At 43.5% G+C, this 144,179-nt stretch overlaps 5 protein-coding genes across 11 annotated transcripts in view; 2 read left to right on the top strand and 3 right to left on the bottom strand.

The window, feature by feature from the left end:
• FAM83A (family with sequence similarity 83 member A) overlaps positions 1-5,545 on the top strand; it is an 11,554-nt gene extending 6,009 nt beyond the window's left edge. Inside the window, 1 exon segment of the mRNA XM_068396964.1 lies at positions 4,999-5,545. Coding sequence (XP_068253065.1) covers positions 4,999-5,545 — 547 coding nt within the window.
• Positions 5,546-19,213: 13,668 nt separating this feature from the next.
• On the bottom strand, positions 19,214-28,045 carry C3H8orf76 (chromosome 3 C8orf76 homolog). Its single transcript, XM_068395714.1, is given in 7 exon segments — positions 19,214-19,418; positions 20,552-20,684; positions 23,416-23,933; positions 24,724-24,867; positions 27,722-27,823; positions 27,933-27,997; positions 28,000-28,045. Coding segments are annotated over 7 exon segments (1,176 nt in total). The 3' UTR covers positions 19,214-19,250.
• Positions 28,046-35,802: 7,757 nt separating this feature from the next.
• ZHX1 (zinc fingers and homeoboxes 1) lies at positions 35,803-64,567 on the bottom strand. 7 transcript variants are annotated; one of them, XM_068395706.1, is made up of 4 exons: positions 64,285-64,567; positions 63,269-63,379; positions 43,147-46,513; positions 35,803-36,635 (listed from the first exon to the last, which is right to left on the bottom strand). In XM_068395706.1, the coding sequence occupies exon 3, from the start codon at positions 46,294-46,296 to the stop codon at positions 43,675-43,677; it is 2,622 nt and encodes an 873-aa protein (XP_068251807.1). In that variant the 5' UTR covers positions 46,297-46,513; positions 63,269-63,379; positions 64,285-64,567; the 3' UTR covers positions 35,803-36,635; positions 43,147-43,674. The 7 variants fall into 7 exon arrangements, with proteins under 7 accessions (XP_068251807.1, XP_068251812.1, XP_068251814.1 ...); XM_068395711.1 differs by having other exon boundaries at positions 44,126-46,513; XM_068395713.1 differs by having other exon boundaries at positions 44,179-46,513.
• A 1,246-nt stretch (positions 64,568-65,813) lies between these two features.
• On the bottom strand, positions 65,814-104,980 carry ATAD2 (ATPase family AAA domain containing 2). Its single transcript, XM_068397206.1, is given in 36 exon segments — positions 65,814-67,066; positions 68,579-68,707; positions 71,621-71,674; positions 71,676-71,746; positions 72,445-72,594; positions 72,597-72,683; positions 72,686-72,737; positions 72,739-72,830; positions 74,026-74,175; positions 74,273-74,332; positions 74,335-74,394; positions 74,743-74,902; positions 76,162-76,358; positions 76,500-76,635; positions 77,902-78,087; positions 79,583-79,766; positions 81,168-81,294; positions 82,585-82,899; positions 83,328-83,418; positions 85,027-85,167; positions 85,169-85,208; positions 85,555-85,562; positions 85,564-85,644; positions 86,305-86,479; positions 87,664-87,779; positions 87,999-88,107; positions 89,049-89,165; positions 90,156-90,264; positions 90,737-90,850; positions 93,793-93,865; positions 94,851-94,947; positions 96,342-96,495; positions 98,034-98,083; positions 98,595-98,737; positions 104,142-104,573; positions 104,783-104,980. Coding segments are annotated over 36 exon segments (4,500 nt in total). The 3' UTR covers positions 65,814-67,024.
• A 6-nt stretch (positions 104,981-104,986) lies between these two features.
• On the top strand, positions 104,987-125,205 carry LOC137661207 (protein N-terminal glutamine amidohydrolase-like). Its single transcript, XM_068396625.1, is given in 7 exon segments — positions 104,987-105,055; positions 105,327-105,426; positions 105,949-105,999; positions 108,053-108,201; positions 108,532-108,565; positions 108,568-108,658; positions 124,903-125,205. Coding segments are annotated over 7 exon segments (612 nt in total). The 5' UTR covers positions 104,987-105,002; the 3' UTR covers positions 125,037-125,205.
• Positions 125,206-144,179: the final 18,974 nt, after the last annotated feature.

Genomic DNA, 144,179 nt, shown 5'->3' with positions numbered 1-144,179 from the left:
TCTAGGTGCTCTTTTATGATCTTTAATATTACTTCACATAAAAGCGCTGTGGCAATTTTTGTACGGGTGAAAAGTTTTTTTTTCAAATATGTGCCATTTTTCAATAATCAATTTAACTTGCTTTAAAGCTGATGTTAGTTCTTTATGGAGCATGGTATTTAATTTAAATGTTCAGAAACTAATGTAAACAACTTTGCCAGTGCAGCCCTGGAGCAGAACTAGAAATATGTATAGCTTAATATTATGCTTTGCTTTCCTCATTGTTTGGGTTCTCAGATGCTGTGATGATGAGACATGATACATTTCCATCTCCCCCAGGATCCCTTAATGTAGCATATGTCACTCAGCTTATCTGAGGATTTGTTCTCCATGTGACAAGTTTACTGATTAAAGGGAAAACAGAAATACTGTTTTTTCTTGTGTTTCATTAATGGGTAGGCAGTATGTGTCTACACAACTGTTGTACCTTCCCTTTTTTTTCCCTTTTTTTTCTTTTTGTGATCTGAATCTGTAACTCTCCACTTTTGTGCTGCTATAATTATTTCAGATGGAGGATGTAGCATCTCAACAACTATGTTTTAAATTAAGATCCAAGATCCTCAGGTCAGGGAATTTCAGGAGACTCTGAGCTTGCATCAAATAAAGTTCCTGTGCCTCATGACTACATAGATAAGCTTCACAAATGACCAAGTGTATCCTAGAAATCCAGATACAAAAAGATGAGAGAAAATAAATACAGAGGTGATTATTTAATTAAAAGGGTGAGATGATTGTTTTTCTTAATCCCTGTTTATGATTTGGAGGCTTACATGCCTCTAGTCCGATAAAACTGTGCCGCCAGGAAGATTATATAAGTATAGTAACGAAGGTAAAGGTGAATACGTGAGGTTAGCATAGGCTGCAGGAGCTCAGCTGTCCACAGAGGCAGGCATCCAGTTTTCATTCAGTTTTGAAATGAACCATCAGACAAAAATAAGTGAACACGCAGAGTAGGGTTTTTTTTTATTGGCCACTCTGTGGTTTTCTTGTTCATTCAGGTTTTTTTTAGTCCCTCACCGAAGTTGTGTAGAAATGCAACAGCAGATTTATATAGAGAGTAGAAGTGAAGGATGTGTGCGAGAAGGAGGACAGAACAAGATCTATTTTCTTTAGCCAAGAAGCTTCCTTTTGGCTTCTCTTTTCAATCCTAAAAAAAACCCTCAAAACCCCTCGAAGTTCTGTGCAGAGTCACTTCTGTCATTCTCTACTGCTATTGCAATATCTTCTAACCTCAAGAGCCTTGTCAAACTACATAGTCCCCTATGCAGCAAGCAAGCAGAGAGGGTGGCGAGGATCAAATCTGTACGCTATTTAACTTTATCATGCTCAGCACCAGTTTGCAGATTCACATGGGTTATAGCTGGCTATCAGTATGTGGCATTTCTGTAGGCTTGCTAGCTCTCACTTTATTAATCTGAAAGTTTTCTGTTATCTCTAAACCTTATCCAGCAACCTTTGCAGGTATAAACAAGAATGATATTGAGTAAAATGGTCCCAAACTCTTCTGCAATGCATTTGTTGGAAATCAAATTGCAAAATTAAAACTAATACAAAAGATCTTAAAACTAATATGACAGCAAATTTCACCTAAGTGCTGTGCTCTGCATGACTTTGTAATAGTGGTTTGGGGAACAAGCTGAGGAAATAAAATAGCCCTTCAGAACATACTGCTCTAAAAGGGACCCTGGCTTACTGCTTCTAGCCAAAGTGTTCATGGATGAAATATGTTTGCCCAATGGACAATGAAGAGGACTGAAGCTGGCAACTAGTTAGAGGCAAAGGAACCACCACCGAGTCTGTGGCATCTCCTGCTCTGGAGTGGTTTTTAAAACCACATTAAAAAGCCATTGCTTGGGTCAGTGTGGATAAATGTGGTCCTGCCACACAGGGCAGGCTGGAGCTGAGAAGCTTCTGAAGGCTGTTCCAGCCACATGTCTGCACAAGTACAGGCATGAGTAAGTGTTTTATGTTACCATTTTCCTCTCAATTTTTATTGCCAGTATCTATGGTGGGTTCAGATGCAGTATTTAGTTTTGCTGTCTCTGTGTTACGCTACTCCATCCTATGATAACTAAGTTATTCTTTTTTTTAATTAATTTGAGGTTAGATAGTGCATGAACTCAGTGCTCCTAAAGAAGGCAAAAATAAAACAGCAGAAAGCATAGACCTTGATCCTCCAGGGCAGCTGAGTACCTCCCCAGGTGCCACTCTGAAAGCCACCAGCCTCTTCAGGGCCAGTATCTTAACATCTAACACTGGGGTGGTTTGCCGAGAGCATTGGTTCAGTTGGGGCAGGCTTCTCACACAGAGGTTATCCCACCAGCAGGCAACACTAACGCATAGGTTATCTCAAACCTGAGCTCAGCTGAAAAACCCAGTCCTCCTGTTTCAGATTAAATACGTGTAATGCTGCATGTTACTATAGCACTGTAAACACAAGGGATGAGAACTGCAGCCGCAGTAATGCAGAGGGTACACTCAGAAAAAAGTCCAGTGCAAATGAAGATTGGATAGGGGAGGTGGGTTTTGATTCAGACAATCATAAATGAAAGGATCTGAATCAGGACATCGGTTTTGGGACAAAGCCCTGGAAAGACAGCTGAGAAGTATCTATTAATGACTGAATTTGGGATCCAGCTTTGGCCCCAAGCTAAGCAGTATTTCTTTGTGCTTTCTCTTCTTTCTGATGTGCTTCACTCAAAGAGGCCTGGTAGAAAAAATGATCTTTCTGGGCAGAGAGTGACAATAACAGACTTCTCTGAGCCTTTCCCAAAAGAGCACAAGGAACCATAAACTGAGGAGCAAAACAGGGCCTAAAATGTAAACAATGAATTTTCTCTTAGAATGAAGCCAATGAAAACCTGTTAAGTCTTTATGTCAAGTTCTGCTTTGTTCTTCAGCAAAGTGCACAGAATGTAAATTGCTGTGACTCATTCCATGAAGTCCACAAACCTTTGTCTAAAATCACGCAGGTCTCTTGTTGTTACTTTACAGCTGATCCTTCTGCCGTCAGTCCATGGAGAATCTTTGGGCTATTAATTGGCTCCAACTTTCTCTGCAGATAAGATTGATGAGCCACAAATGAGTATCTGTACATCAGGTACTCCAGGAAGTTACAAGTGGGAGTAAATTAGCAAAACTGGGTGCAACAAATTTTTCCTCTGTTTTTGTTGGGTTTTTAAAAGCCATTTCTAAGTGTAATTGATTTTTATTTCTCTCTAGATTTTCTTTTTTAAACTAGATATATTTTTAGCACATAAAGTATAAACCTGCCACTCCACACCTCATCCCTTTCATGAGTTTGTAACCTTCAGCATAGATATCCCAGACTAATTGTGGGTGTTTTTATATTTGTTCCTGGCTTATTATCTCCTTAACAGTTCGATGAAGGACATGCAAAGGTTTAGAGAGTGCTTCTTAGTGAATAAAGGCAATGTTGAGCTAGCACAGCAGAGTTAGCCACACAGTGGGGAGTTAGCTTGCTGTGCTGTTTACCTCGACTCCCAAGGTTTTGTCCACGTTTAGAATTATTTGAACAAAGTGGATAAGAAGTACCTATATTGTAGTAACTTAATGTATATTTTCATGTCCAATCATAAAATGTACAATATATATTGTAGGGTTGCCCAGTGGCATCGAACTAGTGATTTCTTCACTACTCCCCTTGCTCCTGGAGCAACAGTATACAACCACTGTATGCCCTAAACCCAACCCTCTTTAAGAATGCTCCAGACGGGCAGATGTAAATCATCTGTCTTTATTCCCTTAGTGTCAGCTCAGGCTGTCAGTCTCACTGAGTTTCACAGGAGTTTTGGCAAAACATGACAAGAACAAGATTTAAAGTGCACACACCTACAGCCAAATCTGGCTCTTAGCAATCCTTGTGCAAATCCAGCGTAGCTAATAAAGTCATGCAGGAATAACCAGGGCAGAGTTTTACCAACACAGAATAACCTCAGGTTCAAATCAAACACTGCTCTGTATCCCCTGCTGCACAGCTCGAGCCCCGGTCAGCTCAGGGGGTAATTATATTTCATTCTCTCAACTACGCTCATTTTATTGATGCCACTGCTGCTCAGACAATGCAGCCTGCACTGCACAACCAAGCTGACTTGCGGTTTTGTAAAAGAGCACAAATTTACGTTTGCCAAGTGGATTGGGGAAGCACATAAAAGAAATACTTTAAAAGCTATGGGGCATCCTAAGGTTTGTCTCTGGGCTACCAGAATGAAAACTATTGTGGTGTTTCTCCCTTACTTTATAGAAAAGTAGTAGTTTTATTTTTGGAAAGGCTGTAAGAAATATTTATAATGTCATTTTCTCTGTAGTGAAGAAAATAAACATTTGTCAGGTGTGGTGGTTTGCTTTGTGGGAGTGGGATGTGACAGGGAGGTTGGGTTTTTATGTATTTCTCTTCACCAATGCAGAAAAAGTACGGCAAAATAAAAACAAAGGATGGTTATTTTTCACTAGTCTTTCTAATGTCAGTTTTGAGTGGGTGAGAGTTACCAACTGGCATAGCATTCTGCAGGGAAGGTACAAATTATGTGTGTGCAGACAAGACATGGTAAGATCTTAATTTAAGCATTGTGCATGGAAAAGGTACTCAAAATTGGGGTCTAAACTCCTTTCCATGGAACAGACACCCAAACCTTGGCTATTGTATCTGCCATGTAGTCCTGCAGTGGATCTGGATCACCACTCCCTCTAGGAGGTTGTATAACTTTACAAGGTTTCTTGAAGGTTTTAGAGGCAGCTGCAATAACAAAGCTTGATCCAAGTCAAAGAGCACTGATGTGAACTGACCTGAAATTCAACTGTGACACCATCTTCATCCTGTGTTTAGACAAGAAGCTTCAGCAGTAAAACGCATTTGCCTTTCACACCACCCCTGCAGGGAAATCTCTAGTTCCTAATGGCTGATGTTAACACTAAGCCTTACCTTGTCTCTCCTTCCAGCTTCACGTGGTTATGCGGCCAGGTTCACCGCAACCTCCTCTCCAAGTTCACAGGTCAAGTTGTGGAGCTGTTTGATGAAGAGTTCCGACACCTTTATGCGCTGTCCAAGCCAGTGAGGGGACCAAAGTCTCCACCGCGCACCATGCCCTTCCTCTTCAGCAAGAGCTGCGTCCCCCAGTGCAGCCTCCCTGACAGCAACGAGGGAAGCACTAACACTCTTTCTGATCCCTTCAGCAGCCTCTCAGCTGGCAGCACCCACCAGACCAAGAAACCCCCAAGAACTCTCATATTCAGCAGCAACTTCACCCCCCAGACACCTCTCCATAGAGTTAATTCCTTCCACAGCTATGTCTCATTCACACCCCCACCACCACAGATGACCATCCAAGCTAACTACTACCAGCCACACTACGTGCCTGACAACTCCACAGTTCTGTATAACAACATGAACATTTACAGACCTATAAGACTTAGACAAGAGGAGCCAAACAGGACAGGGTTAAGCTCACCCTGGAGATGCCTCCACAAAGCTAACCTGTTTGCATAATAACCACCTTGTTTTGAATCGCAAGTAAATGTAGCGAGGACCTGTTTAGCAATCGCTTGTGTACTGATGAATATAGAAATTCTGTATAATACAAAATGAGGATGATTTCAAGCCTCTTGTTTTGTTTTGCTGCTTGTGGAAGCTTCGTTTCCCTAATTAAAAAGCCAAGCCTGCTAACACGTAAACCTTGGGTGCATCACGATCCCAGGAAGAACACATCTAAATAATGCTGCTCACAGTGCACCACTGGTGCTGCCTAACACCTGTCCTTGGTAGCATATTTGGGTACCAGTAGAGTCAGGCGGTTAACTGTTTTTTATATGGCCGAGCACCTGAAACTGGGGTAAGTCACAGTTTATTACTACACATTTTATGCACTTGCATAAGCAGACTGAAGGCTGCTATTTACGTGCCAAGCCAATGCGATGCTGGCAGCAGCAGTCCGCCTTCGTGCTGTCATCGCACCTTAATCTTGATTTAGGAGGACTCCTGTGGGGTTGATGGGGAAGCGCAGTTTCCACCATGGCACTGTCTCCGAGCTGATTGCTTGAGGTGCACAGCAAGGACGTCTGTTCACAGGGTTTCTAGGAAGGGGCCTGCTAACTGTGACATGGACTGAGACTGACAATTCGGGTTACGGAGGACATCTGGCAGCCACTGTACACTCACTTCCGCTCATTAGCAACACACGTGCGTTCCAGCACACTTTGTTACAATCCTCCAATCCTACCAGCTCAGAGAAATTTCCCTCATTGCAGAGCAGCTGTGTCGATTCACACTGGAAAATGAAGCTGAGTAAAGAAGCAAAGTCCTACTAGTAGCACACCAGGACCGAGTTCCAATTCCTTTAGTAGCACGTGGATCTCAGAAATCCTCTCAGTGGTCATTTGATTGAACGTTAAGTTAGAGAAAACGATGCTTTATTTCAGAGTTCTTCAAGGTTTCTAATTTTTAAAGAGAAACTGGGTGTTTATCACAGAATCACAGAATCACAGAATGTTAGGGATTGGAAGGGACCTCGAAAGATCATCTAGTCCAATCCCCCTGCCGGGGCAGGATTGCCTAGACCATATCACACAGGAACGCGTCCAGGCGGGTTTTGAATGTCTCCAGAGAAGGAGACTCCACAACCTCTCTGGGCAGCCTGTTCCAGTGTTCAGTCACCCTCACCGTAAAGAAGTTTTTCCTCATATTTAAGTGGAACCTCCTGTGTTCCAGCTTGCACCCATTGCCCCTTGTCCTGTCAAGGGATGTCACTGAGAAGAGCCTGGCTCCATCCTCTTGACACTTGCCCTTTACATATTTATAAACATTAATGAGGTCACCCCTCAGTCTCCTCTTCTCCAAGCTAAAGAGACCCAGCTCCCTCAGCCTCTCCTCATAAGGGAGATGTTCCACTCCCATTATAAGTGCCCATTGAATACAGAGGGAGTTACAGAGGTTCAGCAGCTTGAACCAAAAGCACAAAAACTTTCTGCCAAATAATCCGTGAAAACAATGGAAGTTTTGTAAGTAAAAGGCAAAAAAATAGTAAGAAAATTCATGAAACAAAGGATTTCCACACAAATCCCAAAGTTACTAGATGCCTAGGATCTATTAATTTCTCAGTAGATTATTTTTTACACCTGCTTTATATCATCTTTCATCTGACTCCAACAGAAAACAAACCTAAACACACTGGCACATCTGACCCATTGTGCCTGACTTCTCAAAAAGGAATACAACTTAATTGGGCTGTGGATGATAAAAATTCTGTGCAGCAGCGAGATCTCAGGTGAGGAAGGTTTCTCATCCTTGGAAGAGCAATCATTTTGAAAGTATACCGTAAAGTTTACAGAACATTATGAAAGGTACAGGATGGAGACATCCTGCTGTAGCTTCAGTGTGGACATTTTTACCTGTCATATGAAATTTTAGAGTCCAGAATAACAACAAACTATTGCATATAATTGCAAATTCTGTACATAGCAACATTTTTCGTATTCCTTGGAAAGCACGGAAAGTTGATTTTCATTCCTATGACAATTCTACTTAACTATCTAAATATGGCAACCATTCAAATAAAAGCGAAGACTTTCATTAAAATCCCTTTGAGGATTGTTTTCTTTCTTCGTATTCTCTTGATGTCTCCAATGTACTCTCTTCTCTTCAAAAGCTGAATGACTTCCATATAGTCAGAGTCCAGGTGAAAAGGAAACAAATTTTGTTTCTTCTGAAATCAACAGGAACAGAATTAAAGAGATGCGTCCCTGAGCCAAATTAAGATTTTTCTTTTAAATGTGGTTCAGGTCCTTGATCCCGTTGTAGCCCAGCTGGGTGTGGCATAGAGGGTGATAAGGGGACAGGTTTGTAGACCACTGCCTCTGAAACCTTTATATCCTCAGGACACGACCCATGAAATCCATGAAGGAGCTCTTCTCATCTCCTTGTGGCAAGATAGTTTGCCTACAGAAGTTTTGGAGAACATAACTAATGAGAATTAGGTAAGGGACAAGCTAATAAACCAGAAGGAGCACTGCGAATTACAAAGAGGTGATTACAGACCTGGATTGGGGTACAGCTTGTGCTAGTTCTGACAACAGCTGAACTTGAAAATCAAATGAATGGAATTTCAGTTTTGATGGAAAATAATCAAACTTTAAAATCTCAGCAATGAGTTATGCCAAAAATGTTAACAGGTCCCCAAAAGCTTGATCATTCACTCATGAGGGGAATGTGTGGTTACAGGCAGCTGCAGAAGCTACCTGTCAGGAAGGTCATGGCAGGATGCTGCCATACCTGGCCCTTCTGCTGCAAGGAAAGGTCTCGAATAAACTCTGCTACCGTGTAGTGCAAGGTCAGCAAGTTTGTGTATGCCACGAAGCTGAGTGGTGCAGTTGATTGGTTTGAGGTAAGGGATGCCATCCAGAGGGACCTGGACATGCTGGAGGCAGGGGCCATGTGAACCCCGTGAAGCTCACCAAGACCAAGTGCAAGGTCCTGCACCGGGCTTGGGGCAATCCCCAGTATCAACACAGGCTGGAGGATGAAGGGATTGAGAGCAGCACTGCAGGGAACAACTTGGGAGTACTGCTGGACGAAAAGCTGGACGTGAGCCGACAATGTGCACTGGCAGCCCAGAAAGCCAACCATGTCCTGGCTGCACCACAAGAATGTGGCCAGCAGGTTGACGGAGGTGCTGCTTCCACTCTGCTCTGCTCTGCTCTGACAAGACCCCACCTGGAGTCGTGCATCCAGCTCTGGGGTCACACCCTGCAAAGGCCCCTAGTTACCCTCGAGAGTGCCCCAGGGCCTCATCCGGGCTTTGCTGGGGCCTGTGGGAGGCCCCTGCTGCCCTCCAGAGGTCCCCGCGTTCTACAAAATCTAGAAGTCCAGAACACATCTCTGAAGTACAAATTCGCTTCTGTAGACATTCTGGAGGTTTGCAGAGGCTATGTTTATTTATGCTCTTTAGCCCCCATCACCCACATCTAGATCCTCTTCATCTTCCTCCAAAATCTGTGAGAGGCAGAAAATATAATGACGAGGATCTTTCCAGTTCGTGTTTTCCAGGTTGTCATCCGAATCTTCTTCAGCAAAATCAGAGGCGGTGAATCCTCTTGTGCCATCCGCCAGCTCTTCCACAGGCCAGCCATCTTCATCAATCTGTCCAAAGACGTGAATGTATCATCCAGCAGTTAGAGGAAGCTCTGGTTCAGGCTGCTCACTGTACCATCAAAAGGATCATAGCTTTTGACATGACACGGTCTCCCACAGCATCCTCGCAGCTAAACTGGGGAAGTGTGGTCTGGATGATCGGGTAGTGAGGTGGATTGTAAACTGGCTGAAGGAAAGAAGCCAGAGAGTAGTGGTCAATGTGACAGAGTCCAGTTGGAGGTCTGTGTCTAGCGGAGTTCCGCAAGGGTCGGTTCTGGGACCAGTTCTATTCAATATATTCATTAATGACTTGGATGAGGGATTAGAGTGCACTGTCAGCAAGTTCGCTGATGACACAAAACTGGGAGGAGTGGCTGACACAACGGAAGGCTGCGCAGCCATTCAGAGAGACCTGGACAGGCTGGAGAGTTGGGCGGGGAGAAATTTAATGAAATATAACAAGGGCAAGTGTAGAGTCCTGCATCTGGGCAAGAACAACCCCATGTACCAGTACAAGTTGGGGACAGAGCTGTTGGAGACCAGCGTAGGGGAAAGGGACCTGGGGGTCCTAGTGGACAACAGGATGACCATGAGCCAGCAGTGTGCCCTTGTGGCCAAGAAGGCCAATGGCATCCTGGGGTGTATTAGAAGGGGTGTGGTCAGCAGGTCGAGAGAGGTTCTCCTCCCCCTCTACTCTGCCCTGGTGAGGCCGCATCTGGAGTATTGTGTCCTGTTCTGGGCCCCTCAGTTCAAGAAGGACAGGGAACTGCTAGAGAGAGTCCAGTGCAGAGCCACGAAGATGATTAAGGGAGTGGAACATCTCCCTTATGAGGAGAGGCTGAGGGAGCTGGGTCTCTTTAGCTTAGAGAAGAGGAGACTGAGGGGTGACCTCATTAATGTTTATAAATATGTAAAGGGCAAGTGTCAAGAGGATGGAGCCAGGCTCTTCTCAGTGACATCCCTTGACAGGACAAGGGGCAATGGGTGCAAGCTGGAGCACAGGAGGTTCGACTTAAATTTGAGGAAAAACTTCTTTACTGTAAGGGTGACTGAACACTGGAACAGGCTGCCCAGAGAGGTTGTGGAGTCTCCTTCTCTGGAGACATTCAAAACCCGCCTGGACGCGTTCCTGTGTGATATGGTCTAGGCAATCCTGCCCCGGCAGGGGGATTGGACTAGATGATCTTTCGAGGTCCCTTCCAATCCCTAACATTCTGTGATTCTGTGATTCTGTGATAGCTGTATCGAGCTATGGATGCTCACAGCTTTCCCTGTGGTTGCCCTATAGCCTGCAGGATGACGGACTGTTTATCTGCTTCAGGTTCTTCTGTATCACTCATGGGGTCCTCCTCTGAAAGAAGGCAGGACCTAAGACTGTCCTCTGCCCAAGCTGACTCTGAGGGGCTCTGAAACCCATTCTCTGGTTCGCTCACCTGGACTCCAAAGAGTTGCCTGGCTTCACAATGGTCCATTTTTGCTTCTCTCTGAGCACTTTCTGCCATTTCTCTCATGGCTTCCAGCTTGCTCTGGGCAGCTTCCAGTTGGCTTTGAAGATGGCTTATGGCTTGGATGGCAGAATTTCGGAGCTCTGCCACTTGCGCCAGTTGTCCCTTCAGGGCAGCATTTTCAGCTTGGACCTTTTCTGCCCAGTGCATCTGCTCATGGAGGCAAGAATTTTCTTCAGCCAGTCTGATGTTTTCATCCGTCTTCTCCAGAAGCTGCACTTCTAACTGTTGACACCTTTGGCTGAGGCTGCTCACATCGTAGGAGCCCTTGTCATCTGGAGCCACTTGGGCCTGGAGCTCCTCAGCCGCCTTCTGCGAGGCTTCATTCTGCCGCTGCTGTGCCAGCAAAGCTGCAGCAGGCTCTCTCTCTTCTCCAGCCCTCTGCTGAGGAAAAGATGTCATGCATGGTTCCTCAGCAGAGCTTTGGATGGCCACTGCAACTGGAGGATTCATGAGGTGCCCAATGGTCTCCTGCAGATGCCTGCATCTGTCTTCCAGCTGCTCACTGAGGGCAGCTAGCTGAGCAATTTTCTGCTGGAGCCTTTCTGCCTCCCTGCACGCTTCTGGAGAGCTGCTCTTTCTCAGGAGGTGGTTTTCCATCTCAAGGGCACCACGTTGCCTCTGCAGGTCTTGCAGGGCCTGCTGCAGGTGGGTGTTCAGCTCCAGCAGACGGCTGCGGGCGGTGCCAGGAAGCACCAGGTCTTCCCCACAGGCTCTGGCAACTGGAGCAGAGCACCCACCACAGCGTGGCATGTCATCTGCTGCCCCATGCTGTGGCCTTTGGGAGGTCTCTTCTGCAGCGCCAACTGGAGAGACCGAGGCTCAATTGGGGAGGTCGTCAGATCCTGCCGGTGCTCGTCCCTCCGCACAGGGCGGCCGGGGGCCTGTGCCGGGCCCCGACGGGGAGAAGGGCAGCTGCGCGCCACAGGCCCCCAGCCCGCACCATTCCGCCCCATGGCTGAAGGCTCGGGGAGCGGGCTGTCGGCCACCAAACGCTGCTGCCAATGGTCACCACTGGTCGCGTTCCCTAGTCTGCGAGGGGCAGGAGCCCCCTGACCCTGTGTCAGCTGCTGCCTCCCTTCACCACGCAGGAGAAGAGACAGCGTCTGCAACGGGCCAGGGGTGGGCGAGCGCGGGCTTTTATAGGCTGGCCTGGTCCCTGTCACAATGGAGGGTGGGGCAGTATGGCCTTTGTGCTGGGTTGTCCTTGGCTGCCCGCATGGTGCCCACCCAGCCGCTCTATCACTCCCCTCCTCATCTGGACATGGGGAAGAAAATAAGATGAAAAAGAACTTGTGGGTCCAGATAGAGGCAGTTTAATAAAGAAAAGCAAAGGCTGCGCACAGAAGCAAAAGAAAACAAAAAAAGATTTCTTTTCTACTTCCCATCAGCAGGCGATGTCCAGCCACAGCCTGGGCAGTGGGGCCTCAGTACGCATAGTGGTTGCTCCGGAAGACAAACGCCTTAATGACAAATGCCCCCTCCTCTCCCCCTTTCTCTTAGCTTATGTTGCTGAGCACAACGTCATATGGGGTATGGAATATCTCTTTGGTCAGCTTGGGTCAGCTGTCCTGGCTATGTCCCAGCTATGTCCCCTCCCAAGCTCTTGCCCACCCCAGCCTACCGGCCTTTTGGGGGTGGGAGGGGGTGTTGGAGGGACAGCCTTGATGCTGCAGGAGCACTGCTCAGCGGTGGCCAAAACACTGTTATGTTCTCAATACCCTCCTAGCTTCAAAAACAAAGCACAGCACTATGAGGGCTGCTAGGAGGGAAGTTAACTTCATCCCAGCAGACCCAATACCATCTCCATCCCTTATTCCATACCATTTTCATCGTGCTCAGGTCCCATGTAATTTAATACACTTATACATCTTCTAACCACCCCTTTGTATCTAATTCTCATTACTGAAATCTCTTCTTACCAACTCAAGTTATACTACATACTTAAACCATCTTTACATCCAACGTTACAGATTTATACATTCTCTTTAACTACTATCTATCCCCTGTCCCTTAACAGATAGATATTATTCTTCTATTCCGTGGGCTTCCTCCACTCCTCCAAGTGTTCACAAGAACAGGCTACAACTTGGGGCTCATTTGTCAAAATGGGTGCTCAGGACAGGAGAAGCAGCATTTTCAAGTTTTGGCCGCCAACAGCGGCTTGGTTTGGGTCATGGTTGCACTCGCCCAGTTCCTTGTGAAGCTCACTCTTCATCGGTTCAGGTCGTCCCTGCTACACATTACTTCCTACAATGTACATCTCACATCGCAGATTATTTTCCCCCCACACTTAAACCTCCTTGAGGCACACTCTGGGTCTCCCCAGCCTTTCGTATTACCCACCAAGTACAGCCAGGTCCTTGAGTGAAGACAATCCCACCAATGGGTCTGCCTTTTCCCAAGGGAGGAGCAACCCACACCACCTTCCCCAGCCACTTCCCTATGTGCACTACCTATGTGCACACTTCCCTATGTGCACCTTACCTCCTCTCACAGTATGTAGGGGTTTTATTTGGGCAGGACCAGGGTATGTAGCAGATCCTCTGGTGTTAACCAGTCAAGTGGCTTCTGCTAAATTTAGATCCCAGTGCTTCCATGCCCCATTGCCCAATGCTCTCAACGTAGTCTTTAGCAGTCCATTATATCTCTGAGTCTTTCCAAAGACCTGTGGGTGGTAGGGGATGTGATACACCCACTCAAAGCCATGTTTCTTGGTCCAGGAGTTTATGAGGTTATTTCAGAAATGAGTCTCATTGTCTGATTCAATTCTTTCTGGGGTACCACGTTGCCACAAAATTTGTCCTTCAAGGCCTAAGATGTTTTTGAATGGGCACAAACTGAAACACAGGAAGTTCCATCTAAATATGAGAAAAAGCTTCTTTACTTTGAGGGTGACAGAGCACTGGAACAGGGTGCCCTGTTGTGGAGTCTCCTTCTCTGGAGATATTCAAAACCCTCCTGGACGTGACCCTGCGCAATGTGCTCTAGGGGAATCTGCTTTAGCAGGGGGTTGGACTAGATGATCTCCAGAGGTCCCTTCCAACCCCATCTATTCTGTGATTCTGTTTTGGGCAGTGGCATGGTTTATAAGGTATGTTTCTAGCCAACTGGTAGTTGCTTCCACCACGCTTCCACCACTTCATGGCAGTGGTCCAATATAGTCAATTTGCCAGGCCTCGCCCTATCGAAAACCCAGCCATCGCCCTCTATTTCAGGGAGGCTTTACCCCTGTGGTTTGCTTGATTGCGGCATGTGTTTCACATTGATGAGGGATCTGTGTGATGGCCTCCATGTTTAGGTCCACCTCTCCATCACGAGTCCACCTGTATATTGCATTTCTCCCTTGATGTCCCAATTTAAGCCCTGCACAGGCCCCTGCAGAGCCTGGTAAGGCTCCTGGTGCTTTCCGGAGGACACCTCTGCCATGTCAGAGCACCACGGCTGTTGGCAGCAATGGGGACCCTCCTGTCAGGGCTGGTTACTGTGCATGTTCCTCACCGTGGGGAGCCGAGAGTGGAGAGAAACGAAACAGCGAGGGGCATTGCCTAAGGCACCATCCGCACAGGTATTGCTCACGTGCCAGGAAAGGATGTTTGTGGGGCACCTTGAACCCACTGCTGCCCCTGTGTTTGCAGCCTGGAAGCAAGCTGAATGAATGGGCTGGGCTTGGCCAGGGCTTTCCAGAGTGTCCCTGCGTCCCTTCCGCAGCTTGAACCAGCCCTGCACGTCTTTAGGCTCAGCGGTGCTTCTGCTGGTGTCCTGCGAGCGTTGCCCATTAAAGCACTGCTGAGTGTGGAGCCTGATGCCTGGGCACACGACTGCTAATGGAGCACGCCTTGTGTGCGCGCGTGGTATGCAACTGCTGCTCACACACAAAGCACCCAGAGAAGCACGTGCTCGAGGACATCCCCTGTGCTTGCTGCTTGTGCTCCTTGGGAGCCTTTCACTGACTGCTGCTTCACAGGCCGCTTTTTTTTTCCAATAAAGAGCATGCCCAGGTCTGCCCCTGTTGCTCCTCCTAGAAAATAAAGAGCACCCAGGCTTTCCTCCTTCCTGGACCTTTCCACACTGTACTCCTGTGCCGCCCCCTTACACGACCCTCGCTAGGCCTGCCAGCTGCACCTCCATCCCTGGGGAGATGATGGAGCAACAGACCCTAGAAACAACTTCCAATTTGTCCCGCGAATGACTGTGATGGGGATTAGTCAGCAGGGATTTACCATATGAGGCAATTCTGCCTTATACCATGTCACACGTGAGGCAGGAGGTCAGCTTACTCATATCAGATAAACCTCCCAAGGGCCAGTGCTAGGAGGGTGTCCCCTCCCGAGTTCCAGCTGGCCACTCATCCTGAGTCGCCTCAAGCTTTACTGAGTCCTGAACTACCATCAATTTTCTTCTGGTTTCCCAGAATTTCCGCCAGTGGCAAAGCCCATTTTACTCTGCCTACTGAACGCTCCATAACTTGTGCTGCCCCCAGTTTTAGAACCTTCCCAGGGAGTGCGGATCCCACAAGGACAATCGGGTGAACTCACACAGTACCGGCTGTGTCATATGCTGTCGCCACGCTCAACAGGTTGGGAACCTGCAGAGTCCCACCTGGGTCACCAAACTGTTACCAAAAAGGATTTGCTTGCATTTTTCTTTTCTTCTCGTTTGAGTGTGGGTACCAGAAAGAAGGCAGCAGAAGTATGCACTACCTGAAACCCCTTTTTTATTGCCAGCAATAAAGGTGGCCCTCAGCTGGGAGCACAAGTAGGACCCCGTGTTACAACTCTTGATTCCCTATGAGCAAACTTAAGACTATTCACATACCCATTTTTACAATGACATCACCTGCTGATGGGAAGTAGAGAATAAATATTTTTGTTGTTTTCCTTTGCTTCTACATGTGGCCTTTGCTTTTTCTTTATTAAACTGCCTTCATCTTGACCCACAAGTTCCTTTTTTTCCATCTTATTTTCTCCTCCCTTGTCGTGCTGAGAAGGGGAGTGATAGAGTGGCTGGGTGGGCACCTAGAAGCCAGTCAAGGTCAACCCACCAGACAGTGACAGGACAAGGGGTAATGGTTTTAAACTGAAAGAGGGCAGATTTAGATTAGACACAAGGAAGAATTCTTTTACGATGAGGGTGATGAAACACTGGCACAGGTTGCCCAGAGAAGCTGTGGGTGCCGCTACCCTGGAAGTGTTCAAGGCCAGGTTGGATGGGGCTTTGAGCAACCTGGTCTAATGGAAGATGTCCCTGCCCATGGCAGGGGGCTTGGACTAGATGATCTTTGAAGATGCCTTTCAACCCAAACCATTCTATGATTCTGTGATGGAGAAAACTGTTAATGTCGCTACTTACAGCACTAACTTGTTTCCTCACCTCAGCCAGTGTTATTCAAACACACAATTAGATTGTGTCTGTACACAGCAATCATTCCAGAAGCATCAGAACCAGGGTCAGAAGGTCCTTCCCAAAGCATCTGTAACATGAGCAAGTGTTAAAATAAAAAAAACAAACCTCTGTCACTGTTAATGTATTCTCACTTGCAGTTTGTAATACTAAAATTTGCTGTTTAACTCAGTGTGGAGTACTGGTGCATGCACTAATACCAATAATAATATCATAAGAGCCAAAACATGAAGAAATCTATTACAGGCAGATGTAGAATTATGCAGAACGTAGAAGTAACGATGAGGCATTCAAATGCAAGATGGAAATGCAAAACCCCTCGTCAGATATGATCAGAAACAGAAAACTGGAGTTAGAAGCAGCATGCCAAAAAAGCAAGGAGCAAGCCAAAAAAGGAGGAATTGAAGTAGCTGAGATGAGAGATAGCCAGGCACAAGTGGGACAATGGAATACTTCATAGCCCCAGTGCAATAAACACTGGTTATTTGGAACAGTAACTATGCGACAAGTTCAGAACAAGATTCATGTTGTTTTCTTTGCAGTAGTTAAAAACAACATTTTTGCTTTATTGTTATGTTTGAGAAAATACTGCCTGTTCTTAAGAACTGCCACTTGTCTTCCACTCATGGAGCCAGCGGGGAGTTAACTGTTGTGTTACCAGTCTAAGAGACAACCTCAGGTCAAACAATCTGCATACACACCCAAAAGTCTCCAAATCACCTTAGTTAGCCGCTGTGTATTTGGACATCTCAGTCACAAAACGACAACATTTGGCAAGTATTTAATTTGCTGCTAAAACAGTTCCAAAGTTATTTCCACCTTCTAAACTGTGGAGCAAAATCATTTGGCTAATTCCCATGAAATATCTATACAGACCTGGTTCCACAATCACAGAATCACAGAATCACAGAATCACAGAATGGTTGGGGTTGGAAGGGACCTCTGGAGATCATCTAGTCCAACCCCCTGCCAAAGCAGATTCCCCTAGAGCATGTTGTACACGGTCGCATCCAGGTGGGTTTTGAATATCTCCAGAGTAGGAGACTCCACAACCTGTTCCAGTGCTCTGTCACCCTCAAAGTAAAGAAGTTTTTACTCATATTGAGATGGAACTTCCCATGTTCCAGTTTGTGCCCGTTGCCCTTGTCCTGTCACTGGGTGCCACTGAGAAAACTCTGGTCCCCATCCGCTTGAAACCTGCCCCTAAGGTATTTGTAAGCATTGATAAGATCCCCCCTCAGTCTTCTCTTCTCCAGGCTAAATAGACCCAGCTCCCTCAGCTTCTCCTCATAAGAGAGATGCTCCAGTCCTCTGATCACAAAAGCTGTGTTCTGGTGTCCTAACTACTGAATCTACCCAAGAACTGTGGCAAAGCGAATTATAGCCTTTTATGTGGCTACTCATGACCATAAATTTAAGTAGAAACTGGGAGAAGTCCCTGTTCCAGTTTTTTGCTGACATATTTGGCATCAAACTTTCCATGTTTGCTATGTCTTTGCTGTAAGATAATCTACTGTTGATGCCAACATCGTAATTAATTTACAGCACATTATGGACAGTCTCTACTGAAAATTTATGACACCAGTTAGTTTTAAAAGCACCCCCAGCCCTTCAAGTGGGCTTTGCTGCCATCCAAATATAGTGCTCTACACATGCACACAAAAATTTCCACCTAGCAAAGCACATGCACGACTAAACCAAATATTCTGTAATACATTATGAGTGCATTAATGCTTACCCAAGTATACTTGCCAAGCCATCTTCTTTCATAACAAGCTGACCAGGATGTGGTTTAATCGCATTAAGTCACCAAACTATCAAAGATAATTTGACACAGCTGAAGGTGATATTCCAGTTTTCCGGAGGTTTCACAGTCAACTTAGCAGAGGGCTATACCACACCAAGTGTTAGTGACAAGTTCCCTAACCAGTATCTTAAAGCTTTAAAATTCACCTAAAATAGCAGATACAAAGTGTGTTCACATATGCTGAATTACCATTAAATTGTGAGTTACTTAGTGTCAGCACTCTTTAGTACTTCAGAAAGAAAACACAGGAAAACATGAAGAAAAGTCACAATAAATGATGTCTAAGAGATTCCTGGTTTTAAAGTATACCAATTAAAGAACACTTTTACAAAAAGCTACAAAGAATTTAAGCCTCACAGTTTAAGAGAAGATGGGCGAAGAGCACACCTTGTTTGCCTCAAATGTAAATTATTTCAAGCAAAAGAAACTCCAGCATAATCTCTGCCTTTTTCTATGGAAGCCCAAAGCACGTAGCATTGATGCTTCAGAAAGTAAAGCGAAGTGGTGTCATCATCAACTGAACGCATAACATAAGGAGTCGTATGATGCAGAAACAACACTGCCAGTTTTCACAGCAAAGATCTTCTCCCTTGCAGGGCTTCATAAAGGATATGATCTGATTAAACACTCTTCAGTACATATAAACAACCTTGACAGTTTTTCTCCTCCCTCATCTAAGCACACTGAAGACGAGACTATAGCTAGTTCTACGCCTGCAAAAAACACTTCGCTTTCAAGAAAGAAAATCTCCTTCCTGTTCTAAGTTAAATTTTTACCATTTAGATTTTTTTTCTAAAACATATAGAATTATTATTTTTGACAATTTCTCAGCATAAATATATTTCAGTTTTCTAGCTATCCAGCTCTGAACAGGAAATCATTATAATGTCAAATAACCAAGAAATATTTTTTAAAAAATTAAGAAAATGGCTAATTCCATGCTTCTAAATGCAACAGCATAGAATTTGATACCAAGAAACTTTCAAACTGGATATCATAAAGGAAGCTTTCCATCCCACCTGCACGGCAGGTCCCAAAAAAACACAGGTGCTTCATGCATAACACAGTGAGGTTTATGATGGAAAGCTACCTCTGAAAGCTGAACTGAAAGCTCAGTTTTATACTGGATTCCTTATTATTTTAAATATAAACAAATCAGCAAACAAAGAAAATGACGAGGTGTTAAAAGTCTAAATGCAGAGATTTATATGTATTCTTAAAAGATAAGAATTCTTAAAAAATTTAATATGAACTTTATTGCATACATCATTCCACAATCATTTGGAGAAATGAGAATAAATACAATAAAACCTTTAAGTTACAGAAGGTAAGAGATATATATATCTGAACAGAATTATCTGTCAAAGTGACATAAATCATCTTGAAGATTACCGAACCATTTGATTTCAAATTCTGTGGCTGATGCAGTTACCAATGATGACAGTGCTGAAGGGCCTATGCATTTTACCTCACCTTGAAATTCCTCTTTTAATTTTTCTGGTATAAGATCCTGCCCCATAACCTGCAAGCAGAGTAAAAAAGATGGGAAACAAGAAAATAACTTGCAGAGAAAACAGCAAATATGACATTAATAACAGATCTTTACAAGAAAAGCCCTTGACACATGAACCACATTGTCATCCAGGAGAAGTTTCCAAGTCACGATCAAGTTGCCTGCCTGCTGCATTCTGCAATAAACACTGAGAACTGAGAGCCCAAGCTTCACAGCTGTACAACCCTGCCCAGCTTCTGGCCACGCTTGTACGGGAGAATTTTTACTCTCAGAGTAGCAGCAGAAATCTCAACACCAACTCTGCATTCAGTGCTCACCTTGCAACAGCACCAACACTCTAATTTCTTCCTGGGGGATGTCAGACCAAGAGAAGCAGGAGGGAAGTTTCTTTTCCCGGCCTTTTCAAAACCTGAGATAGTCTGCGTGCTACTGCCCTCGTATGGATGAAATCCCACAAGACTGCCTGCCAACCTGGCTTTTACTAACTCAAAGCTGTGATACTGACAGCAAAGTTAGAATCTCACTGGCTTCCTTTTGTTCCTTAAGATAAAAGTCAGAATATCTATAAATAGCACTAAAAATGTTTAATCTCTATGAATAAAGTCATGCAATGTTACTCTCCTCCTTTGTATTTCTTTAAAACTAGAACCCATTACATCAAACAGAATGAAGAAATCGTGTAAAAGGAAGTCTCTGGCTTTTTCTGAAAATGTTTAATATTTTTTCTGGAAGTGTTTAACACTACTGTGGCCATCAAAGTAATCTCCACTTCCATTTCATACTTGTGATTCACTTTGTGGCATCTGGAATTCCTGAGATAAAATCTGTAACCCAGGAAACACACAGCGGTGATGTATCTGCAAATACAAGTCCAGTGAGAAACTTAACAACCCTGAACACTCCTGAAAGGAGAATCTCAGCTGAACAGAGGTACACCTGCATGACACAAGCCAGTGCTATATAGGTATCCCGATAACACACTACCAGGGCAACCCACCCCAGCTAATTTACTTTGCTTCCTGGCACAGTTAATTAGATCAGGGGAGTTTCACGCTTACAGGACTTTGAGCCTGAAGTGGCTCAGGTACCTCAACCAGCCTACGTATAGCTGAGAACTTGCACACAATGAAATGTCGCCTTACCTTGGCCATCAACAGCAAGGAGTTTTCATTGAAACCAAGTTGCGTCACTTTGTCATCTATTTCTTTTTGACCTTTTATGTTATTTTCTAGTGCAAAGGATGACTGCTGCAACTGGATAAGCTGAAGTAAAAGCCTGAAATGAAAAAGGCAGTTAAAAAAAAGGCACAGCTGGCAAAAGAGTAAGTCAGCAAACTTGGCTGGAGCACCTCTCCTATAAAGACAGGCTGAGAGAGTTGGGGCTCTTCAGCCTGGAGAAGAGAAGGCTCCAGGGAGACCTTACAGCAGCCTTCCAGTACCTGAAGGAGGCCTACAGGAAAGCGGGAGAGGGACTTTTTACAAGGGCAAGTAGTGACAGGATGAGGGGGAACGGTTTTAAACTGAAAGAGGGTAGGTTTAGATTAGATGTTAGGAAGAAATTCTTTCCTGTGAGGGTGGTGAGACACTGGAACAGGTTGCCCAGAGAAGCTGTGGATGCCCCCTCCCTGGCAGTGTTTAAGGCCAGGCTGGATGAGGCTTTGAACAACCTGGTCTAGTGGAAGGTGTCCCTGCCTGTGGCAGGGGTGTTGGAATTAGATGATCTTTAAGGTCCCTTCCAACCCAAACCATTCTATGATTCTATGATAAACCTAAAACCAAACAAAATATAATACTCCAAAAACAGCTCTTCTTCCTGACTTTTGCCAACCGCAAAAACTGCAAAGAAACAAATATACATTCATATCAATCTACTATGGGTACGGTATAATTGTGCTATGACAGAAGTACTGAGAAGTACTTTTGAAAAACAACATGCCAAGTATCTCTGGTTGCTTTGCGCAAACATTTTTCTCCCCATGTATTCGTCACACAATTCAAAAGTGAAGCTTGGACCTGCTAGCATTGACTGCAGTACATCAGGTATCCCACATCCTTACTAAGGCCTAACAAGACAGGAGCGCATTGCTACCTATGGCAGTGATTATCTTTGTAACCTGAAAAGCTAGAAATTTGGGGGGTTTAGGCAAATATCAAACATCCTCCCCACATAGGCCCACCCTGGAACATTTTCTAAAATCTCTCATTGCAGTTTTATGTTCAAGGCAGCGCCCCAGGAGTCACTGCCATGATTTGGTAGTTAGATATTGTGCTCACAATGTGGCTTCATGTCACAGAGAGACCCCATCTCCAACTGCTTGACCAGAGAGAGCAGTGGCAGTTTCCAGAGTCCTCCTCACACAAGGACTGTAAAACATGTCAGCAGAGGAAATATCTAAGCATATTCAACCAGGGACCACTGGGTCTTAGTAGTATCGCTACTGAAACTACGTTTAATTCAAGCTTTTATGCATAAAGAACAACAACGAATTTTTTTATCACATTTACCAAAGTTAAATGAAGCAGGTATTATAATAAAGGTGTATATTTTTATGAAGAGAAGACTCAAGATCTTAGATGAAAGTTTTCATTTAAGCATTATAAACATAATTTACAAGTCTGAGCCAAAAACATTTGTAAATTCAGTAAAGTTTTTACTGGGAAATTAAAAGTAAAAATGGAAAGTATTTTTAATTTATAAAATGTTTTTGTTTCAAAATTTGCATTAACATAATGTAAGAAAGAATGAAAATTAAACAAAACTATTTATCCAATTTTTTTTATTGACAAAACTAGAAGAGTCCATTATTCATGATACTTTAACACAGAACCTTATTTCCTACAAAAAGCAATACTAACACCGCTTTTCCAGGTGCAATTTACCCTGCACATATGTTTATGCATCATACACATCTCACTTAAAACCCAACAGACCTGAAAATATTAGACAACCTATTTAATGCATAAGCCCTGGGCAGGGGAGAAGCTTACCCTGGACAAGTGTATCTGCAAATACAAACCACAATAACACTTTGTGAAACTGTGCAGCCAAGCAAGGAAATCTCACAATTTATAACTGTCTCAATGCTGAACCATACACACCGAAACAAGCAACACAAATTATTTTAATATGAATGTAGCTTTAATATTCAATATCAGTACTAAATCTATTAACTTGTCTCAAGTTGCAATTAAAGTCACTGTCTCTTAGTCTGAGTACAATTAAAAGCTACTATATCTTTTTTTACATTTCTTAAATCTTGCCCTAACAGGGCCGTTAAAAGTGCTCTCTGTAAACATTTTTGGAAGTTCATAAAATGGCTTTAAACACGTTCAGTGACTAATATATTACTGAGAGGCAAGAGGGGGGAAAAAAAAAAAATCCAAGACTATTTTAACAAAAACAGTTCCTAATTATCTCTCTGAAAGATTACGTTTTGGGGATTTTTGTTGTGTGCAAGAGCTTTAGGAAAAGAGGGAAGAAAAGGAAAGAGCATTTTAATGCAGCCCTGTCAATCAGTTGTCACAGAGTTCATTTTTCAACCTCATCCATTATGCAGATTGGGGTATTATTATAAAATACATTTTCACTCAAGCATGACGCTCCAAGCAAATAAGACAGGTGGCACTCGAAGAAGGAAGACTGCCTGGCCTTCCCTTTGGGCACTTCTGTCTCTGCATCTTTAATACCAAACCAGGAAACAGCCATGCTCTAACAGGCGGTTGTATATAATTACTTGAAAAGATTCATATAATAAGGTCATTAAAAAATGCTTTACTTCTCAACAGTGCATGACACTGGTTTACTCTTTCCACTAGCTACCATGCTAGTGGATTTTGCTTGTTAGATCTGAAGAAATAGCAGGGTGCTTCCAAGTTAGCGTTGCCAATGCCGAAACAAACATTTAAATTGAAAATGTAAACTGAAAATATTAAGGCTGGGAAAAATATGCTTTAAATTGCTCTCGATTGGGAGAAGTTAACATTATTCTAAGAATACGTTTAGTTACCTTGCTCTAATAAATGAGGCACATGCCTTTATCCCAACTTTCTTCGACATGTTCTGCTCCCAGGACTCAGAGGCTGCACATTTCCCTTCATCTGTCCCTTCTGGTTCTTCCAAAATGCAGAGGAATTCTTTTACAGCTTGGCTGCTCCTACAAGTCACTGCATTCTCCCTCTTTGTTTCTGTAGCAAGGCTGGACCAAGGGCCTTCTTTCTGGCCGTCTGATCTGTGAGGCTGCAAATTAATCTTTCTTCCAGTTGATGGTTTGAAACTGCTATCACTTACACTAGCCTTTTCAGATTGATTTAGATATGTTTCTGGAATGACTAATGGAGACAAACTCTGTAAAAGGCTCATATAAGCTTCAGCAAGGAACTTCCAGTACCAAGGGTTGAAAGGATGTAAGCAGATCAGTTGCTGCAGACACGTGATCTTTTTTTCTACATTTTCCAGATCCTGGTAAATGGCAAACTGCAGGTTGAGAACCGTCGTTAAGTGATCTGTATTAGTAGCGCCGGTTCTCTAGAAATAAAAGATAATGGATTAAAACCAGTAGAACAGACTCCTCCTTCAGAGCCTAAGAAAACATCTCCCTGAATAATGACACACAAATATCACTACAGGTAATTTTTAAATGTACAAAAATGTGCTCTTAATTTTAAATTATACCATGTGATACAGACCATGCACAATCAAGCTGACAGCATTCCCTCTAGCTGTTTTGTCCCAGTCTGAAAGGCAAGAAGGCCCCCAATGCTGTCATTTGTTTATTTGTCTTCAGAGTTTTATACAGCTGCCCTTCTTTGTAGTATAAACACCTTTTATATAAAATAAACAGCAGCAGTAAAATTCTAGCAGACTTCAGAGCCTTTGGACTTTTTCCTTCACAGGAAAAACTCAATTTGTGGTTAGATACTCTTCTTGCTGGCAGTTTGGCAGTGAGTATATGGAAATAAAATGGAGTTTTGAACCATCACTTTTATAGTGGAAAGATTTAAGCACTCATTTATCCCCTTTCTTATAATTCCTATTACATTACATTAATTCTGCCTGGCAGAGCATAATACTTAGTCCCTTCCAGGACTACCAACCTCCTTGCACAGGGAGCTCATTGTGGTACAGGGTGTTCTGATTTCTAAAGAGTGATTATATCTGCAGTGACAGTTACCCTCTGTTTACCAAATACTCTGAGCACTGAACATCCTGAAGGATTATACACATGAAGATTATTTTTCCAGAAAATGGTCCATATAAAAGAACTACTGGAAATATTTTCATGTTGAAAGCGCAAAAGAAAGATTGAGTCATTTACCATTTTTTCTGCAACATCCAGAGCCTCCTTGTGCCTTCCTAGGCGAGATAAACACCGAGCCTGGCCCTCTTGGACATCTCGCCTCATTGCAATGTTACTGGGAGGTAAGAGTAGCAAGCAGTTGGAGTATTCACACAGGGCTTTCTAGTAGTGTTGACAAAAAGACAAGCCAAACAAAACAGTGAGAGATTTTCATTTAAAGGTAAGCCTGGCAGTATGTTCTGTTTATGAGTACAATCATAAAGGGAATTCTGGAGCTGAAGTCCACGTTTTCATTTGCCCGGACTCAGACATCACCTTATGCCAGCAACACATGAGAGTCTCAGCACTACACAGCCAAGTCTAGACGGTGATGAGCAACCTCAACCCTAACTCATGTTTAAGACCTGGCAGGATTCACCACACGTCTGTCCACCTCTCCCCCATGAGGCCTGATCCAGAAGTGGTCATCCACCAACCTGGGCAATATGCGACACAAGACATCTTTCCCCCAGCTACCAACTCAGTGATCAGAGCACTCATCCTGCATTTGGGGGACCTTGTTTCAAATCCATGACATTCTCCACGGGAAGGTTTGAACCTGCAACTACCTCACCTCACATGAATAATCAGCAAGTTGGAGAACACCGCAAGGAAGGTGAATCTCCATCATTCCTGTAGGGTGGTTCTAATTTGCATGAAATAATTAAATATTAATTGGGCTAAGGAAAAAGACAAGAATGAGCAATACTTTGTAACTTAATGCTCAGGGCACTCACCAGGACTCCAATTAACATTTAAATACATTAATTTAAGTATTCAGTGAAGCTAAGACTGTAATTTTGGTTCCTCCCCCTCTGTATGAGTGCTCAGACCAGAAGACTAAAGAGCAGTGCTCATTCTCCCATCTCTCAAAATGAATATTTAATTATTCCTTGCAAACTTGAAAGGTTTTAACAGAAAGAGCTTCCAGGCGACACACCCTAAACACTTCCTAGCAAAATGGCTGAAATATTTTTCTTCCCTGCTGCTAAGTTCGCAAAAGAGGGAGCTCCCTTCTGCCCAGTGAGTGCAGCAGCCATTGGTGAAAATGGATCAGAGGAGGGCTGCGGGACACTCCTGTTTGCCTTGTTATGTGACAAAGGGATATAACCTGTCAAGGATCAGGCATTACGACTCCCAAGCAGATTCTGCAGTCACCTATATCCTAAAAATGGGCACAGCTTAGAATCACTGCTGTCCTTGGCATTTCTTATCAAGTGGCCTAGGCTGACGTAAAGAAGTATTCACGAGTGAAGAGATTACTACCCCCATTTACTTATTTCCAGCCCCCTTTCTAAGGTCAGTGCTCTCAAATCTGTAATTTTATGTGCAGTCTGGTTCTGTCACAGTGATCCAGGTTAGCAATAAGACTGAAGACTAGACATTTTTAACATGGATCACTGTGACAGAAAAGCGTCAGGAAGCAATGGTCTGTCCCACTAGATCTGAGGGAGTGTCATTCTGTCCTGAGAGGGCACCACAGCACACAGCAAGGCGCAATCTGCTCTTCCTGAGGGTCAGCAGCCATGTCTGACCACAGCCTGAGGCACCCCTCTTCTCAGCAGACTTTTATGAACCCCTTCAGGGTGTCTCAGCTGAGACTGGAAAACATCTGTTGGGTATACATAAGACAACTGTAGTGCTGGAATAACATTAAAAAGCAGAAGTCAGTTCCAACTGAGGTACGAAAAGATCCACAAATCCAATGAGCAAGGTGAAAGGAGTGGGGTCAGAAGTCAGCCTGAGGGCTTTGAAACCAAGGAGCCTGCAATGCAAACCATAGCCCAGAACTAGAAGCTACTACAGTTGAAACAAGGTCAGAAGTAGCTAATTTCAACCAGGAAACAAGGTAACAAAACACCGCATGCTGCAACTAGAACTATAGAGGCGAGAAAGCATCGCTGATTAGGAATGTGGCTTAGGAAGCAGGCAGTGAGGACAGAGTCTAGGACTACAGCAGGCAGGAACAGAAACATGGAACCTAAATGCACCCCAAAGGCACAATCAGCCATTCAGAGCGAGGGGAGGCAGCAGAGAGGTGGGACAATTAATGATGAGGCTCATAAGCCAACTGTCAGGATCCTGACAACTACAGTCAGCTTTCACCTGACACCGGGGGGAGCTCTGAGAAAGGTGAGCAGCAGCCAGGTTGTTGCCATCGATTTGACAGCCTTTGTGGGAACATTGTATTATCCCCAGGAGCAGAAAAATCCACACGCTTAACTCTGGCTGACCACGACTTCCACGGCCACAAATATCGATTCTACTCACTACTGAACCGCTTGGATGTGCAAGCCTGATCCAGATTGGCTCCAGGTGCAGAGCAACATTTCTGGCCAGTTTACATTGACTTCACGCTGGATATATGACATCCAGCTGCGGGAGCTTGCTAGAACACAGTTACCCAGCTCGGCCAGCAGCTCGGCCAGCAGCACGGCTCTTCACCGGGTCACCGCGACTGCCTGTGGGGCTGCCATGCTCTCAGCACAAAGGAGGAGCCGTCAAGCTGGACATAACCGTGCCACAGACTCCAGCACCTCCAGGCCATGGCACAGCCGGGAGGCTTTTATACGAATACACATACACATTAACCAGCACACCAGGGACCACAGGAGCACCCCAGTTTACATCATAGAATCATAGAATGGTTTGGGTTGGAAGCGACCTTAAGGATCATCTAGTTCTAACCCCCCTGCCACAGGCAGGGACACTTTCTACTGGACCAGGTTGCTCAAAGCCCCATCCAGCCTGGCCTTAAACACTGCCAGGGAGGGGGCATCCACAGCTTCTCTGGGCAACCTGTTCCAGTGTCTCACCACCCTCACAGGAAAGAATTTCTTCCTACTATCTAATCTAAATCCACCCTCTTTCAGTTTAAAACCGTTCCCCCTCGTCCTGTCACTACATGCCCTTGTATCCCCACAACTTCCACCGACCCGGGCCCAGGCCCCAGGACGGGCGGGAGCGCTGCAAATACCTCAAACTCCCGCTGCCGGTAGGCCCAAGTCCGCCCGGAACTTGTGGTCGTCAGCCCGCCGTCCCCGCAGCCGTCCCCGCCGTCCGCATCGCCGCGAAACCACTGCGGGCACAGCACAGACCCGTCACGGGCGCTGAAGTCGCCCTCGCCGTACCCAGGCCGCCCCCTCGTCCGCTCCGTCGGGCCCGCCCGCCGCCCCCCGGCTCCTCACGCGGGGCTCGCAGTGCTTCGCTCCGCATGTCGGCCCGGCCCCGCCGCCCTGGCCCCGCTCCCGGTCGGGGCGAAGAGCGAGTCCTCGAACTCCCAGCCCAGCAGCGCCTCCATCCCCCCGCTCCACCCGCAGCGGCCCCGCCGCGGGCTGCCAGCGCGCCCCCTGCCGGGTCGTCGCCCCTGGAGGGCCACCGAGGGCGGCGGCGCGGCGCGGAAGCGAACCTCCGGGGGCGTCGAGTTAGGGGCGGTGCGGGCTAGAGGGGACGCGGCGGTCAGCGGCCATCTTGGGCACGGCGGTGTGAGGGGGGGCTGCCGCCCGCGGCCCGCCGGGAGCTGTAGTCCCGGCCGCCGCGCCCCGGGCCCGGCTCCCTGCCGCCCTGCCCGCTGGGTGCCTGAGGCGGGCGCCCGCAGAAGGCCTCGGTCCCCCCCACGGTACACGGGCTGGGAGATGAGAGCCGGCTGCGGTAGCGCAGTCCTGGCGCCAAACCGGCCCCCGTTAGGCCGGGGCGCTGACTGGGAACGGCGGCGGTGGCAGCTCGGGCGCCGCCGGGCTTGCCAAGGGCGAGCCCGCTTAGGGAAGGCAGAGCAGAGGAAGCGCCGTCCTTAGGGCAGCTTGTGCCTCCTCGTTTCTGCGCCTCGCCCGTTGGTTTTAGGAGGTGGGCGGTCACCGGGTGCAGCTTGCGCTGCCCCGAGGGCAGCAGTGCCGTCGCACCTCCCCGGCCCTGGCGAGGAGTTTGGTCACAAGTCACCGTAATGGAAATGTTGTAAGATCCTGTAACAAATACTTGAAACAAAGTGTCCCATACTTCGATAAATTATTGCATAGTTGTAGAGTTGTTCTGTTAGTACCTTGGCCTGGTGCCTGCGTGGGGGTGGGTGGCAGTGTATTTTGGTAACTTTTCCATGTGATTTCAGTTCTGCCTCAAAGCAGAAGAGGAAACTTGTGAAATCTTGGTCTTTCCAAGACAGGGTTTCCCAAAGCCCCCTACGCTGTGCTACGGGAAAAGGGGACACGACAAAGTAAAGACTGATCCTCGTGCTTTCTCAAGACGTAAAGACTCTCAGGCACACCGCTGATCATGAACAGCACCTTGGTGAAGTTGTAGCTACCCCAGCTGTACACTCTGCCTCATGGTATTACTGTACACAGAATGAGTTGTATCTGTACTGCAGTACTGTTTCCTCTCTCTGCCTTGCCAGTGCATTCATCCAGGAAGGTCCATTTTCTCCCATCTAATCACCATGCAGTTTGGAGAAAGCTGAAAAATCAACCTTGTAGTTCCTTAACCTGAAAAATGGACTAATGAATCTGTCTATACCACAACAGCTTTTGAGGCCAAAGCACTGCTCATATGGCTAATTTTTAAGGTTTCCTTCTAGTAGACATGTAAAATACAGATTCTGGGTTTGGTGTTTTTTTCTGTTCTTTCTAAGTGGATACATGCTCAAAATATCCTTCCATACCAGCCTAGCTATGACTGGATGTAGCATTAGCTGGGCAGAAACTCAGCTTTGGCAGGTACATTTGATCAGAAAATAAAAGAGGATTGAGGTTTCTTTTGCTTTGAAACTTGCTGTTTCGCAAACAAGCCCTCCTGAACATAGGAAACTCCTTAGCAAGTAAGTCTGGAGAGAATCAGGAGTCTGCTCAACGTGCTTCAGTCTTCTTGTTACAAGTGTCAAGGTGGGCAAGCAGAGTCAGAGCTGCTTGTATGTGCACAACAAAACCAGCTGACTTCCTCCTGCCTGCAGACTCGTGTGATGAGCTCCTGCAGCACAGAAGCAGAGCGCACAGGAGTCAGGCTGTGGATGTTAGCATTAGTGTCTGAACAGTTACAGCATCTGCACTTCTCACATACACCGGACATAGGTGTTCCTTTCCCACTCCTCCAGGACTGCCGGTCACGCTGCAACACACCAGTCTAATAAGCAAAGCACGAAAATCCAGCAATATGATTAAGAGTAAATAAAAAAGAATAAAAACCAAAAAAGCAACATGAGTAATCAAAGTGAAATGTGGCCCCAGCTCAAAGTAAAACACACAAAGAGCAAAACGCTCCCAGGGGCAAATCACAGAGCAGCCGGTTGTCTGCCAGCTTGGATTGCAGAGTCCTCCAGGGCTGGGGGTTTCAGCCGTGGTTGCCTCTGAGGATACCAACGTGGTCTGCAAAGGCTCTGTGTTGCAATGCAGAGAATGCTTTTGTCTGGTAAATTGGTGATAGGAGAGAGCAGCGATTTCTGAGCACCACACAGGGGGCCTAGCAGCTGACTGTGTGGTTTCAGTCATGTCACGGGCATAATATTGCTGCTTCTTCCTCCCTTGCCTAGCTCTCCCCTTCCCCAGCCTCCCCTCAGACATTTAGAAGGCTCCTCATGTATTAGTTACAGAAATTAAAAAAATGCAACTTTAGGAAATTCCTCTGCCTTGTCAGCACCGGAGATTTGCTCAATTTCTCCCCTAAGACCCGAGTCATCAGTGTAGCTGCCAGAATACAAATTCCCAGTGTACTTAAGTAAAGCTGTTTGCCTGAGTTTGCATGGCATGATTTTCCGTGGTGCTGTAAGCCTTGGCTTCATGCAGGAGAAAACAACATCTCTGGAGGAGGCAGCTTTGAGGGGGCTCAGAGATACACAAGCCCTACAAGAGCCTGCACTGCTGCAGCTGCTCTGTATTGGCAGCTTCGGCGATAAAAATAAGCTGTAGATGAATCTCTTCCTAAGGGCAGCTGAGGTCTTCCTCCACTGCCAGCCTAAACCACCGGCTCAGCATAGGAACACCGGACCAATAAAACAAATGGGCTCCAGCAAGTTGCGGTCGCCGAGCAAGTTCCTGCACATCAGCAAAGGTATTGTAGCTGTTCACACGAGCTTGCCTCGTTACGCCGGCAGTGAGGTGCTGTGACCCAGCTTCAACCTCAGTGAACGGGGGGCAGGCTACCATGCTTCATCTTGCAGTCAGGGTGAGCCCAGAGAAAGCCTGGGCAGTGAAGACAACTCAAGCGATAGGCAGGAATTTGTCACACTGCCCTATTGCCTGAGCCTTTTGGCCAGGAAAATACAGCAGACGGAGCTTGTCTAGATCCCAACAGCCCTTCTTCTCCCTTCTCCCCAGTCTACTCTGAGGCAAAATTAGTTCAGAAGAATTCTCCCCCAGTGTTTCTTTAATTACTGATGTTACTATTAGTATTGTGATAGCCTCCACGGGTCCTCGCCACAGCCTGGCCACTCTTGTGCCAGGAGAATGCACACCACAAATGTTTCTGTGATTCAGAGACCACCGAGCACACACAGTAGAAACAAGAAACCTTGGTCAGCAACTAGGGCCCTGTCTTGGTAGGTACTACTCATACACACTGGCTAAGGAATAATGCAGCTCTCACATGGTTTATAGCTTTGTTAAAATGTGCTGGAAAGGAGTTGCCCTTGGAAGAAAGCAAAAGAGAGACTAGTTCCCTCCTCAAAGCAAGAGAGCTGCCTGCAGTGAAGAGGGCAGTAAGGCCCACAGGCAGCATTCCTCAAAGGATGAGTGGCTCCTGAATTCTTAAGTGGATTCTTCCACACATTGTGAAATATTCATACCTTAAGGGAAGATTAGTTTTCTTTTTTGACAGTCATAACTTAGGCTCTTCCCTAAACATGCTCATGAAAAAAGAAGAGGAGCAGCTCTTTATTTGCTGATATTCTCTCACTGTGTCCTTGTCTCTTGCCTTTTATTTAGATTGCAAGCTCTTTACAGCAGAGACCATCTTTCATCCTTTTTGCATGGTGTCACACATAAGGGGATATTCTCCATGACTAACACGGGAGTAACAATGTTTCATGGCTAGGGGCATACAGAGGTTATCACTAGTACAAACTGCAAACAAAACTGCAAGTAAAGCTCTGATGAACTCAAATGAGCTCTAGCAAGTCTTACTATGATGGTTTGAGATGCAACTGCAGAGCTCAAGAGCAATGCTCCTTGAATAGTAAGTCGTCACACTGAGGGCGGCAAAAGACTAACCCCCCTGAGCCAAAGCTCCCATAAGCTACTGACCCAAATTTTGGAAGAATACTACTTGTCTCAAACTCAGTACGTCTTTGAAGAAGTGCAGATAGAATCAGCATGAACCTCCATCCATCTCAAGCTAGCTGAGAAACCACTTCAGCCAACTGTGACCAAGAGGAAGGTACATTTGCTAAATCCAGATCTGTCCTTGAGGCAGGTAAAACCAGGATGGAGCAAAGGCAAATGAGGGAACTAAAATGGCTCCTTACTCCTAAAGGGGGAAAGTGCTCCACCACCCTCATGCGCTATGGAAGAAGAGTAAATTGAAACCAGGGCAGGATTAACATGAGAGCACAGAGGCCAGCAGCTGAGCAGAACGACATCAGGCAAGAAACCAGGCTGGAAGAGGTGAACGGGGATGTGGAGACAGCCAGAGCAGCAGCACTGCTCCAACCAGCTGCTGAATCCAGTGGGCAGGGAATCCCCTTTTGCTTTCACATCTCTCACAAAAGTAAAACGACGGAATCCACCTTCTTTGTAAATTATCAAGCCACCTCACAGTTCTAGTAAGACACAATAAAAATGAGTGGGGAGGTGAAGATTCATGCATTGTAGAAATCAAAGAGTAAGAATTGTTGTTAACAGATGCCAAAAGCTTTTTAGGGGTCCTTAGGACAGGAGAGGACACATCCCCCAAAAGACGTTTCATTTGCCTGCTCTACCTTAAGACAGTGCAACCTTTCAAACCTCTGGCAAGCCATATTAACTAGGCCATAATCCTTCCCCCTCAGGCCTCACAAAACCCAATAAAGTCGTTACTGTCAAAAGGGTGCACTACGCACAGATGTGTTCAGCTATTAATGGGTTTTGCAACTATTTTCTGTCTAGTAAGATAAATGATGAACAGAATGAGCACGTCCTTGGGTTTCACTAGAATGCTGTTGAAAAGAGAAGAGGAAAAAAGCTTTCTGGAAAGAAAGGCGGTGATAGGTGCTGGGGAGAATCCTAAAGCAGTGACCTTCCCCTGCAAGCCTGCCCATTCCCAGTACTGATGTGAATCACGTGCCTGAATTGCTTCACTCAGCCATGTAGTACAAGCACCGAGGCTGTAGCTTGATGGTCTGGATACAAGCTTGATGCAGAAGTCATCGTGAAGGGCAGTATCTCCGATCTACTGCTCTAACTGGAAAAAACCCAACAGACTCGCTGTGAGGCACGCTGCAGTTTGTATGCCTCCTTCTATGCCCTTCTGTCAGTTTTATCAACTTGTCTCTGAAAACTCATTAACTTCCCCTGGCCCCAGTTACGCTTGTTGCTTAATTGCTACTGGTGATGAAACCAGGCCGTGGAGACCACAGCGGATTTGTTACCTCTCTAGGTTAAAACTTTACTACTGTGACGTTTTCAGGACTGGGCAGGACTACGTAACGCTGGTAGCAACTCCTCTAGGACACCATTTGAGCAGCCTTGGCTGCTGTAGACCTCTATCGTAATGACATCCATTAAGCTGAGCTGACTTCCTACAATACTGCTGTCTTGCAGGAATAAAGAGAAACAAATCTAAAGAACTAGAAAAAAATATGCTACGTTGAAGAAATTATACCCAGGGCTTCGGGACTGCCCTTGAGTGACCCTCACAACTCGTGAGCTTTTCCAGTCCTGCTCTCCTTTTCCACATGGAGGCTGGCAGGGGAGGCTGCCTCCACAAGGGAAACAACCAAACTTGTTTGTTGATTCTCCAGTGCCTTGTTTCCCGTGCAGCTTTTGCATTGCTGGAAAGGACCAGTGGAAACCGCTATTAAATTTAGCTTCTATGGCTTCATATTTGCCTTGTACAAATATCAGTGCCCGCAGAAAGCACAAGGCGAAGCAGAAGGAAAGCACTGCTCAATGAACAAATGCAAACAAAATGGAGAAATCAAGAATGGACTTTGCCCACAATTGCTCCCTTCCCCAAATCATTGCAAGTAAAATGAATTCAGAGCAAAGAACGCCATAAACCATACATCAGTGATGCAGTTTTTAACTTCGTGGCGTCACTAAGAAAAATGATGAGCCACTTCCATCACAGGGCTTCTGTGGGCCTCTGTTTCCGCACTTTGTGGGTGCCGGGTGTGATGCCTGCACAGAAATCCTTGCAGCTGGACTTCACCTGGAGGCTCTGGCCAGCTGCTGGAATGAAACTGCAGGATTGAAAGCAGTTACAGTTGCTATATTATTTGTACCATCTCCTTCAGTTCAGAACACATCATTATTAAAGGCTATTTTGTGGGCCCTCTTCCATGTTAGTCCCTTAAGACAGGCTTCACTGCAATTATGTTTTTTCCTATTTGGCTTTCATTTAGGAAAACTGAAAATCACTAAGAGGAGAATTACTGCCAACACTGACCTTTATTTTCACCCAAAGACACAAATCAACTAGGTGCGACACACAATTTCATTCCCTTTTTCCGTCTTTTCTTTCTTCTACCAAATAAATATTTTTAGGTAATGAACATCAGCTCAGCACTGAGCCTGTAAAGAAACACACATGGGAGAGGAATTAGTCACAATGCTAATAGTTCAACATGATTGCAGTAGAAACATATAAATATATTCAAAGATTTCATTTTACAGTATTTGAAGTGAAACAAGTCATTTAACAACTAAAAATGTCAGAAACCACCATCCGACAGACTGAAGACCACCACCAGCAGTGTTTCAAAGCAACGCCAAGCCCATAGGGAGCAATTTACCATCATTCTAGAGGGGACTTTCTGGCATAAAAAGAAAAATAAGGCAGCGCACAAAGTGGCTTGGTGTTTTAAATTCTTAAAAATAGTAGTTGACAGTATTGTTATGAAAACAAATGGAAGATGGAAGGGGCTGGGAGAGGGGAAACAACCCACAAGGCCAGCTGGTCTCTTGTGAAAATATCCACCGAATTGCAGCATTTTGGAATCGCTGGTAACACTGTAAACAAAAAGGTAACTGTTTAAAAAAAAGGTGACAGCGTGCATAAGCCAGGGCTTTTCATAAATCCCTCATTAGCTGACAGATTCTTAAATAAGCATTCTTTCTTTTTTTTCCCTTTTTTTTTTCACCAAACTGAGTAGAACTGTTTGGCCAACCACCAAGGTGTACTGACTACTGGCACTCATCTCCAGCTTGTGCATAGGTCACTACTTCAGCTAGGTATGTACTTTTTCAGGACTGACTGAAGCTACAGCACAGGAACGATTCTATCGCCTTAAACATCTTTTTCTCAGGCAGGGATAGGTCTGTAGGCACAATGCCGGGTCCTGCAGGGAAGTCCAGATCTCAAGACCCTCCGGTTGCAGCGCAAAGGTTGAAGTAGACGAGTGTGATGAGTCACACTGATGCAAGACGGTGGCACTGCCTCCAGTGAGGAGTTTCTGTGAGTGACGACGGCAAGTCAGAGCTCAACAGAAAAAGCTCACCTCAGATCCTTCTTCTCTGAGAAGGCACATGTTAAAGCAGCCACAAAGCGTGATGTCCAACTGACAGGGGCTTCAAGTGGGGAGGTGGTTCCCACTTGCCCCTACTCCTCCTACCCCAAATATTTTAAATGCGATAATAAAGAGCATCTGCCTTAATGAGAAAAATGACATGAACATCCCTGGCCTGCTGACACAGCAGAACAGTTCAGCAACAAGCAGCTGTACTGACTCGCACGTGAAGCTGACCTCACGCTGGCTGTTCAGCCAAGGCAGTTCTCCAGATTCAATGCATCTGAGGAATCAGTGAAATTTAGCTTTGTGTAACAGGAAAAAAGACATTTGAGAAGTTCTCCTTTGTGACATTTTCATACAGCCATGGTTCCTGGTTTCCACATCACCTCTTAGAACCACATGTACTCAGTAAGGAGACATTTATTCCACTATTTCTGTTTTCAAATTTTTGGTACAAAGTTTATTTTCAGAAGTTCCCACATGATCCTTTCTTCTACCAGCGTCTTTTAGGATTTTTCTCTCTGGTTTATTTTCTTTATCTGTTGAAGCAAAAGCAGTAATTGCTACAGAAAGCAATAATGGCAATATTACAAATATTTTACAGCAGCATCCATTCATCTCTTTGCCTCAAAAAAATAACAAAAATAAATCCAGACAAGATCCGTACTGCCATGAAGGCTTAGGTTTGTAACACCCAGAAGTATGCTGCGTTCCCATATATGAGTTGTACAAGTCCAGCACAACTTTCCCAGTTTGTGCAGAACCTGATAAATAAGACACAGAAATATGAGTTACGTCATACTGTTTCTAAGAACTTTTACTCTGTAAAATGTTTGGTCACTCAAAGCTATAAGCTTAATCACATATCAAAGAACACAGGCAATAAAGCCCATCTTACTAGAACATATAGTATTAGGCCAAACAAAATGTAAGAGGACAAAATCTAGTGGTCACTGAAGCCTCTTCAAAAAAGGTCTAAAACAGAATGTTTCCATCATGTATCAGAATAAAAATGTACTGTATTAAAATTTGATTTTTTTTAACAAGTTGTCTTTTAATCAGTCTTCTATTTACAGTGCAGAACTTCTGCCAACTGCAGTAGTTTTAACTTTGGCACAACACTAAGTTCCAATCCTTTTGAGTATTCAAGTCCTGTGTGTGTCCAAAAATTTTCTTGGTTTCACGAAAGATTTAGGCCCATTCACAGTTAACCAGTTATCTTGAACTTTTTCAAGAATTGCTTCCCCTTCACCACACTGGGCAGCTACAAAGGAAAGACACTGTAAGCTATTGCATCATTCAAAAGAAACTCTTCATTCTAAACAGTGACAGTATTGTTGCTTCCTTTAACATCACATACACCAGACAGATCACACAGACGGCTACATACTGGACACCTTCTAAAAACTTTGCTGGTCGTTAGTGAATCATCTTCCTCATACTTCAAACACATAACAATGCATTAACTTAAATTTCATTTCACATGTCAAACAGGACATTTAAATATATTGCAATATATTATAGAAAATTGCAAAGCGCCATCATTTCTGTAAACGAGATCGACACCTGTTTAACTCTCCTGTGCACGTGAAGAGCAGTACCTAGTGCCACATTTTCTATACAAGATAAAGCCTTCCCAGGTAGGGCAACTCATTTTAGTGCATTTCTGTACAGACTGTAAGCATACATGCAGATAGCCAACAATGCAAAATTTGAAACACTTTTGTAAGCTGGAACTGGAGGCGGGGGGAACGTTTCGAAATCATAATGGAGCTCTTGTGGTTGAGCGTTTCGTATCACAGATGAAGACTTGAATCTTCTGTCATTCTAGCAGATTCTTTAGGGAAAGTTTCATGATAGGTATCTAGTATTGAGTAAACATACAGAAATACTTTCATCAACTGGGACACAAATATTATGTGTCTTAACACATTCTAAGTTATGCATGGTTCAATGTTCATATAGTAACCTTCTCTCTAAAATACTTGAGAAACCCCAAATCATTTTTATGCCACAGTGTTATAACCAAGGATCAGTTACTTTATCCATCACTACCTGCTCTAGAATAAAAATAAAAAAGAAAAAAAGAAACAAAAACAAAACAAAAAAAAGGCCTCACACTTCCCAACAAGCGTCAAGTTGGAAGCAGAGGTAAGTACCATTGCTAACCACAACACAAAGATCAGTGCTGCCATCCAGCCAGCACACTCCCAGGCGAAGATCCATCTCGCCTACTTTCAGGCGTCTGTAATGTCTGAGTGTCCGCGTCTGCCTGCAAGCCACGCATTAACAGTCAACTGGAGTTTAGGGTGCAGTTTGTCTGACCAACTCTGGGCACGTAGGACGAGCTGGCTTGCATTCATTAGGTACGCTGAGTAGCTACGGTCTCCTGCTTGAATGCAGACATCAACATGCAATCAGACAAATCTCACCTTAATCCATGAAAAGTGCTACGGGATCCTCAGTTACCACATTTTACAATGTTGTGTAAGTCGGTTTTGCAATGACTATCCACTGAAAAAGTGCAGATGCTCTTTGCCGCAGAAGGAGAAAAACCCCCAAAAGCTCAGATGATTAAACTTGAAAATATTGGCTGTAACCCACCTGTGCTTCAAAATTTCCCTTTTTAGAAGTGGAAAAACAATACAGAAATTTGAGCTATTGTGTGTGTTTAAGTAGCTGTTGAGGGGATTTTTCACTTTCTGTTACAACTTTCATTTTAAAATATTTTCCTACAGAATTTTAATACATCACCAAACCTAAAGTAACTTGACCCAATAAGTTTGTGTCATGCTACTTGGTAAATCTAGTTATCCTAGGGTATCACAAGCTTGATGAAGAATATGGGTGTAACCCAGCACCATTAAGTGCAGGGAACCGAGCCCTCTACTAGCCCTTCCCGTCTCTAATTTACACGATCATCCCAGGCATTATGAACAACTCTCAACAGTTTTGCTGCTCTCTGATCATTGATACTATTTTTTCATTACTGAATGTAGGCAAAATTATTTTCCAAGAAAAAAAAATAAATTAAATTGAAGAAAGTAGCTATATTTCATTGCACTCTATTTTTGTGCATTCAGGTTAGGGCAGGGGTATTTAATATTACAGAAGCTTATCTTCTCTCCTTGGGAGATAGGAATATAGACAGATATGGGACTCAGGTGGAGGACGCAATCGATACTGTCATATTTACAGAAGCAAATACTGATATTCAGCCTGAATACACAGTACTCCGTTAAGTGCAAAAAGGAAAATGCTCCCCACCTTAAACTACAGCTTGGTTACTCAGCAGCCAGAGACTAGTTGTCAGAGTTACTGCTGTGCTCTCATTTCAGAGGAAAACGGAGGAGGAAGAGAGTGTCTGCATCTTTGAGCTTTCTGGCCTACGGGGACTGCATAAGGCCATGAATCACTTTGTATGAGCTCCAGAAATGTTTTCTCTGCTCTGCAGAGAAGGGAGTGCATTTGCATGCCTCAAGAGTTCCTTGGCAAGCAGGAAGAAAATAGGCTTTTGCCCAAAGTCAGCAAATCATGCATTAGAGAAATTACTTCATATCATTTGCGGACATTGCAAGAGTTCCCTTCCCAATAATCAAAGTTACAGCTAGACACCACATTGCATAAAATGTCATGAAAAAACAGTTTTTAAAATGGTACTGGACAAGGTTAAAAAAGGGAATGGTCTCACTTGCTGTAGTGTATTAGAGATAATCCACTAAATTCTAATCATGAGGTACTAGATATCTTTCCTCTCCTTTGTTTCAAAACAAAGCAGAGATTTCTATGTGCTAAAAATGAGCGACTGCAATACTCATTCTGTCAGAACAGCAAGAGTAAAACTTGTTTTGCTTATCAACTTTTAGGTAAGTGAATTCTGCAGGGCAAGCAAAAGTCAAGAGCCTCCAAGCTTCTGTATTTTCCCTTCTCTCCACTTCCTACAAGCCAGCACTCTGTTAGTTCACTCAAACCTCCAGGGAGGAACAGGTCTGACTTTCTTTTTACAACAAACACTAACCTTGGGGTCACTGAGAGGCTGATACTGGGAAGACAGCACTGTTTAACATGGAACCGTGCTCTTTCATTGTACTCAGAAGCAAGAGCAAAACATGCCATGAAGCAGCTCAACACAGTGATGGTGGATGCCTCACCCAGTTGTGGCACTGCTTGCTTTCTTTTAGCCCTTCTCTCTCTCCATTCTGGCACAGGATTATCTCTATTCTCTCTAGCTGAATTCCAGAGACAGCAGGAACTAGCATAATCAGATCAGATACTCCTGGCAGAAACAGCAGATGAGAGGAAAGCTCTACCTTAGCTCTGAAGGAATCGGTGCTCACAGCTAAATTCTGAAACAGTGCTCCCAAGAAAGACTGAGAACAAACCAGCTACCTAGAGGTAAGATCTGAGCAAGATCAGAGTTTCTTTGTCTCACTGTCAATGACAATCACTGAAGCCTGGCTCATAACTAGCTCAAACCTAAGAGGTGAATCTCCACAGAAACACAGAAAACACACCACAGGCACGTCTACACACCGTTATTCACTGAGCAGGGAAATCAACAAAACCCCACACGGACCCTCACCCCAGGGCAAACGTACTTTCTTGCCCCCTCCCTCCCCACTGACAACGCAGATCAGTCCAAGTGGCTTCCAATATACCCTGCAGGTGCACATAAGCTACAAGAGGGAGCCAGGCTGCAGAGGCACGCTGCTGATGAGCACAGCAATGCTCAGATTCATCGTAAATTAAGACACCTGCTGATGTGCTTAAGTTCAGGAAGTTTCTTCTATGTAACTGGTAGAATGAGAAGGCACCGGATCCTCTCCAGCCACCTGGTGATTTCTATTTCTCTCGTGTGACTGTATAGCGTGCCTTGGGCACCTAGGTAAGGAGCACAGCAGCCCAAGGTTGGCTGAGAAGAATCTGGGCTAAACCACTGTTACCAATAGCTTTGAGTTCCCACCAGCCATGACCACAATTCACAGATAAAACAGACCAGCATGCTGACAGCTCTTTCCAATGCTTCTCCTGTCAGTCCTGATGCGGGAGGCCTCTCTCCCAGTATGCAGTGCAAATATATACATGCTGTAAACGTGAAATAAACTGGTAATTAATGGACTCTGTTCAAACAGAAGTAAAAGACAGATTACGAGCAATAATGAATGCATACAACTGCTCTCTTCAGGCTGGTCCCACCCAGATTTTTCTCATCCTTGGCACAGCTGAAAGCCTTACAATGTGCCTGTAGCCCAAAGGAAATGTGGGTACTCTGCACCTCTCATTAGCCGACCCACAGCACATGGTTTAATTTAAATTTTATATTCTGCAAATAGATGATGTTCCTCAATGGGCTGTAAATACTACTATAACCATTGGAATACATGGAACTGTAATATTTATAGCAACTGAAAATGTGGCCCAGTATACATCAGCCACCATCTCTGACCATTTTACTGAAAGACGTCTGATCCAACTATATCTAGTCTGATAAACAATGTATTTCCTCTTCCTGTACTTTTCAGACCAGATGTGCTAAGGTCTACCATTATAGCTGAGTGTTATTTAACAGAACACTGCCAAAATGGAAAATTTCCCAGTTCAATCGTATAATTAACTTGGATCTTTATTTTTTCCCATCTTTTAAAGAAGGTTGGATTTTAATGCTAACCTAAATGCAGTCTCTGCTAACAAAAAATTGAGATGTTTATTTGGACAGTTTGCTTGGGTGTTTTTTTTGGCTTTTTTTTTTTGAAAGAAAATTAATTCTGGGTCAACCTTAAGGATTAAGGCAACTGCAGATTTTGCTTGCTAGAGGCATATTCCCAAGGATTTTAAGGATTTGCTTTAATATTTTTGGAAACTTAAAAATAGCATCTCTTTCCCTACTCTAGCTTTGTCCTTTCCCACTAAACAAGTACTGATTTTTGACCTTGTATTCCCAGTGGAGCTTGAAGCTAATGCCAGTCTTTCTTATATCTGCTGGCATCTACAACACCCTCATCCACACCATTACCAGCCAAACAAGAATACCTCCCAACCACATGTAGCAGTCAGTGCTGAAAAGGCCAGATCCTGATCTCTCTTATATCACTTCACATCTAGAGTCATAAGCACTCCAATAAAACGCGCTGACACCACAGTTTTGCTTCTCCCCGACCTCAAAGTTAAACTGAGGGATTCTTGGCTAGTCCTCTCTAGCACCGCTGGCTACTTTGTGCCTCACTGACTTGAGTCTTGGAAGCCAGGAAATAGTTTCGTCATCAAATTCGAGTCACACACCAAAAGCCATTACCTTTTTTCTTTTCAGCAATCTCAAATAGAAGAACTCACCCTGGCAAATGGCTTTCACACACAACATCCTCCTGCAACTCAGGCAGCCTGTTCAATCTGGGAGCAGAAGGGCAGCTACAAGTCTCCAGTGAGGAAGGTGAGTTAACCGTATTTTTTTTGTCAGCCGTTATTCCGTTTCTTGCTTTGACCTGGGTTTCACCCACAATCAGGTATGAAAAACAGATCTAACATGGACTCCTCTGCTTCAGAAAATCATGACTAAAAGGACGTTCTTGGTCTTTTGACAGTTATCACAGTGAGGAAGAAAGAGTAATTCCAGATGAGGCTCTTGGAAATGTGGATACGTAAGGACACATTGTCTCTACACTAACCTGTCTCTCGTTGGTCATCAGATGCAGAGGCCTACAGAGAAGATTCTGACAGATGTGCAAAAGGAGATTGCTAGTATCCTTTCTGTTAGTGCCAATGTAAAAGCAGACAATGCTGGCAACAGCAGCACCAATTCATCATCATCTTTTGACATCTAAAGTAACTTACCCCTAAAAAATGCAGACTGACAGTAGCAAGAAGAGAAACTACTCTTCCTGGGAGTACCAGATCTCCAGGATGCCAAGCATCTGCCTAAACTCACTTCCGTGAATCTGGCCCACTGTTTTTAAGTTGGTAATTCAAACTCTACTATGATTTCTATGTCTTAAATGGCTGTTTCTTTTTTTTTTTTTTTTCCCCTATTTTAAAGACACTTATTCAAGATGTAGATGTTTTTTATCAGATGAAACTATATCTGGAGTTCAGTTCGGGTAGATCAAACCACCTCTAAAAATAAGTGCGTTCACCCAGCAGCCCTAGGAACAATCAACATAGTGGCGAGCTCAATCCATTAGGATGAATTTAAGTTGAACTTGCACACAAATCATTCAACTGGGCTATTGCTAAAGAACAATTAAACACTAGCATGTTTATCATTCCTAAGCATCTAAAAGCCACATAACTTCATTTTGTTTGAGAATTAAACATCATGTCATTGCCACAACTTACTTGAAAACCTTTCCTAATAGCACCCAAAGTCGTTTTTCGTCTCTGTATCTGTGTATTCTTACAAACTCCTAACCACCTCTGAATGACTTTTAGGCAGTATCTGCCTCATGTTTACCTTAAAATTCAGTGTAAGATTTCAAGAAATTATTCTTTTTAGCTAGAAATATACATACTTTTCTTACCATTTCCAACAAAGGAAAGAATGCACAAGCTAAAATCAAATGTTACTACCAACTGCATCAAGTCTGTCAGGCATTTAAATTAAGTTGATGTAGGATACACTGATTAAATGTAACGAAAAGCATCTTCTAGCATTAGACTCATTCAGTTAGCTCATAATGATCAACAAGGAACATTTCAGCACAAGTTCTGTAAACCCAAAACACTCTGAAGATATGCAAAAGGTGCCAATATCACCTCATTTTCTTAAACCAAGCAATCCTCACCCCTAGGTTCATTGTTTCCTTTGTCACACTTTTCCCCTTCTCTTTTGAACTCTTTCCTTAAGAAATAAACCCAGGCCTTGAAACCTTTCAGATGAAGCGATGTTTTCAAAAAGACATCTTAGATTTTTGTATTTTCCTCCTTCATGAGCAAGCAATGTTCTCCTACATCAATGAAAAAAATGTGTCTTGTGTTTTTTTTGAATTAAACAACATAAGGCAATTAAATATTGAGAAGCAGTCATGTGTATGACGAACATGAACCTTCCCATTGGTAAAGAGGAGGAGCTGAACTGGATCTGATTTATAACCCCATGTCCTAGGCTAGGCCTGAGGATGTCCACCTCTTGTAGCAAGGAAGCAAATACTTGCTGCCTGCACAGGTAGCATCTTGCCCATATTCTTTTAGGCGGAAGGAAGATGCTAAGCAGGTTCTTGCTAAACTGAAGGCCATGAAAAATCATTTGGCTCTTCACCGTAACATCAAACCTAATTCATAGGTTTTTGGCCCCCAAATACCAAATTTGCACATCAATCTGATTTTGAAAGTTTACGCTTAACATGTCGGGGGGGTTCCCAAGTATCACTATCATCTGTTTCTTCCTCATCTTCCTGATCTTCCAGCATTTCATCTTCCTCCTCGTTCTCATCAAACAGCTCTATTCCAAGTTCTAATCTTCTTTGCCTTTCTGCAAACCACTCTCTGACCTGCTCATATCCCATGTGAGATTTGGCTACCAGTTCATCGAGGTCTTGCTCATTAAGGAATTTGTGCTTCATATAGTAGTCCTTCAGGATTGCTGTTCCAGTTTTGAATTTTATGACAGACACACCTCTGTCCCAGCAATTTAACCTCTTGCTTCCCCGAGGCCTCCCCCGAGGCCTCCCTCTCCCCCTCCCTTTTGGTCTTCCTCTCCCTCTCTTCTTTGCAAAGCCTTGGCCATTCAGACTGTTTGCATTGGCACTCTGGTAATAATAATACCATTTCAATCCACCATTTTTCCAGGCATAACGAGTATCTCCAAACCAGCTCACAATTTCTGATCTTGGGAGTCCAGTTTCTTCCGCCAGCTTGTTGTACTCTTGTGGAGATGGCCACTGAGTACGGACAAAGGAACTTTTAAGCATGTGCAACTGCTCTGGTGATTTTTTTCCTATTTTGCTTGAAGTGGAACACCCTGATTTTGCTCCTGCTGCTCCATCTCCCACAGATGTTTCTCCAGCCTCTTCTTTTGAGCTGCTAGCATTGCTCTCATTCAATTCAGCTCCCTCTTCCTTTAAGACATTTGACTTCCTTCTCTCTGTAAACCAGGCATCAATCTCTCTCCTGGTCAGTTTGGTTTGGGCTCTTAACCTATTCATCTCTTCATCAGTAAGGACAGGGTTATTAAGAAAACTTGCTTGGAGGACTTGCAGCTGTTCAGCAGTCTTCTCTTTGAATTTCTGTGGGGTGAAATCAGGAAAAGCGCTCCATGATGACTTGTTCTGTGGAGCGACTCCCGTTGGGGACTCATTCATTTCATCGCTTGAATCAATAACAATGGTGGCACATGAATCACTGTTGAGATGAATCCCATGATTATTCTTTGAGTTTCTCTGATTGTAGCGTGTATCGCTGAACCACTTTTTGATCTCTCCTTTAGTCAGGCCTGTTATTTTCATAAGTCTAACAATTTCTGAATCTTGAGGAAACTGATTTTTAAGGTAGCTGACTTTTAATTCTGCCAGCTGTTCCTTAGTTTTTTTTGCTCGAATGCTGAAGGAGTCAGGATTCATCAGCGCGGGTTCATTTTTGATAGGCTGAGGGGCTGGAACGGCAGCTACTTGTTTGGTTTCTGCAACAGGTTGAGCAGTGTGAATCTGACTCTTCTGTAACTGTGTTTGGTTTGGGACTCCCGCTACAGTCAAAGCTATTGGGGCTGTTACTGGCAACGTATTTGCACCTGCAACTTGAGTGAGAACAAGTCCTGGCTGACCAACTATTTGGCACGTCTGTAAAATTGAAGGTAAACCATTGCTAGCGGTAGAAATGTGTGCTGGAATGACAGTAATTGTCTGTGGCACAGTATGCACTGTGCCATTGAACTGTTTCCTCCTTGCTTCCTCCACTTCCTCTGGCGTCCAGCTCACACCGTGTTTCAGACGCTGGGCAGAAAACCATATTTTAATCTGCTCCTCTGTGTACTTAGCTTGAGTGGAAAGAACAGTGATTTCTGACATGGTTGGATATGGGAATTTGTTGTAGGTGTTAAGCAAAAGAGGATTGTTATCCAAAGCAGTATTATAGGCTGGAATGCTATTTACAGGTATCAGGACTTTTGGAATCAGGTTTGAGTTCTGTGGAGCTGTAACAGCAGTTATAACCTGTGCCACCCCAGGCTGAAGCACCGGTGCTGGAGTCACCACTGCACTGGGCGCATCTGCTGCACTGCAAACAACCGAATGGCTCGCTTTTGACTCAGAAACTACCAGTGGTGGGTTTTCTACTACTTCAGAGTTCGGCTCATTTTCAGTTCCCTTTTCTTCACCAGGAATGTCATCAACTACACTGTGGAAAACAGCAATACGTTTAGTCTCAGTTTTGTTTTTCATCATTTTCATAATAGGAGTTTTGCTAATTGAGATGCCTGATGAGGGGACCTCAGAAGAGTCAGCCTGTTCAGCATTTTCTTCTCTAACAAAACTCCCATCAAAAGTGAGATCGTTTACTGTTTGTTCAAAGATTGTCTGATTATTACGTTTCACCATGGTCAATTTAAAATTCTCCTCTCCGGTGTGGTACTTCAAATTATGTTCTGAGAGGGCATCGTATCTTTTGGTAAGGAAATTGCATTCTACACAAACGTAGGATGAATTTAATACTACATTGGGATGTTCTGAATCCACATGAAAAGTAAACATATTGAGATCTGGAGTTTGAAAAGTACAGTATTTACACTCGTAACCACCTTCTACTTTATTCGTATTTTTCTGATTGTCTGAACCCACATACTCATGAACATCCTCATCGCTTGTTACGCTCTCTGCTGTAGGGTTATCTGCTGGCGCGAGTACAGGTGGTCCTTCCTCCAAGTCTGATACCATTTCCAGATCTGGATCCTGCTCGTTGGCTAAGACCATGCACGGTGTTGTTGATTTTCGTTTACTTGCCATGCCTGTTATGTGAAAATGATATTGAGTGGTCAGATACAGACTTAACTTCAGGCTCTTCTTGATTAATAATAATGGCTTTTGGTACTTCAAGTCAGTTCTTGTAAAGTCTCAACATTTATCCCATTAGCAGCTTTTCTTTTGTAGTGCAATCAGATTAAAAATAGCTAGTTGAGGATGAGATGTTGAGACACACTGTTTTAAAGTCCACATCCACCACCTGTAGCAAAGAAGAGACAGCGGAATTAGTTCAATTTAAAGAGTAACTTCTATTCCGCTACATATTATGGCTTAAGGTAATTCAGTCCTTTCAGGTTCAGTCTGCCACTGTTCACCCCCTGAAACCAGCAGACCCATTCCAAGGAGAGATACTTGAAGCTAAGTTAAGAAATGCAAAATCCACTTACTACAGGCTGAAATTTGGTTTAGTTCATGTCAATGCAGTGAAAGGCATAAAACACAGAATGGTGTAAAACAGGTAACTTTCTGACTGTTTCCCTTTCTTCAGAAGCCTTCTTCTTGGCACAACGCTGAGGTCAGCTGTCCTACATAATTTTTGCAGTCTTGCCTTTGGACTGCTTTGCCTAAGCTATGACAATTTCTCTCGACTGCCCTGTGAGCTCAAGTGCTTCCTGTCACAAACTCGGCCCCAGTATAACACCTCCACTACTGACTGTCATGTTTTTCATGTCAGAGGTTGTGAAGGATCCCAGAAAAGGCAGACTTAGAGTGTTTTCCCATTGTATTATATATGCGAGCATAAGCATGTGCAGGGCCTTTCTCCAAAGTCTGAAAACAGGCAAAACAATGCCTTTTTAAGGCACTCTGACAGACAAAAGATGACTATCTTTTCTTCCTAGCTCCCCAAATGTCATTCTCCAATTGAAGACCAATCCCAAACCAATAAAACTTAATTGCTAGCACACGGCAATTAACTCAAATCTGTTTTCATGCCTCTGTGCATTAACAGGGACATGATTGATTGTGTGAATTGTACCAGAGAGTAAAAGCATTAAAGACTGATACAGCAAGCAGAAGCCAAACAAAATTATGTATTCTCTGTTTAGAATTCCTTGTCTATTTCTAAGAAAAACTAAAGTACCACCCAAATAACTTTGAGGCCTACAGAAATTCAGAGAATAATATAATCCTAAATAGCACACACTGAAGTGAATTTTGTCCCACAGGGACCACAACTAGTCTGTTGGAAATGATGCACAAACTTCTGCAGAGGGTTATAAACTCTGTAATAGTTTTCTTCTTGAAATAAAATCAAACACTGATTTCTCATATCAGAAATCCCATAGGTATATGAATTTTTAGACAGTGGAACATCATCTACTTCCCAAAGTGGGGGCATGCTCAAGTTCAAGGGGAATACTCAGTAGCTGTTTCAGAAGGTTTAGAAAGGGAACAGCATGTAACAGGTTAAAAACAGAAGGCCAGCTTGTTCGTGACAAAGTCTTAAAGGAAAAAGAACAGCGTAAAAAGAAGAAAGGCAGTTACAAGAAATGGGAAGGGGACAAGAAATAATATTTTTCACCGTATGATAAGATGACTCTTTTTTGACTATGGGAGGGCAGAGGTTGTGGACAGGAAGAAAAATAATTCTTAGTTTTACATTTTTTCTTTAGGCATTCATCCATAGCTGCCACCCAGTGCTGCTCCATAAGCTCTGTTTTCGAAACTGTGCGCCTCACCTCACTTTTTCACAAAAATCCTCCCCAAATGTTTTTAACAGTCACCCTCTGCACTACTTCTGTGCCTATATCCAAAGTGCATAGCCTGACATGACGGGCTTTTTATGCCAAGGATATGGTTACATGGCATTAAGGACACTGACAATGCCCAATAAATCTTGGGTAATCATCATTCCGGGATGACAATTATTTAATAGTACTGGAGTTGAAAGATACCCTTCTTCCACAAGTTAATGCTGGCAGTCCGTAAAATTGCACAGAATTGTAAAAGATACTTATTTCAATGTATATACAAAGCAGGCCATCTCATTTATCTTTGCAGTGAGAGAACCACGAAGCAAAGCTAAATGGATCCGTTTGTCTCGGTGTCCTGAGGGATGAGAGGTAGAGCATTACTAACCATACTGCTGCTCTGTGGGGCTGGAGGGCTCCTGACAAAAGAAAGCCAACTGCCAAGACTCAATGTTGAGCAATGCTCTTGGGGAAGAGCTGGGTGGTATTACCTAATCTTTCTGCAATCTTGAGTAAAATTTCGGAAATGCTAGAAATGCCTATTTTCAAAAGCTACTTAACAGCTAGTTTTGAGGACTGAAGTTGCAGTTTCAGAAATGACTGCGGTGCTCTGCAGTGCCTCATCCCTAGTGCAGCACGTAGGATGTATACGCTGGGCAGCTTGAGTGAGCTTAAGGGCTTGAGGGTCCCATTCTGGGATGGCACAGAGTGCAAGGGAAAGCAACGTTTAAACTGACATGCAGTGCTGAAGCACGCTTGAGATAAGGCTAGAGGTAACGAATAAAATGGGAAACCTGTCCAACAAATCTGTAAGCGTTTTTCTCCAGCCCACTCATTTACCCAATAGCATTCACAGTGCCTATAAGCCTAGAGGTCCACGTGCAACTGCATCACCTGCAGCCTTTTAGCTAAACCTCTGTATCACATCTGTTTGCTGTAGTTCAGTTTTGCTCACGACGTACAAGCACATTATCCTATCCCTCCACTACTTACCAATGGAGCAACACGTTTCTTTGATGCAAGCATGTGTCAGAAAAAGAAAGCTACACCTGCGCTCTTCTGACTACACTATGTAGGATTTTTTTTAAAGGATGTTGTGATTTCAAAACCCTGTTTAATTCAGGGCTATGAAGAACTATGACAGCTTTCACTAAAATCTAAACAAAGCGAGATGCTTGCAACTCTCTCCAGCCTTCTTTCCTCTACAGACCTTGCAGAAACCTCCATTCCCTTCTCCTTGCTGCTAATGGGATTATTCCATCCGTAGCACCTAGCTTAACATGTTCTCTCCGTTTACCAGGGCATTATGAAAACTCACACTTGAGTAGTTTATCAAACCAATTATGCATCACCTTTGTACTTCACTTCCTCTAAAACACCTCTCCTGTACTGCTTACAGGAATGCCACGTATCTTGACATCAGTAAAGTTTCAACATCCTGTTCCAGCAGGCCAATTACTGCAGCAAAAAATGAAATCAGATTGGCTTAACATAGTCTGTTTTTGACAAATTCACCTTTTTAAGAACCTTGTTACAATTCTCTAGGTTCTTACAGATTGATTTTTAGCAAATTATTCCTGTATCGTCCTGGGAATGAAGATCCCGTTAACCGATCTGTGTTTCCCTATGTGTTCTCCTCCTCTGCTCATGCCTCTCCCTCATTTAAGACTAGGTACTATGTTTGCCTGTCTCGAGTCCTCTGAGACCTTTCCCCATCCTCCATGAATTCCTGAAGATCATCAGTAATGGTTCAGCAATTGCTTTGGCTTGTCCCTCACATACTTTAAGGTCAAATACATGACTTAATATTGTTTAAGATTTTCTATTTTTATCTGGACTGTAATGAAATATTCCAGGTGTTTGGTTTATGTCAAAAGCAGCATTTTTCAATGAAAGAATCTGGAGAAAAAAACCCCTTTCTATTAGTTGCACTCTTAATCTCTCAAGACATTCATCACTGCAATCTCCTTCTGTAATTTTACCTCAGATTTTCATACAATTAACATTCCTAGCAAAACCAGCCCATGAAACACACATCTTTCCAGGAACAGTCCCATGTAATGAGGGTGGCACGTATCAAAAGTGCAGGAATACTTTTTTGAAGGTCCAGGATCTTGTATTTTATCTTTGAGCAGACAACTGGACACTGCTCTTCAGAAACAGACCATAAATAGGTAATAATTCCATTTCATTAGTAATTATATTAAGACAGATCTATTCCAGACTGGAATTCAACATTTAAAGTTGTCTCTATAGCAGATTTGGATAAAGACTTATATAAATATTTTCTAAATGCAGGCAGAAACATTCTGCCCCTTCGATTACAGTTTGAGAAGGACAAAGGGTTGACAGCAGAAGACACACATAAAGGAACCTGTTTCTAGCGCAAACTTTTCACCTACCTCCTCCCTCCCCTAAACAGGAGTAGCTGATGCAGCAAGAAAATAAACTGAGTTCACAGAAAGTGTTCACTGTGTGTTCAGGTTGTATGCTTTATGAAAAGGCATTTTTTCCTGCTTGCTTTATGACATTTCCATCCAGCGTGCAGGAAAAGCGTGCCAACAAAAAATCCAAACCCACGTAACGTGATTTTAAGAATATGCACGAACAGGGTGGCCCAGGAAAAGATAAGGCAATAGAAACTGCTTCTAACTTTTAAGATCACCTGGATTACAAATTGCCTACGATCTCTCTCAACACAGAAAACGTTTTTTTGTCTTCTCCTTATAGCATCTGATTAATCCATGGCAATATGCAATTGATGATGCTTTGTTTAGCCTCCTTCTAACCTATTACCATTTATTCAGAGTAGATGCATCCATGTCAAAAACTATTCTGCACTGAGCTCAGTATAGGCTAACCTGCTCTGATCTGTGCTGCCTCTCAGTGAGAAGGGTGAAGGACTTTGTTTTATAGTGCCATTTTCTTCAGTTCTTCGTTATCTGCAAAGTTCAGAGGGCATTACTGCTTACGACTCCAAAATAAAGCCAAATCTCCACCTAAACCCTGCAATATTCATATTTGATTCCCGCTTTAAAATGAGGTCTGGTTCTAATTCAACATGGGAGCAAAACTTGTCCAGCTGATTTCTGCAGGACTTCACATGTGCTACGTAAGGGCATGCTTAGGGCCCTTGCTGCACTGCAATTTGTAAGGAGGGCGGCACGTACCAAAAGTTACTGCACTGCCTGCCCACACACAGCTTCAGGGTATGCCAAAGCCAGACCCAGAAGCCAACACGAAGCCCAGCGGAGGCCAAAAGGAGCCTGCCAAAGGACACGCAACTAGACTGTCTCAGTTACCTCCTATCCCCACTAGTTTCAATGGGTAACGACCAGGTTCCATCAAAGTAAGCTTCAGAATTTCAGGCCAGAAATGACCGCTAAACGACCTCGATTACCTTTCTCTATTACAAAACATCCCGCGAGTACCTCTACAGTGATCACAGTAACTTGTGCCACTGCTTTTGACACAAAGCCATAACCAGTTTTTATGTTTGATCATATAGAAGCTACTGATCAAACGTGACAAGTACTGAATCGCGGGTGCACTGACGAAGAAGTACCTTTAACATATATGGTTCATGTCTTTCTCCTCAGTCACATAAGCATGTATTTTCTACGTGACCCGGTCACTTTGGCAGCTAAACCTCACATAGGCAGGTCTTTGGGTTTTGACCTCTAAAAGGTTCAATTCAAATTGTGAGCACTCAGTACCCTTAACATCAGACATCTCTGCATGGTTATTCTTGAAAGTGAGTATCAGACTTAAGTAAATGTCATCATACCCAACAAAATAGCAGCACAGTTAGGTATACTTTTTTTGCAGTTACAGTTCTGGTTTGTTTTGCTTGCTGTGCTGTTACACAGAAACAGGAAAGGGGAAAGAAATAAATTATTGACATGAAAAGATTCTTAAACATGTTCTGGGTTGAATAAACATTTAATTCAATCCCCAAAATGTTTCATACTGGCTTTTAAAAAAATAGAACAGTACAAAATGATTCACTTTAAAACTGTTTATCAAAGCAGTTTCTCCTAAAACATCAAAACAAAAGGTTTTGTTCTCCTGGGATTTCCTTCTTTAAAATGAAATAATCTGGCACAGACATGATTTCACAAAATGTTCCTTTCGACTTGAATCTGCATTTTTTTCCCAGATGAAAAATTTCTAGAGACCTTCATTTTCCCAGGCCCTAGTCTAGTGCTGGAAGTACAAGACCTTCCTTTCACTTCCCGGAGTTTGTGTCCCCAGACACCTTTCAGCTTCTTCAGAGACCAAAGCAGCAGTCCTACAGATGGTCTCCTTTGCTAGATAGCCCGACTCATTCTCTAACCATCCCTCATGCTATGCAGGAACCCCCGCGCTTTTAAAGGTGGCACAGCTCAGCACAGATTGTCTCCCTCTCCTCTCCCCCTCCTCCACTGATTGCAACTAACTGTACGCACCCTCGTCACATTGGAAACCACATTTCAAATTGGCTGCTCTCTGCTTTCATTAATATTTGCTTGTCACCGTAGCAAAATGATATCTTCTCAACAGCAATTAACAGTGTTGGGAGCTCTCTACCCTTAAACAACTGGGACTACATCCCAGGGTTTACCCAAGGCTTTTATACCTCCTGCTAGGCCAGTGGCATTTGCAGGAGCACAAGAAGCAGCAGCAGCAGCTTAAGGACAATGATGCACGCCAATACAATAACCTAGATAGACGGAGAAGGAGAATCCATTTAATACAGGTGGTTTAAAGCAGTCTCCAAGTGTGCATGACAGGCATAAAAGCACGATCAAGAGCAGGTAACAAAACATCCTGCAACTTACTTTGGATACAAAAAGGTGGCGATACATTATGACTCATAATTCTGCCAATTTTATTTTATGTTTTTAAACAGCGGAATGAGTTTCTCAGACCTCAGGGCTAGATCCTTGCCAAATGTCAAGTTCCTGTGTCAAATCCCTGAGGCACAGAGCTGTTCAGAAAAAGAAAGATAATACAGCTCTTACACTGATTGCCTCTCTTCCCCTCCTTGCTTCCCTCCTCACTCTGTTAATTTTGCTCTTAAACCAGCCGAGTGTTCCCCCAAAACTCAATGAACAGAGAACAAAACAGCCTCCAAACAGAAACAATGTGTGAGAAATTCTCATTTCAACGATCATAAGAAACTGAAAACAAGGACTTACAATGGACTCACCAGGTGACACTAATACGCACTGCTGCACGCTCCACATGTACACGCAGACTTGCATACACCAGGATACAGACCCATAATTTAAGTAACTTGTAAAGGATCCCCAAATACTTGAAATAAACATATAAATCCAGTGTTTGCATGAGCCACTGCTTCATGAATGAGGAAAAAGCAAGGACTTGGAGTGTCACTTGAAAAGCAAAAATTACAGTCTCTTGCATGGACCTAGGTTAGCACAGGTCAAGGTGAAGGCTTCAAGGCACATTATCAAGGCTGCAACTACTCTTTAGAGCCTCCTCTACCACTTAGGTCACCGCGGACTTTTGCTCACACGTGCTTCCTCAGAACCTCTTCTGCATGCTCCAGACCCACCTGCTTCCCATGCCCTCCTTAAAGCCTCCTCCAGCCTCTTAGGTCTGATACCACTTTGTGAGAAGGTCAAGGAGTGCAGAGCGCATAAAAAGTCCTTTATTTTCTTTGCCATGATTTGCTTCTCCACTTAGGAAGTAAAAAATGTGACTTCAGAGATGATATTTAAAAAGTTTATTTTTAATGTGGCTCCAGAATGCTTCCAGTGTCACATAACAGCTTTACAATTGTAAGCTGAATCACATAAATTAAAGACAGACAAAACCAAAAATTCACCTAGTCTGTACAGACAGACTCCTCCATACTGGAAAGATGCAGAAAAATTTTGTGTTCATGCTTGCTAGCACAGCTGATCTTACAGAAGTTCTTCAGAACGTTATCCTCCTGATCCAACCAACACTGGTCATGCAGCAGCACTTTCACAACACAAATGCAACACTTTCCCTCTCCATATTCAGGGTACTTGGTCACTGCCATTAAGCGCAAGTATTCCCAGTGCAGCACTAAATTACTGCCAGGACCAGGGTGAGACTGTCCAGCTAGCTCAGGTTTACCTGCCTCTCACTACACCACCACCAACATACTCCTGGCCTGCTACAGATGAACATCACTTTAGGGGCATGGTGATGGTAGAGTAACAGCATCTCAGCTCTGAAGAGGAACTGTAACCAGTTGTCCGGAGAGGTTGTGGAGATCTGCTGGGAACTTCTAAGGAATTTCCACCCTTGGAAGTTTTCAAAACTTGGTAAGACCCCAAACAACACTATCTATCTTCACAGTTAATTTCGCTTTGAGCAGGAAGCTGGACTAGATGATTTCCAGAAATCCCTTCTACTCTAATTTCCAGAAATCCCTTCTACTCTAATTTTTCTTGCCAGGATTTTGGGATGTTTCAGCTTATAACAAAAAGGAAGGAGGGCAGCCCAAGCTGCCTGCATAAACACTGTCTGTAGGTCTCAACTATCTAGTAAAATACCACTGTGTACCAAGTTAACCTTTGCAAAAAGGAATAAAGCATTTTTTATTTGCAACAGTGACCTGACTCTACTCCCCTGCTGAGTACTGTACTGTACTACTTAGATGCTCCCGCTGATTTCTGTGGGAGATAATGTCTTGTTCTGTGTGTGACAAAGACTGATTCCCCCTCTCCCCCCCGTGCCATCATACATTCACAGAGAGGATAAAACATTGTTTACTGTCAATCAGTCCAGTAACAATAAAGGTAAAAGACAGGGGACTATAGAGCCTTCCAAGTATAACATGCAGAATAAAAAGCTGAACCTCAAACCACGGTCACCTGTGGGAGTCAGAGAGATGACTGTGTACTCGAGTTACCACGGAGTAATTAATGAAGGGTCTTAAAGAGTCAGCAGACCGGAACAAGCGTATCAGCCCATGGCACAGGGAGCAGGAGGTTTGTAGTTACCATGTTTAACATGTTCTACTTCACAAGCGCTGTCAGGCTAGGAGCCCAGCAATAGCCTGATGCTGTCCCACACTGCATCCGGCTCACCTAAATGAAGGCCTTTAATGCAGCAGCAAAGTAACCCAGCAAGAATCATCAAGTTTCACCACACTGGTTCCCTGCTCCCCTGTTATCCAGGCTGACGCCCCACACTTTGACTGTGAACTTCACCTCCATGACTTACTTTCCACTGGACACGTGACCCCTCTCCTAACTGCTCAGAGCCCTGCTCCAGAGGACAACCCCCTGTTCGGGAGCCACTGGCCGAGGCAAGCAGGAGGCTGCACCTTTTGCCCTGTTCTGCTGGAGCTGCCTGTCATGTGAGCAGCTCTTGCAGGAGAAACACAAACCTCCCATGTTCAGTCCTGGCAGGGAAGTAATAGAGAGGATTACCGAAAACAGACTACCCAGTTTCACTTTTTGTCTCTTGCGTACTACTATAATGGCAGAAAATTAGAACAACAGGATTTAAGTGGAAAGCATGTAGTTAACTAAAACACTGTGCTTAAAATTAATAGCTATGGGGCTGCTTTCTTACCATCAAAAAAACGGATTAGTTTTGTTTTAAAATATATAGGTAGCTTAAAGCTGCATAAATAGCCTAGGGTCAAATCATACTCTCCCTGATTTAAATGAGAATAGGCAAAAATACTGTGTGTCGTGATCAAAACACATTTAAGAAGAGCCTAAAAAAACAAGAAAAGCCTAAAAAACAAATTGCACAGCACAAAACTGGATAGCACCAGAGTCGGGGGGAAGGAGAGAAGAATCAGTATTATGCTTAAACCTCCTATTATTTAGAGTACGAAAATAAAAATCAGTTTTAGTCAGAAACACTTTGTTAATTTACATTAATGTTTCAAGAACACACTGAACACATTCCCTCATAGGAGTAACACCTATCTAATTTACCAACCTTAAACCAGTCATCCTCATTAAGAGCAGTGATGACTGCCTGAAGTACTGTTCTAACTGTAAACAGATTAGTTTTTACTAATGGGATAAAAGCACTGAGAAACAAAAAAAATCAGTATTAAAATGGATAGTTTCAGTTGGTAAGACTTTTTTTTTTTTAGAAGCAAGTTGTCTTCGTTAACCAAGTTGGAAATTGTTAGTGAAAACACTGCATTAGTGGCAGTCAATGACTAACCTTACAGACAGACATTCACTTTCTAGCCATCTGCACTGAGTGAAGATATGAATTATTTTCTGAATGACAGAAGTGTCCTGCCTCAAAGTTGAAAAAGCAGGACAGGTTGTTTTCTATGCAACATCTCCAATTCAGGTTTGAGCATGAGCTCTGCCAGGGCTAAAATCTTAACAGACATGGATATGTCATCATGGAAACAATAAATTTAATCTAGTAAGTATAAAAAAGTATTTTTTGTCTCAAAAGTCTGTAGGTTTAAAAAAAATACAGTCATGCTTGAATAAATGTATTCTTAGGTATGCTATATATTTACAGTAGTTTGATTAATAATACAGACGTGTTATGTTGTTTAGGGGAATTCTTAATTAAATTTTAATTTCCAACCAAATGCAGTTTGACATAAATTGGGAATAACAGGAACTAATCATTATCCGAAAAACAAAATATGCCCAATTCACTATTTTCTAAGAAAATGACAAAAAGTAAAAATTACTACTCTGAGTGTACGTTGAGATAAAGGACTGATAAAATAAGCACTCCCCGATATAATTTATCCCTTTACAAGACAAAACTCTGCAAACTACCACGATTATCAAACAATGAGAATCACTCGCCATTTATGAAAGTTATCAAAAGCACAAATGCAAATCAGGATTAGAAAAAAATAATTTAAAGCAAGGTCCCCTACATGCAGATTTAAACTGTGATTAAATCACCTATTTTAAACCATTTTGATTTCGATAAGTTATTTCAGTTCCCATATATTAGGATTGGTTTTGAATTAATGCATTAGTTAAATGATATCTGGGGGGAGATAGAGGAATACAAAGATTGGTAAGGAGAGGCAAGACGAACATGTCTAGTGTCATTATTAAATCAACCAAATTAGAAGAGCCCAGGATATGACTGGGGTGTGGTACTCAAAAGAGAATTTTTATGAGAGTGTCCAAGTTTAGCATAAGAGAATAGGCAGGGCTGGAAACCCCATGGGAATAATATGCATCTGTTGTCGTAGGCAGCCCCAGCAAAATGTTACTGGTTCACTAGCCTGGGGCAAGCTGCCTCTTTTTTTCCTCTCCCTTTTTTGACAGCCAAGTACAATATTAGCGTGCTTTTTTTTTTTCTTGCCATCGTCAAGCTGAGGCCGGGTGAGAATATTTTGTGTCTAGACTAATAAATGTTTGTAAGGATTTTGCAAGACTGGTTTATGGGAACAGAATCCACTTCTTGTTTTTCTGCTGAAAAATTAAAAGCAAATGAGCACCATCATGCATTTATTTTAAATTGCATATTACAGCATTGCTATTTTGTGTGCAATCGATACATAATTTGGAAGAAAAATGCTTTTAAAATTCAAAGCTATCCCTGAGCAGCTAAGGTTCTCTTGGAAACTGAAGGAGGAGCCTGAAATTATTGTTCTTTTGTTTGCATCCCCCAGTGGGAAAGGCAGCACACAACTAAAAACCACTGCGCTTTGAGGCAGTATGAATCATTAAGAATAAAGATCAACCCTCCTTCATTTAAACATCAGATATTAAAACTGAATCTAGAACAAAGGTAAACTAAACAGACTCTTTCCTTCCCAAGCAGTTATTGGGTTAAATCAAATATCAAAGGGACTATATAAATCTTGTAACTTCCTCTACTGAAATTAAAAAAGATACTTGTATTTTGCAAAACATGGCCTGTCTAGATCCCAATTACAAGCATCAGCTTCATCGGTGGAAATTACTGGGATATGCATGGGCCAAAACCTACATTTTCTTTTTGATATTTGTTTTGGAGGGCGGGGTATCTCAAGATGAAATGGCTGACTGAGCTTTTTATTTCATTGCTTTGGGTGGAAGTGACTGAATCTTTCCACACAAACTAGTGCAGAGAAGCTGCTCTGGTGCAAAGCAATCTTCAGTCCCAACCCTCCAGCAAGCTCTCACCCTCAGCCTGTCTCCCTCTTGAGTCAGCTCTCTGCTGCATCCGAACTTAAAACGTTGCCTGGTAAGGAAGAGGGCTCCTGTTCAGTAATTCACAGATAGTAATTTCATGAGGATTACATCCAGAAACAGGATATTCACTCATCTAAAGGAGCATGTATCCGCAAATTCTGCCCTCAGAACTAGCTCATGCCTGTATGCATCTGGCCTGAACTGCAGTGAAAGAATTGCTGCCCTTTGTCACTAAGCACGTGCGACCACAGGGAATGGTGTTCGCATTATCATTATCCACGCAAATATTAGTATACTGGAAAGCTTTCAAAGCAAAGGATTCTGAAGTAAAATTTCAGCGTATTCAGTAATGTAAAACTTCTCCCTCTCTGACCATTATATACAATGATTAATACAGAAATTTCTAAGGATATGTGCATGGGACTATTTCTTTACTATGTGTGGAAAAAGTCGACTTACTTTACTTCAGTATTACTCTCCTTCTTACCTCTTCCCTCCTTTCCCCAAAAGAAACAAACAGCTGATACTAACAAGGCCTTATTTCCCCCCCCAGAGGAACACAAGAACTAGACAATTAAAAAAAAAAAAGCTACTTGTCAAGAATCAGATTTAAAATGAATGTTTGTGGACTGTAAGATAAAAACCCAAAGCTGTAAACATCTCACAAAAAAAAAAAAGTCTCCATCTTAAATTATTGCTTTTAATGAAATAAAAACATTAGTTCTCTACTCACCCACAAATTCCTCCAACAAATTTAAGTAAAACATATTAAGAAGTCAAATTTGAAAAACACTCATGAGATACAAGGAGTAAAGTTGTGTGGGTTTGTGTCATATGTAAACAGATACCTACAATGCCAGCAGGGATCCTATACAGGCACCTTTCCTTGCACCAACCCTTGCACAAAAATCTTGAACTCACGTGACACTCCAGAACCTTCTGTCAGTCCAGATCCCCACTGAGAAGTTTGGAGGACGTAAGCATTCAACACTGCAAACAAGGCTGGACATTGTGCAGTGCTGAATGCTCCCAAAATTCCACCAAAGCTACAAATGTGTTTCACCTTGCTGAGAATCCTACTGAGAAAGAGAAACCCCTGAGTCTTCACACTTGCCCCATCTAGCTCACTTGGCAACTGCTGCCAAGTGCCTACCTACTCCTGATACAGCTCTGATTTGCAGAGCACCCTCAGCTCCAACTGCTGTTGCCGAAGGCAGCTGACCTACGTATAAAAAGGCAGTATTTTTCTACTTTGAAAGTATTCTAAAGATTAACTAGGAATCTGGACTTTCTCAAGAAGGATGCAGCTGTAACTAAGGTTTAACTACCAGTCTTCTACAGACCAGGTAGTAATAATTGTTCTTTCCTGACTCCTTCCCCATTGTGTCCCCTTTACTCTTTTTAGGACATACAACATTTCTAGATCTCATTTTGACCTCACTACCAAAACCCTTATACCCATGCACAGAGCCAGTAGGAGAGTTCTAAAATCAACAGCATTTTGACAGACGAAGCATGTCTTTCCATTATAACACAGGAACGAAGGCAATCACGTTAGTACCATGTTTTGTTTAGGCTAATACACCTCAAGTTTTAGGAAAACCAAGCCCAGAGACCTCTACCAAGATTGCCTCAGACTATACAAACATGGATTTCCATCTATGAAGTCCTTAGCACTATTGTAAGGTAAGATAATGTTAAAATAATCACACCCCTAATGTATAAACAAGGATTCAAGCCTTAAAATCTATACAAAACGATTGCCTAATTCACAGTATTCATTGTAAGCTAACAGCTATTTCCCACACAATATATGTGGTTCGTAAGATACTTTGAAGATTCAGAGTGCTGAACATGTGGAACTTTTACCATAACCATTAGAAAGTTCAAAAGCTCATTTTCCGTCCTTTCTGTCTGGTGGGGTGAATCTGGCACTCACAGAACGACGCTGGCTTTGCCAAACAGCGAGGGCTGGCATTATGCATGCCTCATTACACAGTTCTGTCTGCCCACTGTTCAAACAAAACTGCCAGCCTTCAAGGCTTGCTCGAGCAACGGCTTCAAATTGTGGGTCCCCTGGCAGCATGTTAAATCCCTTCAACTCCTAGTAAGACCAATAGATAAGGAAGGTGAGCAGCAGATTGCAAAAAGCCACTGGGGAAGGCCAAGTTGCACAGAGTGAACCTGAAACACCAAACTCACTTTATTAAATGGCTCCAAACACAATTTGAAGGCTGTTCTATGGAAGTAGAATATATTGAACTCCTTTACACCTGTTAGGTACATGCAGAGGTCATGCTGCTGAAGGATGTTTACAACATTAAGTTCTTTACTATCTTCAATGCCATTTAAGGAGTGCAAAAAGTAGCACATTCAAAGTTCTTTACTGTTTTTCCTAAAGGTTCTGCCACCAAGCCACATCCGTCCCTCTTTTAGTCATCAGTAATTTTCCTAGCTTCTGTGCTTTAACATGATACTGCTCTTTTTGTAATTTTAACGGTATAATAAATGTACCTTACATTCCAGTTCTTGCCCCTTTAGATCATACTCTCTTTCATTGAATTCTATTGAACTTTAACATTTACTATGATCTCAAAGCTCTTAAGGACAAAAGAGTGGTACACATCTTCCCACAAGTGACAACAGCAGACTTCTCAATTTGGGCTGATTTCTGCAGCTGGTTAGAAAGGAACCACTGGTAGCAGAGATACTGTTTCATGAAATATGTCACAGTTCACTGAACTCCAAAGGATATGGAAGAGACTTGAGTGGACCTTCTGAAGTTCCTTCCAGTTCCTTGACAGAAAGACGACAGAACTGGAAATGAACCATCGGTTGAAGCAATGCAAGGCACTGAATTACGAAATGCCATCTGGCTGGTGCAGGATAAGGAAATGTATTGTTTTTGGTGACTTCCACCTCCACAGAAAAAGAAACAACTGTTTATGCAGCAAAGTGGTTTGAATATTTGGGAAGATCCTGAACTAGACACAAAAAAATTTAAAAAGAGAGGAAAAAAGAGAGAAGACAATAAATAGGAATTAATAATAAATAATAATGATGATGATGGTGATGCAGAAAACATAACTAATCACATCCCTTTAACAGCTTGAAGAAAGAAGCTGCTTTAATGCCTCATTTGACAATATTAGGAACTTTAACAACAGAAAATTGTATACTTTGGGGTATATATTCAACAAAGGTGATGCTACTGACACGTCATGGGAAGATACATGACTAGAACACTATGATCAGTATTGCTGCTTATTTAGGAAATACTAAGTAAACAAAACAAAAAGGGGGAACAGTACTATATTGAAATTGCATCACTTGTTTACAAGTCACTGACAACTCAGAGGCAAAGCATCTTGGACATTTAAGGATCAATGACCCCGCACCTAAAGCGCAAGGAGAGGGAATATTGACCATTAATACACAGAAGAGAACAGCACGTTCATGCACTCAGCTAAAAACGTTCAAAACCTTCCCCTACTCCATGACCCCAAAAGTGTTATCATACAGGACTTTAATTTAATAAACAGACACTGAAAAGATCATACTGTCAATTTTGCAACAGGCTCTGGATTTCTAAAAATTAGAAAACATAAAAATGCTGAATTTGACACCGTGGAATTCTTGACTAGACCTCAGCTTGACAGGCAAAGAGAACCAGACCACCAAAATAAAGATTAGCCATAGCTTAGCTACAAGTTATTGCGCCTTGGTTATATTTATTATGTGCAAACAGAATAAAACCCAGTTTGTAAGTACTTGATGCTTTAAAAGTTCTGGTTTCATAAAGCTGGAAAAAAACCTGAACTCAAACTTGAGGAAAGAATCTGACTTTAAAGGATACATGATATTTTTTAAGTAAGACTCTTCTCAAGTCACATCCAAACAAAACGGTCACAAATGTTTAACTACATGAAAAAGTTAACCAAAATTTAATCCTTTCCCTCAGACTACATATAAACAAATGGTGGAGAAACGGGGGGAAAGCTCAGGGATCGCAATAGCTTAAGTGAAATGCTACAGACTGCTCAGTGAAGCATAAGACACAAGAAACAGTCTTTTCGGAACATTAGGAACAAAAGGAATCCTAACAATAGTACAAAGTCCATTATTTAATAGAAATTCTTCAGTACTGAGAAATCTACAAAAGGCAGAACTGTTCAATACACAGCTGTAACCAGTCTCCAACAATACATTGGTATGCAGTGATAAATATTGTCTATTCCAATAATAACCAACAGTGATAAACAGCAGCAATTAAGGCTAGACACCAGGACACTGGATCCAGCTAAAGCACACACAGGTCATCAAGGGTGTTGCAAGAGAGGAAATAATCCAGAAGAGAGTCATAAGAAACATTAAGAGAGTAGAAAAGTACGCCTCACAAAGAAAAGCTCTACCTCAAACTGCTATGTTTGTATTATAAAGACAAGTTTGGGGACAATCATAGTATAAACGCATGTTATCCAAATGTGATAGCAGAGGACTTTTCAGTCTAGCAAAGATAAAAGAACCACTAGCCTGAAGTTAAAAGCAAATAATTTCAGTTATAAAAAAATGCATCTACTTCTAACCAGCTCAGAGGAATCCATTCAACAACACAAGTGAAATAGACTGCCCTGCTGGCAATGTTTAAAGGCAGTAACAAAAGGGTTTTCTAAATGATGCGTGCTCGCTCAGAGAGGCCGTAATTCAGGGCGCTCCTATAGTTTGCGTCGCGCAGGTCGTTTTACACAGGGTTTCTGTAAGGTCTCAAAAGCTTTTTTTTTCTGCATTAAATCCTTCTAAGCAAAACCAAACAAAAACCAGACTGCTGGTCAAAACCCACAGCACAGCTTTTAAAATTCCTCTCTCATTCCTACGTTTAATGAAATATTTGTTTTCACATAACACGTTTTGTATCAAAACTTTTTATTTATACAGTGTTTATATGCACTTTGACATGCCCAATATGCTTTCTGTACATCTCTATTTTAAAAATAAGCGGCACCTATTCCAGCGCGCAGACCAAGAGGCGTCTCAGCCTTCACTGTTTTACATGACACTTTGTGCAAAGCAAACTTCTCCATCCTTCCGTTAAACTGTCTGACCTCCCAGAAAGTCCAAGCAGCTCAGATATAAAGCACAAGTACCTACCAGATAACGTTCACTAATGCAGATACTCTGAGCCCTTTCAGAGATCCAGAACTGCCTCCATTACGTGGCTTATCGAAGTCAGTGTCTATCTCCACTGCTGCACATCCTGATCTAGGGGAGAGCCGAGCGTCAGAACGCACCCCAAAACCCAGACACCCCCAGAAGAGCAAACCAGACATCTTCCCCAACTTTGCCTGCGCATACACCGCGCTGTTCCTCCACGCTCGCCCCCGCTCTGCAACGCCACGGGATGCGAGACAACTCTGGAGCCAGAACTTCATGGCTCGTTGGCTGCCGTCAGTCCGCCCGTCAGCCCCGGCGCGGGTGCGCGCAGCCCGGTGACGCCGGGCTGGAACTCGCCAGCTCCTCCGGGCGCACCGGGATTGAACTTCTTGACTCTCCGACTGACGACTCAGCCGAATCTTTCCCTGCCCCGTGGTGAGCAAAGCCACGCACGGGCTCCCGGCTCCACGGCCGCCACAGGGCGGAGAAGGGAATAACAGGGAGAGGATATCGTCCTCGGACTCGAAGGGGGTCTCACCGCCCCGCGGGCCGGGCCGGAGGGCGAGCACGCAGCACTGCGCTTCGAAGTTACGCCCCAGTTCTCGCCCCGCCCAGGCTCCCCCCGGCAGCCCGGAGCCCGCCGCCCCCGGCACGCGATGGCCCCCGGCCGCGGGGACAGCGCCAGCCGCTCGCCTGCCGCCGCCAGACAATAGGGAGGCGGGGTGGGCGCGGCCGCCCCACCGCGCCCACCCCGCGGGCGGCAAGAGGGCGGCAGCCCCCGCCGGGCCCGGCTTGGCCCGCCCGCCCCCGTGGGCCAGGAGCCGCCCTTGCCCCGGGGAGGCGCGGGGCGGCAGGCGCGCTGGCGCTGCCTCGTCCCCGCTAGGAGAGCACCTGGTCCGCTCCCCAGGGGGGAAGCGGGGGCGTGCGGGGGGCACGCCTCCCCGGGGGGGGGGTCGGCGGCGAGAGCCCCCTCTCCACCCGCGCCTGAGGCGGCGGGAGACGCGAGCCCCTACCTGCTGGCGCCGCTCCGCCTCGCCCCTCAGCCCGCGCCCGCGCCGCCCGCCTGCCTGCCCGCCTGCCGCTTTCGCTCACAGCCGCGCCGCCATCTTGCGTTTCACAAACTACTGCACTTCTTTTGGGGCGGGGGACGGCGGGTGAGCCGGGCACTCCCAATGCCACCGGCCGCCCGGGCCCTCGCCTCGCCGCCGCCCGCAGCGCCCACTCGCATCCTCCCGGCGCCTCGCTGCCCCCGGGCGGGTGCGCGGGCAGGCCGGGCAGCCGCGGCCGGTGCCTCAGCCTCCCTGGCAGGGAGCGGGGGCGGAGCCGCTCCGCCGCCGCCCCGCCCGTCAGGCGGCGGACACCAGCCGGAGGGCGGCCTGGCCCCGCCGAGGCGGTGGCTGGCTGCGGGGGCCTGCCCTGGCGCCGCAGCCCGGGGGCCACCGGCGTCTGCTCCCCCTTCGGCCCGGCGAGGTGCCGGCGCGCAGCGGCTGCGGCAGGGAGAAACGGGGGCGACAGGCCGGGAGTCCCCGGTGGCAGCGGCACCCTCACAGCCCGCTCCTCCGCCGACAAACTTCGGCTCCGCGCGAGATCCCCCGGCCGCGCACCCAGACGGGTTTCAAGGGCAGCGTCGTCTCCAGCACCGTGAAGGGTTTTTCTCCGGCGTCTGCCCCGAGTCTCCCTCAGGCGCCCTGACGTGCCGCTGAGGAAGGACGTTGGTGCAGGGTCCAGAGCCCCAAACCAGGGGCGAGTGAGCCCAGAAGTAACGGCTCTGAGGGGAAAAAAACCCATAAACACCCTTCTTTTTGTTTAGTTACAGAACTTGGAGAAAGAGGACCTCTTCCTTCAGTGCATACCTAGATATTTCGGTCAGTATTTAGTTTTAACTCCCACTGCATGCTTCTCAAAAATGTTGCATTTCTACATGCTATTTCTTTCATCACTATTTGCCATTTTGGTTCAGACAGTAACATATGATTGTTTTCCTGAGAAAGTAAAGATGTGGCTTGTGGGAACCACTGGGAGTTAACTGTTAGCAGGTGGTCATGGAAGATCAAAATTTACACAATTACAAACACAACTTTTTAAAAGAACTGTATAGGTACAGTATCCTGTCAGTCTAGTGACAGGAAGGAGTTTGATCAAAGCTTGAGGAGCAAAAGTTTTGATCCTTCACTTCCACACTGTCACTCCTGCTGGTCAGTTTTTCAGTTACCCTGGGGAATGCAGTCAGCAAACCACCCCCCAAGTCCCATCGAAAATCGGTGACAGCAGCCAAGGTGGAGATCAAGTTAAGGAAAAATGATGTTAAATCCGTTATTACATTTGCAGTGTAATACAATACATTAAAACGTAAATTTTCAATATAATTTTTCTTCCTCCAGTGCTTGCCTTTGCTGTATAACCAATACACCAAGAGTGGGGTAAGCTGCTCACAGACAGTTCTTATTTTCAAGTCTTAAGACTCATGCTGGTTTTTAAGTGTAAGGTTGTTAATGATCAAAATCATTCTGTTATTAAAATAGAGCAGACAAAACCCCCCCAAAAAGGTGATTAATTTTTTATTAATACCCATCCAAGCAATACAGATAGAAGAAAAAATTCTGCATAGTACACAAATGTTTGGACAAACACACTAGAAAGAAACAAAAAAAGAAGAAAACTAAAACATATGGAAGAAACCCAACGGACACAAAGGGATTGCACAGTTAGGCATTCAGTATCACCAGACGTTGTGTACATGAGGTGACATAACAGCAATGTATCGTGCCACGTATTTTATCGCAACAGATATAAAATTTTATTCTCATAAAATTAAACTTTGCCTATCTTCTTATCAATTTTTTAAAAAAATAACTCTTATCAAATTAACTGACAGAAATTTTCTCGCTGGTTTGAAGAGGCATACCTCTTCAAAACAGGCTATTGCTTTGCTTTTACTTAAATATATTTATCACCAACAATATATTCACTTTTATGTAATAAACAGATACAATTCTCTCCAGGTAATTAGAAAACTATTTACAATTTAAGTCAACTACAAGCCACTTGACCTGCAACTAACAATTTATATTAAAATGCTATTCCTCAGTATCAAGAAGATTGTCATTATGACAAGCAAGACTAAACTTCACCTCAGAAAGTTACAGTAGTAGATCTTGCTTTGTTTCAAGTTAGTTTTTTATGACAGGCAAAAATATGCCATAACAGAAGTTCTTACGTTTGTGGAAAGAGCGTTTCTCCCACATACTTTCTTTAGGTTGTTAATTCTATGAAAGCCACTTGAAGTACTATCAGGTAATTAAATTACCTCTGCATTAAGAGGCTCCTAAAGGATTTCCTTTTCATATACCAAGATGAGACTTGGTTTAACACCTTTATGTAATATGCAATGGACTATACAGCACCACAGACCACTTCAGAAAAATGTATTCCCACGAGCTGGAAAACAATGATAGGAGTTTATCAAGTTTTCAATTGTTTTCTTTTAAAGAGAGGTACGGAAATTATCTGGGAGGTGTTCAGATCTGCAGTGTTCCAAAGGCAATCACAGCAGTGTGTCACATAAAAACACATATAAAGGACGAAAATATAAAATAAAAGCAGTCAAAGAACTTTCAGCTTTCTTAATAAATTTTAAGACATATTTGTTTAATATATGTATGAATATGTATGTAGAAGTAATCTTTATTCTCTTTATAACAGCATTCAATGATAAGGAAACATTACAGGGCAGAAGGATGCTGAAATCAAGTATCACTGCATATAACCAAAGGCTGCAATTTTTTTCCTCATTTCCTAGTAAGAAAAAAGACAAACTATCAGTCAGCATGAATAAAAGCTTAAGAACCCTGTTTCCTTCTTCATAAAAGAAGAAAGAATCTGTACATACATACAATTATTAGTAATATTTAGCAAATACATGTGCTACCACCATCACAGTCTTTCTATACCCACTAGCTTCAAACGCATCCTTATGCATCCAAAATAGAGAGCAGTCTAGAGAAACTGTATGGATCTGTGTCAAGAGACTACGGATCTGCATCAACAGTGGTTTCAACAGGTAGAAAGAGGAGACAGTTCCTGAGAAGCCACAACTAAAACCTGGAAATGTTATTTTCTGCACTCTGAATAATTACTTGTTAAGGTCTGTCTCTTAGTACAGTAGAGCCTGCTCCTGACTGACTTGCACAGGCCCTCTGAATAGGAATTTTTTTTTTGTTAAAGCTAAATGTAGAAGTAGAAAACAAAGAAATCAAGTCCCTTTTAATTTAAGCATTAAAAGTTAAGTCACACAAGTTCACAAGCCCTGAGATTATAACAGCAATAAACCCTTCTCATGCTAAACCACAGTATTATACTGGATGAGAGAAGGGCGCATTTTTCAGGAATGGCCTCCCTGATTCCAAATAATCCTCACTGTCGCACAATCAGAACGGAGAGTCCATTCTAACTCTCCATCAGATGTGGAAGAAGAGATCCAGACGACCAGGGCTGAATAGAAGAGGCTTCCTTTTTTTTAAGGCAGACTGGGAGGCATAAAGAATTTTATCTATTCTCGGGCACAAGCATCTCAAAGACAACTGGATTCACAGATGGTGAATCTGAAGACTGAATATGCAGCCTATCTAAATTGACTCGATACCGGGAATACCTGACTGGGACCATGGGTGCCTCTCGAAAATTTCTGCTGAGTTCCAACAACTCAGAAATCCTCCCTTACACAAAGAGATCGGAGAATTTGACTCATGAGCATTAAACTGGCACAGGCAGAAGTCTCCCCTTATGTCAAATTACAGATGCTCGAGCCACGCTAGTTAAAAAGAGATTATGGCGAGACTAGGGAAAAGTCTCAACCTCTTGTTATGTTTCGTACTTCATTTCTTTTCAAGAATGGAATGACTACTATACGAAGTATTGCCACGTCTGACTGCCTGTAAGGGGAGAAAGAGGAAGCAACAGACTGAGAAAAGCGCCCTCCTTTCCTAGCCCCCCACCCTTAAAAAGATTCTGGAGAAGGACTATTGACAGACTGAGGTTAACTGCTTTGAGAGGGATGTGTGGGTGGACCCATTGTCTTCAAGTTCAAGCCTTTTCCTGCTGGAACTGCCAACAATTATGCCAAATACAACAATGGTTTTGCAATATGGACAAATGTTTTCCAGACTGAAATGAGAAAGTCTTGTAGCGCAGGCAACTAAGCAGTAAAGAGTCGTGCTAAATAAGCGTGATGTCCAGAGTGCACACATACGCATGCGTAACACACGCGTGTGTGACAGTGATAGAAAGTGCTACAAAAAAAAAATTTACCTTCACTAATTCGGTTTTGTTGTAATCCTCCCGATGTCGGTAAATGCACTGGCTGAGAACAGCGTATAGTTTTTCCAAATCAAATATATTGAAGTTCTCAGTTATCACAGTGACAAAATGCAACAGTTGCTGAAGGAAAAAAAAAGGAAACTGCAAGTTTAGAATAGTACCAGATCCTTTGCATAGGCTCTTTATGTTTTCAGAAGCTAAACAATAACAGCACAAGTGACATCCTGCTTTCTTACATTGTTAAGTAAAATGAGTGACACTTTAGAGAACACATTAAATATCTCACAAGATTTAACTGGAGAAAATGAGTTAATTTTTCATACTTCAGAGAAAAGGAAGGCTTACATTTCAGACAATATTTTATTACTGATCAGTCTACTACATCAACGATCAAAATTGTGAATCAACTGCTTCCAGAACAGCAGGGAATGACACGATCCATTTTGTCATAAAGTAGCTGCTACAGCAAACCCACTGTTGCATTTCATTAGAGAAAGCGTTGCTGCAATGCAGGGCACTGTAAAATGGGCCTTTGGAAGCCAGGCAACAGATTTTCTGAATACAGCTGTGCCAGCTGGTAACGGAAGCATCCTTAGGTGCTCACCTTTACCCGCTAGCTGAACGCGTACCATGCCTGCAGCTCTGCTGGCAGAACACGCTGCTCAAGTGTCTGAAGCAGATCAGGAAGCAAAGTTAGATCAGTTAGCTCCTGCCTTTAAATCGCAGAGCCGATCGACTAGCAGGGTGACTCGGCCTGTAGCAGGTTACCAACCTCTCACACAGTTGTTTCTGTTAAAGATGGAAATGTGATAATCTCTGGGAAAGCATCAGTAACAAGCTAGTGGCAGCACCTTCTTGCACTGCTGCGGCTGTTTAGGAACTGTGTGTCGGGTGAGGCTGTGAAGATGTGGCTTAAGAGAGCAGCCATACCAAATGAAAATATGACTGCCTCACAACGGCCCATCATCAAACTCTGCCTCCCTCGGGTCAGCTAGCACAAAATTTGAGCATTTCCCTCAACTTCATTCTGTACAACATGCAGATAAGACACACAAAACCAATGCAGAGTGCTTTCAGCTGCTGAAAACAGAAAAGGTAGGATGTGACAGAGGTGTATGGTCAACATCTCATGAGAAACTATTTCTAACTGCTGCCACATAGATGACTGCATGCTCCTCTATATGTTCATAAAGTTCTAGGCGTATTACCAAGCAAATGAACGAACAAAAAAAAACCCAGACAAAGCCAAGCAGATACATTTTGGAGGTTCACCTAGCTTATTCATAGAATGTTTTGGGTTGGAAGGGACCTTAAAGATCATCTAGTTCCAACCTCCCTGCCGCAGGCAGGGACACCTTCCACTAGACCAGATTACTCAAAGCCCCATCCAATCTGGCCTTAAACACTGTCAGGGAGAGGGCATCCACAACTTCTCCGGGCAACCTTTTTCAGTGTCTCACCACCCTCACACTAAAGAATTTCTGCCTAATATCTAATCTAAATCTACCCTCTTTCAGTTTAAAACCATTCCCCCTCATCCTGTCACTACTTGTCCTTGTAAAAAGCCCCTCTCCCACTTTCCTGTAGGCCCCCTTCAGGTACTGGAAGGCTGCTAGAACGTCTCCCGGGAGCCTTCTCTTCTCCAGGCTGAAGAGCCCCAGCTCTCTCGGCCTGTCTTCATAGGAGAGGTGCTCCAGCCCTCTCATCATCTTCGTGGCCCTCCTCTGGACTCGTTCCAACAGCTCCATGTCCTTCTTACGTTGGGGGCCCCAGAGCTGAACGCAGTACTCCAGGTGGGGTGGGTCTCACGAGAACGATTGATTTACTGCAATTGAGTTCCAAAGAGGCGCTCTGGTATGAGCAGCTAGTTCCAATGGCACCCATGTTAACAAAACAAGTTTTCTAGAAGACACATTTCATGACTGTAGCTCTCCTCATAGCTGAAACATACACAAGGGCTCTACCATACCGTTTCCAGTGGGCACTAACTTCTGAACACACGCTGTTAGCACCCTGACTCTAGGAAAACCCTGTGGGGCTCCTCTACGTACACAGGCAGACATGAACAACAAAACCCCCTGAAACCTGCTTCCTTAGGAAGCCAGCTTTAAAAAGTCAGTTTCACCTCTACAAATTAGGTCACAGCTTAAAAATGGGACAGAAATTGTGTTGACAAGCCGCTTCACCAAAGGGGATTCCTATCTGGTCACATTCTCCCCACATAGGGGAAACATCCATGTAATACTCCCTCTTTCATCACGGCAGGTAAAAAGCAGCCCTCCTCTGCACTGGCCTACGTCCAGGACTCCAACCCAGCAATTTTCCTAGTTTTCCTCACTGCAATATCCCATGAACATCAGGTCCTTGTTCTACCCTCTCCAATTCATGCAAAGGAACCTCTTTTACACCCTGCAGCTAGGCCCAGTTTTAACCCTTTCCCCAACTCTCACCTACGATAGCAACTTGCCTCCTACGAGGGACTGGAAAACCCTTAGAACACTGTAACTGTGTGAATGCTGCATTTTAACACTGGATTTTGAAAGAGATTCAGAAAAGTAGGTATTAATATTTTTTCCATGATGAGCTTGATGTGAACCTGCTAACTTAAGGTTTAAACTCATCACTGCTAGAAATAAAGGTCCTTTTTGGGTTCCTAATAATTGAAAACGTGCAAAAAAACCCAACACAAAACCCCCAAATCCATCAGGAAAACTCTTAAGACATTAATAACCAACAGTACTAGCAGGTGTCAGCAGGCTATTTTAAAATTCAACAGGCCCTTTTAAATTAGAAATGAGGAAGAGAACCAAATCGCCTAAAATTCAGTTCACCAAAAGCAAGAACAGCCGTCTACACCAGGTGCGGAAACACAGCAGTCATAGTCCGTTACAGGTTGAATTAGTTCACAAGCGATATATCCTTCCTGTAAATTGTTTTAATTGGCATTGGTTAACAGCTGACTTAATTTACAACTGTACATGTAAGCAAGAAAATATCCTACTTCCGTACGAACAAAATTGAAATTAGACTTACTTGGAGCTCACAGTAATCCACAATCACTGGCTGTGTGAGAATTTCCGTTGCTTTTTTCGACGCCTGTCACCCGTTGCTCTTCCAGCCGAGAACGTCTTGCACGAGTCACACAGTGTACCCACGAACCTGGAATGACACAAATTTCTTAAGTCAGGATTTCTGTTTATCTGGAACACAGTATCAGTGAAGTATCCTTACCTGGAATAGTGTCTCTCTCTGCAATGTCAGAGACTGAACTGTTACCTTTTTTTCACTGAGAAATGCTTGACTTTTACTTTCTTTCTGGCAAAAGTCACTGCTCCATAAAAATTAGAAATTCAGACACAAAAAAAAGCCCTAGAGAAAAAGGCAGGGTAAACACAGGAAAAAAAGATAGTCACGTGGCCATTACAGCACTGCACGGTAAAACTGCAAAGTAATTTAGGTTAGGAAACACATCTTACACTGCAAACGTTAGGATATAAGTCTTCTATTCCACGTGTGACTCTGGGTCCACACTGCTTGGAGTACAGCTTTTTAACTTAACGCTGCTCGATACTGGGAAGATACTCATACAATAAGAGAAAGGCAACGAGTGTTTTTCAATTAGATACCACTTGAAAAACAAATTCAGAATCAAAAAACCAGCAGCTGTAGAAAAACATGAGTTTGGCTAGCATAACTAGAGGGGCAGCATCATTATGCAAGAAACCACTGTGTGCTGATTTTAGAGAGCTACCACAAAAATAACAGAATGGAATGAAAGAAGGCTAAAACCTAGTAAGTAGTGTAATCCTTCTCAGGAAGAAAAAGGAGCTACATGACCTGTTTGACCTTTCACTTACCATCTGAATCTGCATCTTCAGAGCTTTCTGCTATTTGGCAATCCAGCATTCCCCTCTCCTTTCTTAGGTCTGAATGTTGAGAAAGCATCATACTCTTCTTTTCAGAAGCAGATTTAGCCACAAGGAGAACTCTCTCATTTTCTGTCCCAGATTATTTTCATTCCCATTTTTCTGTTGTTCTTGAAGTATGTTTTCGTTTTCTTCCATAGAACAATCCTTGGCTGGACTCAATTTCAGAAACATGTTTTTTCTGGGGACGCTTCATCACTCTCTACTTCATTTTGGTCTTCTGGAAACTTTATTCTCTTTATTGAACTGAAAATTCTTCCTCTTCGGTGGGATACCTGAAGACCCTTTGTTCTTTCTGCGTTTTCTTTTTGACATATCTACAAGAGATAGCAGAAAAAGTAATCCAAAACATTACCGAAACAGTTCTCCCTTCAAAACGCAGCATCCTCATCTTACTTGACTCACAAGGAAAACGATCAAAGGAGCTCAAGTATCATTGTCTGTCTCCCTACATATGCCTAGAGAAAGAGTTGCAAGTTAATGAGGTCAAGTTGCTATTAGATTTTAAAAGACAGCTACAGAATTTCATTCACAAAACCATCAGCTTCAAGATTCTTTGAGCAGAAAATTCTTACTTTAGGCAGGAAGTATTACTGCAAAGCAAGGTTTTTGGGTGAAGTTGCCTTACTGTCTTATTATGTGAACTAATACAGATGAACAACAGAAAAGCGTTTGGAGAAGAGCCCTTCTTCAAATCTTTTTATAAAGCTGTAAACTTCAAAAGCTAAACACATGTTGGGCAGAGTTAAAAGAGACAATTTTAAGGGAATATTTGCTGGAGAAAAAATTGTCCATAAAGACTTACACCTCATTGCTTTCTGATTCATTTAATGGTGGTTAAAACACACTTTGCATTTTTGCCTTCCAGAAAAACCCACCATTCTTTGCATTCACAGAGTACGCACAAAGCATACGAGTGAAGTCAATGGCAGAATTCCCAGGCATGCCAGTGAGACCAGGAAACTTCACACCGTGCCACGCACTTTAACTGAAAGAAACCCAAGTCCCTTTGTTCTTTTACGTCCTTTTCACAGGAAAAGTGAGGAAATAATGATCTTTCCTTTACACATCTATCATTATTTCTCCCCTATTTTTTTCCCCTTTCCCCCTTCAATTGGAAATCACAGTAAGAGGTGGCAATAGATTTTAGCATTTCAGTGCAGGGAAGGGAAAAATACTGTTTCATATAACTAAAAACTAGTTTGAGTATTCAGAAACTGACACGTACAACATTTTTTGACTTCACGAGGTAGCAATTTAGGAGCCATTAAATGTCAGCTGGGTCATCAAGGCCAGTGTCTTACAATGTAAACCAACCACTGTACTTGCACTTCATAACCACACTGAATGAATGACCTCTGTATTTACCTCACATTTTGAAGCAAATTAAAAACGTAATGCCTCTGGCATGACGAACCAGGCATGACAGAAACCTGTTATATCACAAGAACAGAGAAGGTATCATTGACTTTAGCACCTTCTCCAAGAAAGTCTGAATAAAATGCAACTTGCCGTTAGAGCGGGGTGTGCTGGAATCTACAGGTGCTGCTGGCATCTTTGTTTTTTCATCACACTTCGGGTCTGTGTTCTTACACCCAGGAACAGAGTTCTGCTTTGGCGTTACATGGTAGTAAGATGGAGCATACTTTGAAGAGCTACAACCTTGTAACAAAGAAGAGAGAGCAAAGAATTGTGTCTTGCATTGTTGATTACAAATACTGAGGACAAGTCTTAAAATCCTTAGCGTCAAAAACCATACCTCTTCTCTTACGAGATTCTTTAATTTCTTCACAGTGTTGTTCAAAATCTTCATCCATTCTTCCCTCACTATGGCGTATGCAGTATCTTTCAAAGCACAAGCTCTGTGCCTAATGAGCCGATCTGAAATTTTACAGTCAGAACTGAGTATTTTTCTAACAGCCAATGAAATCCTTTATTTTGATTACTTAGAAAGATTTTGCTCCTTTCGTAAGTAGGTTCTGAAAGGGTTACCTCAGTGAATATTCCAGCATAATGACATAGAAGTTAATTATTAAGGCAAAAGCACTAGTTACTCATCAACACTTCCATCACAATTCATGCCCCAGTAGCTTAATGCTACAACATTACAACTGGCAAGAAATGCTCTCTGGGGATGTTTCAAATGATCTAATCCAAGTCTACTGTCCATAGACGACATCAATTATACATTTTAAATTTTTCCAATTAGGGATGAAAACACATCCTCACCTCCAGGATCTTTATCTGGGTTGTACTGTAAAGCATTGCTACAGATAAGATCGATGTCTTCTAGAAAATCTCCTGCAGTTTGGTACTGGTGCAAGTCAATCTTAGAGAGAACTGACGAAAGGTCCATGGGCTGTTTGATAACTGTGTCATAATCAGGTACCTATAAATGAAACATACGCTCAGAGATTTCACACAGTACCTACCAAAATTACTTATTTTAATGAAGTCAAATAAAGAACTCCTTAAAAACCCAAATATTTATGACACATCTGCAGATGAAGAAATTAACCAGTTAGTTTCTTGAAAATAGAAGGGCTATTTCAAATGGCTTTGAAGATACAGACCAGAAGAGGGGAAAAAAAGAAGCAAGGAGGTCAGAAGCATGTGTGGGGCAGAGACGGAAACAGACACCCAGAGTGGGATTCATTTCACTTCGCTTCAGAAAATCACAACAAAGAAACCATTCTCAGTAAAGTCACCCAAGATTCTCTTTGTTGTTTGCAGTAAGAAAAAGGCTGCAGGAATTGTACCTCTGAAGTATCAGTCCCAGGCATCTACTTCAGAATGACGTAACTGGACCCAGAGGTGCTGATTTCCTTATTCAGACCATAACAGGAGGCTAATGACTAGTTTAGATAAGGACATCTATGTTTGTTTAGATTATTCACATCTCAGAAACCAGAAGCAAAGGGAAAGACAAGTCAGTGGATGCTTAGGGGAACAGAACTTTGCTGAATGCAAAGCTATATTAAAACTACAGCTGACTTTGAAGTATATGCCTCTGGCTTAGACTAATTCAATACATTAAATGAGAAAAAGAGACATAAGAAGTGTATGGTAGGAAGAAGAAACCACACAGCCCTTATGGTTGATGTTCTGCTGAGGAGCCCCAGATGAAGCAGAGAATAGAATCTTAAAATTTATTTTAAAAACTGCTGCTTCTACTCCTGTTCTCACAGAAACTATTGACAGTCAATTAAAAAGCTTTAGGCTTTAATAAAACAGCCCTATAGATACTGTTTATAATTACAAAGAAAGAGATCTTTGTGCTTTTCAGTTCTGTAACATGCCTACATATCAAAGCGTTTTCATGAGCAAACTGTGCTGGCATTTGGTCTAACTGGTACTTGGACTACATGATCGTTGTAGGTCCTTTCCAACTGAAATATTCTCAAATACGTCTCAAGACATTTTAGAAGGAACCCAGGGCTTTTCGTGGATACTCAGACAATTGAGAGCCTCAAGGAGTCAACAAAAGTAAAAGCAAAATTCACTTCCTGCTTCTTGAGAAATCAGAATAGTATGGTCCTAAAAACAAAGATAAACTTTCCTATAAAGAGCACACTAACACTGAGAAATACACGGAGAAATTATGAATACACACAGACAAAATGGTATTACAGATCAACACTAATTTACCTCCTCTGGGTCAACAGGCTTTGTAAATGCTCTGAAACGTCTGTCAACGGCAAGTCTATGAGTCACATCCCTTAAGAAAATCCGAAGTTCACGCAATGTGTCCTCCTCCCGCTCCTCCAGCTGTCTTATTTCTTTCTCTGTCAGCTGTCGAGGCTTAGGCGGCGGTGCTACAGGCAGTACTTCCAATGGCCGCCAAGCTTAATTTAATCAGAAACTTTGAGTCAATTTATGTTAATCAAATACAAGCATATGAAAAATTATTGATAGAAAGTTACCACCAGATACTGTATAGCTATTAACTTACAGTTAGCAAAGTTTTCTATGTAGAATATCCTCACCTGGGCTGTTTTCTGATGCAGGAGGTTTAGCAGCTTGATTTACAATTAAGTCCCCAAAAAATGTTCTTCTTTCTTCCATATTAGGCAACTGGACTTTGAAAACTTCTTCACGATCATTATTAAACAATTCTTTTATCTAAAGCATGAGAAGATATTTCAGATATAAGGCCATGCAAATTCATATTCTATTCCAAAAAAGATGAGTACCTTTCTAAATTAAACTGAATAATCATCTAGATAAGACAAACTGTGAAAAGTTGTCTTCTTGGCCTTAAAAGGCTTAGACTTTCATAGGTTAGCACGGCAAATTAAAATATCTTCTCTAAGGAACACCTCTAGAATTAAAGATCACATGAAGGGACCATATGATACACTGATAAAAGTTGTGACATTCACCACCTCCAAGGACTGCTTTATTTTGTATTTACCTGCCTCGCTCTCCTTCAGTTAGAATCTTGATGGCAGCTATAGAGGGAACAGGCAGGGTTCAGGAGACAAGTGCAGGCTTTTTGGTAAGGTGTGGGGTTTGTTGTGTTTTGTTTTGTTTTTTAATTAATTTGAGGTGTCTGGCATACTTCCAAGTTTTACTCCATTTTTCAACCTCTACTACCAAAAGGTGTGGAAGGAATTTTAATACTTATTTTAGAAGTAATTTATTAACAGTATAAAAACTTCTGTAGAAAGTAAAGCCCCTTTCAAAGCATTTGATGATAAATACATCTAGGTAGTCCCCCTCCCCTCAAGCTTAGACAAAATAATCAGAGCAGCATATTCACATTTTTGAACACCTTCCTTTAGTGCACACTCTCAGATGTCTAGAAAGCTAAGCATGTATTCTTACTAAATTCTGTTAAGGAATACAACTAAAAATTGATTTCCAAGTTGCTTAAACAAAAGTTGGAACTTAGGTTTCTAATTTGTAAAGCTTTCACCTATATGAAGAAAGGAATTGAAATTTTATTAAAATTTTAAATTTGAAATTACATCATTCACAGTGTGACCACCATACTTTTTCCGTAACAATGTCTTGCACTTTTCAGTAAAAATATCTGTTCCCCATTTACATTTCAAGCACCATATACTGTTGACGAAGTACATACCTAACCATCTTGAAGTCACTAGAATTGTTGTCTGAAGTAAATTTATGCATCTGTCTAATAAGCATGAGTGTGTGAGAAGCGGAAAAAGTTGGGTCAAAGTCCGTCTCTTTACTCAGAAAAGACTTTAGACAAATGCTTTCAGCACCGTTTTGTCTAAGCAAATTTTTAAGAGACCTGGTGATGGTGCCTGAGTAATAACAGTATGAATTCGCCTAACAGTGCACAGTACTCCAATGCTTACAGGATTTATAAAGTAACAAGAAATTGAATAAAAAAAGTAAGAAAAGTATCAACAGAAATACCTCTTTTGGGAGATCTGCATGACACACATCAGATGTTGCAAGCAGCAAAACTGGAGCAAGTGCTGGAATGTTCTGCAGTAGTGTTGTAAAAGTAGCTTTCAATGTAGGTCCAACAGCCTCGCACCACAAATGGATATGTGGGATATAAATTATACTTGGTGCTGTTCTTCGAGCTTCTCGCATCAACTGGCAAAATGAAAGCTTGGATAAGAAAACTAAACCACGTAGAATAGGCTAATAAATAACTACGTATCACTCAAACTATCTTATGAAATAGGAGTATATGAAGCCCAAACATCAAAACAAAGAACACCACCTTAACAATAAGGTAAAATTTTCACTTTGGCTCAAGTACAGACATTGTTATGCAGACAGAAACAGATCTGAATCTCTGCCTGATTTCAAAACTACTTAGGTGCAAGAGAACTCCTAAAGAGTCTCACAACTCGGCTGGTGTGGCGGTGTGCCTGAAAAAACAAGACTCGCCCTTCAGCAAGATGTATTAGTCTCGGTAAAACGATACACGACTGCGACTACACCATTTTCAATTCAGAGTGGGCACATATCCAAATCAGTCTAGAGCACAGTCTGAACAAACAAAGACCTGTGTGAAAAGATGATGGCTGACACTGTTGAAGAAGCCTGGTTACAATTCATAATTTCAAGTACATTTTGGAAGAGGTGACCAGTCTTCAGCTTGCCTGAACAGCTAAATTACTCACAGCCCCTCCTTACCAAAGGATCCATCAGACCAGATGACGTGCTTCGGAAGACCACAAGCCATTGCCTACACATGGTACCTCAGTCGCAGAAGAGGACGTGCATCTACCACATGAAGGAAGTGGCAACAATCCTTTCACACGACAAATTTCTCTGTGCACCCTTTTCAGATTATCAATATCCTGGGAGTTCCCATCACAAGATGGGAAGCACACGTGGTATGTCAAGGCAGTGACTAGACATGGTAGTTACATGACCGCAGATGCAACCCTCATATAACAAAAAAGGATTTGTTCCCCTTATGTGACAAATGAGTACCCAGTCACGTTAACGGGTCTGTCCTTACTTGTACAGCTCTCAAAGGCTGCTACTAAAGGTCAAAATATTTTAATACAGTGATGCCAAACAACGAAATGGATTTTATGCCTAAAAGTAAAAAGGAAAACAGAACTAAATCTGCTTATATTTAATTTTCCTAGTTAATAAAAACAAACCAGTGTACAAATGTAAGCGTTCCATGAACTTTAATGCTTTTACTGCATATACTGCAGCAGTAGAAGCTGCACATGTATATGTAAAAAAAAGAAACAGTTCTTTTTCCCAAAACCTTGATTGCCTTACAAATATAATAAAAAAGAAGGCTACAAAAAGCGCATGACACGCAGTCAGGCTGATGCAGAGCCATCTACTGGAAGCACAGTGTCTTAAGAAGCAATGAAAACAACTTGCTGGATCCCACTGAGATGGGCAGGATTTCTTGCCATAAAGAGGGGTTTATTAGCAGCACCTCCCAGCTTTCTGAGCTGCTAGCAACATCCTCACTGTTAATTAGAAGAAAAGTGGATTTTCAAACAGAAAAATCGGCACATTCAAACCAGGCCACCTCTGTTAACAATTTTGCGTACTTTACTAGTTTCTATACAGTTCATGAATCCTATGAGATTAAAGAGAAAGAGGATACCTGCGCACATATTTCTTCCGGTGATGTGATGCTAACGAACAAAACAGATGGGTCTAGTGTATAAACTGGAAACTTTTCCAGGGCATGTATTACTGCAGGTGCCAAATGAGAAGCTTGCCCATATCCTGGCTCTCCAACGAGTAAGAACCGTGGCCTGCAAGATGTTGGCTGGTCATACGCATTTCTAGAACAATAAGAAGAAAACAAGTTTAAAAATGAAGTGATGAATAGGCACACAGATATTAAAAGTTTTTTTCCTATACACTTTTTTTTTTTGTAAATACTCTCCATATTCCAGCAAATAATAAGCTGGTCTGTGATCAGGAAGACTATCAAAGCCCATTTTCTTACAAACTTGTACCATACCTCCCCTAAGAAACCCTGTCAATCCCCAGCATGTCTACTATTTGTTTGGCTGGGTTAAGTACCAGCTCTTAAATCACACAGGGAGACTGTCCAGCTACATACACATACCACAACGGGTTGGTAACCTGATATGGGGGAGAATAACAACTCTCTCTCTCAGCACACACCAGTCTGGATCTCTTCACCGCCTGTACACACTAATTTTTCAATATGTCTTGAGTTTAAGTGACAGTAACAGCTGACGTCTCTACATCTGTCAAGTTTAGCTGAAATTTGGCCATAGGTACAGGAGATGGTGGAAGGAAGGAGCAGAACATTTCTAGAAAAAAATGAACGTGGGCACTGAAACACATTAGCTGTATCTGAAGAAGTACACAATGGATTGGTTAAATTACAGCAGTAAACTACATAGGTATAAGATTTATATTTCTCTTATCCAGTCATTCTCATTGTTTCATCTTTGAATTGTGTATTAATTTCCTAGTAATCTGGCTTTACTGGCATGAAACACATTTGTGAAGAGCATTTCTTGTTTCCACCACAATACTGTTGTACCTTTACTGGCTGAAAGTCAAAGATCCTAGAGACCTAATCAAGCTCAGCAAGTCAGAAGATTTTCTGGACAGCATAGCAAGAGATACTGAGAAAAGTAATTGAGCCAACAGTGATGACAACAATCTATTTTTTCAACTGTTGGCTCAGATGACTTCCACATTAAAATGTCAAAAGGTTAACGTAAACTTAGTAGGTTAAAGGTACAAATGCAGACATTGGTTAAGTTTTTCTCACAGTGTTTTAACAAACCATTTCTCAATTTTGTTTCTGCTACGTAATTTGGTACTGGTTAAACAATCTTGGAAGGTAGAAGGGCAAAAGATGGCTACACAAATCCATACAGGTTTTTTCATTAAAAGGACAGACAGCACATTTCTTTGGGTTTGAGTCTTTCAAGGAATACCGTGGATTAAATCAACACGTTCTAATAGTGTATGGCTCACTTCAACTTAGGAGTAAGAGGGCTGGGCCGTTCAGTTTCACGGGTTACGGCAGTGTATTCCATTAGAACTTTAGCACCCAGCTGGATCTTCACAGTCACTTCTTGCAAATATTATTCATCCCCCACTCACATTTCACTCCTTCATCTACCACCCCTCATGTCAAAACTGTTTACAGACCCAGCCATCTTAAAAATCTAAACATAAAGGGGACAAACATTTACCTGCTAAAACTGAGGAATCTTTCCTTTTGCCTACCAGGCATTTTATGTGTTGGCTTATCTGCAAAGATTGATGGTGATTCATCATCGCTGTCAATTGCATCATTTCTTAAAATATGATTTAAACTGTCTGAAAGACAAGAGAGGCTTGTTAACTTTCCTGAATAGTCTGTATCTTGCTCTCGCATTAATACAGCTTCTAAATGAGTGCTGGAAACCCCTTATATTGTATTTCTTCATTTGAGGGCAAACGCTGAATGCTATTTCCTGAAGAGTTCGTCTTACTACAGACCTAAGGAGATTGCACAAGTCCCTGCAAAGCTGTCCTAAGTCCTAGGATTTGCATAAAGTATATCTCTCTGTTGGTAAAAACTTGGGAGTGTTTTTTCCTTAGAATGAAGATGATTAGGAACAACTTCTCTAGCTCATAGACACCTGAAATACCCAACAAGGCCACTTCTTTCTGGAGCAGGTTTCCCCCACTGGATGTGGGGAAATTAAGTGAATGCGATGGCCATGGACTCGTCTAGAACTAGTGAGTCAGAATATACAGACCAACACATCTTCTAAATAAGGCTCCTCAAAGATCACCAAAGGAGGAGATAATGGAAGGAGGATGACAGAGAGGAGGTGCAATTACCAATCCCTTAGCCTCTCTGTTTTTCTTTTGTTGGTGGGTTTCTGCCTCAGTTTTACCAATGCAAATCATCTACCAGCTCTACTGGGAGTAATACTGGTAAAATATTCTCCAGGGATTAGCATAAGAACTAACTATTCATGCATGTCCATTAATCAGGAGTGGAGGGAGTTTATCAATTTATTTGCTGTCACCAATAAACCTCATCAGGGCTGATGCAGTCAGGAGTGTGAGCTCACACATGCGATGCAAGCCAAGCCCCAAAGTATACGCTACTAAAACATTCTGATCTCACGTGCAAGTGTACAGCGTGATCCACAAACATTTAAAATTAAGAGACTACGGTTAAAAATCACGATAGCTAAAACAGTATACACTTGTATTGTGATCCGACATTCTTCAGACAGGAATTAGAAGCATTCATGTAAAAATGCCCTTCCCCGCCACCTGAACATTTATTTTGAGAGGTGCCTCATACATTAAAACTTAGATCCACCTCTACAAATGATAAGTATGACGTTAGCTACTATCAGAAACAGGGTGCTGTAGTAGGGAATGCATAGTTCTCTACTGCTTCTTGCAAGTCATTCACAGCTCCAATCCAGCACTTCAGTTTAGAATCCAGAATAAGAACTATGCACGATATGCCTGAAAAAGAGGCGTGCACAGGCATATTATCAAATTCTACTGTCATTAAGGCTGAGAGGTTTGTGTATGCTGATTGCACAAATCAGAAGTTTTTGCTTTAGCAGAATTTTGAAGAAGTGGATGTTATTGTTATACCTTGCTGTTGGTCCTTCTTTAGTGCAAGCTCTGCATGGGGAAATACGCTCTGCAAGGCTTGTAGAATTCTTGCTAGTGTATTTTCAAACAGTGGTTTTGAAATAGGTGATAGTGCTTGCCCAGGTGAAGCCACAGCCCTCTGTGAAGCTGGAACAGTCTTCTGCACAGCCACGACAAAATCCTGTGCTGTTATTTTAATGGAAGCAGTATCTAACTGCAGTTTCTCGCTACTTTTGTATATCTGAGGATAGCGGCGGCGCAAAGCGCAGAGGGCAGCTTCAGCACATAAGGATTTAATATCAGCACCACAGTATCCTAATAAACAAAACAAGAATCAAATGTTACGTCAGTCTCAGGCAACACAGAAGTCAAGGCCAAGGCTTCCAAAGTGCAGCAATGAAAGACTTTGTATGCAGCTCAAAATTAACACGTTAGAGAGAATTTAAAGAGTTACTGCACTGCAGAGTTTTGTTATGTGGCTCACAGCCTCATATCCTGCACTTATCAAGCAGCCTCCTAATCAAAGCTTTACTCCTGAGGAAGATGCCCAAAACCCATTCAATGTTCTGACAGACAAAAAGAAAACTAAAAGAAGCATCTAACTTTGTTTGGTCCCAAGGGGTGCCAGCTGCCTCACTGCCTCGTTTTGCAGCAAGACACAAGAGCTCGGGTACTGCCTGCTACAAGCTCAGATTCCTTAGGACTCAGTTACATACAGTAACTCACTTTGTTTTCAAGCTTACCAACACATTTTTCAGCTAGCTCCTCCAGAAACATGTCCGATGGCTTAGGGGTCCAGTCTCGTGTGTGAATCTTGAAAATCTCTTTTCTAGCCTGGAAACAAAATGGTTGTGTTTTAGTTTGTCCTAAGTTTTCTCTTAAAAAAAAACAAAAAAACAACAACAAAACCAAACAAAAACACAACACAAACCCCAAAACCCCTCACTTAATACAAGATACTTTTCTTATCTGAGAAACTTTTAAGTATTTTGAAGTTCACTTAATATGCTCTCTGCTTTTTCAAGCAGGAAATTTAACAATTCTCAACTTGTTCCATTAAACTCTTTCTGGGGGGCTGCAGTGAAATAAAAGGCATTTAATAGCTTCCATAAAAAGTCAGTTTCCACAAGTATGAGACCTAATGATCCTGAGGAAGAGACTGTAGTAAAAAAAATTATCTGCAAACAGAGAGTCTTCAAAATTTTCTTCAGAAGAAAATTCTCTCAAATTTAGCAAAATTTCATGGTGACAGTCTCATTAGTTCATCACATTTGCTTTTCTGCCAGTTCATTCCAGGAAAGCAGTCCTAGCACTAAGTTTCAAATTGCTACAGTTACTATAAAGAATAACAAGTATGACTCAAAGACTGTCACTGATCCAGAAAATGTCAAACGTTGCCTGTCCTTGTCTCTCATCTTAGCAAGACTGTCATTTAAGTATTTCCTGGTACACAGATTAATTATGGCAGATTTCTAGAATTCTTCCACAGCAGGGAATCACGTGCTACATCTGTTTCATGGCACCTCCCCTCCTGTTCCTGAAAGCAGATTAAAACTGTAGACTAATGTTTATACCCTGTTTAGGGCACTTTCACTAGCCTTCAATCCAATACACATTTTATCCTTTTTTCAAAAGTGTGTGAATAAAAGAAAAAGAAATATCAGTGATAGCCAGAGAAAAAACACAACAACAGGGTTCCAGTTTTGCACACTATCTTCCCCCTCCAATATTTTTTGGTTCCTGTATACCTATTTTTCATTGCTTAGCTATTGCCATTGAACTCGAAGCTTCCCAAGCCCTGCACCTGGGCAGCGTACTTCACATCGCTGTTCAAGTCCCTGTTACTAAGTACCAGTAAAAACATCAGATCCCAAAATACTTATAGGTATTCTCTCCCAGGACACCCAGCCTGGGAACAATCCAACACAGGTACATCCACTATTCATTCATAAACCAAGAACTGAGAGCAAGAGCGCTTCAGGATGAACGTGCCTAAGGGGATTAAATAAGCAAGTAAACATGAACCGCTTTGGGAATGAAAAATTTTAATTCGTTCCAGCACCAGCCTTGATAAAAGTTTTTGTTAGCAAAAAGAAATTCTTGTGCGCACACCATTTCTTTCATTTTCAAGATGAGGTAGCAGTAATTTATGGCTAATTCAGACATTCATTCCTACTCAAACATTTCAATGGCTAGCAGCATGCCATTTTCTTGTCTGGTCCCAGTGAAACCAAAACTAATCTATGCAACTAACTACTTGTTGAAATCAGTCTTAATCATATATATTCAGTACCAATCTGCCCTCCACAGTACAGCACAGCCTCTCCAGATACCCGCTTCTGTCCAAGTTGTACAATACTGATTTTGACTTGAACTGCTCCGTGATATTGCACTGCTATGTGGTTTTGTTATAAAGACGGACTTTGCCACATTAGCATTAACGCTGAGTTGAAGATTCTGACCTCTTTAGTTTGGCAAGCTGAAGAGGAACTCTCGATCAAAGCGTCCAGGTCTTCGTAAAGCAGGATCTATAGAATCCAGTCTGTTGGTGGCTCCGATTACCACAATCTCTCCTCTGCTGTCCTAAGCCGTCCATAAGTGCCAGAAGTGTGGATACAATAGAGCTAACAGGAAAATATAATTTTCATTCACTGGTTTAGTAAATTTTGTTACGTTCTATGTGACCTTCTCCAATGATCACTCAAAAAGGACAAGCTTTTATTGATGAGGTGCTAAGCAGCTGAAAGACTCATTTTAAGACGTAAAAAAATAGATAAGGTAACACAGGCCTTGTGCTGATATCAGGCTTAGTGAATTGTTTTCAATTCTTGTTTAAAAATCATCTGAAATTTAGTAGCACTTGAATTACTAGTTTTCAGGACAAATGAATGTGTCACATAAGTTAAACAGGTTGTGCTCTTCTTTTCACAAAGATCAAGCAGCTCCTATGTAGATAAAAAAATGTGTTACCTATGAAGCTTGGTCTTGTTTACTGGACCGCACAGGAGCAAGACCGTCTATCTCATCAAAGAAAATAATTGAAGGTCGCATCTGGTAGGCCTAGAACTGATAACACAGGAATATTGACATAAGTAAAACAGCACTATTTTAAAGAGAAAATGCATGGAAAATGTTATCGTTGGAAAGTCACTGGAACTAGATTTTTCAGACTAGCACCAGGGATCTCTACTGATGGAGCTAATGGAGTAAGTGGCACGAGTAACAGAAGACAGCAGCCTCTGTCAACCCACTGAGACTGGGGAACAGGAAACAAATCATACCAGTAGTTTTTACCGCTATTTGGCAACCACCGAGAACAGAGACGGGACTTCATTCAACTACAGGTTCTGGAAGCAAGCTTCCGTTATGAATTTAAATGACCACGCTTCCAGCTTGCATCTGTTTCCCTCTGATCTAAAGCCACCATCTCTTGCCTCTTGCAACCTTTTTTGTGGCTGGGTTGTGGTTGGTTTTTTTTTTTTGGGGGGGTGGGTGGGGGTGTTTGTTTTGTGAGGTTTTTCTCATTTGTTTTATTAACCTTTCCCAATACATCTCAAGATTTCAAGCCCCTAAAAAACCCACTGAAAAGGGAAACACTGACAAACCCATTTCAGTGGAAGGAACTGACAAAACACAAAAAGGAGTGAGTTCTTAAAAATACTGACCACAGAAAATTACAGTTATAACTTGGACAGAACACACGGCACATTTCAGCCTTACCTGATCAAATAATAAACGAAGATGTTGTTCAGATTCCCCCACCCATTTACTCAGGCAGTCAGCACCTTTTCTCACAAAAAAGGCTATTCTCCTGTCACCTTGGCTACATTCATTAGCAAGTGCACGAGCAACCAGTGTCTTTCCAGTCCCTGGTGGACCATAGAATAGACAGCCTCTGCAATTAAAAAAAGAAGATTCACATATGAAAAAAAACATAACAGAAAAGTACCTATTATAACCCCCATCCCTAAAACACACAACTCTCCGAACCAAAACACCTCATGTATAATACAGCAGTAACAGCTGATGTGGGAAAAAAGTCAAAACAGATGGAACTTTTGTGTTCCTTCACAATTCAACGAGACAGTAAATGAAATTAATAAAAAGAGAATAACGCAGACATACAAAACCTCGAGGAAAGATCACAGAGTCCCAGAAGGACACTTCCAAAACGGCTGACAAACTAACAGGGCTGTTTACAGCACAGCAGAGCCAAACAACAACAAACTTCAGTGCAGAATCTGAGACTGGGCTAACTTACGAATCACAAGGTCATTCTTCAGTGATACACTGCATATTCATTCTTATTTGCACAAAAGGCAAGATTTGATAGTAAAGCATTTAATTCTCCCTTAAAAAGCTTTAAGTTACTGGATTTGGTGTCCCAGAGCATCCATTGCTGATGAGAAATGAGGAGGAAATCTAAAGCTGGGAGGGTACTCTGCATTTCCATCAGAGAGCCATCAACTCGAAAAGCCAATACACTGCTGTTTCAACAAGGATTTCAATGAATAAAGAAGCAAAACACTGGAAGATCTTCTTGTTATTATTTGTAATACTTTCAAAGTTACTGAAAGCAAGGAATTGAAAGTCATATTTCAATATACCATGATGGAGTTTTGCTGACCAAAAATATATAAAGCTAACAAATCTCTAATAATTTCATTCCATAATGCAGAACTACTTTAGCTGTCTAAGAAGTGGACAGATTCTTATTTTAGCCCAAGCACAACAAACATTGCAAGGTTCTAGCTGCAAGTCCTATCAATTGTAAAATTGATACTTGAGCACTGGAAAAAAAAAAGAGTCAGTGGGAGAGAGAACTGACTTCCAAGCAACAAATTACAGTTGACTACCAGTAGATACTTCCTTCCTGCTTATTAACTAATCAAGTTGACTTGTACATCCTTTGAACATATATATATGCTATCCATTTTTAAGAAATTACTTTACTACTGCCAAAAAACCCCATCACCACTCCTGAAAATTCTGAAGCACGGTAACATATTGATACTCCAGTTGAATGTTCTCCTGAAAACGGGTGAGTTAGAACTTCTAGTTTTAAACAATGTCTGTTACCTTGGAGGCTGAATTTTGAATCTCTCAAAGACTTCTGGGTAAAGCAAGGGAAAAATGACCATCTCTTTTAAAGCTGAAATGTGGTCAGAAAGACCACCCACACCATCAAACCGTACCTAAAGATAAATTCAACAGAACACATTTTGAATGTTAAAGAAAGCTGCAGCCTCGATAAGGTACCATCAGAAATTATACATTAGCACACAGGAAATGTTCTGGGCAATTTTCAAATTGCTCGAGAGAAAACTGTAAACCAAGGTAGCTGTAGACAGCACGTTACTGAAAGCTTTCATAAATACTGGAAACATCTCACTGACACAACTAAAAATACTCACCGAACAATCGATTTGCATTGGACCAACATCAGCCAGACTTGCTCCAATTTTCATTCGATCCTTGTGAATTCCCTTTAAGTCATCTTTCCTGAAGTTTAGTGGAAGACACCTGATTTGAATGAAGGAGGAAGAGAAAGGTGCTTTCTACCTTAAGATGCAGCTACAAGATTTTTGCTTTTATAATGATGGCAAAGGAATGCAGAAGACCTTATAAATGAGCATACACTGCCTAAACAGTTAAATATTAATTCAAATTGTCTTACATTTAATATCCGTGAGTAAATAAAGGAAAATGGTCACTCCAGACATCAAACAGAGATAATTATTTTAACAACTCCTTAGCACTTATGAATATCTGTGCCAGTCAACACAGCACATATATGAATGCAAGCTTCCAACAAGATATTCCTTACGTGGAAGACCGTGAACTGACCTTGACTTTGTGTGATGGAGGAACCCCCCAAAACACACTGATATCTTTCAAAGACTTTTCTGCTTCTACATTCAAAAAGTTACAGCCCAAGGGGATACTAATTCAGTGTGGATTAACATTATAAAGGCTGCCCACCACTGCTGGTCCTTCCCAAGGACTTTGGGAAGCATGTGCCAGAAGACACACATGTCTGAAAGACATCTGGCTGCAAAACTTGTTACTTAGATTGTTAAAATGGTTTTTCTAGAGCATTTGTTAAGTAACAAAAACCTCCGTCATTTCCTCTTATAACATTTTATGTTATGCTGGTTTCCTTTCTGAATAAACTACTGTAAAGCACAGAGGCAGTAGAATTTTACATTAAATATTACATAAAAGTGTTTGTCCCCCCATTCCCACCTATTAAAAATTAGATTTTTAGATTAAAAAAGAGATTAAAAATCAATTCTAAAAATCCCATTTTAGAGAGTCCAGTTACAGTCATCGGTACCAAAACATATGATTAGTGTCACAATTTAGAAACCGTACAAGATGAAGAGGATAATGCTTCATGGTTAGGCAGATGCAAACTCCTCCCAAGCAGATTTCTCCCTCCCCTATTCTCCAGCTTCATTAACCTTGTTAAATCTCTGTTATGGCTCTGCTTCCTACGCCTCTCAAAATGCTCTTCATCATCAGATGAGGACGATGAGGAAGAGGATGTGGAATCACTGTTGTGGACTGCGCGTCTCCGTCTGCAAACATTTAAACAAGTAAAAAAATTAAAGTACACACTAAGTAATATCAAAATTTAAGTGAATTCTATCTCAGAGATCTATTAAGTTTCCAGATCACTGTACTCCTTATGAATCTGACTTCAAGGTACATTACATGATTTTCTTTGTGACAGCAAAATTTAATTGTTCTTAGGAAGGTAAAATGATTAACTATTTTGCAAATAAACCTCATAAACAAATTACTCGTTTTGTCCAATCTCTCTCTCTCTCTCACACACACAAATCGAGTGTCACTTACCATTATGTATCCACTCTGTGAAACATAGACCTTTCGAACTCATTTAAGATTTGGTTTCAAAAAACCCTTCCTTCCGTAACCGTCTGCTTTCAAGGGATGCTAAACAAAGAGCTCCTATTGAGCAAGAGACAGCATTCTCCATGCTCTAACCTGCTGACAAGATCCAAAACGCCTTTGTCGTTACTATTGCAACTTACAGTTTATAATTTCATTTAGCATTTTTCTTGTTTAAGGACAGTTTCATACAGAAACATGAACTGATTCCAAAGAGAAACAAGAATCAGTATTTGAGTGATTAAAAAGAAAAAATCCACTAAAACTTCCACACAGGCTCTCCCCCTAACTGAATTATCTTCAGGTTTAAGAAAATAATTGGTATCCTTCAAGATTAAAGAGTCTAAGATTTTCAGAGGGAGATTCTGGCTACAATTCCAGAACAAAAGAATTTCAGTTACACGGTTTCAGCCACAGCCTCCATAATCACCTTATCAGTGACCACAAATACGGCATTTTTAAAAAATCTAATGGCCCATAAAAAGCATAGCCTCTTCTCCCAATATTTGTTTTTTTAATACCTTCAGACTACCACAGCAAGAATCATACTATTAATCTGTAATTACCACCAATCCAAAAACTCTTGAAAGCATTATTCAGTAACATGACTGATAGCACTGCTGATAAATAAGAACTATCACTAACCATACACCAACCTGTCAGTTCTTTTGCAGCAAGAGCCTTGTGACTGAGCACTTCTAAATGAATCTCTCTGTCTGACAGGTGAAGACCGGCCCGAAAAACATATCTTACGTTGTTTTGGTTCTGTTGAAAGCAAAGAATTTAGCATAATGGCACAAACAAGTTTAAGAGAAAGCAGGACAGTGAAAGAGGCAGAAAATGTGATGTTTCACCCATCTCTAATTTCAAGGGAAGTTTCAAGCGATTTGGGTGCGGTGACATTTATTTTTTAAATCAGTGCACAGGAGAAATGAAAAAACACACACCTGCTTTTTAAGGAGAGCTGAAAACCACAAGAGTAAGAGTATCAAGTCTGTTTACTATTCTTTCAAGGATACATAGGTCATTTTCTAAGTGAAAAACAACAACAAGTATGCCAAATGGCAAAGAAAGATAATGTGCACAGGATACGTGCATTTAATAAAATTTACTTGCAGTATGAAGGTAAGAAATTTAAATAGAAGTTGAGTATGCGTACGTATTTCCATTAAATTAAAAAAACCCTCACTTATATGCCAGAAATGAACTCTTAAGAGAAACTGTGCATATAACCTACTTTCCAATGGAGCTTGATAGCGCTGAACGGTTTTCCTCTGTCGGAAGTAGTAACGCTTTCGAGTGTCTTCACCATCATCATCTTCTTTCGCTTCACTTTCTTCTGATGAAACTACTGTACAGTGACATACCATTAAGGTAAGTGTAGAGTCCTGCACCTTGGGAGGAATAACCCCATGCACTGGTACAGGCTGGGGACTGATCTACTGGAGAGCAACTCTGCAGAGAAGGACCTGGGTGTTCTGGTGGACAACAAGTTCACCATGAGCCGGCAATTTGCCCTTGTGGCCAGAAAGGCCAATGGTATCCTGGGGTGCATTAGGAAGAGTGTGGCCAACAGGTCAAGGGAGGTCATCCTGCCCCTCTACACGGCCCTGGTGAGGCCACATCTGGAGTACTGTGTGCAGTTCTGGGCCCCTCAGTTCAAGAAAGATAAGGAATTACGGGAGAGAGTACAGTGAAGGGCTACAAAGATGATAAAAGGACTGGAGCACCTCTCTCATAAGGAGAGGCTGAGAGAGCTGGGTCTGTTCAGCTTGGAGAAGACTGAGAGGGGATCTTATCAACACTTACAAATACCTTAGGCGTAGGTGTGAAGAGGAGGGGACCAGACTCTTCTCAGTGGTGCCCAGTGACAGGACAAGGGGCAATGGGCACAAGCTGAAACATGGGAAGTTCCATCTGAATATGAGGAGGAACTTCTTTACTTTGAGGGTGACAGAGCACTGGAACAGGCTGCCCAGGGAGGTTGTGGAGTCTCCTTCTCTGGAGATATTCAAATCCCGCCTGGACGCAACCCTGTGCAACATGCTCTAGGTGAACCTGCTTTGGCAGGGGGTTGGACTAGATGATCTCCAGAGGTCCCTTCCAACCCTTAACCATTCTGTGATTAAACTGTTTAAGTACTGTTGCAGATTCTGTCCTCGCTGAAATTGCTGGGTGACTTCTCATCAGTCTCAGTAACAACAATTCTGTCATCTGGCTTAGCTAAGATGCAGCTTTTAGGAAAACCACTGTTTCAGAAAGTCATTCCTTGTTAATTTGAGAAAGCACTTCAAGGAAATGTTTTTAGTACTAATACTAAAATAATATAGTGGTAAGACTAAGCATGGTAATCTAGCTCCAAGTCCTAGTTCTGCCACAGATTACATAAGCAATAATTGCCAAGTCACAGGTTTGAACGACCCCCATCAGTTTCCTAATTGAAAACGCCAGAGTTTTCACTTTGACCACAAATGAGTTGCCACATACTCTTTCCTTCCCATTCAACATACTATTTAACTCCTTTCTATGAGTCTCTCCTGCCCAGCATGCTGAGATCCACACCCTTGAACCAAGCCATATAGTTCCTCCCTCTAGACTGCCCACGCCTTGTATTAAAGCTGCTCTTATTAAAGCCTTGAGCTGATACTCTCCTAACTAGATCTCCAAATGATGAGTCAGCTGTGCTTCTCCCTTACCACTCAAAAGCCCTTGGCACACCTGATCATGTTTCTTTTTGTTAGTGCCTTGCCCTACCTTGGTTTCTTTAGGTCAGCCACTCGCTGGACTCCTCCTGTGGCTCCACATGTTCTCTCACTGCTGTGATCACTGAGGTGCGCACCTGGGAGCCACAGGCTAGATCTGAACTAACAACAGGCCATGGACTGTTCTCTGGCCTGTTTGTGATTCGGAACAAGATCACCTCAGTGCTCCTTAACACCTGGACATCTAGCCTGAACCTTTTTGTGAGTCTGCATTGCCAGCAGTCAAGTCTTCCCTTGTCCCGCCTTTGGTTCCTGCCCTAAAGATCCCATAATAAGGCCTGAGTGAACTGCTTTTCCCCTGCATCCCACAGTATGTCCCACGCCTAGGCAGTAACCCCTTCGTCCGAAAGGTGATCTGGAGTGCCGCCCCCCATCACTACAGTCTACAACTTGTTTCAGTCTACAACTACCTGAAGGGAGGTTGTAGTGGAGTGGGAGTTGGCCTCTTCTCCCAGGCAACTAGCGATAGGACAAGAGGACATAGCCTCAAGCTTCGCCAGGGGAGGTTCAGGTTGGACATTAGGAAGAATTTCTTTTCAGAAAGGGTTATTAGACATTGGAATGGACTGCCCAGGGAGGTGGTAGAGTCACCATCTCTGGATGTGTTTAAGAAAAGACTGGACATGGCACTTAGTGCCATGGTCTAGTTGACATGGTTGTGTCAGGGCAATGGCTGGACTCCATGATCCCAGAGGTCTCTTACAACCTGGTTGATTCTGTGATTCTGTGAACTCATCCAGATGGGTTTCACACCTCACCACTGGGGCTGAGGGCTCTGCTGGGACAGCCCTGGGAGGGACCCAGACAAGAGAGCTGTTCCTCCTTGATCTGAGACCTTGATTTGCATCCCTGCCTGCCATTGTGCACACACACCGCCCACACACACCCCTCGTCCCCCCACCCGTGCTCCTCTGGGCTTCTGCAGACAGGACTTCGGTGGGCTGATGGCCCTGGGTTTTTCCCCTCACTTCAAACAGAAATACGGCCTTTTACGATTTAACCTTATTCCTCGTGTTATTTCCCACTGAGTTTCCTAATTACAGGCCCACACAGCAGCTTCCACTGACTACCTGCTAAACACAAAAATGCACAACACTATCTTCTCCCCTGCTGATCCTCACGCTCAGGAGGAGCTTTCCATACACATCTGGCAGCCCACCTTACTTCCTGAAAATTCTCGCTGTGCTGCTCAAAACTGTGAAAACTGTCATGCTCCTGCTGTAGCGAGATCACTCCTTCTCTTTCTGAGTAATACCATCCCTTTCTTTGTATTCCAACCTGTCCACAGCCATCTGCTGCCTTTTATCTTGGAAGCATTTTGGAAAAGTACCAATTTTTTTCCTCTGAATACCTGTTCTGACCTCACTACAGTACAGCCCTAGAGTCTGTCACTACGGCTTGGAATGTCAACAGCAATAGAAATTCTTTTTAATAGATGAAAAATACTGAGTAATTCAGCTCGTCTCAACTGTTTAAGACAATGCTTTTGGCCTGAGCATAATAAAGACAATTTAAAACAGAACTAGCCTACCTTGATTATCAGCTATTTCTTCATCAGCTCTTTGGATTTCTTTCTTTCCTCGGGAGTACCTATTGAGGTTCTCCTAATTAAAAGAAACAAGAAAGATCAGTCAGAAACATGCAGAAAACCTGACACAGGCATTATTTGGCGCCTATATAGTAACATTATCAAGGCACTCCATATACAAAAAAGATTAAAGCAAGGTACAGGAGGAGAGAAAAGGAACATCGTTATGGCACCCAGGACTACTAACAAGAATTTCTTCTTTACAATAGAGTTGAATACCTGTGAGAGTTAAATACTTATCCAGATACAAAATAAAGTGCATCAATTAATCACAGGTTAATAATTCAAGAGTATGGCAGAACCCAGGAAAAAGCAATACCTAGCAGACAAAAAAAAATTCATATGGGCATTTGAGAGATGATATACAAAGTACTACAGACAATTCTGGTTTCAATAAAAAAAAAAAGCAATTCAGATCTAAACAAAAAACTATGAAATCAGGCTATGAAGATGCTTAAAAAATGAATGTCTGTCTTTCAAAGGGACAGTAGAGGAACTTAATTTAATGGAGCAAATTAAGACACAGGAAATATGATAGCTGTATATAATTTTAACACAAGCTCCTCTAGGGACAGAGGACTACTTAAGCTCACAGGCAAGGCTGGCACAAGAACAAACACAGATAAAGCATACATCAATGACTTCAGTTTCTAGGAAGATTTCTAGGTGAAAACCAAGCCCTGAACCAGTTGCTTGTAAAGTGTCCATTCAAAAATTATAAGGCAATTCAGAAAGCGTGGTAGAAGACATGTATTTCAGCATATCACTGTTCTTTCATGTCTTCCAAAGAAGGTATTTCCTCCACCCTTAGAGTGTATCTATAGCACCACCATAACAGTAAGATGGTAAATTAGAATTAGAGAGCAAAAACAAACGTGATTTTAGACTACGCTATTCTTTGGAAGAAGATATTTCAGCTAAATTAAAATTACAACTAAATACTTTCCTTATGTGAAACACGGTACTTGTATATAGAAATAGTAAAATGAATTAGTATCTACTTTCTCTGCATCGTGGAACGCCCTAAGGTCTTGCATCATTCGCCGTCTACGCATCTTCTCCATGTCATCCATTTTTTGCAGGACTGCTTCTGCAGTACTAAGATAAAAAGTTGACATGTAGCAGCAAAGATTGGCAAGTACAAAAACATTTAAAGCAGTACACATAACCAGTATGACACTTCGATATAGTACGCACAAAGCAAGAGTCATTGACAGCCAAATTTTCAAACACTACTTAAAAATTACATCAAATGTTTACTTTTTTTGTAGAGAGATTCAAGAACAAGCGTTTGAGGATTTGCAAACGTACACTGTTTTCAGGTTTATTTTCCCCTCTCACTGAACACAGTAAAAACAAAAATCTGTTTTAGTAGGAGAAAAAGAATTCTGAAGATCATAGTAAGATAACAGAAAGAAATTATGGCAGTTTTTAATAGCACTTAAGTTGCTCTGCATGATAGCATTAAGTCATTTTTAGTTCACAGCCTTCCTCAGATAACAGGTTGCTTATTCTGCTCTTAACTGTAATTTAAGTTTTGTGTTGGTTTTCCATGACTAGATACGCTGGAAAAAACATCCCACTGCTGCTAACGCTTCACAAACCTTTCAGAAAACAATGTCAATTTGGGCTTCACAAAGAGAACTAAGCCATGGACAGACAGGCAAAAACACTAGGACTATTTCACTTCGGCCGTATCCAACTGTCCGCGGTATCTTAACTCAACCAAGCGTCATGAAAATATTTGTAAGCATAGAAGAAAAGTTAGTTAAAAACGAAGGTGCTTCTGATGCTAAGAAAATTGATTTAGAGGGCAAGTGAAATCTACTGAAAGTCACAACCTGAAGTGATCATTTTTTGTTCACAAGACAACACATAAACCCACCCAGCCCACACACAGAAGATGCACTAGTATGAAGATCTCTCTGCAACTGGCAATCCCAAAACGGAGACACCAGTGGCCAATTTAAAGATTGGCTGCGCCCAACTTCTTTACACATTGAGCACCTTTCAAATACATCCTCCCACACATACTCTCAAACCTGGAAGTCTTAAACAGCCACAAGCACCTATTTCCAAAAACACTCATGCTAAACAGCTTGGCTGCAAAGTACAAAAGCCTGCACCTTACCTACATCAATATATTAGCAATAATTTACAGGACACACTGTGCAGGCAGAGGAGGAGACCCTACCTGATCAACGGCAAAGGAACGTTAGCAGAATGTCCCAAGCTGCATGACCCTGGTGGAACCGTTACTATGGAGGGCACCTGCCGCCCCGCCATTATGACCACGATGCGACCGCATACATAGGGAAGACTCAGCCTAACCACTGAATACATTCAGCTCTTGCTGACAGGAATACCGTCACCTTCCTCTATTGTCAAAAGAAGGAGAAAGTCCCTAGCCAATATTATGCCGCAGCACAAAGGCTTGCTAGTAAGGCTCATTTTAGTAGCTATGCAAGATAATGGAAAAAAACCCCACTTACTTTGTTATAAGTTTGTCAAACAAAACAGATTGATTTGTAGTGGTGTAACGACTTTGTCGAAGTCTGCAGCTTCGGCGGACCTCCAAATCCCCATTTTCTTCATGGACCTGCTCTGCAGCTTTTGTGTCAGCTCTGGTCTTCAGCGTTCTGGTGACTGCAATGCATTAATATATAAAATATTTTGGGAGAGAAAATGTGTTATTCCCTTTATTTCACCGTTGCTCTAGTAAAACGTAAAAAAAATCTGCAGTGGATGGATTTTTTTCTTTAAATACTAAATTAGAAGTTATTGTCATGTCCACAGCATTCAACTTAAATTACTTAAGTTTAAACTACCTACTTAAAAGCCTGACTTGTATAGCTTTTTGATAGACTGGAAAGCTAATCTGATGAAAACAAACATGCAAGTTCTGCTCCATGCAGGAGGCAAGTTACTTCTTTCTGGAAATGTGAAAACAACAAATATCTCTCTCTAAAGTGTTTTTACTCCATTCATGTAAAATTCTACCTAGTAGGTTTTTTTAAAAATTGTTTATGTGGGAAGTCTTGTCTTAAGATGCATGTTTTTAGTATGCTGTTTAAGCGTGCATCACTTTCATTTTCTGCATCATGACACAAAAGCTCTACAAGATAAGAAATGTCTCAAGATAAACTCCCAAATACCAAAGAACTCAAACGCTTGCCTGCTTTAAAAAAAGATCTGCCTGCTATTTACCACACAGCATCCTTTGCAACGGGTCCGTTCCTTGCACTATCATTGAAACAGTTAAGAGAGATCAGGGAGAAAGCAGTGCACAATTACAACTCGAATCACTACACACAGAGTGCATTTCAGGCCCCTTCCCGCGTTCAGCCCGTGGCTGGCAGGACACTGCCTGGAAATAACAGAGGTTTTCCCAGCTGCCAGCAAGCGGCCTCACGGCACCGAGCCTGCTTGTGTACTCAGCACGGCGATGTGGTTCCAAGGTAAATGGCTGAACTTCAGTGACACCTTCCCCATGTCACTGAGTTTGTGCTTCTCATGGCTGAATTTATTTTTAATTCACCTATGTTATAATACTGCAATATTCCCTCCTATTTCAAGAACGAATTTCAATTAACTTGTGTCCAGCACATTCATGTGCCTGTGTCCCAAGAAAGTGATAGATGGGAGAATGCTGAGCTGTTGCTGGCCACAGTGTGGATATTAGGAAGCACAGCATTTTTTTATCAAATAAGTAAGCTGCTTTTATGCACAGAGATGCTTGTTAGAGTTGATTAATTCCTCCCTTCCGAAAAAGGGATACCCTTTCTTTTCTTAATCAGGACATAGCTTAGGGTTGGACTTGATGATCTTAAAGGTCTTTTCCAACCTAAATGATTCTATGATTCTGTGACTCCAGAAAATCCATGTCACAAAGAAACCTGAGCTGAGGAACAGATTCTCTAGTGCCTAAGAGCAGGCTGGAATTCATACTGCATTCTCCCCAAGCCTGAAAGGAATTAATAGCATATCCTCCTATTTGCACCCACCTCTCTTCACAAACCTCATAGGAAATTCATTATCTTTGAGATATCTAGTCTCACAACTTCAGCTCATTTTGATTGATGCCTTCAGAAGGTTTTGGGGCCGAGTTAAAAAGACAGTGACCAAACGCAATCCTTCTCAGAAACCAGGCTAAAAAGGAATCCTAGGGAGTTACCACTACTTACCTTCTTTATATTCTTCTTTCTCTTGATCTGATTTCGGCTTGGCCAACTGCCTACATTAAGAAAGAGGACAGAGGAGAGAAGGGAGAAAAGAATTATTCTATTAGATTTGTTGTATCCAAGTATTGTATTGTATTGTTCCCCATCAAGACTAGGGAACCTGACCAAGTTTGTCATCCAGTGCTCCACATCATGCAAAGAAGAGCCTGTGGACCACACAAAGGATTCAGATCCAAAGTCTGCTGCGTACCATACGCAGGCAGTTCTATACGGGCATAAATTTCCTAACCTGCTAATCTTGAAGTCTCAATAGAGCAAACAACATCTCAGTAACCAAAGCAGAGGAGAGATCTCAAAGGAGTCGGGAAAAGATGCGTGTTTTTTATACAAGCAGAAGACTCACTAAGCAGAGTGATTCTAGTCCTAAGATACTGGCGCCGACACTAACACGATACTCCCAAGCAGATTTTTAGCTGTACATTCATCATGATGTGACTCACTCTACATGCTTTCACTTTTAATTCTATGAATTGAACAGAGATTGGACATCTACAAATACAATACCTCGTAAAGTGTCTTCCATTGACATTTTCACTTAATATTTCCATGCTTTTGTCAAAGCTAGAGTCTGAACAGGGCGGCCTGTTTTTTCTCATCGATCTTAAACAGTGTCCATTGAAACATTGCATTTTGCCAGAGGAAAATTCCTAGGGAAAGAAGGAAATAAGAACATATTTATCTGAACCATGTATGTTGAACTAAGGAGGACATTCCACCTCACTTAGGCAAGTTTATTCTGTAACTCTCCTGACTCGATAGTGTCGCAACTAACAGCAGGCAAACCTTGAATCACTTCTGCACCAGCAAGCAGCTCTCAGAAAAAAAAACACCAACAGCTTTCAAAGCTAAAGCTCTCCTCCGCCATGCTTTTCTTGTGGGCATCTTGAGCTTAATAGCCTTTGAAAAAATTACTGTGGCAAAGCCTTTCATCGAAACTTACTGTTTCATGAAAAAAAAACCCACCTCTTATTTCAAAATTGGTTCCAAGGAGCAGTCAGGCTTGACCTGGCATGTCCTGGGATTAAAATCTAGTTAGGAGAGTTTTTCTCCTATCTCTGTTCCATTTATAACTGCATTTGGAAGGAAATTAAAAGATTTCCTTCAAGAGGACGGCATTTATCCATGGGAAACCCAAGGGAACTCAAGATACACTTTTCTCTGGCTGTTGATCTTGTTCACATTGGTATTTCTGCAAGGAGGATGAGTACTACCACTTTCACTATGTGAGGAAAGCTCAGGAGAGGTGGCTTGTTCAGTTTACAATGCAAAGTTTCATTAAGAGTACACCAAACGAAATCTCACACTGAAAAGGGCAGAAAACAGACCACAATATTCTACTTCTTGACACTAACTTTACCAAGAGGTACTTCCATTAGTAGCTGATGGAGATGATGACAGAAGTGTGAAGAAGGTCACTACAGGAGGGCAATGATGCACGCGTGAGGGCCACACAATGAGATCTGTGGCCACCCGCTGCTGAGGGGTCAGTCCTGAGCCACAGAGCTGGGCAATCCTGTAACTGTCTGACGGACTCCTCTTCCATCAACCTTGAACAAGTCATCCCCACTCTTCAACTTCTCATGCTAAGACAGACCTTTTGCATGAGGAGGATTTCAATCACCCTTCATTCGTCGCTCCATTTTCTGCTTCTTGGATCCAGCACAGACGGATGTAAGGACCTAAAGCTAAATGAGAGGTGGTCTGATCTGTCAGAGTCACCTTTAACATTTTTCCTCTCAAAGGTTTAATAAAGAAATTGTAACAGAGCCTTTCAACTGATTTTTAATTTGACAGAGCCCTGGGGTTATTTGGAGAAGGCAGGTTTTTGTGCACACTCACACACAGGAGTATATAAAGACTTAAACCAATACTTTCAGCATTCATCACTGAAGCAACTAGAAAAAAAAACCCTAGACCAAGAAATAACCATGTTCCCTCACCTGCAAATGCACTCAACAGTATTCCTACAGCTGGTATGACTATGGCTTATATATCATCCTATAAAATCTACAGGCATGCTTGGGAACTACCTATAATGTTAGGTTACGTGATTAAAGGCTAATCTGCATACACAAAAAGCAGGGGAGAAGCACCAGCGAGCAGAGGCACCCCAATAACGCAGCGCTGGGGGAGCAGCCTGGCCCCGCTCCTCACGAGGCCATGGGGCAGCCCAAGGCCTGGCTCCAGGGTGAGCGACGTCCCAGGGGCGCAGGCAGGAGAGGCCTCGGGGGTCACCTAACAGAGCAAATCAGGGCCCCTGCCTAGGAGACAACTCATTGTGGGACGCCCATCACCACAGTCTGTCCTGGCTTCTTATTCGTTTCTTTAACAGCGTTTCTATCTGTGTCTGGGGGCACAGAGGTCTGAGTGCAAGCGATGGCAGAAGGGGCCACACCTCCTCACGGCCTGCGCCATCGCCAGCAGACGCCAAGCCAGCGCAGCTGGGGCCAGAGGCCAGGGGAGCTGCAGTTGGAGCTTTGGGAACCAGGCACTGGAAAGGCCAAGAGTCTGGGCCAAATAAATACTGGAGACTGGGAGGGCCTGAGCCAAGCACTGGGCTAGGGGGCAGCTACTGGAGAGGCCATAGGCCTGGGCCAGGGACCCCTCTGTGTCTGCGCATGAGGAATCTGGGGAGACCAGGCCACCGAGGGCCAGCAACTGGTTTGACTATCTAAGGACAGTTACAGGCGGGGGAGACATAGTACATGTGTGATTGCACACATGGGGTCCAAATACCAGTAGATGGCACAGGGCTGTGCACCTCTGGGGCTTACACACCCGTCTGCCAGCCCCTGGCGAGACCTGGGCATCTGGGGCAGCTACAGACAGGCTGGGTGCCCAAGACCAAATAATAGAGGGATCCATGTTACACATATGCATCTCTGTGTGTATTTTCCCACTAATGGGTTTTCATTCTGATCAGCCAGAGAGGGAAGAAGGATCAGGCCATTTGCATTGTTCATAGGGCTACCAGATTCAGCTACTCCAAACATACAACACTTTCAAATAAGGACAACTTTTTAAGTAAGAGGCTTTATTTCTAAATACATGATCACTTGTGAAATTAGACTGCAAAGTTGGGAGCAACTCTGGAAGATTTATCTCACTTAAACTCCAAGATACACACGTTATAACTGCCGCTTTGAATATTTCCACTTCTCCTTGGGAGAAATCTTAAAGGTTTGCCATATCAGTTAAAAGGTGACTGCAATAATACGCTTCACAAACCTCTGGGCCAAATCCCAGATTGAAAGAAGACCAAACACTTAGAGAATGTCAGCACAGATGCTAGAAAAAAAACAGTACAGTGACCTGGGCAACTTTCTATGTATATTTATGCACTTGTTTGCTTTTTTTAATGTATTTTTAATGCCATGATCACAATACAATATTTGTGATATTTGTTATCCTCTGTACTGCCTTTTTACCTTAATCGTGGCTCAAATTAGGACACAGGTGAAACAGTAACAATGTACATTGCTAACTCTGACCGTCCTCCATTCAGAGGAAGGCATCCCAGTTCACTGAGATGGCAAACACCAAGAACCATTAGGCTAACTCCAGCAAGCTGCTAGCAGAGCAAGAGTAACTAACTCTTATCAACCCTATCAGGCTAAAAAAACACAGTCAAGAAGTGAAATTCAGTAGAACCAAATGGCAAACTGGAAAGATAAGGCAACTGGCTGAAAGAATTTTGTGAAGTATTTCAAATTTTGAAAGCATTTCGTATTTTGTTACTTTTCTCATGCTATAGGAAGTGATTAGCAATTGTTTCTAAAAAGTCTTTTTACAAAAACTGTGTTCAGCTATCTGGTATCTCTGAGGAAGTAACTCTGTGTTGAAGTATTATCAGAACAGATATATGTGCTTAGGCAACAAGGCTGTGAGCTCTGGTGCTGAGGTCCCTACACAGACAAGTCATGAAGGCTCAGCCTGGAAAAATGCTGCTTTCCACTTTGCCCACACAGGAAGGGAACTCAGGAGCACACTGCCCTCAAATACAGGTCACAGGACAACAATCTTGTTCAGCCTGGGGAACTACACCAGGGTTATAGATCTGCAGATACACAGCTTCCAAAGGGACAGCAGCCACTTTGGATCTGCCATGGAACTCCTTGGGACTGGAAACCTGAAGAGGATTAACCTACCACATGCTGGTTTACCTTAGACTTTCTGCTGCATGCTCCTTACTCTCTATGGATGAAATAAGTTGGATGAAAAGTTGAATAACTAGAGATAAATCGGTTGCCGATATCAGAAAAACTGCAAAAGCTGCCACCACCAAGTCCTTGCACATCAACAAATCAGAAAAGAGGCATTAGGACTTGAACATGCAGCTAACACCAGCATCATCATCATTTCTGTCACCTATGGCACTTCTGCATTGTCTCTGCAGTTAAAACTCTCCAGCAGAGCCTGGCCATCCTACAAATGAGGTAAGAATGACTCCATGCCTCAAAGCATGGGAAACGTCTGCAAAAAGGGAAGGGGGAAAAAAAAAAAGGAATAAAGAAACCAAAACAAAGAAGAACCTTACAACCAGTTTTGTAATGATGATTCTGCTTTACTTCATTGAAAAGTTTACATTTAGCTTCCTCATTCCTGTTCTCCACCCTGAGAACACATGCCAACTGCTTTATCTGCCTAACTTTCACAGCTTTCCCCCATGTTCAATGAGCAGCTGAATTCCCTTGTAGCCTCTGACAACCACTTCTGGTGTAGCCTGCAAAAGCAAAGCAGTGAGACTGAAGCAGATTCCATGACTGTTTGCAAAGGGAAAAAAAAAACAAACCCACACCCCAAGGATTTCTTCCTTCTTTGTTCAGTAGTCTTCAAAATAATGAAAAAAAAAAATTAATCCATACAACTGAAAATCCTGAAAGAGTTCTGCTGAGAGTCCACTACAAGCATCACTCCAAGGCAGGGCTCCCCTGAAGAGCAGGCCACTTCTGAGTTGGATCTGGTCCTGCCTTTAGTTTGTCATGGAAATGCAGGACACCTGCAGAGAAGAGCCTGACTTGGAAAGAGCAGAGTTTTAGCTTTTGAAGGCTACATTAAAAACAATTAACTTCCCAAAGTGAAATGGTTCAGTTATTAAGGTAGCAACAGTGAGATGCAGATAGCACGGGCTACTTAACATCCTTTATAATCATGTAGTTGTCTCTCTTCTACTAGGGTAGAGTTAAATTCATAAAAAGCTTAAATAAACTTTTCATCATTTTAGTACGCACGTAAGTGCTTCAGTTAAGTACAAATTAGTCCTGATTTCTAAACAGAGCTTTGTTTTCAAAGCCATCCAAAGTAGCACCTATATTACACTCGACTAGGAGTATTTCACAGGCACCTCAGGCCAGCCAGATGCAGTTTATAGGTCACGTAGATTCGGGTTGAGCGCTGGTTTTGATGCATTTTTATCATCAAAACAGTGAGCGCTCTTTCATGAGCGTTACCACAATTAGAGTAAAGCGGTCTCTAAGATCTTTTTAAGATAACTTTTTAGGTAACAAACTTAATCAAAAATAAACGAGGAAGGGGAAGTGCAGATAACACACCGAAGCACACACTGTTGCCAAAGGTTTAGATTCACAGGGCTGAGGCAGACCCAGGCGCTGTCTCTCAACACGCTGTCACCGGGCTCCCCCGGGCAGGGCTTGTGCCGAGCCCCCCCCCTTTCGCTGCAGGGTGACCAGGAACGGTGCGGGGCGGGACACCCGACTGCTGCTTCACACGCGGCCACGCAAATGACGGCAGCTGGAGGTGCTCACCTTAAACACTCATTTTTCCCCCTATTTTTGCCTCCACGTGACACCGATCTCCGGTGCTTTTGCGCCGTGACTCGGCTTTGCCAGCTCCCCCCAACAGCTCCCCAAGGCTCCCGACAGGCACCGGCACCCCTCGGCGACGGCTCCCCCACCGCGCCTCCCCGCACCCCCCCGGGCCTGCACCCCAGCGCCTGCCCCGCCGGGCCGGGCCGGGCCGGGCCTCCCCGCGGAGCTGGGGCAGAGCTGGGAGGAGCCAACGCTTCCCCCCTCCTCCCCGCCCGGTACTCACGGCCCTGTCGGTTCTTCTGGTCCCCCTGGATGCCGGGGCCCTGGCGGCGGCCAAGGCGGCCCCGGAGCGCGTCCACATGCGGTGGCTGCTGAGCGTGGGGGGCTCCAAGGAGATGAACTCGGAGCTGGAGTCCATGAGGTCGAAAGGGGGGCGGGGGCGGCGGCGGCTATCGCGGGACGCCGGGCCGGGGAGGCGGGCGGCGCTGCCTCGCAGGACACCATGGCGGAGCGCTGCTGCTGCTGCTGCTGCTGCTGCTGCTGCCCGCGCGCCGCTCGCTCCCGCCCTCCCCCGGATCCTTCCGTCCTGCCCGAGGGCCGCCACGGCGCCCCCGCCCTCGCGCGCCCGGCAGCGCGCGCTCCGCCCCGCGCCCCGCTCCTCCCTCCGGCCGGCAGCTAGTCCCGGCCGGGGCGGGCGGAGGGACACAGCGGCACACTACGTCCCGTTCGAGAGTTTTGCCGCGCAAATAAGCTTTTGGAACACGCTTGTTTTGACGGCGCGGGATTGGCTGGGCGGTGCGCGCTGCGCCCGCCCCTCCGCCGCTTCCCGCCGGCAGTGGGCGGGGCCGCCGGGTTTGCCGCAGCTGCCGCTTAAAGGAGCCGCTCTCGCGCGCGGACGGTGGCTCCTCGCCCTCCTCCCCGCACCCCGCCTGAGCGATCCCCGGGCAGAGGGGCCGCGCTTCCCACACCGCTGCCCGCCACTCCCGCGGTGTCCGGCAAGCGCCCGAGGCGACCCGCGATGGCGGCCCCGCGCGGCTGCCGCGTTTCCTCGGGGAAGGCGTAGCCGTGGCTCCCGCCGCGCCCGGCACTTCCTGCGCCGACCCCGCCGCAGAGGCCGGCCATTGGCGCGGCCGGTGGGCCGCCTATGAGGCGGCCGGTGCCGCCCCGCCCCGCCTGCGCATATACCAGCTGCTACTGGTAAGGGCCGCCGGGGCCGGTGCGCGGGGCAGGCGGGAGCCGTGAGGCGGGTGTCCCCCTCCCCGCCCCGCCGTGAGGATCCTCGCGCCTGGTGTCAGCCCGTGCCTGGGCTCGGGGGCTGCTCTGAAGCGGGTGTGTGACCTGCGGAGCCTCTGGCCACCCTGGGGTTGACGCTGGGCGAGTTTCCAGCAGGCATCGCCTCTCAACTCGCTTCTGTGCGCTGGAAATGAAGTGTGTGTGGGGGGAAATAATCAGTTCTTGTATTTTACAGTGAAGAAAATGTTTGGAAACTTTGTGACTATATCAGGAGTCAGGATCAATACCCGTTAGAAGAATTTTATGCTGTTTTCATATCCAATGATAGGAGGATGGTGAGTCGATGAGATGTGGTCTGAATGCAGCTGTGGAGAGTGTCAGGCATTTAAACTGCAGCCCAGTGTGGGTGTGACGTGGTCCCGGGTGCTCAGACCACAGTCTGACATAGGTGAGACATGCGCCCAGGCCTTTAGGCTGCAGCCTGTGAGACATGGTCCAGAACCGCCTTGTAGCTTCCCCTTGGCTCAGAGGCACGCAGACCACACCGCATGGGATCTTTCAGTCGTCTTATGCATTCAGGACCATGGGAAGAGGCACGATGTCCCTGTGAGCTGTGGGGGTAATTCTTCCCTGTAATCTGTCAGTTTAGGAGAATGATTATATTATGTGGTCCAGAATAGTATCTCCAACTTCATGCTCGTGAAAGATAGAAACTAGAGAAAATTTTCTGACTGCAGCACAGATGTAAGATGATGAAGTGGATAGGTTAGCAAATAACTAACCAATTAACCCAAAATTAATCTGTATTAATCTGAAAGGTTTTATTCACTTCAGATTTATTCATGTATAACTTTCAGATTCCACTCTGGAAGCAGAAATCAGGACATGGAGATGAGCCTGTTGTCTGGGTAGGTCATCCTATTGTCTCTCTCTCACACACTAATTTTGAGTGCATGCTTCTGTAGTTGATAGCTGCAGGATCAGACATGGGCAGTGTGAGCCATCTCACTGTCACAGACTGTTATGTTTATGTTCCATCTGAACATGAAGAAACACTTGTTTACTGTGAGGGTGATGGAGCACTGGAGCAGGTTGCCCAGAGAGGTTGTGGAGTCTCCATCCTTGAGATATTCAAAACCTGTCTGGACACTGTCCCGGTCCAGCTGGCTCTAGGTGTCCCTGCCTGAGCAGGGGTTGGACCAAATGACCTCTTGAGGTCCCTTCCAGCCTCACCATTCTGTAGTTTTGTATTAATACTTATTATTCTTTTACAACAGATTTATAAAGAGCCTAAAATCTGGTGCTCCTTTTCACCATTCATAGTAAATTAACAGTGAGACAGTCAGTAAAATCTAGAGGTGACAAACCTTAACAATGGTAAGGGTGCGTAACAGATTTGTGAAAATTATTAGCTGCATATTGTTGAGTCTACCAGCTTTGTACAACTTTTAAGTAGTGTCTGTACTTGTAAGAAGTAGATGGATGAAAATATCTACGTAGGGCCTGACAGAGGACAGAAAAATTATAAGCGATATATGTATTCAGGGTCAGCAATTGAACTGACCCATAAATGGTGGCTGTGGAGCATCATTTGATCAATTAATGTGATTCAGTAATTGCCCCTACAGAATTCCTTTCAATAGGTATCATTACAGAGTTCTTTCAGTTATTTGGCATGGAAAAAACTCTTATTTCTTGTGGCAATTTCTGTTTCTGAAATTCTGCAAACTAATCTGCAAACTTCTGAAGTTCTGTGATTTCCAAATCATTAATTTCTCCCAAAATATTGGTATGTTTATAGTACAAAAAAGGTTTAGTTTAAAAAGAGATCCAAGTGTTATAAAGATGATCTACTAAGGAATAGGAGAGTCGGGAAAGGCCACCGCATAATGTGGATTTCTCATAAAAATTCATGGATCGAAAGGTGTTTTAACTTTGACGTTTCAGTGGATCGTAGGATATGTAAAGCTTGTAGTTAATTCTTCTATACTCCGTAACAGATTCTTCTATATATTGTTGCATACCGTTGTATATGTATATTGGTCTGGCAAATAGCTTGCCCAAGATCTTTTTCATTCCAATCGCTTTGTGGTTTTAATATTGAAATGTCAAAAGACAATGCTTCAGACTTTTTGTGTGAGTGGATTAATGTAAGCTTTAGTAAGCTGTTAACAGCTACCTTCAATTTAATTTTGGAAAACAGCAGTGTATGTACCTGACACCTAACATAAGTAACTTCTGTTTCTCCAAACCTCCACCACACCTATGCTGCTTACAAGTTAAGGAATAAAACTGCACCTCTGAACCCAAGTGTCAAGACAAAATAGTTAGCTTGAAAAACTGTGGTATAGTACCCATAGGCATTTTTTCCCAGCTTCAAGAGCTACTACAGGAATTCGTCTCATTCCTATGGTCCTCTTCATCTGAGCCATTTGCTGATTTTTCACTCACATGCTGTTTTTTCAGCTGCCTCTCAGCACTCAAACTCACAGACTACCTTACTGCAACAGGTACAACATCTGTTATTAGAAGAGATCACTAGAGAATTTTAATGCTAAGCTATCATCATATATTGTTGTGAGCTTTTATTTAGGACTGGGTTTAAGCCAAAAATGCTTATTCCGCTCAACTTTTGTGTTTTGGTGTGGGATGTGAAAGAGATTTGCTCTTGTCTTAGGAGCAGTGTACACTTTAGTTTAGCCGTCCAGGCTTAAATCAAAGGAGGCTGCCAAAGAATGGGGAGAATACCAAGGTTTATGGAAAGGCATGATGGGCGAGGCAGGCGTTAGGAAATCTCTCTCCTGGTGCCAGAAATGTTACAGGCTTCATACTTCAAGGGCAGAAAGCAGGATTTAAAGAAAGGAGCTGTAACTTCTGCTTTTAGGAAGCATTTTTTTTCACACTCTCTGCCAGTTTCTCATTAACAGCTGTTTAACTACTGGCAATTACCCTTCTTTCCAGGACTACCATGTTATTCTACTTCATGTTTCCAGCGGGGAGCAGAACTTCATTTATGATCTTGACACAGTGTTGCCGTTTCCGTGTCCTTTTGACATGTACAGTGTGGAGGCCTTTAGGCTGGATGACAGCCTTCATCCAGAATTTCACAGGTGACGATGTGAAAGAAGAGAAAGACCATGAATATTACTTTGTGAAATCAAAGTTGAACTTCTCTTTGTGGGTGCATAGTGACAGAAGCATTTGTGCTATACTCCAGTAAAATAAATGCTCTGTGTTATTTTTCTAAAGCTCTTTACCTTAGTTATAAAAAGCCCTTTTCTTTCCTACTGTAGTTTCTTGTTAACGGCTTGGCACAATATCACTGAGTTACATATTCAGTGCAATTAATACTCCTTGATGGGAGGAAGGGCTCTTGTTCTAAGTGATAATGCAGTATTGTATACACACATCTTTTGATACAATTTTGCATTATTATTTAGGAAAATCAGAATGATTCGAGCAGATTTGTACTTAGAAGACGTTTGCTTCTGAACAGATCTCATATGAAAGATGCAAATGGGAAATGGCAGAAACCTCCTCCTTCATACCCTTGCATTGAAACTGCAGGTAAGCTGCCAAGAGCTCCCTTTTCCTGCTGACAGTGTTGAATGACATAGTCCAAGATGCACACAAGAAATAAATATGCTTCCATACGATGTGTCTGGAAGCACATCCCACCTAGCTTATTATTTCATATGGAAAAAAAATAGGGCTATTGAAGCATTTGGCACTTCCTTCTCTGAACATGTAAAGTCTAGCATGCCTCTGACATTACTGTTATCAAACATTAATTACAGATCTTCATAAACTGAGCAGAGAATGAGAGGTAAGTAATACTGTTCTCTTGTTGACAGCAGGGAACTGAAGCAAAGAGGCCAAATAACTTGCTTAGGGGTCACAAAGTGAATTTTAACACACTGATTATACCACACTTTAGCTGGCAGGTCCCATCCTGCCAGAGCAGATATTTTGGCAGGAAGAAGTTTTCAGGCTCTGTTCAGCGTGCTGAGTTTGCCTGCATGAGATGTTTGTAGGTTTGTCTACCAGGTGAATGAACCTGAGGACACTTTAAGGCAAACTGGCAAGTCAGCAAATTTTTCCCCAAGCCTTAAGTCTCTTTGATAACAGCCTCTGGTCCAAGCAGAGAGAAGATCTGCCATCTCTTCTGTTCTATAGAGCTGCTTAAACCATTCTTATCACACAGCATTTCAGCTTATTCTAATCATGTGCTTGGCAAGGCTGGGATTAGCATTCACCATGTGTGTGTTTGTTCTCACTCATTTCCTTCCCCAGATGGGGAAACTGTGGTGAAGTTTTGCTTTGAAAGAGTTTTCATATTATTGCTCTGCACGTTTGCTTTTGTTGCTTTGGTTAATGCGGTACTGCTTTGTGTTTAAAGGCTGGGTCAAAGAACATGTTTTGTGTTTAGGTCCAAGTTTATTGTGGTTTTAAGGTTTCTGGAAGTTAATTCCCAATCTTTGCTTTGGCTTCTAAGGAAGCTTGCCGTTTCACACTGGAGTAGAAATGAATTATGAATGTGAGTAGGAGCTCAAATGTAGTCTTCATTGTGAAGCTTTAGGTGTTTTTCGAGACAATCCAGGTTATGAAGCACCTTAAATTCTATGTCTTGCGTCCTTACGTCCAGTAAAGTTTATACAAAGGTAGTGTAGCGAGTGGAGAATGCCTGAACTGCAGTTCACAGGTTCACTGTTAGCTGGAGCCTCCTCAGTGCTGAGGATTTTTGCTTGTGGAAACCTTATTGTTGTTATAGTTTGAGAGCTAATGAAAGTGTGAGGAATATAGATCAGGCTAGACCAGGAAGGTGAAAAAATTGTACTCAGATCAAAAGAGTAGAAAACATTACTTGTGGATAGTAAGTTACAGAATGACTGAAACAGTTGCAGATGTGTACATGTTCCTTCAGCTGTAGTGAATGACTCCATAGCTGCAAACCCTGTAACTCTCCCCTTATCTGTCTTGCTTGGCTAACCTTTTACCTCGCTGGTGAGCAGCAGCCATGCAGTCTCAACTAAACCTCCCGAAGTCTCTGTGGTGTTGGTAGATAGTGAAAGATACAAGGATCTTCATTCCTCTTATGCTTTTTTTGTTACTCTGTATGTGCCATGCTGAAAAGAAACATCCATAGGTCATCCAGTCCCAACATCTGCTCAAAACAGGGGTTCTTTAAGGCTCTGTCCAGTCTAGTCTTGAACACCTCCAGGGGATGGAGTATTCCACGACCTTTCCTGGGCAATCTGCTCCAATATTTGACCCCTGTCATGGTAAAAAAAAAAAAAAAAAAAAATAAAACAACCTAACACGTAATCAGAACTTTCCCATGTTCCAACTTGCTTTTTTTGCTTCTGTCCTGGTGCCAGGCTCCTCCAAGAAGGCTCTGGCTCCATCTTCTTTGTGTTCTCTGATCAGGTGGATGTAGACAGCAGTAAGGTTTCCCCTTCATCTTCTCTGTTTAAGACTGAACAGTCCCAATCCTCTCAGCCTCTCCTTGAATATCACATTCTGCCACGCCAAACAACTTGATGTCCTCTTCTGGGCTCATGCGGCGGGCGGCAAGGAAGGCACAGACTCTGAGATCGAGGATGCAAAGGGGCCTGAAGGCCGATAAGGCCTAAGGCTTTTTATTGTTAGTCTACTACCCTATTAACTGCTACAACTTGCAGGAGCCAGACTAGGCAGTTCAAGATAACATCAACATTCACCCGCTAAGCACTCATCATCCATTCTGGAAGAGCCACAGTGTCCTGGGCTCAAAACATCAACAACCATTCCCTGTTTTCAGCTCTGTGTTCAGAACTGACCTTCAACACATGTTTACTTCTTTCATGCCTCAAAAGGCCCTGTGAACTGGTCTCGGCTCCTTTTTCTTAGAAGCAAGCAAAAACTATTCTCAGTGCAGTGTTCCCAAGCAAATCTTATGCTCCCCAAGTAAAGCACAGCTGTTTGCAGGCCTTCCACATTTCCCCCTTTTTTGTTATTCGATGACAAGTGTGGTCATGATGTGGGCTTCGGCTTTTCAGAGTCCTCTGATTGCAGACAAGGTAAGTGAAGACTCGCAAACCGAGGGATCTCTGAAGCAGCACTCGGGGCAAAGGCATCACAAGCAGGGACGCAGGCACCGCGGAGTTCAGTTCCTGCTAGAGAGAGAGTGAGAGAGATTCCAGACCTGCTGCCTTCGCCTATATATTAGGGATTTCTGGCAGGCGGCAGTTTTCCACTGTGCTTTGATCTTTCTCACAGTAGGGCAGGAATCTCAGGCATGAACAATTAGGTGCTCTGAGTCTTATCACAGGCCTATGTTATCTGAATGCAGATGTTCTACTTGTCCAGCACACAAGACTAAATAACAGTTAGTAGTGTGATATACGTGTTTTTTGACAGCCCAGGTGCAAGTCACTTGAGCGTGTTTACAATCCTCCTCGCCGATCTTCCGTTATATTCCCACATTCTACCCCCTCGCTCAAGAGACTGCTTCTCCTGGGGAGTGCAAAGCTGGACGTGCACATTTGGCTTGTGGGGTGTAGAGCAGAGTAATATACATAGGCACGCAATAAATACATATAGAAAAAGGAATAAACATAGATATCTATACAATAATGCTGTAGAATCACTAATTACAAAGAAGGGTCAAAGATAAACAAGACTGTGAACAACATCCCTGTAGTGTCCAAATTGACTTGATTCACACGCTCTAAAAGAGATAACTGCTGAGAGAACCAAAACAGTATCTTCTCCTCAGAGCCACCTGCATGTGTCAACAGAAAGGCCTTAACCACGCTTGCGCGGAAGCGAGGTCACACAGCAGACAGCACAACTAAGGGGGGACCACGACCACCAGAGACCACCTAAGACCCCTCGCAGCATGCTACTTGCGTGCTCATCCAGTCATTTCAGCATTCCCCAAGTAATGCCTGGTGTCGGGTTGATTGTTCTACGTCACTTGCGTGGTCCCTGTACTTTCAGCATCTGCATTTCTGGTACCGGGTTCTGGCTGTGGTTTCTCCAGCTCATGGTATGGCTTCACGCATCTCGCAGGTAGCCAACGAGGACCTGCTGGGAGTAAAACACAAGCATATCCCCTCCCCCATGTCAACAATTCTACTGGTCCACGCCAATCAGTTGGGCCTGGCAGATCTTTATACCAAACTTTAGGATTTTGTGTAGAGGGAACTTTACCCTGAAAATGTCGTTCCACTGCTGTGGTATCTAATCGAGAAGATGACCGATTTAGAAAATTTAAAGTGAACACAGCCATATCTAATTGTTCTTGAGGAGTTGTGGCTACACTCCCCCTTTTTTGTTTTTGTAACATGTGTTTCAAGTTTTGATGTGTCCGTTCAATTATGGCTTGTCCGGTGGGGGTGTGCGGGATACCTGTAACGTGAGACACACCCCACTGTTGTAGGAATAAGGCCGCTGCTTGAGATACATAGGCGGGTCCATTGTCTGTTTTTATTTGTTTGGGGAGTCCCATAAATGCAAAGCACCGTGTCCAATGTTTCTTAACATTCTGAGTCCGTTCCCCTGTAGCTGCAGAAGCAACAACATAACCAGAAAAGGTATCCACAGTAACGTGAACATACTTTTGCCTGCCAAAAGGTGGATAATGTGTAACATCTGTTTGCCAAATTTCATTAGCCTTCAGTCCCCTGACATTTACACCATCATGATAAGTTGCAGTATTATATAATTGACATTAATTACATGCCCGAATAATATCATGAGCCTGCGTTTTTGTCAGAGCAAATTCTTTCTGTAAACTGCGAGCATTTTGATGGAAAAAGGAGTGAGATAATTGTGCATGTTGAAATCGTTGAGTAAGGGAGGATGATGTTATGGGCAAAACAGTGTACTTATCAGCTACTGCATTCCCTTCTACCAGAGGTCCTGGCAAGCGAGTGTGGGACCGAATATGAACAATAAAGCAAGGATGCTGTCGTTGCTGAAGCAGAGTTGCAATAGCAAGGAAAAGTTTATACAGCTCTTGACTGCTAATTTCTTTGATCAATGCAGCTTCTAAGCGGTTAATAGCGCCAACAGCATGTAGGGAATTTGATACAATATTAATAGGTTCGCTTGCAAACAATGTCAAAGCTAAGTGTATTGCGGACAATTCAACAATCTGAGTGGATGCTTCCACAGTAATTGATGTGTGTTGCCGTTGTGCCTTTTCTTTCCAGGCCACTACGGCCTTCTTTGTTTTACCTGAGCTGTCTGTAAAAATCATTTTTGCATTTGGTATAGGGTGAGGCACCATCACTCTCTGTGGTTCTAAACAGAGGGAAGGTAAGGCTTGCAAGATTTTATTCTGTGGCAAAGTAAAATGGATATCATTCAAATAATCAGCCAGAGCAGCCTGAAATTCAAGCCTGTCCCTCATCAGAGTAATGTGCGTTTCCTTATGAAAGGGTAGGTAAATAATGTCAGGGTCTCGACCTGTCAGCTTCTGTATCCTGAACTGTCCTTTCTGAATCACCATAATGACCATCTCCAAAGGGGTCGTAATTGTTTTTGTAAAGGTGTGTAATAAGAAAATCCATTCCAGGGTAACTAATTGCTGTGATTCTGTCAATTGTGCAAATAGCCCATAAGGCTGGAATTTCGTGTGAATCACAAAAAATAGAAGAGGCAAGTGTAAGATTATACGTCCTGCTTGGGAAGTTGCAAGTTTTTGAATTACCAATGCCAATTCCTGTTTTGCTTTGTCAGAAGGGATTCGAGACGAAGTTAAATCTGAATCCCCCTTCAAGGTGTTAAACAGGGTACTTAACTCTTCAGTAGAAGTACCCAGCACAGAACGAATCCAATTAATTGTCCCTAGTAGTTGCTGCAAATCATTTAATGTAGAGATATTGTTTACCAAACGATGTTGTTGTGGTTGTAAGGTTCTGGTAAACAGTACCCATCCCAAATACTTCCAGGGCGGTTCTGTTTGTGTTTTTTCTGGGGAAATATGAAGCCCAAATTGTTGTAAGGAGTCTTTTAGATGATTTACAGTTTTCATCAGTTCTGTCTGTGTCAAAGCTGCAATGAGAATGTCATCTATATAATGGTAAATAAGAGACTGTTTAAAAATACTTCGAGTCGGCTCTGTTGCAGCAGAGACCACTAACTGACAAATTGTGGGACTGTTCATCATGCCCTGTGGGAGAATTGTCCATTGGTACCTTTTTCATAGGTGCCTGATTATTAATGGAAGGTACAGAGAAAGCAAAATGTGGCTGATTGTCAGGATGGAGAGGTATAGTAAAAAAGCAGTCCTTCAAATCAATTATATATAACTGCCAGTCAGAAGGGATCATTGCTGGACTGGGTGTACCTGGCTGTAAAGCTCCCATAGGCTGCATTACTGCATTGACAGCTCTAAGATCCTGCAATAATCGCCATTTGCCAGATTTCTTTGGTATCACAAATATAGGGGTATTCCAAGGACTAGTTGAGGGTACGATATGTCCAGCCCTTAATTGTTCATTTACTAATTCCTCTGCCCGTTTTTGTTTCTCCCTGTTAAGGGGCCACTGATTCACCCAAACCGGTTTTGTTGTTAGCCAAGTCAGTTTGAGCTGGGGTAAGAGATCAGTGACCCTTGGGTTTAAATGCGCCATCATAGCTGACAATACAATACCCCACTGAGCTAAAAGATCAGGTCCCCACAATTTAAAAGGAACTGAAAGAACAAAAGGAACTAAGGTTGCTGTTTTTCCTTCAGGGCCCACCACACACAGAGTACGTGCACTTTGCAATGGAATTTGCAACCCTCCTACTCTATTCACAGCAGCAGCTACTTGTTTAAGAGGCCAATCTGACGGCCAGTCATTTTTGCTGATGATGGACACGTCTGCTCCAGTATCTAACAGACCTGTGAATAACCGTCCATCAATTTTTATTGTGAGCATAGGCCGATCATTAGTTACCTTTTGATTCCACAACACCTGTGGTGTGTTAGTACTGCCAAATCCTCCTGTGCCGCGTGGATGTGGATTAGCCGCCGGCACAGTATATGGTATCAATAGCAACTGCACCACACACTGACCTTTAGGTATAAAACAAGGTGGTTCTGATGTCCATAACATGATTTTAATTTGGCCCATATGATCTGAATCAATAACTCCTGGTATGACAAATATATTTTGCTTTCCCACAGAAGAACGCCCAAAAATTAATCCTACCAGTCCCGAAGGGAGAGGCCCATATACATTGGTATCTATGATCTTAGTCCTTTTATCATTCAATTCTGTATCTGTGGCTGAGGCCAGATCCAACCCAGCGCTGCTGGCTGTGCTGGCAACAAGTTCTGAGACTGTCTGTTTATCGGATTCTCGGACTGAGCATGTGCACAACAGACCCTGTTGTACTGGGGGGCACCGGGCCTCGCGCCCCTCCTCCAGTTTCCCTGCATGGGGTTTCTATCCTTATCAAACCTTGATCGACACTGATTGCTCCAATGATAGCCCTTTTCACACTTAGGACATAATCCTCTGGGTGTTCTAGGTCTTTTTGATCCTTTCTGCTCATCTTTTTTCTTTACTGTCAGCTTTGGGCAGTTCTTTCTAATATGTCCCATTTCATTACACTCAAAACATTTCATTTCTGCTCGTCCCACAACGAGTTGCTGAGCCAAGGCACTTGCAAGTAAAGTAGCTTTATGCTCTTCGGAACCCACGTTCTGACAGGCTTTAATAAATTCTGCTATACTTTTGTAAGAGTTTTTTAGAGGGCCCAAAATTTTTTGACAATCTGCATTTACATTTTCATAAACCAATTGCAATAACAGCGTTTCTACTGTATTTTCATCATCAATCTGCCTGCTCAATGCTGTTTGTAAATGATCAATAAATGTTACATAGGGTTCTTGAGCTCCTTGCCTGACTGCCGCAAAAGAGGGCTGGCGTTTCCCTGCCTCTGGAACGCGTTTCAGGCACTTCAAAGCCAATGCAGAGATCTGTTGTAAATGCTGCCGAGGTAGCCGTGCCTGTACCTCTGGTGTCGCATACTGATTAACTCCCAAATATTCTTGCCTATTTTCCAAAGTGTCTGCAGAAACAGCCTCCTGGTACTCTGCCAGCCACACTGAATATTGTGCAGGTGTTAAAATCATCCGTAAAAGTGACTTCCAATCATGTGGAGTCATAGTATAGGATTCCCCAATGACTGTTACTAAATTTGAAGTATAGTTACTGTGCAAACCATAGTCTCTCACCGCAGCCCATATTTCCTTAATCATTTCATAACTAAGGTAGTGATACTCAGGAGAATGATTTGGGCGATAGATTACCGGCATCGCCGTCAGCATGGCAAAATCTCCTTTACGAGCAACTTCCTCTCTACATTTTTCTGCCAGCGTTTTGTATTTCGTTATACGAGACTCTGGTACCTTTTCAGCAAAGCCAAGAGGTGGCTCAGCAGACGCAGGATACGGAGGAGCTGTTGGTGTTAACTGTGCTCTGGCCGTAGCCGCTGCTGCTGCTGCTGCCAGCTGCGAGACCCCCCGCACCAAAGGGACGGCCGCAGCCGTTTCTTTTACCGATGTTAATGGTGGGTATAAATCGGACTGTATGTCTGGATCTGTGAAATCAAGATCGTAAGGATCGTCTGATTCTCCGGAGGCTGTTTCATATACAGGCTCCTGTTGCTCCTTCACATCCACTAAGGTGTTAATAGGAGTGGATGCCAGACATTGCAAATGCTCCTCTGCAGGCTGGAGTGCAGAGAGTGCTGTAAAAACAACCCTCCACGTTGCTTCTAAATCCTTTAGAATATCAGACTGCAACGTGTTCCGTTTTTGTATTTCTACCCCCACTTTCGCCCAGATCTTTGCATCGTAAGTCCCTGATACAGGGAACCAAGTACAGTTGTCTTTGATCCATACTAATAACTGCACCAATTTTGCTAATTGGACCTTATAGCCCTGTTCACGTAATATACGCTGTAATACCTCAGTGTAGAGCTTATGCTCTTGGGAACTAGCCTGTCCCATGTTTATTGCGATCGTGGAACTCACTGATCCTGGGGACTCGCTCTCCGGTCCTGAGGATTCTCTGGTCCTGAGGACTCTCCGGTCCTGGTGATTCTCCGATCCTGGGGATTCTTCGATCCTGGGGACTCTCCGGTCCTGGCGCGCGCTAGCCCCTGGCAATCGTTCGATCAGAGTCGCCGCCGCTTCTTCATTAATCTTCAACCTTGTTCGGGCGCCATTTGCGGCGGGCGGCAAGGAAGGCACAGACTCTGAGATCGAGGATACAAGGGGCCTGAAGCCGAAAGGCCTAAGGCTTTTTATTGTTAGTCTACTAACCTATTTAACTGCTACAATGCAGGAGCCAGACTAGGCAGTTCAAGATAACATCAACATTCACACGCTAAGCACTCATCATCCATTCTGGGAAGAGCCACAGTGTCCTGGGCTCAAAACATCAACAACCATTCCCTGTTTTCAGCTCTGTGTTCAGAACTGACCTTCAACACATGTTTACTTCTTTCATGCCTCAAAAGGCCCTGTGAACTGGTCTCGGCTCCTTTTTCTTAGAAGCAAGCAAAAACTATTCTCAGTGCAGTGTTCCCAAGCAAATCTTATGCTCCCCAAGTAAAGCACAGCTGTTTGCAGGCCAAGGGTCTTCCACAGGCTCACCCAAGTATGTCAGTGTTTTGGGGGTTTTTTTGTACTGAGGAGCCACAAACTGCACACAGTATTCGGTGGACTGTTCAGTGGATGAGGAATTGGTTGGATGGTCGCATCCAGAGGGTAGTGGTCAATGGTTCAATGTCCAGATGGAGATCGGTGACGAGTGGTGTCCCTCAGGTGTCCGTATTGGGATGAGTACTGTTTAGTATCTTCATCAATGACACAGACAGGGGGATCAAGTGTACCCTCAGCAAGTTTACAGATGACACCATGCTGAGTGGTGCAGTTGACACACCTGAGGGAGGAGATGCCATCCAGAGGGACCTGGACAAGCTCGAGAAGTGGGCTCGTGTGAACTCCGTGAGGTTCAACAAGGCCAAGTGCAAGGTCCTGCACCTGGGTCAGGGCAACCCCCGGTATCAACACAGGCTGGGGGATGAAGAGATTGAGAGCAGCCGTGCAGAGAAGGACTTGGGGGTACTGCTGGATGAAAAGCTGGACGTGAGCCGATAATGTGCGCTAGTAGCCCAGAAAGCCAACTGTGTCCTGGGTGCATCACACGAAGCGTGGCCAGCAGGTCGAGGGAGGTGATTCTGCCCCTCTACTCTGCTCTCACATGACCCCACCTGCAGTACTGCATCCAGCTCTGGAGTCCTCAGCATAGGAAAGACATGGTCCTGTTGGAGTGGGTGCAGAGGAGGGCCACAAAAATGATCAGAGGGCCGGAGCACCTCTCTTATGAGGAAAGGCTGAGAGAGTTGGGGTTGTTCAGCCTGGATAAGGGAAAGCTCCGATGAGACCTTGTAGCAGCCTTTCAGTACTTACAGGGGGCCTATAAGAAAGATGGGGACAAACTTTTTAGCAGGGCCTGTTGCAATAGGACAAGGGATAATGGTTTTAAACTAAAAGAGGGTCGATTTAGACTAGATATAAGGAAAAAAATTTTTACAATGAGGGTGGTGAAACACTGGAACAGGTTGCCCAGAGAGGTGGTAGATGCTCCATCTCTGGAAACATTCAAGGTCGAGTTGGACAGGGCTCTGAGCAACCAGATCTAGTTGAAGATGTCCCTGCTCACTGCAGGGGGGTTGGACTAGATGACCTTTAAAGGTCCCTTCCAAACCAAACTATTCTATGATTCTATGATTCTGTGATTCTATTCAGCTCTGTGCTGATGCACTCTGATCTCCTGGTCAGTTGGATGAATGTTACAGATGAAAGAAACTGGCTACCCTGCACCCACTGAAGGTGGAAGGTCATTCACTAGGTAGCTTCAAGATCTGGCTCATAGAATCATAGAATGGTTTGGATTGGAAGGGACCTTCAAGATCATCTAGTTCCAACCCCCGTGCCACGGGCAGGGACACCTTTCCACTAGACCAGGTTGCTCAAAGCCCCATCCAATCTGGCCTTAAACACTACCAAGGAGGGCCAACAGGACTAGATTGTATTAGATGTAGGATGTCTAGTTCAAGTTGTCTTTCATTCAGTACCAGTTTCTCCGGCTTTATTTTTTGTCTTCCCTGTATTCACTTGAGATACCTTACCTTCAATGTGCGCGATGCTGTAAGTCACTGAGGAGTCTGGGTTTAACTGCTGTGGAACAAGCATGTGCTTTAACTTTTAGCTGAATCTAAGTCCTGCTTCAGTGACGTGGTTCCTTAGATGAGCACGAGTCCTGCAGGCCTACATACAGGTTTAGAAAGCATTGCTCTCAACAAGTGGAACTGGTAATTCTCTTCCTTTAGAGACTAGTAGAGTAACGTCTCAGCACAGTTTCATCAGGCATAAAAGCGCCTTATTTTAAACTTGATGGAAAACTGGGTGGCAGACCTTCTGTTATCATAAAAGAGCCTGGGGTTCATGTTGATGTCCATGCCAAACTCCATTGTGGATAACTGTTTTCTCCCTGTTGTTTCACTTAGATAGAGTACTTCTGCTTTCCATGTTAATTTGTGTTTGCGCAAGATTAAATTGCTTACATACTTCATGTTAGAGGTGACTGCAACTTAATGGCTGACAGAATTGACCACATATTGTTTTAGTATCAGTTTGTGCTGTAAATTTAGATCAGAGCGTCGTTGTTGTTGTTGTTGTTGTTGATGTTTTATTATTATTTTGCTGTCATTTAGAGTAGCCAAATTCCTAAGCTCTTGAGAAGATGTTTACAAAAGCATGCAAGGTTTTTATATTACTTCTGTTTGCTATATGTCTTCTTTGATGTTAAACAAATGTTTGAAGACTGAAAAAATACAATAAAAATGTATCAGTCTTTTTTTTTTATTAATGTATGAGCATTGTGCTGTTAAAGAAATGTGCCCATGAACTCTTCGTATTTATAGATAATCAGCACTCTGGTACTAGTGTGTTGGTACAATTTGCTATCTGTTAAAGCATATTAGTTACGTTTATATACACCACTCTTCTTAGCCTACTTGGTTTTAAAGCTTTTAGTAAACTTAAAAAGAGAAGAATGTTTGCTCTTGGTACTAAAATATTGCCTCTTCCAGAGCAGAGCAGCTGTTAAGGCTGAATACAGCACTTTGGAAAAGGAAATGCCGTAGTATCTAAGTCAGATGTAAGCTAAGTAGGACCATCGGTAGGATAATGTAATTACCCAGTGTGGAGCTAGGACAGGATACTGGGACCAGTGATCCGTTTTCATGAAGTATACCAGGAAATGTTTAATGACCATGAAACTCCTTTTGGAATTGAATCAAGGAATCTCTATCAGTAACCAATTAAGCATTTTTTTTCCCTACTATTAACTCAAAAGGACTAATTCTTAAACTGTATTTGTTCTGCTCATGGGGTTGCAAAATAAACCTTCTAAAATAAGCTTATCTTGAATCATAAATTCCAGTCCATGGTTAAAAAATTGAAGCTGGAACTAGGTGATTTTTTTTAAAGAACCTTAGCATTATTTTTTTTTTTAAATAAACAACCCCAAACCAACTAACTAAACAAAAACCCCTCAAACTCCTCAATATCTCATCAGAACTCACATGCTAAGCATTAGCCTTCTGCAACTAGCTCTGCTCTAGCCATTTCCCAGAGTTAGGCCTCTATGTGTCTTACTGGCATTGCTCTCTCCTCTCTTCTGCTCTGCTGTTGTGCGTGCCAGGAGAAGCTGCCTAACCTAACTGGGTGCACGGTGCTTTCTCACCCAGCCCTATCCTCAAAGCAGCTCTGCTGGAATAAGCATATCTGAGCCGCAGCAGATTCCCCTGGGCCCACCTGGTTGCCAGTGGCCTCCTGTTGCAAGAAAATGGGCGAGTCTGGTATTTTGTTCAAATAATAAAAATTAAGAAGGAAACGATTTGGAGCACAGATTCATCATTCTAGGGCTGGTGAGCCCAGCCTGGAGTTTTCTTTTAAGTCGTCTCTCCACAGATGAATGAGGTCTGATTCTGCTTAGTTTATGAGTCCTCATGAGATCAGCCCTCCTTACTGCGAGTAAGTAGCACAGTGTGTTTCAAAATTACTCAGAACAGATGGTCTTACGGCTTATATACAACTGTTAGCATCAGCTCTAACACTGAAAAGCATTGGTTTGAATTTCAGTTCTCCCTAGGTGTTTGGTAGCACACTGGTAGGATTGATTTGTAAAGGCTTTTTGTTCTTTTTATTAGTATTAAAATCCCTGGTAGTCATAAATGATGGGGTTTTACTTGTTTGGATTTTTTTGTTTTGAAGAGCATGAGTAGGACAGCTGAGAAATTCTGGAGGCACAGTTTATGACACATCTATGTAACAGGCGAGCTGCTAGACAGAGGCCAGGCAGATGTATGCAGTTTCTTTCTGTATCTTCTTTCTGATGTGGTGGCAGGATCCTAGTGAAAGCAAAAAAAGAAGCACTGATATGGATATAAATAGCTCATGTGCACTTCATGGGAACCTTCTGCTCCTCTCATTTGAGAATACAACTCCAATCTGTCAAGTTAGGTCCTTACTTCATGAGCTTTTGTGGAAGTAAAGAATCAAGTTAGGATAGAGGCAATAAAGGTATAACGAAGGACAGAAGTATTTAAATTCTCTTTGTTTTACACCAGGATGGACCAGGATGGTTTGCACAGTCAGTTATGTCTCAGCTGTGGGGACAGTACCCTCCAGCTGAATCTGGTAAGAGCGTTCCCAACTCCGCCTGCAAAAACACTTCTCTCCCTGCTCAGGCAAGGGAGACGGATCTGAAGAGAACTGTAGACACCTATGCAAGTCTGTGAAGAGCCCAGCTTTCTAAGTATTTTAGGTGCCCTCAAGGTTAGGCAGCAGCAGAACTGATCTTGGAGGCTTTGTTTCAGACTTGCTCACTTCCAGCAGCCCTTGGGCAGCTGTCATTATGCAGAGTTAGTCCAAGTTCTGTGAGCCAAGCCGAGGCTTGGGTGAAACATTGCTTTCTAACTACTGTTGGCAGAAGCCACAAGTATCATGGCTAACAATGCTATCTGATAGTGCGTGGCCTTTTATTTCATCCCTGCTTGGGGAAAAAGTGTCAGACTGGATTGAAAAAATAAAATTAGGCAAGAATCCCAGAATGCATCAACTAGGTCCCATTGACAGTGTGTGTGCATAACAAAGTGGGTTTGGTCCAAGAGGAAGCATTGGCTAGTATAATAGCCACAGCACCTGAGGAGGACTGCAAGTGTAATGGAAATCTTAAACAAAAAAAAACCCTGTTGCTTTTGACCTTGTATAAATGTTATATGAAGCATGCTCCTCCTTGCTTTTGTGGAGAAATCCTCTTGGTTTGTCAACTGTAGCATCCAGATATCTCGTTTGTAAATTCTGCTGTTCGTCACTCTTCATCTGCTTTGGGAAGAGGACTTTGTGGCGTTCTCATGCATTTTTGCCGAGCTGTTTCCTAAAGCTGTAAGGTCTAACATAACATGCATGGCATTCAGATGCAGCACATGCGTAAGAAGAGTGGCACAGAGAGATTGTTGTTTCCTGAATTTAATAAAACAGTAGAGGTCTCACTATGTTTTCCCTACAGATACTCTCCTACTGCTTCAGTGCCATCTACTGACCGGCTCTTAGACCATCCACTCTTCACAGGAATGTTCTTGTTTGCTCTATTAAAACAATTTTTCCTTTCATTAAACTTCTCTGATGGACTATATTATGCTCTTCGCTTCCTACAGATATTGCAACAGCAGCTTCTGAGTTGCTAACAACAGCAGCTGTGTTTGTAACCCTACTGGAACAATCCCCTTTGGGCTTCTTTACCATTCACAGAACAGTTTTATGAAATTATTATTCTACTATTCTCCGTGCACATAAAGCAGGGAATTATTTATCTTTCAGATTTTAAACTATATGAAGAATCCTATTATTTCTAAAACAAAAGCATCTGTGAGGAAAAGACAAATTGGGAATTGGAAAACAGGCTTACCAGTCTACCAGCGAGCAAGAGCTGTTACCCGCTACTAATTGTTCTTGAGCTATAACAGCAACTTGCTGGGCTTGTGCTCTTTTAAATCCCCATGTAGTTAGGCAGAAATTTGCCCTGTTCTGCCAGACTCATGTCATCAGTAGGAAGATGCTTGGCTGGACGTAAGGATTTTCAAAGTGCAGAGCCCAAACAGGTTAACAAGAAAAGAGGGGCCAGACCTCGTAAGTGGTGAGAGCTGGGATTAGGGAAATCACAAAGCTGTGCCATAGTGTAGATGTGGTGAAAACAGAGGGCTTTGGGGGCGGGATTATGGCTGGGAGTCCTGGGGTTGGGATTCCCAAACACCGTCTTCCCTTCCTCGCTTACGCTGTCCATAATGGTAAGCCTAATTACGCAAGCTTGTTGCAGCTGAAGCAAATTCTGTCCTATGGATTTTATAATCCATTAATTAGGGCCTACTCTTGTTTGGTTCTTAATCCTTAAATGTGCACATGAATCATCCATGTTAAAATAAATACTTAAATACAGGGGGAAAGCTGTAACAGTAAATCCAATGGCTCTCCCACTCTGTTCTTTAAACTAATTCTCTTCCAGTTTTCTTTTAATGGGCATTTAAAAAGATTATTTGCACAGATAGTCAGTGAGAACATAAAACAACAAGCCAACAGATGTTTGTAGTCAGAGCTGAATAGGCTGAGGAATCGGAAACCTCTGATCAGCATGATTCTGAGTTGGCAAAGCTTGTACCAGGCCAGCTCCAGAAAAGGGATGTATAAAGCACCTAAGCCCAAAACTGCTTACCAGCATTTTCCACAGAGCTCTCTGGGATCCACAAACAGGCAGAGTGGTTTCTGCCTCTCCTGTGGGGTCAGAGCAGATCAAACTCCTGGCAAAGAGCAGTCATGCGTACTTTTGAAAACTATGGCAGTTAACCTTTCCCCGCTCTGACTTCATTCAGTAGTTCAGGATTCAAAAAAAAAAGTGTTTGCCCCCAGCCTAGGTTTGTGCCCTTCTACTGAGCATCACTCTGGGCTACGGTCTGGGTTACATCAGATGTTTCCTCCGGTCTGCATATTCTGGCCTTGCAGTGGGCCGGTGTACAGCAAGGACAAAGTTCAGGGCTGGAGGGAAAGGAAATACAGAGCAAATACTGTAATCTGGGGAGTAGCAAACTGTAGGTTTGCCAAAGGGCTAATAGCTTCTGAGAGACACTAAGGAACTCCCAGTTCTGACTGCTGCTCTGATCCAGTTCCTCTGTAGTCGGTACAAAAGCTGACTCAGTTGACTTTGATTCAGAACTTAATGAGGGAATAATATCTCCCCTGCCTTTGAGTGATCGGATTTGTGTGAATGCAGGAAGACTACAAGCACCTGGTGCATTGCATTCCCTGTGTTGGTTGTTATTTGCACTCCAGTTCTCTGACACTACTTGACATTTCTATGCTGCTGTTGCAGGGAAAAATCTTACTCTTCCCTACACATACTAGTTTCTAATGACTAAGAATACTTACTGATCTGGTAATGTGATTATTGCCATGGGCAGAGAGAGGAATCAGGGGCAAAAGCAGAGTCTGAGACACTGGAAATAGATGTTTCTGTAGCACCATACAATTTGTAGAATCTTGCCGGACTGCCGCTCAGCAAGTGTGCTGTGAACTCTGTGCTATTTTGAGCTGAACTATCAAAGAGGGGTTTTTGGGCATTTTCTTAAGAGATGTGTACCTGTGCTACAGAGGCTGCACCAGGAACATAAAAATTTCCCTTTTCTGATCCTTTTTTTAGACTCCAAGATGAACTTGGATGATTTCATCAGTATGAATCCCAAAGTGGGATGGGGCTCAGTGTTCCGCCTTCCAGACTTTGTGCATCAATTTGGCAGACAGACTGATGACAGCTATTCCTTGGAAGGACAGTGAAGTGAACAAAGAAGTTCTCCCTGCCTCTGTTTTCAGTGGGTGTGTTTTGTTCTGCTGCTCTTGCATTGTATTTATAGTTTACATTTCCTTACATGGAACTAAGTATTTGGGCAAATAGAAAACCCAATCAGAAATATCATGAACCGAATAAAAACTTTTATTTTGATTATGTAAGAATGAACTTGGTTTTTAATGTGACAAATCAAAGGCAGACATCCCATCGTAAGCATATTACTTTTCTGTCTCCTCTGCCCAGATTGAAAAGAGCATTTACATGCTGTAAGAAAAGCTTTTGGAAAAGTACATGGATAAAATACTGAACAATCTAGCTCAAATTGTTAAATGTTGCTACATTTTAGAAGCGAGATACAGTATATTTTCTTTATGTTATTATTTCTATCAGTTATATAAACAGATGGTGCATCTCAGTTTAGTCACTAATTTTGTCAATTAGGCTTATTTAGCAGAAGCCTTAAGGCCAGACCCACAAAGGGAACATAGATCACAGAATCACAGAATGTTAGGGATTGGAAGGGACCTCGAAAGATCATCTAGTCCAATCCCCCTGCCGGAGCAGGATTGCCTAGAACGTATCACACAGGAACGCATCCAGGAGGGTTTTGAATGTCTCCAGAGAAGGAGACTCCACAACCTCTCTGGGCAGCCTGTTCCAGTGTTCGGTCACCCTCACCGTAAAGAAGTTTTTCCTCAGATTTATGTGGAACCTCCAGTGTTCCAGCTTGCACCCATTGCCCCTTGTCCTGTCAAGGGATGTCACTGAGAAGAGCCTGGCTCCATCCTCATGACACTTGCCCTTTACATCTTTATAAACATTAATGAGGTCACCCCTCAGTCTCCTCTTCTCTAAGCTAAAGAGACCCAGCTCCCTCAGCCTCTCCTCACAGGGGAGATGTTCCACTCCCTTAACCATCTTCGTGGCTCTGCGCTGGACTCTCTCTAGCAGTTCCCTGTCCTTCTTGAAATGAGGGGCCCAGAACTGGACACAATATTCCAGATGCGGCCTCACCAGGGCAGAGTAGAGGGGGAGGAGAACCTCTCTCGACCTGCTAACCACACCCCTTCTAATACAGCCCAGGATGCCATTGGCCTTGGCCACAAGGGCACACTGCTGGCTCATGGTCATCCTGCTGTCCACTAGGACCCCCAGGTCCCTTTCCCCTACGCTGGTCTCCAACAGCTCTGCCCCCAACTTGTACTGGTACATGGGGTTGTTCTTGCCCAGATGCAGGACTCTACACTTGCCCTTGTTATATTTCATTAAATTTCTCCCCGCCCAACTCTCCAGCCTGTCCAGGTCTCTCTGAATGGCTGCGCAGCCTTCTGGCGTGTCAGCCACTCCTCCCAGTTTTGTGTCATCAGCGAACTTGCTGACAGTGCACTCTATTCCCTCATCCAAGTCATTAATGAATATATTGAATAGTACTGGTCCCAGTACCGACCCTTGAGGGACTCCGCTAGACACAGGCCTCCAACTGGACTCTGTCCCATTGACCGCCACTCTCTGGCTTCTTTCCTTCAGCCAGTTCACAATCCACCTCACTACCCGATCATCCAGACCACACTTCCTCAGTTTAGCTGCGAGGATGCTGTGGGAGACCGTGTCAAAGGCTTTACTGAAATCGAGATAGACCACATCCACAGCTTTACCATCATCTATCCACCGGGTAACATCCTCATAAAAGGCTATCAAGTTGGTTAAGCATGACTTCCCCTTGGTGAAGCCATGTTGACTGCCCCTAATGATCCCCCTATCCTTGATGTGCCTAGAGACAGCACCAAGAACAAGTTGTTCCATCACCTTTCCGGGGATGGAGGTGAGGCTGACCGGTCTATAGTTCCCCGGGTCCTCCTTCTTGCCCTTTTTGAAGACTGGAGTGACATTCTCTTTCCTCCAGTCCTCAGGCACCTCTCCCGTTGCCCACGACTTAGCAAAGATGATGGAGAGTGGCCTAGCAATGACTTCCGCCAGCTCCCTCAGCACCTGCGGGTGCATCCCATCAGGGCCCATGGATTTATGGAGGTCCAGATTGCTTAATTGGTCCCTGACCCAGCCCTCATCAACCAAGACAGATTCCTCCTCTATCCTGACTTCTTCTGGGGCCTCAGGGGTCCGGGGCTCCTCAGGACAGCCTCCAGCAGTATAGACAGAGGCAAAGAAGGCATTCAGTAACTCCGCCTTCTTTTTATCCTCTGTCTCCAGGGCCCCCACGTCATTCATCAGTGGGCCTACGTTGCCTCTAGTGTTGGCTTTACCTGCAATGTATTTGAAGAAGCCCTTTCTGTTGTCCTTGACCTCTCTTGCAAGGTTTAATTCCAAGGAGGCCTTAGCTTTCCTAGTTGCCTCCCTACATCCTCTGACAACAGACTTATATTCCTCCCAAGTGGCCAGCCCCTCCTTCCATGATCTGTACACCCTCTTCTTCCACTTGAGTTTGCGCAGCAGTTCCCTGTTTAACCATGCAGGTCTCCTGGTACCCTTCCTTGACTTCCTACCTGTTGGGATGCTCTGATCTTGAGCTCGGAAGAAGCAGTCCTTGAATGCTAACCAACTATCTTGGGCCCCCTTACCTTCTAGTACCCTGTCCCATGGGATTTCCCCTAGCAATTGCTTGAAAAGGCCAAAGTAGGCCCTCCTGAAGTCCAGGGTTGCGATTCTGCTAGCTATTCTGTTCCTGCCACATTAGATCCTGAACTCTACCATCTCATGGTCACTACAACCAAGGCTGCCCTCAACCTTCACCGCTTCAACCAGACCCTCCTTGTTAGTGAGGATAAGATCCAGCAGCGCTCCTCTCCTAGTTGGCTCATCCACCATTTGCATCAGAAAGTTATCATCAATGCACTGGAGGAACCTCCTGGACTGAGGATGGCTGGCTGAGTAGGCCTCCCAGCAAATATCAGGGTAGTTGAAATCCCCCACAACAACCAGGCCCTGTAATTGAGAGACTGCTCTCAGCTGCCTATAGAAGGCCTCATCACCCTCCTCATCCTGATCTGGTGGCCTATAATAGACACCCACAACAGTATCACCCCTGCCAGCCTGCCCCTTAATTCGCACCCACAAACTCTCAACTCGCTCCTGATCTGCCCCGGACAGAACTCAATACATTCTAGCTGCTCACTCACATAAAGAGCAACTCCACCACCTCTCCTTAGTGGCCTGTCTTTCCTGAACAAGACATAGCCATCCATGACCACATTCCAGTCATGCGAGGCGTCCCACCAAGTCTCTGTAATTGCCACTAGATCATAGCCCCCCGACCGAACACGGATTTCTAACTCCTCCTGTTTATTCCCCATGCTGCGTGCATTGGTGTACAGGCATTTCAGGGAGCGAGCTGAGCACACCGATTTCACCCTAGGGGGATGGGAGGCCTCCTGGTCTACCTCAACACTAGAGCGTTGCCCCAGTGGTGCAAGCCCAGCTACTACCCCATCCCCCTTCGAATCTAGTTTAAAGCTCTCCAAATGAGCCCTGCTAATTCCTGTCCCAGAACCCTTTTGCCCCTACGACATAAACCTTTCCCATGTATTACAGTCACGCCTGGTGTCTTATAAAACCAGCCATTATCAAAGAACCCAAAGCCCTGTCTGTAGCACCAGTCTCGTAGCCAGGCATTAATAGAGAGAATCCTACTATTCCATCCCATGTCATCACCTGAAAATGGAAGGAGGGAGGAGAAAACAGCTTGTGCCCCAGACTCTTTCACCAACCGTCCTAGGGCCTTGTAGTCTTTCTTCATCTCCCTCAGACTACAGGATGCAGCTTCTTCCCCACCTGTCTGGAAGATCAGCAGGGGGTAGTAGTCTGTGGCCTTCACCAGGTTGGGGAGTTGCCTGGTGATATCCCTGATTCGGGCTCCAGGCAGGCTGCAGACCTCCCTGTGATGGGGGTCAGCTCTGCATATTGGGCCCTCAGTTCCCTTTAGGAAGGAGTCTCCAACCACTAAAACTCTTCTCTTCTTCCTTGTGGAGGAGGTAGCTATACGCCTGTCAGGTTTTTCTGACTGTGGTGGGACCTCTGATATAGGTTGCCTCTCCACCACATCCCCATTGGACCGGCTGTATTCCACCAGGGCTTCATATCTATTTCTCAGAGGCACCTGTGGAGGCAAGGCAGGCAAGGAGGGCACTCGCCTTTTGCCACAGCCATAAACTTGCCTCCACTCACTCCTCTCCTCTAGGTTATTGTTTTCCACCTGAGAGGGGCAGAGTACAGGGGTCCCTCGATCCTGGGAGCTCTCCGGCAGGTGCTCCCATTTTGGTTGCAGGGAGGGCAGAGCCTGGCTCCACCAGTCTATCTCCATTTCAGCCTCCCAAATGCTCCTAAGCCTTTCTACTTCGGCTTGAAGCCTTTCAACCTGGCTTTGCAGCTGTGCCGCTCGGCCGAGCAGATCATCTACCTGCTCACAGCGCACACAGCCCCCTGACACCACAGAGACGCTGTAGCATTCCCTGCAGCCTGCGACCTGCACAATTGCGTCCTTCCGTGGGAGCTCTGTCTGAGTTCCCCCATCCATTTTGGTCTTCTTCCGCCGGGTGGAGACCATTGTTCTTTCACTGAGATGTAGTAGTACAATCTTGAACTCCCAAGCACTACGTAAAACGGGGTAAGTGTGTAGGTGTCTGTGCTGTACAAGGGGAAAATTAAATGCCTGCCATTTCGGTTAAACTGTTCTAGTGCTGATGGTTGCTGGAAGATGCAGTTGCTTTTCCTTCTTACACTGGCTGTGCATTCTCACCTGCCCCCATGTGTTTGCACTTGGCATTTGCCTGACCCCATGGTAATCCAGGGTAGGAAGCTAAACTGACAGAAAGAAGTAAAGTGTTTTTTTCTGCCTCTTAGCTCCTTGAACTGCCTTGCCATGAGGTCAGACAGCTGCTCTTGCTGGTGTAAGGAAATCGGCAGGAACATATGGTTGGGGGGAAGGGAATGAGAAAGCTTCCCCCATACGCGGTCACTTGCAGCTGAATTTCCTTAGAGGTGATATCAAGCTGCATCCTTGCAGGGGAACCCAGGAAAGCCATCACGTTGATTGGGGGTTTGGAGCAAAGTCTCCCACGACTTAGAAGAGTGCCCTAAGCATGGGATTACAGAAGTAGGCTAAGATGGGGTATTTCATTCTCTGGTTTTGGACCTGTTGTACTTTACATACTTGCATAGCATAGAATCACGGACTGGTAGAATAATTCAGGTTAGAAGGGTCAGGCGGTCTCTAGTCCAATCTCCTGCTCAAATCAGGTCAGACCAGGCTGCTCAGGGCTTTATCCAGTCAGGCCTTGGAAACCTGCTGGGATTAAGACCACAATAAGCATTTGTGATGGACTTCAGTCTTGGTGAGGAAAAGCACAGTAAGAGTTATAAGTATTAAGGGATCATTTTATTTGTAAGTACACAAAAATATAAGAACTTCAAAGATACTTATGTGTCTATTACTTTTATATAAGTGTGTTGTTATATCCATAAATGGTTACTGTATCTCCCATCAGTTCCAGAGAATTTACTCAGCATGTTAACAGCAGAGATAGGCCATAGAACAACTGTGGGATTGATTCACTTCATCCAGACATCTCTTCTTCTATGTCATAAGGGCTGGCTGAATGTAGAAACTTACACTTTCTGTTGCCAGATGCAGCACAGTGGTTGGCTGTGCAGATAGGCTGCTACCACATGGATTCCTTGGGTGACAGCACAGGCTGCGGATAGGAGGCCAGTTGTTGGGGCACTCATCTGTGGAGTGGGAGAGTTGATCTGTAGTTTCTGTCTCTGTGAACCAGCTTCACCAGAAGAGATTGAGGTGATGGAACTTGGGATTCCTGATAAACTGGTGCTCAGAGCTCTCCTGAGAGGGGGCAGCTCTGGATTTAACCAGATACACCTCTGTAAAAGGTCTGATTTATTGGTGTTTGGATGAAATGGCTCTTCCTTGTCTAGGTTATGTCCTGTGTGAGGCTGATGTGGCAGGCATGCTTTGAGTGAAGACGTTATTACTTATTATTTTTGAGTGATGTCAAGACTGGTTGTGAATGTGCACAACAGCAGAAATTTGCCTGCTCAGCTCTATATAGATGCTAGTAGGACTAGGACAGTGATCATCCCCCTGTACTCGGCACTGGTGAGGCTTCACCTCAAATACTGTGTTCAGTTTTGGGCCCCTCACTACGAGAAAGACATTGAGGTGCTGGAGAGAGTCTAAAGAAGGGCAACGAAGCTGGTGAAGGGTCTAGAGAACAAGTCTTATGAGGAGTGACTGAGGGAACTGGGGTTGTTTCATCTGGAGAAAAGGAGGCTGAGGGGAGTGTTATAGAAATTTCCACACGATTAATGAAAAAGTTCTTATGAGTTAGAGAAACAAGAATCAATAGGGGTGAAATAGAATAGTGAATAGAATAATTAATATAAGTCTATCTGAATAAACACAGGTGGGCTTTCACAGTCCATGAATATTGTTCTCAAAGCTCCTTGTGTAATCCTGACCTAAGACTGAACAAATCATCAATCAAAGCTTAATGAGTAGCTAAGCAGGAGTAGGCCTAGAAGTATTACCTTCTGATGATTTTAATAAAGAGGATGTATGGTTAACCTTTTCTTTACCTTAAAAGAAATATAGGACACTTAGAAATAAAAATTAGTATAGATAAGGTTTTAAACATAACTTTAGTTGTTTTTAAGGTTGAATGTTTAGGAGACACTGGCGGTGGGAACCGGACTCTGGTCAACCTGGATCAGGGCGGGACGCTGATCACGGCAAGAACATTAAGGACGCCGATCACAGCAAGAACATCGAGGACGGGGTGTCGACCGGAGTTGGAGCGGAACCAGAACATAAATATCAGCTGACCAATGGAAAAGAATGGACTTTTGTGGACTCTTGACAAAGGAAGAAAGAGGAATTGAAATAGTTAGTGGATTATTAACAGAAGCTTATGAAATATTTATGATGTAATTGATTATTAGTTTCTATATAAACCGATAGTGAATTTGAGTCAGGTACCATTCACTGCGGTGGTGGTCCAACTCTGAGTTGTTTAATAAAACCAGCAAACCTAGAGACCCGGACTCTGCCAATTTTCTTTAACAGGGAGACCTTGTTGCTCTCTACAACTACCTGAAAGGAGGTTGTAGCGAGGTGGGTGTTGGTCTCTTCTCCCAAGTAACAAGCGATAGGATGAGAGGAAACAGCTTCAAGATGTGCCAGGGGAGGTTTAGATTGGATATCAGGAAAAATTTTTTCACTGAAAGGGTTGTCAAACATTGGAACAGGCTGTCCAGGGAAGTGGTGGAGTCACCATCCCTGGAGGTATTTAAAAGAAGTGTAGATGTGGTGCTTGGGGACATGGTTTAGTGATGGACTTGGCAGTGCTGGGTTAATGATTGGGCTCAATCTTAAAGGTCTTTTCCAACCTGAGTAAGTCTATGATTCTAACCCAGTGCCCAGGGCATTGCACACACTGCCCAGGTTAGACAATAGCAGAACTGAGAATTTCAAGATCCATGTTTTAGATGAACGGGTTATGTTAAGCACTTTTTATCCTTCAAATAAGTGATTGAATCTCATATACGCAGAGTTCCCGTGCATTGCTCAGCAGACCCTTTAAGTTGTTCCAGAACATTAGGTTTTCATCCCTCTGTGCTTGAGTATATCATTTGATTTAAATACTGAGCTGCCATCCTCAGCAGATTTCAGTACCTGAAATCCACGACACACCCTCTTTAGTGAGGCTCAGACACAAGAATTTGCCTGGTTTAATCTAGTTTCAAGATTAGGGCTGTTAAGAAGGAGAACACTCACAACTGTTACTCAGAATACACAAGTTTAAAAAAAATCAATCTTTACTGTAAGGGTGACTGAACACTGGAACAGGCTGCCCAGAGAGGTTGTGGAGTCTCCTTCTCTGGAGACATTCAAAACCCGCCTGGACGCGTTCCTGTGTGATATGGTCTAGGCAATCCTGCCCCGGCAGGGGGATTGGACTAGATGATCTTTCGAGGTCCCTTCCAATCCCTGACATTCTGTGATTCTGTGATTCTGTGATTCTGTGATTCTGAGAGACAGTCCTTTTTCTCTCTAATCATCCTGAACACATGCTTAATTTTACCTGTAGCAGGCTGGGTGTGTGTGATAATAGCTTTTCTATAATTAACAATCTTCTTGTAACTCTTGTAAAAAGTTGTCATTCCAGAGGGACAGGTAAAAGCCACAGAACGATTTCGTTCAGTGCTGAGGGTGTTGATATTGTGGTCCTGTCTCTGTAGCCCTTCAAGCCTGGTGGCATTTCATCATTGTTTCAGAAGGTGTGCTATCAGAAAGCCAGAATTCAGGAATACACCAAGTGCTCACTGAGGGCCCCAAGTACAAGGAGGAGCTACTTGCTTCACCATAATTAGCAGAGACCAGCCCTTTTCCTAATGCTGATTAGCCTTGGTGTCCCATCAGAGGGACTAAGTGAATTCCCTCCCCTCTTTGCTCCTTTCTCTCTCCAGTTAACCCTTGTCCTGACTGTTTTGGGGAACTTGCTGTGTTTAACCTTTCTGCTGTCACTCACTGAGCACCACAGTAAGTTGCAGACAGAAAAGCAAAGTTTCTTGAGAGCCACTTTGCCAAGTGCCTGCAGAAGCAGCGTGCGTCAGAAGTACAAGCGAAGAACTGCCACTGTTTGTAGCTGATGGCGAGGAGGCGGCTTCATTGCCAGACATCACTAATTATTAGCTCTGTGATCACTGATGTATTCAAACACCTAAGATTCAAGAGACTTTCTACCACAGGCATACATACGTATGGGGTACACTGTATGGCAGAGCACAACTTGGTTGTCCTCAGGTACAGCTCCAAGCTGACCGGTACGGCCACCCAGCACAAAGTGTGGGGACGTCCTATCTCACGGGTAGTTGCTCTCACCTCCATGAGATTATTGATGCAGTAAGCTGCAGCATGAGGCACGACGCCCACGTCTCTCCTGCCTTTTTCTCCTCTTCGCTGCTGCTTTTTAGTTAAGAATATAGTTTATTTGATAACTAACTGCTTTTATTCGCATGTTCAGGACTTTAGGAAAAAAATGGTGGTTTTTCTGGCACACATTTGCTTGTTCAGTGCATTTTTGCAAACTTATACATGACCAGGTTTGTCTTGAGAAAATACCATTTCTCAGTTGGCCAGCAGAGAGAGCAGTCAGCATTCGGTGGATGCGCGGGTTGGGACGCTTGGCCAGAGGCACTCTCCTGCACGCTCCACCCTGACAGTAGCTGTTACAGCTCAGAAAAAAAATAATTCTGGCAGCAGCGCAGAGGTGATCCGTATCTTGCAAGATTCAGCTAATGGGTTACGTATTGCCCTTGACTGCCTGAGTCTCCAATGTCAGTGCAAGTCCTTCCTGCGCATCAAGGGCTGTATGCCAGCATCGCCAAACCAACTATCAATTTTTGGGGATCTGTTCGGCATTCACAGTCCCTACTGAAATGGATGTGTGACACCTTAGAGCATCAGACTAATTGCTTCGCTATCAATTTATGGACTTCAGAGGCTAAATTTAGGTACGTGGGACACTGCAATCTGATCTGTGCTATTAAGGAGGCAGGGAGGCACTGGGGTGCATTTGTATGAATCAGATTCCAGGATGAGAGCCCAGGCTGGGACATTATGACCCATGTGGCCTCCTCTCCTCACCCCCTCATCGTCCAGCCAGAGCCTCGTGCATGTTCTGAAGCACTGTTGCTCTCCAAACACCTACTGTAAAATGGCCATCTCTGGGGTCTGCTTTTCTTCTGTTAGAATGACTTTGGTCCACAGTTTTTCATTTTACGGTGCTGTAGTTTTTTCCCCCACCTTTTCAGCAAATGTGGGCTGTGGACTGAATGCCCTGAGAAAGCTGTAGCAGGGAATAGGCAGATGTGAAAATCCCACTGTGTCCCTGCAGTAGTTGCAGTTCCCTCCCTCCAGGTGCCTTGCAGAACCAAGACACTGTCCATGACCCAGGTGTTGGCTGTTCCCCACAACTGGCACGAGCCATGCTGCCGGAGGGGAGGACCAGCAAAGCATCGCTTCATGCATCACCTGGCTGAGCAGATGGCTCCAGGTTTGGTGGGGCTGCCCTCCTACACCACTTCAGATTTGCAGGCTTGGAGGATCTCATCTCCTCTTGAAGTGAAACCTGTCTGGATGCCTGTCTCTCTTCGGGTAATTACCTACTCGGAATGCTGGTGATTTTCTTCTCCCTTCTGGCTTCCTCCTTATGCAGGAGTTGGTCCAGTTGAGGCCAAGGTTAATGAAGCATACGTGGAGCGTGAGTGTCTGGAGACATCTGCTCAGGTTTGCTCAGCAGCTGCGTGCACCCTTCCCCGTGGAGCTTGGCTGTCGGTAAAGGTTTTCATTTGTGATAGTGGAGTCAGAAGCAAAGCACTCCATAAAAATGCAGCCTTTCAACAAGTTAAGTGGAGCTGCAGTAGTGGTTCTGGAAAATCTCCCCAGTTTGACCTAAGATAAACAAATATGTTTGCTTAAGTATCCTCCATGTTTCCTTATACTTACAGTAGGAAATACCTTGGATACTGAGGGCAGCTCAAACAAATCTTACTTAGTTATCTAAGGCCTCTGGCAAGTCCCTGAGTTTCTGAGTGAGCTAAGCCACTTCCTAGGCATGAGGCGTACCAAGCTTCATTTTATAGCAATAAAAATAAGCATTGAAAGGACCTGAGCCGTGAAGTGTCACTCACAAAGTCTGAGTGAAGTGACATTATTCACCTGAAGCTCATTTCGAGTGTCTGGCGCTGGTGCAGAGGGAGATGAGCAGGGTGTTTCCGACAAGCTGGATTACTGACATTATATTACTTAAAAGCAGGAAATGCTCATTTGGCCTGGTTCAGTGTCATATCGGCCTTCCCGTGCAAGGCTGTATCTGGAACCCAAACACTGCAATAAGGCAGGAATCATTATATGTTGGTTTTTTTTAAACGGCCTACACAGTAAGAAGATGGTAGTTATCTCAGCCTTCCCTTCCTTTTAGTATGCAATTGTGGCGGCGTGTGTCCCACTGTCTTAGCTTGGCTGCTGAAATGGCAGCGTACCAGCTCCACGCTTGGAGCCAGCCCAAGAAAATGTTCTGCTGCAGCTTTTAACCATTTAGCTGTAAAAGCTCCCTCTGCTTCCACCATTTCTAAGTGCTGAGGTGAAGCGAGGGTTTCCAGTCCTTGTCTGTAGCCCATGTAATCAGTTCGGCTATTTATACTGTACTCACCACAGAGCACTTTGCTGTATGAAATGGTCACAGTTATATTTATACCAGTGTAAAAACAAAGTCATCACAAATCAAGGAGGAGACATTCAGAGTATTTTTTCCTTGCTACGTGATGCTGTTTCTTCAGCAATTCAGACTTCTGTCAGGCAAAGTCACACTCCTAGAAAGGAAATACAGCCCGCTGCAAGTCAGGAATCCTACCGGTGTTTATCTGTGCTTGTGTTTTTGTCTTGTGTGAAGTAAATGCAACTCTTTAGTCAAGTAGCTTCTAGCAGCTGCTGCCTCAGTATGAATATGTGGGACTGCCAGCAAAGTCCGTGGAGTTCTCTTAGTCCAGCTGAAAGCAGAGTTTGATCCGCTCTACCGGAGGTACTAAAAATACCTTTTAATATGCTAAGGTACGTGTCTGGCCAGAAGTTGTTTTCAAATGCATAGTTCCATGGAGTTGCTACAAAGTAAACGGAGCCAGACCAGCTTGGTCCTGCAATGCAAAATAACCAGTGCTGAGAACAGCTGCAGGGGTCCAGTCTCTCTTCTGGCTGGGGGGCACTGGCATGACGCTCCCCCCACCTTGCTCCCAGCAGTAGGTTGGGAAGAAGGGACTTGGAGGGGATTTGCAGTGCCCTACCTGCCCTAATTGTCAGAGGTGTTTTACTGGGAAGATTGTTTCCTTAATCATAGAATCATAGAATGGTTTGGATTGGAAGGGACCTTCAAGATCATCTAGTTCCAACCCCCCTGCCACAGGCAGGGACACCTTTCCTCTAGACCAGGTTGTTCAAAGCCTCATCCAATCTGGCCTTGAACACTGCCAGGGAGGGGGCATCCACAGCTTCTCTGGGCAACCTGTTCCAGTGTCTCACCACCCTCACACTAAAGAATTTCTGCCTAATATCTAATCTAAATCTACCCTCTTTCAGTTTAAAACCGTTCCCCCTCATCCTGTCACTACTTGTCCTTGTAAAAAGCCCCTCTCCAGCTTTCCTGTAGGCCCCCTTCAGATACTGGAAGGCTGCTATGAGGTCTCCCTGGAGCCTTCTCTTCTCCAGGCTGAAGAGCCCTAACTCTCTCAGCCTGTCTTCATAGGAGAGGTGCTCCAGCCCTCTGGTCATCTTCGTGGCCCTCCTCTGGACTCGCTCCAACAGCTCCATGTCCTTCTTATGTTGGGGGCCCCAGAGCTGAACGCAGTACTCCAGGTGGGGTCTCACGAGAGCGGAGTAAAGGGGCAGAATCACCTCCCTTGACCTGCTGGCCACGCTGCTTTGGATGCAGCCCAGGATATGGTTGGCCTTCTGGGCTGCAAGCACGCACTGCCTGCTCATGTTGAGCTTCTTTTTAATCAACACCCCCAATTTCTTCTCCTCAGGGCTGCTCTCAATCCATTCTATGCCCAGCCTGTGTTTGTGCTTGGGATTGCCCTGACCCACATGCAGGACCTTGCACTCAGCCTTGTTGAACTTCATGCGGTTCGCACAGGCCCAGCTCTCAAGCCTGTCAAGGTTCCTCTGGGTGGCATCCCTTCCCTCCAGCGTGTCGACCACACCGCAAAGCTTGGTGTCGTCAGCAAACTTGCTGAGGGCGCACTCAATCTCACTGTCCATATCACCGACAAAGATGTTAAACAGGACCGGTCCCAATACCGACCCCTGAGGAATGCCAGTTGTCGCTGATCTCCACTTGGACATTGAGCTGTTGACTGTAACTCTTTTGAGTGCGACCATCCAGCCAATTCTTTATCCACCGAGCGGTCCATCCGTCAAGTCTCTCCAACTTAGAGACAAGGATGTCATGTGGGACAGTGTCAAATGCTTTGCGCAAGTCGAGGTAGATGACATCAGTTGCTGTAACCCCATCGTAGAAGGCCACCAAATTTGTCAGACATGACAGCCGTGTTGGCTGTCACCAATCACCTCCTTGACATCTGTGCATACAGTTGTCTTTGAGATGCTTGTGCCCGAGAATAGATAAAATTCTTTATGCCTCTCAGTCTGCCTTAAAAAAAAGGAAGCCTCTTCTATTCAGCCCTGGTCGTCTGGATCTCTTCTTCCGCATCTGATAAAGAGTTAGAACGGACGCTCCGTTCTGATTGTGAGGATTATTTGGAATCAGGGAGGCCATTCCTGAAAAATGCGCCCTTCTCTCATCCAGTATAATACTGTGGTTTAGCATGAGAAGGGTTTATTGCTGTTATAATCTCAGGGCTTGTGAACTTGTGTGACTTAACTTTTAATGCTTAAATTTAAAGGGACTTGATTTCTTTGTTTTCTACTTCTACATTCAGCTTTAACAAAAAAAAATTCCTATTCAGAGGGCCTGTGCAAGTCAGTCAGGAGCAGGCTCTACTGTACTAAGAGACAGATCTTAACAAGTAATTATTCAGAGTGCAGAAAATAACATTTCCAGGTTTTAGTTGTGGTTTCTCAGGAACTGTCTCCTCTTTCTACCTGTTGAAACCACTGTTGATGCAGATCCGTAGTCTCTTGACACAGATCCATACAGTTTCTCTAGACTGCTCTCTATTTTGGATGCATGAGGATGCGTTTGAAGCTAGTGGATATAGAAAGACTGTGATGGTGGTAGCACATGTATTTGCTAAATATTACTAATAATTGTATGTATGTACAGATTCTTCTTTTATGAAGAAAGACACAGGGTTCTTAAGCTTTTATTCATGCTGACTGATAGTTTGTCTTTTTTTCTTACTAGGAAATGAGGAAAGAAATTGCAGCCTTTGGTTATGTGCAGTGATACTTGATTTCAGCATCCTTCTGCCCTGTAATGTTTCCTTATCATTGAATGCTGTTATAAAGAGAATAAAGATTACTTCTACATACATATTCATACATCTATTAAACAAATATGCCTTAAAATTTATTAAGAAAGCTGAAAGTCCTTTGACTGCTTTTATTTTATATTTTCGTCCTTTATATGTGTTTTTATGTGACACACTGCTGTGATTGCCTTTGGAACACTGCAGATCTGAACACCTCCCAGATAATTTCCGTACCTCTCTTTAAAAGAAAATGATTGAAAACTTGATAAACTCCTATCATTGTTTTCCAGCTCGTGGGAATACATTTTTCTGAAGTGGTCTGTGGTGCTGTATAGTCCATTGCATATTACATAAAGGTGTTAAACCAAGTCTCATCTTGGTATATGAAAAGGAAATCCTTTAGAAGCCTCTTAATGCAGAGGTAATTTAATTACCTGATAGCACTTGAGGTGGCTTTCATAGAATTAACAACCTAAAGAAAGTATGTGGGAGAAACACTCTTTCCACAAACGTAAGAACTTCTGTTATGGCATATTTTTGCCTGTCATAAAAAACTAACTTGAAACAAAGCAAGATCTACTACTGTAACTTTCTGAGGTGAAGTTTAGTCTTGCTTGTCATAATGACAATCTTCTTGATACTGAGGAATAGCATTTTAATATAAATTGTTAGTTGCAGGTCAAGTGGCTTGTAGTTGACTTAAACTGTAAATAGTTTTCTAATTACCTGGAGAGAATTGTATCTGTTTATTACATAAAAGTGAATGTATTGTTGGTGATATATTTAAGTAAAAGCAAAGCAATAGCCTGTTTTGAAGAGGTATGCCTCTTCAAACCAGCAGAGAAAATTTCTGTCAGTTAATTTGATAAGAGTTATTTTTTAAAAAATTGATAAGAAGATAGGCAAAGTTTAATTTTATGAGAATAAAATTTTATATCCGTTGTGATAAAATACATGGCACGATACATTGCTGTTATGTCACCTCATGTAAACAACACTGAATGCCTAACTGTGCAATCCCTCTGTGTCCATTGGGTTTCTTCTGTATGTTTTAGGGTTTTTTTTGTTTCTTTCTAGTGTGTTTGTCCAAACATTTGTGTACTATGCAGAATTTTTTCTTTCTGCAATTTGTATTGCTTGGATGGGTATTAATAAAAAATTAATCACCTTTTGGGGGGTTTTTGTCTGCTCTATTTTAATAACAGAATGATTTTGATCATTAACAACCTTACACTTAAAAACCAGCATGAGTCTTGAGACTTGAAAATAAGAACTGTCTGTTCTTATTTTCTGTGAATAAGAAGTAAGCTGTGAATAAGCTGTGTATAAGAGCAGCTTACCCCACTCTTGGTGTATTGGTTATACAGCAAAGGCAAGCACTGGAGGAAGAAAAATTATATTGAAAATTTACGTTTTAATGTATTGTATTACACTGCAAATGTAATAACGGATTTAACATCATTTTTCCTTAACTTGATCTCCACCTTGGCTGCTGTCACCGATTTTCGATGGGACTTGGGGGGTGGTTTGCTGACTGCATTCCCCAGGGTAACTGAAAAACTGACCAGCAGGAGTGACAGTGTGGAAGTGAAGGATCAAAACTTTTGCTCCTCAAGCTTTGATCAAACTCCTTCCTGTCACTAGACTGACAGGATACTGTACCTATACAGTTCTTTTAAGAAACTGTGTTTGTAATTGTGTAAATCCCAGTGGTTCCCACAAGCCACATCTTTATTCTACTTTCTCAGGAAAACAATCATATGTTACTGTCTGAACCAAAATGGCAAACAGTGATGAAAGAAATAGCATGTAGAAATGCAATGTTTTTGAGAAGTATGTAGCGGGAGTTAAAACTAAATACTGACCGAAATATCTAGGTATGCACTGAAGGAAGAGGTCCCCTTTCTCCAAGTTCTGTAACTAAACAACAACAAAAAAAAAAGGGTGTTTATGGGTTTTTTTCCCCTCAGAACCGTTACTTCTGGGCTCACTCCCCCCTGGTTTGGGCCTCTGGACCCTGCGGCAAAGTCCTCCCTCAGCAGCACCTCAGGGCGCCTGAGGTATTTGTAAATACCTTAATTCCTCAACTATCCTGGATGCTCAACTAAACAAAGGAAAGCCCTTTGAATATGGAAAGCGGTAATGGCTGTAAGATAAGGAGGCTGGGGGGGTAGGGGGGGATGTTCTCACTTCGGAGGGCTGGGCCTTGGGAGGGGCGGGTGCGTGGGAACGTAGAGAGAAGGGAGTTGCAACAGCTGCGTCCAAGGACACGGCCTACGTTGCCTACATGATTGCCGGACTGAGTTTGTGCAGAAGCAGGGGTCAGTCAGCGCACCCAGTGAGGAAGACTGCCGGCCTTCACCTGAAGACCCCTGACGACCACGGGGGAAGATGACTGCAGATGCGGAGCAGACATTTGCATATCTCATGGTTACGTAAATGAGTTCTCGGAAATCCTGTGACTACGTATAACTTTATGGTATATAGTCTCTGAAAATCTGCCGAATCGGTGGAGCGCTCGCGGTGGGTAATCCTCAGTGCTGCCATAAAGGAAGCCTGCTTAATAACGCTCGAGGTGTTATGAGTTTTCTTTCGGACTCTTTACCCAGCCGCACCTCGCTTCCCACTGTGGTGAGGAAAGTTAGAAGGCAAGGGGGTTTGGAGATTTCCGCTTTTTGGATCAGTTTTGGCGAGCCAGGCAGGAGACTCTCTGTCCGGCTGCAGGACCCCTGGGTCGGAGACTCCCTTGGCCAGCCCCGGAGACTTCTCTGGAGGGACTCCGCGATTCAGCGGATCCGTGCAGGGACAGACAAGGAGCATTGGTAAGGAAAGGCATTCTTTCTGTTGTTGTTTTGGGACCGGTCATTTAGAGCTACTCATAAGCCGCGGTTCGCAAGAACCCTGCCAGTGGCATACATTTACGTGTACGATTTGTATTGATCGTCCGGTTAGTGCAGTCGTTTGTGCATTTGTATTTGATTTTGGTTTATATTTGCGTGTACAGTTCGTATTAATCTTCTGGTTAGTGCGGTCATTTGTTTGTGCATTTGTTTGGCTTACATATGCGTAGTAATACGTGTATGTTTGATATACACGTATGTGAAAATCTTTGAATAACCTTCGTCGGCATTTCTCATCTGGGGAGTAGCAGCTGTTGCTGTTAACTTTGTAATCTGTGCACCTTTGTTCGTCTCCCCGAGGTTTTTTTTTGGGGGGGGCGAATGGATGTTTGGAGGAACATTTGGATTTTACTTGACCTTGTATCTGAACTTGTATGATTGTGTGAGTGAGACGTACCAATACGTACGAAACAAGTGCGGAGCCTGGATCCGCGGTTCTGTTATCCCGCGAGGGAAACAGCCGGAGAAGGACGAAGTGATTGATAAATGTCCGAACCTGAAATACTGTGGCTATAGTAATTGTTAATTGTTGTCTGTGTGTGTGTGTGCGTGTAAGTGTTCGGGCCCCAGTCCCTGTCTTTGTGTTTTATAAATTTTTGAATGGGAAACCAACAGGGTGGAGTTTTGAAAAAGAGCCCTTTGGGCTGCGTTCTGGCTCAGTGGAAAGATATTGGGGGACCAGCTGGAGGAAGCGTGAGCCGTAAAACTTTGATAAAATATTGCAATCAGTGGTGGCCTTTATACAAGTTCGATGATGGAGAAAAATGGCTTTTTAACGGACCTTTGAGTTATAATACTTTGTCACAACTTATGTTATTTTTAAAGGGAAGGAAAATGGGATGAAGTGGTTTATGCAGATATGTTCTTTACTCTGCGGAATCACCCAGAGCGGCAAAAGGAGTGTGGAATTCTGGGCCACCCATACTGACGGGAAACCTAGTCTCACCCTGTTATGGGAAAATAGTAACCAAGAAAAGTCTCTAAACCAAATGATAGTTTAGAAAGCCGACATTGGTTTATTGCAGCGCTGGGTGCATGGGGGATCTCTCCTCCTAGCATGCGCACCTAGCAATAAAATCATACTCGTTATATAGATTCCAGAAAAATGAATATTCATATGATTCCAAGAAAAGGCCACCTATTCCAAGAAACATATGCATATGCTAATACATTACGTAATTGTCTTTGCGCATGCGTACTAAATTGGGGAAGGGGTCTTGGGTGGTCCCTGGGGGTCTCTAGTGGTCGCAATCCCCCCATAAATGTGCTTCTGCGCAAGCGTGGTTGAGGCCTTCTTGTTGACAAGTGCAGGTGGCCTCAAGGAGAAGATGTTGTCTGGTGCTCACTGGACTTATCTCTCCTCCGGTGCCAGAGTTCAGGAATCCAGTTAATTTAGACATCACAAAGTTGTTTTTCGCAGTTCTGTTTGTCTTTGGCCATTCTTTATAATTAGCAAGGAATTTAACAGAGACCTTGGATTTTCTAAGACTAAGCACAAGCAAGAATCGTTGATAACTATAACGCTGTTATCAGTCCCATAAGAAGACTCTATCTACAAAACATGCAGTTTGCTTCAGAACATACTGTTATTCTCTGTTATTCTAGCTGAAAGGAAAATTACTGACAGGAAAGTTGATTCTGTGTAAAGGTAACACAGAGTAGGCCTTTTAGAGCCTACTCTGAGGCCTACTCTTGCTAAACCGTTGCTAAACCGTCTGGTATCAACCCCAGGCTCCCATTAAGGTTAGGGTTAGGGTTCAGAGAGCCACAAAGCCTACATCTCCAGGGACACTGGGGCTGGCAAAGGCATGCTAAGGGGAGCACAGCACTGCCCCAACATTGATCCCTCCACACCTTTCGAATCTGGGGCACCCATGCTGCTGGGGACCTCTTCTGGTTTCATTGGGATTTGTTTTCAGTTTGTGGCCAGCCATGGTGATCGAGGCCCTTAGCAGTTAAATCCAGAGCAGCTGACCCACAGGTGTATTCTCTATCATTGACATCAAGCTCACTATAAAAGAGAGGGTTTGCTGGGAAGTGGAGGGCTATTCCTGATGCTGGCAGCATCTGAAGCAGTTTGAGCTGTCTTAGAAGTAACTGGCACTGAGGCACAGCTCCTCCTGGCACCCAGGTTGCCAGTGTTGAACTGGATGTTTAAAGGAAAGACCCTTTCTACGTGTCATGCAACTGATGCTACATGGAGTAAGTGGGTTGCAT

This window comes from Nyctibius grandis, chromosome 3, assembly GCF_013368605.1.
Source record: "Nyctibius grandis isolate bNycGra1 chromosome 3, bNycGra1.pri, whole genome shotgun sequence".
Lineage (NCBI taxonomy): Eukaryota > Metazoa > Chordata > Aves > Nyctibiiformes > Nyctibiidae > Nyctibius > Nyctibius grandis.
Note: the sequence above shows the minus strand (reverse complement) of the source record. Positions and strands in the feature narration are given on the sequence as shown.

What these genes read in the sequence shown, in the direction of transcription:
- ZHX1 (XM_068395706.1), bottom strand. Translation starts at nt 46,296, where the DNA reads ATGGCAAGTAAACGAAAATCAACAACACCGTGCATGGTCTTAGCCAAC.